We start from the raw sequence: 144,179 nt of genomic DNA, 5'->3' as shown, positions 1-144,179 counted from the left end.
TGTTAGTTCTCCTTCCTTCCACAGGTTTCCCCTTTTCCTCCAGTCTGGCAATAGACCCGGCTGAAATGTTTCAGATGAAACATTTTTTGATGAAAAACCGCTTTTGTACAGAAATGGAAACGTCCCCAAGAAAGGTCAATCTTCAGTTAAACTTAGAGGGAGTTCTGCAAAACTGACTGGTTGGATGAACATCTTCAGTGTATTTTGGGGCTTTTCACTGAAAACCCCCAAAATGTCCTAGTATTTTTTTTGGGGGGGGACAATATTGGGGGAGTTGTTTGTTTGTTTTTGGTGAGAGAAGGGTGGTTCATCCAGATTTCCCTGGAGAAGAAAAACTCACATTTCTTGGCCATCTCTACCCTGCAGCTGTAGCTGGTCTGTTCCCATCTCCTCTTGATACCCACATTTAAAGGTCTGGCGGCAGGAAGAGACCAAGACAAGCTGGAGGCAGGGGAGCAGAGGAGCAAGGGAAGGAATTCTGGTTGATTTATAGAAGGGGTTTTTTCTTTCTCCTTTTTTCTCTCTTTCTCTCCCCCTCAGTCAGTGTGGCTGAGATCGCCTTAGCCTGAGATCTGATGGAAAAAACCCACAGCAAGCTGTGCCTCCCCTGCACCAGCCGTTGCTGATCATGGGATCCAGTGATGTGACTCTTGCACTTAATTTTCTCATCTCAAGCATTGACTTGCATGTAAAAATGGGTTGATTTAAGCTAACATGGAAGCCCCTCAGAGGAAACAACCATCTCGCGGCCCCAAAAATGTGGTATTAAGAGAGATGAATGAAGTATTGGAAGGTCTTCTACATTAAGAATATGCTCCCAACAGATGTCACCAATTACACTCATGGGACAAGAGACTGACTCAGGTCACAAAGGGCACAAAGGAGCTCCATTTCAGTGTGAATCAGGTACCTAAATCCCTTAGACAACATCAGACAAGATATATTGGCTGGTGAGAGCAAGAAGCTGTCAAATTCTAAGACATTTTGGGATAGATTCTGCAAGCCTTCCTCACGCTGAGTAATCACATCCATGCTCTGGAAACAGGGCCTGTTTCCTCAGTAGGCCCATTTTAGAAGTAAGGGACCACCCAATGGGCCCAAAAGGCCCACTTGTCCCCAAAAGAGGAAGCATTCAAAAGGAACGAAGGAGGATTGCAGTTGGGGGGTAGTGTACTCCTGGGAAGCTGCTGGGATTTGAAAAAGCTGCCAGAGTCGAGCCTTCTGGCCACACCACAAGAAGCCAGTCAACCACAGGAACAATTCTCTGTTGCCAGCGGGGCAAACTCTGGAGAAGAAACAGAAGAATCCCACATCCAACCCTGAGACAATGCTGGAGGGACTGGAACAAAGGTAGGAAGTAATTTAGGGAGGCTACATCTACACTGCAGGCTTCTTGCACAAGAACTGTTTTGCGCAAGAGTTCTTGCACAACAGGTCATGCTCAAGAGCATGTCCACATTGTCATGTGCTTTTGCACAAGAGGTGTGCTTTTGTGCAAGAGCATCCATGGCAGTGTGGATGCTCTCTTGCGCAAGAAAGCTCTGATGGCCATTTTAGCCATAGGAGCTTCTTGCCCAAGAAACCCCTGTTGCCCGTCCACACTGCCTTCTTGCACAAGAGCTCTTATTCTTTGTGGGGAGAGGTATAACTCTTGCGCAAGAAGCCCTCTGTTCTGAAGCTTTACTGTAAATTTACTTGCTCAAGAACACATGTGCAGTGTAGACACTACACGGCTGTGTCTAGACTGGCAAGCTTTTCCGCAAAAGCAGCTACTTTTGCGGAAAAACTTGCCAGCTGTCTACACTGGCCACTTGAATTTCTGCAAGAACACTGACTTCCTACTGTCTGAAATCAGTGCTTCTTGTGGAAATACTATGCTGCTCCCGTTCGGGCAAAAGTCCTTTTGCGCAAAGCTTTTGTGCAAAAGGGCCAGTGTAGACAGTTCAGATTTGTTTTGCGCAAAAAAGCCTCGATCGCGAAAATGGCGATTGGGGCTTTTTTGCGGAAAAGCGCGTCTAGATTGGCACGGACGCTTTTCCACAAAAAGTGCTTTTGCGGAAAAGCGTCCATGCCAATCTAGACGCTCTTTTCCGCAAATACTTTTAACAGAAAAGTTTTCCGTTAAAAGCATTTGTGGAAAATCATGCCAGTCTAGACATAGCCCACAAGTTTTTGCACAAGAATAGCCGTTCCTATGCAAAAAGCCTGCAGTGTAGATGTAGCCGGAATGTTTGGGGGTACCGGGAACTGACCCCCCCTGCAGTAGAATCTATGGAATAGGGCAGGCCTGGGCTCCTCTATTTTCCCCTCTCTCACTACTAGGCAATACTGAATTGCAGCCACTAGTTGGTTTGGCTTTGAGCCACGTGCCAGTGGGCAACACTACTCTGGAATATCACCACTAGGCAAAACTGCCTTTGGACTCTCACCCCTAAGTAAAGCCCAGAGCATTGCCACTAGGTGATGCTATCAGTATGGAGCACTCAGCCAACCACCAACAGCAGAATATTTCCAGAAGAACATCCCTGGCCCTCCCCCACAAAAAAAAAAATCCAGTTTGGAAAAAACAACTTGATCCATTTCTGCTTCTGGAAACACAACCCCAGATTCTTCTTGGCACCATTCAGAACTGCAAAATGTAAGACGCCTCCTACGACCGGACAGAAAGTCAATGCTACCAGCTGCTATCATCACTTGTAGAGAATTACTTGGGGATTCTATTGCAAATAATTAATGTGTTTTCCTCTTTCCAGTGAACTGGAGCAGTGTGTTCACAGTATGCAGAAAAACTGATGAGAGAGCTGAAAATATTAAGCTTCATCTGATAAGCCGAGTAAAACAGAGCATAAACCTTGCAGTTTCATGCCATTTTATTGGTATACACCTCAGGATAGTTACTGTGCATTGGTTAGCCAGTGGTAATACACCTTTTCATCAGCAGTGAAGACCTTGTCCCAGACACTGCCTGGAGCAATCAGTGTCTTGGGGCTGCCTTTTTTGTAGAGGAAGACACTAGCTTGTATGCTGAACTGCATGATATCCTGAAGACAGCAGGTAAAGCTGTCAATCAAAATCCACACTGGTTGAATAACAGTATTGGAAACAGTATTGAATGACAGGAAAACCCAACCAAACCAGGGGGACTTCTTATGGGGAAAGGTCCCCCTGCATGAAAGCTGAGGTGCTACAAACTGATTTCAAATCACTTCAACAAATATTTCACACTGGCTCATTAGCGAACTATCCCTGAGCTGTTCATTTTGTTTGTGGCCTGTGATTGGTCACATGGCTTTTGCTGCTCCCTGATTGGACGGCAGAAACTTTAACAGGAGAACCGTGAATGCCTAATGGCAAATAATAAACAAGCTCTCCAAAATTCTAGGATTTGCAAGCTGTAAGCACAAGATAGCATCCCAAGAACAGCAGGACTCCAGCTCCTCAGGGCTGAATTGTAGGTCCCCCCAAAAATTCTTTACAAAAGAAAGACATCAGAACTTAAAGTAAGTTCCTTCCCTGGAACCCAAGTCTTCTGTGGGTACCAACCACTCTTTGATGGAGCTGCTTGCTGGACTTTTAGATGAGGACCAGCTGACCTCATGCATCACATGGGAGAGAACTTCTTTAAAGGGCCATCCCACCCAGTGATGCAAAAACACTTTCACAAATATCACTGGTCACTTGAAAAACTGCAAATAATGCATAGCATGACCACATCACAGCAGCACATTGAAGCAATCCCTTATATCTGCCAATCAATCGGCAAACATGCTCTAGTATTAACCAACCAGCTCTAGTAAAAACTAATGCACTTACATGAGCATAGGTCTTGGGATGGACCTCTGGCCAAGAGTGAATTTCACCCATAATGCTAAACAGTTAAAAATGGGAAATGGGAACCAAATATATCACATTTCTGCTAAGATAGTAGGATAATTAGAAAGTAGCAAAATGTTGCAAACCTCGACTGAATCAGAACATTGCAACTCCGTCTTCCAGTTTAATTATGTTCTTTGAAGATAAGTTCTACTTATATCCAGTGATATATATTTCTTATCTAAATAACCTTAATGCAAGCTTACAGGAGAAAATGACCAACATAGGGGAATATAATTTCTCTTATTGTCTCTGACCACAGGGGAAATTATATGTATATGTATATTGGCTGTCAAGGAAAAAAACTTGTCTTGCAGGAGGAAAAGTAGGCTGAAAATGTCAGGCTGCACATGTTTCCTATCACAGCAGAGCGGTTCAAGGAAAATAATTTGTGGCGTGCTTTACAGATGACAGACGGGCAGGGTCTGATTGGCTTGAGACACCTATATTTCATGTGTTGATCTCCCCACAGAGCAAAGACCCAATTAATTGAGTTAACATGTGATACCAGCCTCAAAGGGCAGCTCCACACTGTCCCATTGTTTGAGTTTTGGAGGGCTGACAGGACTGCATCCCCATCTCTCGCTAATAAGGCTGTGATCTACTCACTCCCATTGACAACCATATGTCTTTGTGAGCTGGAAATCTTAGCAGCGACAGCCATTCAGTCGGAGGCTTGGAACGGGCTTTTGGTTGGAAAAGGCTTATGTGTGCCTCAGCTCAGCGAGGCCCCGCTGCGATGTGATCTTCAAAATAAACAAGCACAGATTTCTCACTGATTGAATGCACCAGTTACGCTTTACAATTGGTACTTTGTTAAGGGCTGAGTTTATTATTTCATTCCCCGGTACTTGCCTGATAACAATAAAATACGCACTAAGCCTGTTTTTGTGGATGTTCATAATGCGGGGTGAGTTCCACTGTGTTTGTATCATCCCAGGACTAAGATTTGTGGCAGAAATGTCATAAAACTGGAAACGATGGATCTAGTCCATCCTCTAGCTGCCAAGGCAGGATTTTCCCTATAGGACTTTTTCTTGTGCCTTGAACAGACTAATGGTTTACTTCCAGCTGAGAAAGGAAGGATGGTACCAGACTTGGACTCAGGAAATAGCTCTATGCATGGGCAGCGGGTGAAGGCCCAGCTGGGGAAGGCAGTTGAAGCCCTGCCCCTTCCACCCAAAGCCACACCCCTTCCCCCAAGACCATGCCCCTTCACAACCTTTCCCTCCCAACTCCAGCCAAACCCTGCCCAACCCCAGCTGTGGGCCGGGGCTGCCGTGCGGTGTGACCCCAGCCTTCCCTGGCAGCTGAGAAGCAGGGCTGCTGTGTGCCATGGCCCCAACCCCTCCCAGGTGGCTAGGAAGTATATACAATTTTGGGAAGGCAATGCCTTCCCTTTCCTAGATTACCTGCCACCCATGGCTCTAGGCTTGGCAGTTGATAGACTCAGCACCTCTGGACTTGCGGTATGGATGTAAAAAAATTGCTTGAGCCATGGCACCCAATTGCTTGAGATCCAACATCTCTTTTATAACAGATGAAGCACTGTCCTTTGGTCCTTTTGTTACTCTATTCAGAACTCCTCTCTACTTTGTCTTGCATTTTTTCAGCAATCGGATGTTGAGGTTTGTCTCACCAGAGACCTATAGAAACAGATGCTACACTTCTTCTTCTTCTTCTTCTTCTTGGACTGAGCCATCGATCAACAGATTTCACCTTCCATTACACTGCTGATGAGCGACTAAACCAATCCTTGATCGCAGAGCCGATTACAGATGTCACATAGAAAACCGCCAACTGCAGGTGTAGTATGTTCTTTTCAGATCCTACACTTTTCCTGTAATGCCTGGATACGCTGACTCTCAAAGCAATTAAGAGCCTGTGCAGTGGTTTGCAGCCAGGACAATCTGTCCTGAACAAGAGTTTCCAGATCATTGGGAGATATGTCGCATAACTTTACTTTGGCCTTTAAGATGTCTTTATAGAACTTATACTGACCATCAATAAAGCGCTTTCCATGAGCAAGCTGGCCATAGAAGATCATCTTTGGTATCCGTGTATCATCCATCGTCATAACATGATCAGTCCAGCAAAACTGTTTATTCATAAGCATTGCTTCCATGTCCATGACACCACACAGCTTAAGAACCTCCGTGTTAGGAATTTTGTCCCACCAGTTCATGTGGGCAATCTTCCTTGGACAACCCATATGGAACTGATCGAGCTTCAAAACATGGCACTGATATATTGTCCATAACTCCAAGCCATACAGCAGGATATTCAGGACAACTGCCTGATAAACCACTACCTTGGTATGGAATTTGATACCATGGTCATTCCATAGGCGTTTGGTCAATTTTCTAAAGGCTACGTTGGCTTTGGCCAATCGAGCAGATACGTCATGATCCATGTCTATGCTAGAAGATAGTACACTTCCCAGGTAGCAGAACCTGTCAACAGTCTTAAGGACTGTACCAGCAGCAGTGATCACTGGAGTGCTGGGATGCTACGCTACCTTGATAGTGAAATGCTGATGTTCTCAGGTGACTTCCTTAATGGGGTTTCTATTATCTGCTTCCCTCCTACCACTGTTGTCTACTCTGCCTCATCATTTTTCTCTTCCCTCCCCCCATCACACACTTTCCCCCCTCCGCACCACAGCATCTCGGTCACGCTCGCTCCCTTTCCACAGATTCTATCCCCCCACTTCCTTCCCTTCCGCCCACAGAGGCTGAGTCCTCCTCTACACTCTGCCAACATGGATTCTTGTGAATTCACAGAAGCATTCGTGACCCTGTCCTGTTTCATGAACGGATTTGTGAACAAAACTTCCCTTCCATGCCTGCTCCCGAAAAGGCAAAGAAAAGTGGGTTACAAACACCAGCAAAAGGAATTCATTGCTCCTAATTCAAATATTTTTGCAGTATTCAACCATCTCTACTTAGTAGACATAGCATCATCCTTAGCCAATTAAATCACTTCATTTTTCAAAAACCATCACATAATTAAGCAATAAGGCCTGATAGGCTGTGAATTATGATGTAGTAATGTGTTCTCGGGCTTTGGCGTCGTTCCTAGAAAAGCACCTAAGTGCTATCTACACAATTTGGAATGAATTGCTATAGAATAATGTACTGGCTAAGGATACTTGCTGCAAATGTTAATTGTTTTGATTTTACTCTTCTGATACTCAGCATGATTTTCTTCTGAGAACCACTCTTTTTAATTAGATACCTATCCAGCATGAATAATAGTTCACTCGGAGAATAGCACAAAATAATACATTAAAGATCTTCACTATGGGGCTTTTTTAAAAACTTTTCAACCTAAAGACCAAAATGATATGAAACTGTATTACCCTTGTTTGTACTGAGTTTTCCTTTATTTCACAATTCAGCTAATTGGTTTCAGTGGAATGGTGCCCTGAGCAAGGTATCTTAACAATATTTATATGAAGAATATGAGGTGTAATGTCACAGAAGAATGTGTGCAGACTCTACCTAAAGTCCATATTCAAGGCCCAACCAGACCTCAGGGTATGTCTACACTACCCTCCTAGTTCGAACTAGGAGGGTAATGTAGGCATACCGCACTTGCAAATGAAGCCCGGGATTTGAATTTCCCGGGCTTCATTTGCATAAGCGGGGAGCCGCCATTTTTAAAACCCCGCTGGTTCGAACCCCGTGCAGCGTGGCTACACGGGGCATGAACTAGGTAGTTCGAACTAGGCTTTCTAGTTCGAACTACCGTTACTCCTCGTGGAATGAGGAGTTCGTGCCCCGTGTAGCCGCGCTGCACGGGGTTCGAACCAGCGGGGTTTTAAAAATGGCAGCTCCCCACTTATGCAAATGAAGCCCGGGAAATTCAAATCCCGGGCTTCATTTGCAAGTGCGGTATGCCTACTTTACCCCGCTAGTTCGAACTAGCGGGGTAGTGTAGACATACCCTCAGTGATCCCTCTGACTGCAGGCCTCCTCCTTCCCATAGATTTGGTGTACCATGGGTGGTGGGTATCAGAGGCAGAGGGAGGCTAAGCCTTCACAGCCAGTCCTGCTTCTGGCTCTCCTGTGGCTGGTACCAGTCTTCCCTGATGGAAAAGATTAGAGGGACTATTGCCTGGTACCCTGGTCTCCTCGTGCTCTGAGGCCAGGAAGGTTGGGCTTGCATTATCCAACAACCTCATACTCAGCTGGAGGGGCTGGGGTAGAGCTGCCCTCCATGCTCTGGGACTGGGAAGGATGGGACTGCACTGCCTGGTTTTTCCGCCTTTATAAGAGCATGCTCCTTTCCCCCAGACCACATACAGCATGCTCCATCAGGATTCAGCAGGTTTAACTTAAATGCAAAGCCTTGTCATTAACAAGCCATGTGCCTGTCCTCATGTGATCAGGCTTGGAATCTAAAAATGTGCTTATGACTTACCCCCCATATTCTTCATAGAAATATTTTTTTGATATGAATATGGCATAACTGATATGCTTTATGAGAGATGGGTCATGTGTGGTATCACTGAAAAGGCTATGATCTACTGAATGTGTTTATGCAATTTGTATACATGGATCATTTCTGTATCTAAAGTTAGGAACATTGCCTATATAGCAAGTATAGCTGTGTATGTATATATGAGGGAATGCCCGCCAGACAATAGGCAAACAGCCTGGATTGGGCCCTTGAGAAGGACAATAGAACTTTGAAGCTACAGGCACTCCCTGAGTTACAGACATCCAACTTACGAGCATCCGCACAAGCAAACAAAACCCACCTACAGCCTCAGCAGAGCAGAGCAGAGCAGGCAAGGGGCACAGGTGGTGGTGAGCAGTGCAAGGACTCCAGAGGAGCAGGGAGAAGTTGCAATGTCAGTGGCTGGAGAGACGGGTGCTTTGAAGGGGAAACCGCCACTTCTCTGAAGCCGCTGGCTGCACGGCCAACCCCTGCTCCTCTGGAGTTCTCCAGCCTGCACTCATGCCAATCGCTACCTCCTGATGAGCAGAGACTAGGTGCAGCCTGGGGAGGAGGCCGGCAGAAGTCCCCTTCAGAATCTCCACCTACCACCTCATCCTTCTCTAATTAAACCTGCCTTTCCTCACGTATCGGCACTGAAGGTTAAATAAAAAACTCTCTCTACTATTTTTCATTGCAAATAGACAGCATATTAGCGATGGGTTAAATAGGCTTCTGTGGGCTAGCCTGGGAACCTAACTACCATTCATAACATTGTTTCTATGGGAAAATGTGTTCTGAGTTCCAAAGAACCTGCTTCCCAATGAATCTCTGGAACACAACCCGTTCGTACGTTGGGGACTTCCTGGACTAATTTCCCACCTTTCTGAGAAGTTTCCTAGGATGCTGCTTTGTCAATGCAAGGTCAGGCTATGATGTCATCCACATTGTTGGACACTGCTGGTACTTTTCCACTGGAAAAAAGGCTTCCCGCCTTGTGTGAATTCTATTTAAGGCTGGGAAGCAAGGCAATGAGGGTTCTGGTCCAGTGTTTCCCTGCCCAAGAAGGACGACTGCAAAGAACACCCGAAGGAACAAAGGAACTAAGGAAGGGAAAGGCAAGGGCTCAGTCCAGGGCTCTAGCCTGTAAAGAGAAACAATTGGAACTCGGAGCTTCAGAAATTCTGCCTTCTCCATGAAACAACATTCAGGGTGAGAAATGACTGTGATCTGTTTCTTTAATCTGAATGTGTGTGTTTTGTTTTGTTTGCTCAGTAATTTGCTTTGTTCTGTTTGCTACCCCTTATAATTACTTCACATTTACATTTTGTCATTAATACATTTATTTCTTGTTTATAACATAACCCAGTCTGTGCAATCTGTATCTCAGAAGGGGACTAGTTCCGCCCATGGGCCACAACTGGCATGTTGGATCCTTCAATCCAGCCCCCCCAGTTCCCACCAGGGACCGTGGTCAGGACAGCTTGCTGAGGGGAGACAGCTCAACTCCAGGGTAGTGCACTGAGGAGGGGAAGCTAGCCCCCAGCCCTCCCCTGCAGCCTCAGCTTCCTCAGCATATGGGTGGTGCAGTTGCCATGCCACCAGCCCTGATGCTCAGCTTTGTCAGAGGGTGGGAGAGAGGGGATCAGATAGGAGGTGGGAATTCTGGGGAGGTGGTCAAGGAGTGGGAAGCAGGGGGAGAGTGGATGGCGGGGCGGGGAGGGTAGTCTGCCATGCCTGTCTTTTTGTCTCTATATAATTTCCATACCATATGTGGCCAAAAGCTGGTCGGTCTCCTGGTTGAATCCTCTTACCCAGATCTGATTTCAGCCTATGTCTGCAGCTGGATGTGGCCTTGCCTGGGGTGTGCTGGAAAGGGGATTGAGGGCCTGGCACAGCAAACCAGTGCAAGGGAAACCCAGGCTGGTAGGACTGGTGATCTCAGTGGGATCCCAACACATCTGGTGGCACCCCAAAAGAGGGGTCCAACCTGACACAGTGCTTACCCTTAATGCACACATGATAGTCTCACTTCCATGGGGCAAGTCACTCATGTGTTTTCAATTAGATATGTGCTAAAGTACGTGGTTGATCCCAGGTCTCTGTATATTACATCCATTTCTCCACCCTTCATCTATCTTTTAGATTGAAGTCGCTGCTGGGTAGGGACAGTCATCCTGATGTTTGAAAAGCACTTAATACATTTTCAGCACTCACCACAATCTAAAGCAACAGAGACACCCCCCAAAAAAGTATATTAAATAAGGTTTTAAAATCAAACACACAAACGTTAGGAAGTGTCAGAATTAAGTTCACTTGTGAAAACTTAATTTTGTTCCCATGAGCATATGGTATTATGAGACCTACTTTTAGTTAGATTATCACACACTGTTTTGGGAGATAAACACTCCTATGCAGGGTATTATATAACCTAGTAGAAGGTGCAGAGCTATTCCACTGATTGCTCTTAATATTGCTAGGCTCTTTATGTCCCCTATTACGAACCCAGAATCCATAACTGCAGATTCACAGACTTCACAGACAAAATAAAAAGACTATGCACAGAGAATCTTCAAAGAGAGCTGGAATGCAACCAAAGTCTCTAAGTCAGGAGTGGCCAATCTAACCCTGAGAAGGAGCCAGAATCGACCAACGCACATTGCCAAAGAGCAACAGTTCTATGTCACCAGCCCTGATCATCTCCCCACCACCACTCTCAGCACATCCCGCTCTCGGGCAGCCCCACCGGTCAGTGCCTCCTTCTTTTCCTCCTGCCCACGGGGATCAGCTCTTTCTCAGTAGGAGACACTGGAGGGGGGAAGCATGGCTGGGACAGGCTCAGTGGAGAGGGTGGGAAGTGGCAGGATCCAAGGGGGAAAGGGTGGAGGGGGACAGCACCTAGGGCAGAGTTGGGGGTTGAACAGTGAGCAACCTCCAGCACCTGTAGCTCCAGCCCTGGATTTGGTAGCTATGCAAGGAGCCGCATATTAACTTCTGAAGAGCCTCATGTGGCTCTGAAGCCACAGGTTGGCCACCCCTGCTCTGAGACATGCCTACAATAGGACACCAACATAGGCATACAGTATACTTAGGGCCCTGCCAAATTCACAGCCATGGAAAAATGCTTTACAGACCATGAAATCTGGTCTCCCCTGTTGAAATCTGGCTGTTGTAGAGGAGTGGCCAGAGAGCAGCAGCTGCTGGCTAGGAGCCCAGCTCTGAGGACAGTAGCACCGCTAGCGGCAGCACAGAAGTGAGAGTTGCATAGTATGGTTTTGCTACACGCTTACTTCACTGATGTTGGAGTCAGTGCTGCCTTCAGAGCTAGCCAGCAGCTGGGTTCTGACCACCCAGCTCTGAAAGCAGCAGTGCAGAAGTAAGGGTGGCAAAACCACAAGCCCCCTAGAATAGCTTTGTGGCCCCCTCCAATAATCCCTCTTAGGTCCATACCCCCGTGACTACCACAACACCGTGACATTTACAATTTAAGAATCTGAACCTGTGACATTTACAGTTTTTAAAATCTTATGATCATGAAATTAACCAAAATGGACTGTGAATTTGGTAGGGCCCTCGATATGCTACAGTAGCAAAGTGTTCTAGTGAGGAGGCAACTATTCTGGCAAAGCTGAGCATTTATTAGCATAACTTTCCAACACCTCCACCCTCCCAAGACAAACAAGCTCTGCAATTTTGCCTGTAAAACTGTGTTTACACTATGGGCTTTTTGCTGGCATAGCTAAGTCAGACAGGGATCATCCTTCGTCACACCAAGCAGAAGTCTGCAGAGTAGCCTTACCTAATATACCGGAGCTACTTTTCATCCACTTTGCCATACAGTTGTTCAAAAGGAACGTGTTACATTCGATGCTTGTGAGAAGCTATGTCTACACGAGAAGCACTGCAGAGTCAGCAATGCAGCACATGAGTGTAGATGGAAATGTTTTTTCCATTGATGTAATTAACCCACCTCTCCCAAGAGACAGTAGCTTGGTCAATGGAAGGATTCTTCTATCAACCTTACTATGCCTCTAGTAGGTGCTAGGTGGCTCTAACTGTCGTATTCAGGGGGTGAAATTTTTCGCAGCCCTGAGCAACATTCCTAGGTCAAGCTAATATTTAAATATAGACCAGGCTGTAGTTTGGCTTCTAGAGGGTGGCACATTGCCTGAGTGTTAGGTCTGGCCTACACTTAAAAACTATACTGACCTAGCTATATCACTCCAGACTGTGAAAAGTTTTACTCCCTGAGCTCTATAGTTGGTAACCTATACTCCACGGTAGAGGGAGCTAGGTTGGTGGAGGAATTTGTCCAATGACTTAGTTGTTGTCTCTCAGGGAGGTGGATTAATGACAATGTCAGAAAAATCTGTTCCAGTGAGGTAGGAAACATCTGTGCTATGGTCCCACAACAGCACAGCTAGGATAGCCCTGGCCTTAAAGTGGAGACTTGTGACTGCTGCTACTTGCACATAAATGACACCGAGCTCTTCTCAGGAGTGGCAGAAGCTCACTAAAAGCAGGCTGGACACAAGTGTCTGAACCTGGTTCCAGCCCTAGTCTCCCCTTCTTGCTGAGAGCACTGCCTCTGCAGCATCCCTTCCCACAAGATGCCACCCCTCACTGTCTCTTCCCCTGAAGCCTGACTTCCTTACCACCTCTTCTCCCTAAGACCCCACTCTTCACTTGCTCTACTCTGCCATAGGTGATGAAGCTAAGGGCACATCTACACAGCAGGGCTAACGCCGAAATAAGCTACGCAACCTGAGCTACGTCAACTGAGTAGCTTAAGTTAAAATAACTTATTTCGGCTTTTGGTGCTGTCTACACATCAGGAAGTCCAAGGAAGAGCACTCTTCCTTCAACTTCCCTTACTCCTTGTGGAAGCAGGACTGTCAGCATCGACCAGAGTGCCTCTCTCGGTTCAAATTAGCATATCTTCACTGGATTCACTAATTTGAACCCTGGAAGATTGACAGTGGCAGCTTTGAGTTTCTCTGTAGTGTAGACATAACCTTAGAGACTCACACATATATTAGATCATGAGCTTTCATGGGTAAAACTCACTTCATCAGATGAGTTGGAGCGGAAATTACAGAATTCAGGATATCTATAACAGCAAAAGAAGTTACCTGTCAATTGTAGGACCAATGTTAATAGAGCTAATTAAGTCAGGGTGAATGTGTCTCATTCACAGTATTTGGTGTGGAGACGTGAATATCAAAAGTGGGGAAATTGCCTTTGTAGTGTATTAACCAGTTAGGATCTTTATTTAAGCCTTTGTTGATAGTACTAAACTTGTAAATGTGTGTGTTGTGTCTCCCTAGAGGCCTAGACATAGACTGCTAATCTGAAGAGGGTAGCAGCATGCTTTCACCTACCAGTTACTCCTACCAGTTACAGTTGCTGAAGTGGAAAGGATCTGTGCTGAAGGTAGTAGATTTACACCCTGCTGATGAACCGGGATGTGAGTGAAAACACAATACATCTGGAGAGGTGTAACAGAAGTTACTGTAACAATCCTAGAGTAATCGTTGGAATGATTCTGTATTGCTAAATATTGTATTGTGATGTTAGGTTGATATTTATTTCACCTTTGCATTTTTATGATTTGTACTGAGTTCCTAAGAAAAAGCATGGCAGACCGAGAATGTCTTTGAACATCACAGCGGCGTGGGGAGATTTTGTCTGGGTGGCAAAAAAAAACTGGAGACCTTGCCTTTGCAGGCTGCAAAAGGGTCAGAACTTGATTTAGTAATCTAATCTTTCCACAAAGCAGCCTCATTCTCAAAGGTAGACCATTAGCACTTATGAGGGACTGCCCAACGTGAATAAACTGCAGAGCCTTTCACCTGCAGACATATGTTGGGAAACTAACACAGCGAGGCACAGGCTATCCAATAAGTTTCTGGACAGCATTGGAGACAACTTTCTGTTTCAGAAGGTTGAAAAAGCTACCAGAGGAGAAGCTGTTCTGGATTTGGTTTTAACAAATAGGGAGGAACTAGTTGAGAACTTGAAAGTGGAAGACAGTATAGGGGACAGTGATCACGAAATAATAGAGTTCATGATCTTAAGGAAAGGTAGAAGGGAGACCAGCACAATTGAGGTAATGGATTTCAGGAAGGCAGATTTTGATAAGCTCAGAGAACTTGTAGGTAAGGTCCCATGGGAAGCAAGACTGAAGGGAAAAACAACTGAGGAGAGTTGGAAGTATTTCAAAGGGATGTTGTTAAGGGCCCAAAAGCAAACAATTCCGCTGTGCAGGAAAGATAGAAAATATGGCAAAAGACCAGCTTGGCTTAACAAGGAGATCTTGCATGATCTCAAAATAAAAAAGGAGTCATATAAAAAATGGAAACTAGGACAACTAACAAAGGATGAATATAGGCAAGCAACACGGGAATGCAGGGGCAAGATTAGAAAGGCAAAGGCACAAAATGAGATCAAACTAGCTACAGGCATAAAGGGAAACAAGAAGACCTTTTATAAATACATTAAAAGCAAGAGGAAGACCAAGGACAGGGTAGGCCCACTGCTTAGTGAGGAGGGAGAAGCAGTAACAGGAAACTTGGAAATGTCAGAGATACTCAATGACTTCTTTGTTTCGGTCTTCACCGAGAAGTCTGGAGGTGTGCCTAACGTAGTGAATACAAGCAGAGAGAGGGTAAGTTTAGAAGATAGGATACACAAAGAACAAGTTAAAAATCACTTAGGAAAGTTAGATGTCAGCAAGTCACCAGGTCCTGATGAAATGCATCCCAGGATACTCAAGGAGCTGATAGAGGAGGTATCTGAGCCTTTAGCTATGATCTTTGAAAAATCATGGCAGACAGGGGAGATTCCAGAAGACTGGAAAAGGGTAAATATTGTGCCCATCTATAAAAAGGGGAATAAGAACAACCCAGGAAACTACAGACCGGTCAGTTTAACGTCTGTCCCAGGGAAGATAATGGAGCAGGTAATTAAGGAAATCGTATGCAAACACTTGGAAGGTAATAAAGTGATAGGGAATAGCCAGCATGGGTTTGTGAAGAACAAGTCATGCCAAACTAATCTGATAGCTTTCTTTGATAGGATAACAAGCCTTGTGGATAAGGGAGAAGCGATGGATGTCATATACCTAGACTTTAGTAAGGCATTTGATACGGTCTCGCATGATATTCTTATTGATAAACTAGGCAAATATAACTTAGATAGGGCCACGATAAGGTGGGTGCATAATTGGCTGGATAACCATAGTCAGAGAGTTGTTGTTAACGGTTCTAAATCCTGCTGGAAAGGGATAACAAGTGGAGTTCCTCAAGGGTCTGTTTTGGGACCCGTAGTGTTCAATATCTTCATCAATGATGTAGATATTGGGATAGAGAGTACGCTTATTAAGTTTGCAGATGATACCAAACTGGGTGGGGTTGCAACTTCTTTGGAGGATAGGGACATAATTCAAAATGACCTTAGCAAGTTAGAGAAATGGTCAGAGGTAAACAGGATGAGGTTTAATAAAGAGAAATGCAAAGTGCTCCACTTAGGAAGGAACAATCAGTTCCATACATACAAGATGGGAAGCGACTGTCTAGGAAGGAGCATGGCAGAAAGGGATCTAGGGGTCATAGTGGACCACAAGTTGAATATGAGTCAACAGTGTGATGCTGTTGCAAAAAAAGCAAATATGATTCTAGGTTGTATCAACAGGTGTGTTGTAAGCAAAACTCGTGAAGTCATTCTGCCGCTCTACTCTGCACTAGTTAGGCCTCAGCTGGAGTACTGTGTCCAGTTCTGGGCACCACATTTCAAGAAAGATGTGGAGAAATTGGAAAGGGTACAGAGAAGAGCGACAAGAATGATTAAAGGTTTAGAGAACATGACCTATGAAGCCAGGCTTCATGAACTGGGCTTGTTTAGTTTGGAAAAAAGAAGATTAAGGGGGGACATGATAGCGGTTTTCAAATATCTAAAAGGGTGTCACAAGGAGGAAGGAGAAAATTTGTTCCTCTTGGTTTCTGAGGACAGGACAAGGAGTAACGGGCTTAAAGTGCAGCAGGGGAGGTTTAGATTGGACATTAGGAAACAATTCCTAACTGTCAGGGTGGTCAAATATTGGAATAAATTGCCAAGGGAGGTGGTGGAATCTCCCTCTCTGGAGATATTTAAGAACAGGTTAGATAGACATCTGTCAGGGATGGTGTAGACGGAGCTTGGTCCTGCCTTGAGGGCGGGGGGCTGGACTCGATGACCTCTTGAGGTCCCTTCCAGTCCTATTATTCTATGATTCTATGATTCTATGACCTGCACTCACCAGTCTGAATTCAGCCTAACTCAGCAAGGATTCAATGGTTCTCCTGGAATATATATGGGCCTCAGTCCTAAATGACAAACTCATTGCCAAGCATTACACCTATTTGTAAGCTCCTCTGAGTAGGGACTGTCTCTTTGTGTTGTGCCTGGCACAACGGGGCCCCAATCTTGGGGGGATCTAGTGTAGGAGTGGCAAATACCGGCCCATGGGTGGAATCCGATCTACCAGGGTTAACTGATGGGGTCTTCCACGGCTTTATTTACCACCTTTGCAGGTATGGGCGATCACAACTCCGGTTGGCCATGGATCACCATTCTCAGCCAATGAGAGCTGTGGGAAGTGGTGTCTGTGTCTATGCCGCTTCCCACCACTCCCATTGGCCAGGAATGGCAATCCGTGGCCAATGGGAGTGAAAGTGCAGGTAAATGAAGCAGTGGGGGCCCACCCAAGCTATCAGCTCAGGCTGACGTCTAGGCTCCCCACGCTCCACAAGGGCTGCTGCCCTCTGGGGTCCCAGCTCTCCACTCCCTGCTGGGAGCATGGTTGCTGACTGGACTGCAGGCATGGATCTCCCCACCAGAGGCTTGAACCTCTGGGTGGCTTCTCCACTACTCCCCACTGGGAGGGATGGGTGAGAAGGCATGGGGCAGCTGGGCTCCCAGTAGGGAGCTGCGCAGAGCTGAGAGACCTTGTTCTCAGTACTCCCTCACTGTCCCTCTTCAGTCGGCAGAAGCACTCCTGGTGAGGATGCACCCCACCGACAGAAACAGCATAGCGTGGACATCAGCCACCGGAGTAATTATTATGATGGCTGTAATTTGACCCATAAATTGGGTTAAGATTGTACTATAGGCATGCCCAAAAGCACGGAATGTTTGGAATTCGCATTCACTCAGTAAAGTGCGAAGTGATTTAATACATCCTTGTTTAACATGTCCTGATTCTTATATGTACATATATTTCAAAGGAAAACTATACCTTGTTTTGCTTTGGTGAACAGGACCCCAATAGATGTGCATTAAGATGTTTTCTCACTATCATCTCTTATAAGGTAGCAGAATGGTGCTTTCAAACAGTTGCATTGACATTACAATTGCATCTCAGCTACATTACATTTACATGATGGAAGCATCATAAAATAAGGACTCTGTAACTTTGTATTGATATTGTTTCACAACTATAATCTGCCATTATAATGGCACTATTTAGGAAACAATGACTGAATTGCAATGAGATAATTAAGGGGTAATCGCTGTTTCTTTCAAGTATACAAAGCAACAAACAGCTGCTGTAACTGATTAATAGTTGAAGTGAAGTTGAGACATTTAATCAGTCTATCAAGGCATTTACTGCAAGAATGCAGTAGTTTACATTAACTTTATAGCATTTATGTAGGGAGATAAATTGCAGTATTTTTCGTTCCTTCCAATACCATCGGATCTTAATTCTTCTCTCAAGGAAGTCAAATGCAAACTTCTCCTAGAAAGAGCAAGATGGAGCCTCATTGAGCTGATAGCAGCAGAAGTAAATGCTTCCTTTTTAACACAGAACACTTTGCTACAAAACAAGTTTTTTCTCATTTGAAAACATCCCGTGGAATTGAAAGGAGGCATGATCTAGTGACAAGACCATATGACTAGGAGTTAGGAAAAAGAGCTGCTTGTGCAAGTGACTTGGTCTCTGATCTTAAGCAAATTACCTAGCATCTCTGTGCCCTGGTCTATGCTAGAGTTTTATTTTGAAATAACCACGCTTAGGTCGAATTTATAAACAGAGCATCCACACTACCAAGCCTGTTATTTTGAAATAAGGGGCTGCTCATTTCGAAATCTGTACTCTTGCTTTTCTCAGGGAATAACACTAATTGTAAAATAGTTTTTTCAAAATAACATTAGTGTGGAAACTCCGGTGCTGTTATTCCGCAATAACTACTCCCCAGTGCTTCCTGGGGCTCTAAGTCAAGGTAGCACGTCTACATTAATGAAGCCTGCCTTGGAGTAATTTCAAGGCTTCCCCATAGTGGGTACATGCTATTTCAATTTTGTTAAATCAAGAGTTATTAAGTCGAATTTAGTTATGTTGGCATAGTTTCCTAGTGTAGACATGGCCTGTGCTTCCGTTTTCCCATCTGTAATATGGAGATGGTACTGCCCCCTGCCATACCACGCTGCCTTCGGGTTTAATAAATGATTGTAAAGCTCAGAGGAGATCCTTAGATTAAAGGTGTTACCTACATTTAAAATTATCTTAAAGTAAAGTTTGGAAACCTGACTATGTTGCCTCCAATTCTGTTGCATGGCTCTGAACTCAGCACAGAAATGGGAGATGGATTGGAGGATGTGGGGTCAGGGGTCAAAGGCAATTTTAAACACTTCTCAAATTGTGGAACTGACTGCCTTGCCTCTGGTGTAAGGAATGGCAGCTCCAGGGCTGCTCAGAGTCACATTCTACTTCCTATGGGCCCCTAACAATAGCCAAAGCACATATACTTTCTCTATCTTTGCCTGCTACTCACGTATCTCCTCTCCATATCTTACCCCAACTAGCCTAGTGCAACCCGACTCAAGCAGATCTGTGCTGATAAGGAAACCCCATTAAAATGAATGTATTTCCCCAGGGACATTTCTGCATTCTTTACCCCCTTCTGGTAAGATAGGCTAGCATTTCATCCAGGATGCTATGAAAATTATTTTCCTGACCCCAGATATAATTGCTTCAAGGACTGGCATCAATCAATCAAACAAACAAACAAACAAACAAACAAACAAACAAACAAATGTTGGTCTAGAGCTATGTGGCACCAATTCCACCCTGTCCCCCACCTTTTATTCTCACAGCAGCCCACAAAGGGATCCAGGTGATTCTCTGATTTACTTGCCCAATTTTAGCTCTTCTTCTTCAATGGAGAAGATCTTTGTTTCCTCTTATGGTTTCCTGTGGGAGAAATATTTCTCCAACCAAAATGGATAGCTGATCTCCTCCTGGCATCCATTGTAATTGGCCTCTGGATGTATATGAATGGATTTGTTTTAGGGCTGGTTTACACACCAACTTGCACTGGAGGTCTATGTGTAGACACTTTTATTTCAAAACAAGTGTCCACACTCAAAGTAGCACCAAAAGAACAGCAGGCTTGAATTAATTAGTCATTTCCAGGAAAGTATGTGCATCAACCAGCCTTACATAATTAAAAATGCCCTCCGTGCTTGGGAGAGTGAGAAATGAAGTTCTCAAAGGATTGCAACATAACCAGCACTGTGACCAAGCTAAATAATGCTTAGAGCAGTGATTACCAACTTTTTTGGCAACTGTGCAATGTATAACACGTAGCGCACACTGCACCGATTCATCTGTTCCTGCCCTAACCTGCAAAGAGCTTTCTGCAGTTGTAGGATGTGTGTTTTGGGATGCCAAAGCTGTATTGCAGGTTGAAACTTGCACAACTGGATGGAAGGCAAGCAGTAGCATAGCACTAACTCTTGGCACAAAGGCTCCTCATTAATTAGTTATTTCTATAGATTCCTGTATTCCTATAGATTCAATGTGTGTTTAAAACATATCATTGCATTCCTGAGAATTACTGGTACATCTCAATGCCTGAAGTCCTTCAAAAGAAAGATCTGTTTTCTCTCATTAAGACAGCATTTGCTAAGCAACATTCCATATAGAGGTACCAGTACTTCATGCTTTTATGCCTTGTGTTTGGGGCTCTCCCCTCTCATGAGGGGAGAGCCCCAAACACAAGTAGTAAAATAGAAGGGGAGAGTCCCAAATACAAGGCATAAAAGCATGAAGGACTGGTACCTCTATATGCAATGTTGCTTAGCAAATGCTGCCTTAATGAGAAAAAACAGATCTCTCTTTTGAAGGACTTTGGGCATTGAGATGTACACAGTAACTCTCAGGCATGCAGTGACATGTTTGAAACATGCATTGAATCTATAGGAATATGCTAGCTGAGTGTTAAATAAAGCCCTGAAGTTTTATGTACATGTCTAGGAACCAGCAATGGCTCTCTTGTAGATTTCAAACTCCTCCAAATAAGGCCTGCCCTCTTAATTTTCTACAAAAGACAGCAATAAAATTGTTACAGACCTCACTGTATCTAGAACTAAACATAATACGAATTTCTTCTAGCTGATTTTGCCAAATGTTTCTCTCTCACACCTCCAAAGGGCTCTCTATATTAGCCTTATTTCCCACCATTGCTGACACTCCACTGGCATCCTCTTTGTGAAGTCTAGTGTGAGGTCTGGTTGCTGACATTTTAACCATTTTAATCATTTAGCTCTGTTCAGAGCAAAACTAGATAACACAGGCTATGTCTTCCTAGAGAAAAGGGTATAATTTTAATCCATATTAAATAACCCACTTTAATTAAAATAGGAACTTCCTCAACAGCTAAAGTAAAATTACACCTGCCTTGTCTTTTGTAGGAGTGTGACATGGGTTAGTAAATGCATTAAAAATACTTTTTTCTTCCTAATGAAGCAACCACGCTTAATATTCTGGGGACTGCCAGATACAGTTCTACAGTAAGATTATGTCTTCACTGCTAAAAAAAGTATGTTTTTCATATTGAAACTAACCAGTCAAGACACTTTAGTTATTACATCCTTATAGCTAATTGAGGAAAACCTTAGTTGAGGGTATAGTGTCATCTTTGACTAGTTATATTGACTTAAAAACTACAGTGCCTTGCTCCCACTACAATTTTACATTGAGATAGCTTCCTGAACCTGAACCAAAACCACACCTTTTTTGCATAAAAAACATAGATTAGAGATGCTTCTATTGACACCACTGAAGGAGATGCCCCCATTTATCAGGAGTAGGGAGATGTAGGGAACTAAATCTAGGAATCTGGGATTTGCTACCCTGAATTACACCTAAGGTCCATCCACCTAGGCCAGGAGTTTTGAATATTAAAGTGTCCTGTACCCAATATTTAAAGGAACATGTAAGAACCCTGCAATAGGTAGATTTGAGATAATCTATCCCCATGTTAGGCCTCATTTTGGCCTCAAATGATTAGAGTTTGGTTTAAACCTTGAAGAGATTGGTTTAAACCTTATCCCCTTCAAAATGTTATTATTAATTATAATGCTGGATATTCAAATGTAAAAAGGGACACACACAAACAAACCTTCATTCAAACCAATGTTTACTCTTCCCAGCAGAGACGGAAGAGAGACAGAAAGAGAGAGAGATGTTATATCTTTTTATTTGTTTATTTTTAATCTATGGTGATGGAGAAGCAGTAAAAAAATCAGGATCAGTAGATACACATGCTCTAAAAATAATAAAATATTTTCTCTGTTAGGGTATGTCTACACTACCCCGCTAGTTCGAACTAGCGGGGTAATGTATGCATACCGCACTTGCTAATGAAGCCCGGGATTTGAATTTCCCGGGCTTCATTAGCATAAGCGGGGAGCCGCCATTTTTAAATCCCCGCTGCTTCGAACCCCGTGTAGCGCGGCTACACGGGGCTCGAACTAGGTAGTTCGGACTAGGGTCCTATTCCGAACTACCGGTACTCCTCGTGAAACGAGGTGTACCGGTAGTTCGGAATAGGCACCCTAGTCCGAACTACCTAGTTCGAGCCCCGTGTAGCCGCGCTACACGGGGTTCGAAGCAGCGGGGATTTAAAAATGGCGGCTCCCCGCTTATGCTAATGAAGCCCGGGAAATTCAAATCCCGGGCTTCATTAGCAAGTGCGGTATGCATACATTACCCCGCTAGTTCGAACTAGCGGGGTAGTGTAGACATACCCTTAGAAGCTTTCAGAACTTCCTTTGAATTTTTTAGATTATACTGTAGGAATCTATGAAAAACATTGTGTAGACCAGGGATGTGAACAGGTTACCGAGTGATTCTTACTAGGTACCAAATAACCGGTACCCAGGAGCAGCCCCCCAGAAGGTTGGGAGCCAGCTCTCCCATGTGGGGGAGCCACCAACAGTAGCCTGCAGCTCTGCCCATGCGGTGGGGGGGGAGGGGGCAGCCGAGCAGAAGCAGCCCTGCACAGGAGATGGAGCGGGTGGGGGGGAGGAGCAGGAGCAGGATCCTGCTTAATCCATTAATCGGTGAAACTGATTTCCCAGGATTTTACATCCCTAATGTAGTCAAAGACAATGGTTTTCATAATTTTTCCTTTCCATCTGAGCCACAGCCCCTCATGCTGTCTGCCCTGCCTGCTTGCCCACTCCTCCAGGATAGCCTCTCTTGCCCATTCTGTTGCTGCCACCTGAACATTTTTTGTCAGACCCATCTTCTTATGTGGACTAGTCCCTCCCTCTCATTTGGGTTAGCCACACCCCGTATGTCTCCCTCTTCTATGAATTCACCTGGTGAGCTGTGTTAGTCCTGCCCATGAAAGCCACCCAACACTGCCTGCCTCACTGTCTCTTGTACTGTACTTGTACAACTTTCCCTGTTAGCCTTAACCCTGTGTTTAGCCCCTCCCACTCCTGGGCACTAGAACTGCCCTTTGGCTGTTAGTCCCTCCAACTTCTATCCCACCAAGTGGAAGTAGATATTAGCATCCCAGCCCTGTGGATTAGCTGTGTCCCCCTGGAATAAGGTAGCCTCTTCCATCAGATTTGTATGGGTCCCAAGCCTAGGATGGCCCCTCCATTCCAGCATTAACTCCTCTCCTCCTTATGCTCTCTCCCCTCCCCCCCCAATTTGATAATTTATTTCTTGGATCTTCCCACCCTTCAAATGTGTTAGTTGTGTTTATTGCCTGTGGCATGCCCCCTCTCATTTGTAGAACATCCCCACTGAATAGCCCCACTATTAATGTAGATTAACACTTTCAGGATATGTCTACACAGCAGGGCAAAAGTTGAATTAAGATACACAATTTCACTACGTCACTACGTCAACTGCCTAGCTGAAGTCAAAATAGTTTAATTCAGCTTTTGGAACTGTCTACACAGCAAAATGTCAAAGGAAGAACACTCTTCCTTCGACTTCCCTTACTCCTCATGAAATGAGGGTTACTGGAGTGGGAGTAAGAAGTCCTCCATCTCAACATTATTTTGAAATAATGGTTTGCTGTGTAGACGTGCATTTTGTTATTTCAAAATAAATTCAGTTATTCTAAAATAATGCTGCTGTGTAGACATACCCTCAGAGGGGTAGCCATGTTAGTCTATAACTGAAAAAACTTAAAAAGCAACAAATTGCTCTGCAGTACTTTAGAGACTAACAAAAAATGTAGATGGTATCATGAGCTCTCATGGGCACAACCGGTTGTGCCCATGAAAGCTCATGATACCATCTACAAAGCTCATGATACCATCTACATTTTTTGTTAGTCTCTAAAGTACTGCAGAGCTATTTGTTTATTACTTTTTTACATTAACACTATTAGGCTGCGTCTACACTGGCATGATTTTGCGCAAATACTTTTAACGGAAAAGTTTTTCCGTTAAAAGTATTTGTGCAAAAGAGCGTCTACACTGGCACAGATGCTTTTGCGCAAAAGACATCTTTTGCACAAAAGCATCCGTGTCAGTGTAGACGCTCTCTTGCGCAAGAAAGCTCCAATGGCCATTTTAGCCATCGGGCTTTCTTGCGCAAGAAATTAACATGCCTGTCTACACTGGCCCTCTTGCACAAGAATACTTGCGCAAGAGGGATTATCCCTGAGCGTGAGCTCCGGAGTATTTGCGCAAGAAGCACTGATTTTGTACAGTGTTCTTGCACAAATACTCATGGCCAGTGTAGATAGGCAGCAAGTTTTTGCGCAAAAGCGGACACAATCCTTCCTACTTCTATGTAATAGCCCCTGTGGGATGGCCCTCCCTTCATCTGTGTCAGTGACGCCACCTAGCCAATAATCCCCTCTGTTTTTGAAGGTTACCCCACTTTTTGTTGTAATAGGGTTGATCCTGCTCCCTATGAAATGACACAGCCCATTTGAGGAGTTGACCCACTCTATTCTGGAATAGCTCCACCCCTCATGTGTTAGCCCCACCCACAATGAATGACCACTCCCACTTTTAATGTTGGCCCCTCCCTTGTGGGTAGTCCCTCACTGCCCCTTCAGAAATAACCTCTCCCACTTTTGAAGTTGACCCTCTGCCTACTGTGGGACAGCCCCCCCCCCCTTAAATTATAGCCACACCCCTAAATTATAACCCCACCTGGCTTTGAAGTTGGCCCCACCCCCTTTAGGTTGGCCCCACCCCTATCTGTTAGCTCGCCCCCCTATGGAATCGCTCCCTCTGTTAAAGCTGACCCCGCCCACTGCGGGTTACCCCTTCTCCCTCGCGTGTTAGCCCCGCCCAATGAATAGCCACGCCCACTTGTGACGTGACGCGCTTCTCACCCCCCCCCCCCTCCCGTGCCAGCCCCGCCCCTCGGCGTTGGCGCCACCCCCGCTGGCAGAGCGGGGCGTTTCCCGCCCGGCGGCGGAGGCCCCGCCCCGTTGTTTACCGCTCGGCAGGCCCGGCTGCTGCCACCGCCCCCATCTCCATGTTGGAGCGCCCTGCTGTTGGCGGCGCGGCAGGGAAGCGGCGGGCGGGGGAGGCGCCTGTGGCCTGGCTGTGAGGGGAGGGAGGCGGGGCGCGCGGCGAGCGCACTGACAGGCTCGGAGCGCGGCGGCGGCGGGCGGGCGGCTGGCTGTGGCGCAGCGCGGAGACCCGGACTGGAGCCCGGCCTGGCCCGGCCCCCCTAGCCCCGGTTCTTCCTCCTCCTCCTCACAGAGCGGCGGTGGCGGCTGCTGCCGCCGGGGCCGGTGTCGCGGCGGAGCCCGCAACGCTGCCGCGGGGGGGCGGGCGGGGGCTTGGGGCGCGCGCGGGGGGCAGGCTGCGGCCGGGGGGGGGGGCATGTAGCGATCGCGCGCGGGGGGGCTCTTGCAGGTTTCTGAGGGAAGACGACGGGGGCTGGGATTAGACCGTTTTTTGGGGGGGCTGAGTTGATTGGGGGGTGACAGATCAGGAAGAGGGGGCACCCGTTTATTATTGGGGTGGTGGGTTTGGGGGTGACACCGATCAGGAAGAGGGGGACCCATTTGTAATTGGGGGCTGGGTGGATTGGGGGGTTCAGGTTAGGGAGGGTGGGTATAGATTGCTGGTTGGCGCAGGGCTTCAGGGGGTGCACAGGATTCCTGGGCAGGGTGTTGGAGGGTGATATATTTAGGGTTGGTAATTTGGGGGAGGAAGTGGTGCGGGGTTTTTGTCCGTGTTGTTTTTGTTTTGGTGGGGGGGTGATATTAATTCTCTCCCCCCTCCCGCCCCCTTACCGGGAATTACTACTGGAGGAGGAAGAGGTGGCACTATAGGAGCCCCCCCACCCACCCGTGCGCGCGTTTTTTTGGGGGCTTTTTTTTTCCTGGCTGGCTTCCCTGAAGGAGTTTGTAGAGAGAAATCTGCCTATTGAACCCTAAAACAAACGCACACAAACCTGCCTCTGGGAGGGAACTAGCCAGGTGAAATCTCACTCTGTTTCCATGGACAACCCGTCCATTATCACCCAGGTGACTAACCCCAAAGAGGAGGAAATACTGTCCTGTACTCAGGATAAAGGTAAGGGTCCTTTCAGCTTGTACTAAAGTGGTGGGTGCTATAAAGATGCATGCAATAAATAATATGCATTACACAGCTGTAGTATAAATGTCCTTCTAGGACTTGGGGAGTGTTTGGTTGGTTGGAGAGTGTAGGTTGAAGGTATTTGTGTGATGGCATCTGACTCTGCTTGTCTGATAGGTTTATAGATTATTCATAATGTTCTGTTTTAATTTAGTATTAACCACGTTTTTATCTAAATATAATGTATTGCGTCTCCAGAGGGTCTTTATTATAACTTCTGTTACCTTGTTTTTGTCACCCTGAAAGCTCTCTAGGAAGAAAGAGCTATCTATGTCTGTCGTCTTAGAACATTTTGAAATCTCATTCTGAGGCAGTGCGATATTTTGGAGGGAAAGAGGGTTGTGACTTTCTCAACCCTAATTTAAAACACAAAATTTATCTTCAGATCTTTTTGAAGGATTCTTCCTTGAACCTACAAAAGAAATCAAGGCTACTTAGCATCTGAAAGTGGACAGGCAGAACTGATCTGTAAATATGCAATCACAGACTGGTTACAACATCAGGTAAAGATTATATTGTAACTGTCCCAAAACAGGGTCTGCAAAGCCTGCCCTGGAGAGCCTCTGTGGCTCAAAAGTTGACAGTTGCATTCACCCTCCCTTCCCTTCTGGGATGTTGTAGGGATCTTGAATTGTGGGTGGCTAAGTATTTTGTGATACAAAGGTAGGCTCTCCAGAAGGAATAAAAGACAATCTTTAAACTGACAAAGTTCATGGCATTTTTTTAAAGAGTATTTCAGTTCTTGGAAGTGATTGTGTCTATAAAGATGTGTGAATTTTTGGGTAGTGTACAAACAAGGCAAAAGGGGGAAAAGTGTGCATATATGAAAGTAACATCTGTTAATAGATTCAGCAGTATTCCTGTGTATTAAAAACTCAGTATCCCCTTTTTCTGTGATCAGCATCCATCATTTTTCAGTGTCCTAAAGTGCTTTTACTTTTGCTAAGTGTGGAGGTTCTTGTAATGGTAAGGAATTCTAAATAGAGTGGTTGGTCCCTGTTTCACCATAACAGCAAACCACTTCACACCCAACCACTGAGTATGGTCCCATCCCAGAAAGACTGTAGGAAAGTACAATAATATGTAAGAAATTAATCTGTGCCACTAGAGGTGGTTATTATTAAGGAGCATTTTCTCCTTTGGAATAGGAATGCTACAATCAGTCTTCTCTCATCCAAACCAATTGTGAAATAACAGATTTACTGTGCGGTTTTGTTTATGCAGACTTTTAATATTACCTGGTGGTGGTTAGCAGTGATGGGTTTGGGGTGAGCTACTGTTTACAAGGTGCTTATCATTGACATTTTATACAGAGTTTCACAGACATTTTTGGATTAGGGATAGGTAATACAGTAGTTAAAGCATCAGTGACACCCAGAGGCTTGTGTATATTGGAGCTCCAATTTTTGATCTTATTACTGGTGAAGGTGTTATCAGCATTGGGAATTCTACAGTAGACAGAATAGTCAAAAAACAGCTGATAGAACACAATTTAACAGCTTATATTAAATAAATGCATTTGCAGTAAACATAAGTGTGTCTTCAGATTCACTACTCTGTGTTGATTACATAGTATCTGTGACTATGTATTTGCATGCTGTTTATTCATATTATTGCCCATTCTCAGCTATCTTAAAAATAATGGAAAATTAGCTAGAATGCACCTGCACAGTAGTGGTTTTTTAAACTTTAGTATTTTTACAGCTTTAGAAAATAAAACACAGCTTTAGAAAAATCAAGTGCAATATAGTTTACTGGTATTTAAAACTTCATTATTAATGATTTTTGTTAGGTAAAAATGTAGAGAAGCACTTCAAAGAAGTGAATTTTAAACTGAATTTGTTTTCAAATTTGTAGCCAAATAAGGTGTTCTCTGAGGTTCTGTCATATATCATTCCTATGAAAATTGTTAAGGTAAATAGTTGTAAATTGCCAGTCTGCTGGGTTTTGTAATGAAAATACTAGCCAGCCTTAAAATTTACTTCTGGTTAGAGGATCTCCTTATCTTTTAGGGTTTGTAGTTTGTCTTAAGGTTATTTGCATACCGCAGTATACTGACTTTGCCTTATGGTAAAGCTTCTTTGTATCTTGTGAATTCTTCAGAGTTCAAGCAAAGCTTTAAGATGTGTAAGCTAAAGCAGAGCCTGAACTTAAGGTGCAGTAGACATATGGCTGTGGGAAGTTTGAAGTTTTAATGGGTGGCCACCCTGCTGTATAAATGGGGGATTCAGGGTTCATCTTTAATAACTTGTGCTAAATTGATGTGTGTACAGTGGTTCATTAATGTGCATGCTTTTTAATATATGATGATTTATCTCTTGAAGCAGTCAGTTCCAGAATTTGTTTTTAGTATTTAATGTCTTCTGAAATTGTTGATTAATTATAAAAGCGCTGTTTCCTTTGTTTTGGTCTAGTCTGTCTACTTAGTGTATGATTTTTAGGATTTAGAGGTGAAAATGTTCTCTAGGATACAACTTGGCAAATAAGATTTTTCAGGAGGCATTTTTTAGCTATTTAGTATACAAAATATATGCTCAAACTCTGAAAATGTTTAATACCTAAATATTTTACTATTACAAGGTGCCATGATGCAAGTTACCAAGATAAAGACATACTGAATAGGCACTGGGGGGTAATTGGCTTCTGTGGAAACTGAACTGCCAAATGAAGGTTTTTAACTATCAGTATTACAGTGGCATAGTTAACAAATTCTTAATTCTAACAACTTTTTTTATAGTTTAGATCAAGTTAACATATTTTTATATGAATTATTCAATGGTTGACTACATTTAGTTCTGCCAGTCAAAATGAAGGTCAGCTACTGAAAGTTGTAACAACTACATTCTTCATGATTCATCCTAAAATACTTTCTTTTCTATTAGTTGTTATACTTTCAGCTACTCTTGATATATGCTGATGTAAATAAATCAGTGCTTGGAAATATAAATCTCTTGTGCAAATTAAAAGATTGGGTGGCAATTTAAAAGTATTTTAAAGCAGAAGGTGAACAAATGCTTTAACTGATGCACTTTCAGTAAATTAAAATGTTCCCCTGTGCTGAAATGTCTGGGGTTTATGGCACTTCTGCCTTCTGTAAACTCAAAACAGCTACAAAAGTTGTAGCTGGCAATGAACATGGAAATACATATAAGAATGAGAAAAGTACAATTTCTTTGTATGTGCGCACCAGAAAGACTGAGGCATTTTAACGTAGTTTTTATTGAGAATTTAGATCTATTGTAATTCATCTTAGTCAGAAATATACACAAATATTTATTTTAATTGAATTATTTAAGTACTGAGTAGTTACTTCTGAATATACTAATTAAATGCTTCATTTCCTGGAAAGAGAAGTTAGACAAGCTAATTGCTATGTAGTGTGTAACTAGGCCAAAGAAGTGATAGCCTTTATTTTGCATCTGTGATTCTCATTTTAATATTAATCAGTGAGGAGATTTTAGGTTGCTTAAATTGTCATACATTAACTTGTATGTAGCAGTGGCATGATATTCTAGTCCAGTTAGAAAATACATTGCTTTCCAGGTTCTCTCTGCTGTTTTGACTGATTTTTCTCAGTTCAGACACATCTTTCCTAACTTGGTCTAAAATGTGACCATGATCAAAGCTCCATTTATAGTTGCATGTTTTAGTCTTCATGAACATCTTCTGTTGAATATGTAAAAGCAAGTATTTTGGGGGGAAATTTCAGACCTGTACTATAAAACTAGTAACTGTATTTTGAAGTATAAGCTTAGAATGTTATGAAATAGTATTAATGAGCTTCATTTCCTTCCTGTTTTTTACAAAGGGTGTTTGTTATGATTTGAGGTAATACATTTGCAGTGCCATTGTAGCTGTATTTGTCCCAGGATATGAAGGAGACCAGGTAGGCAAGGTAGTACGTTTTTTGCCCAAATTCTGTTCTTTGAACGTAACTGTGTAGCTTTTGAGCCACACAGAGTGCTTTTTTAGGTCTTTTTTTATTTGAAGTAATAAGCATTTTAAAAGATATTCTAAAAGCATACATCTGGAGTGGAACTGAAGCACTGGTTTTCTTGAATTTTGGCATGATCTAATCACAATTCACATGTTTGATATTAGGAATTTTTAATTTTTTCTTTATTGTGATTTCAATATGATTTTAGTGCTTCATGAGCATTTTTAAAAATAACATTAAGTGGAAAGTAACATTAAGAAGAAAATATACAAGTCACCTCTAAAGTTTGTATTAGAATGTGATTCATTACAGAGGGTAAAATTCTAAAATGTTAACTAGTGATGTAATTGTTATCTGAAACCAGAGCAATCGTACAGTAAGTTTTACGTTTCGAGACACTAGGTTACCACAGGTTATTACAAGATTTTGTTAAAGTTTCAGTTAAAGCTCAATAAATTGGGATATCTTTTTGGGGTAAAGGAGTGATCTGAATGATAGGCAGAGATTTAAATATTCATACATATCTGAGGGCTGTGAAGCTGTCATTTTATGTAATGGTATTCTCTTGGAATTCAGATTTGAATTAATATGGTGATTTAACTTAAACTTTCAGAAATTAGTATGCCTTATAAAAGCAAGTTTGGATTATATTTTGTCAATCTGGCATTCAGAAATGCAAATTGAAACATTTCTAACATGAGTCAATAAAATTCCCAATGTGATCTGTCATACACTATATTTTAGCCTTCTCAAATTAATATAAGTTGTAATTCACACTAATAAACATAAATATGTTTACAAGTAATTTGTGTTTATGCATGGAAATTGCTCAGCATTTCAGTGCTAACCTTAATCTGAACGATAAAAAATATTATATGAAATACAAAGCCCTAAATTCTCATTGAGTGTTTGATTTGTTTGGTTTTTCTGGGGTAGGGTGAAAGTTAATGGAAAATCACTTCTGAACATGCTTACTAGGCATCCAAAATTTGATGTTCCTATATACTGATAACAGGCTAACCAGGAGGCTCAAACAGAGTAGTCTGTATAAGGGAATTTCTAAATGTATCATTGAACTTCCAATTCTTCCTTAAAAGTGGGGGGGGGGGGTGGCATTTTGCTACTTACGCATAAAGAACCTGGAGATACTTTTAAGAAAGCCATACACTTTTTTTACTTTAGATATATTGGGAATACAGATGTTGTATTTTCCACTTTTTCTGTAGAAATCCTTGGAGGATCAGAGAACTATGGTGGTGGGAGATTTCTCAGTTTTCAGGTGGAGAGCTTGGACTGCAGAAAAATTGACAAAAATGCATCCTGCCACTTACTGGTGAGGAGTTAGAATTAAATAGTTGTAAACAAAATATAGTCTTAACCTCTTCCCCATGTCAATTGCTTGTGTTTCAGTTTCTTATATGCTTTTGATGACTTAAAATTTTTTATCTATGCAGTCTAATGACAATAGTTTGTGCATTTACTAAAATCTGTTTGTCAAAGGACAAACCAAAATATTTGCAGATCAGGATGAATGCTAAATAATCTGTCTTTCAGTACCAGTTAGTATAGAGTAACGTAATACTGTATTAATGTTTACAGTGACATTTCCAGCTTCACTCAGATGGGGAGGAAAAAACATGTTTATGATGTCAGGACTAGTATGTGTTCTTAGGACTTATTCAATATTTTGTCAGAGTGGCTTTTACATAAAAGTTCAATAGAGTATTTTAGCACAGTTCATACTACTGCAGTATGTTTTTTAGGGTTCATAAAGTAATAGATTGGTAGCACTGGAAACTGATAACTTATCTTCAGATGCAATAAAATGCATTTTTAATTATACCACATGATAAAGTGCTTCACATAGAGGATGAATAAAAAATTAGCTAATTCTTTTAGAACAAGATGTTTCCTCAGGTTAAAAAAAAAAATGAGGCCTGAAGAGTTGCTGCCTCTTTCCAAACAGTTATAAAGTCTTAATCAGTAGATTTTAGGACCAGAAGTTGTCATCTAGACATGCCTTCTGCATAACATAGGGATGACCCACCCTAAAGTTAAAAATGTCCAATATGCCAAAATTTAATGATTCTATAATTTTGTTAAAGTGTAACTGGAACTTCTGGAAGAGGTTACATAGGAGATGAAGTTGCAGCTAATGTGGTATATACATTATGGCTATGCCATATTTTTTCATTGTGGAGGTCTTGTCTAGCTACTGATCAGACCATTTTGCTATGCTTGTGGGAACTGACGGGCAGGATTCTTTGGGATGCTTACCTGAAGGGGAAAGGAGTCCAGGAGAGCTGACAGTATTTTAAAGAAGCCTTATTAAAGGCACAGGAAGAAACCATCCCAATGCGCAGTAAGAAAAGCAAATATGGTAGGCGACCAGATTGGCTTACGGGGAAATTCTTGGTGAGCTTAAACACAAAAAGGAAGCTTACAAGAAGTGAAACTTGGACAGATGACTAGGGAGGAGTATAAATATATTGCTCGAGAATGCAGGGGAGTTATCAGAAAGGCGAAAGTGCAGTTGGAATTACATCGAGCAAGGTATATGAAGGGTAACAAGAAAGGTTTCTACAAGCATGTTAGCAATAAGAGGGTGCTCAGAGAAGGTGTGGGGTCCTTACTGGATGGGAGGGTAACCTAGTGACAGATGATGTGGGAAAAGCTGAAGTACTCAATGCTTTCTTTGCCTCTGTCTTCACGGACAAGATCAGCTCCCAGACAAATGCACTAGGCAACGCAGTATGGGAAGGAGGCGGACAGCCCTTGATAGGGAAAGAACAAGCTAGGAACTATTTAGAAAAAGCTAAACATACTCAAATCCATGGGTCCGGATTTAATGCATCCAAGGGTACTGAGGTCGTTGGCAAATATCATTGCAAAGCCTGTGGCCATTATCTTCTAAAACTTGTGGAGATCGGGAGAGATACCGGATAATTGGAAAAAGGCAAATGGTAGTGCCCATCTTTAAAAAATGGAAGGACAATCTAGTGAACTACAGACCAGTCAGCCTTACCTCAGTCCTCAGAAAAATCATGGAGGGGATCCTCAAGGAATCCATTTTGAAGCACTTGGAAGAGGGGAAAGTGATTAGGAATAGTCAACATGGATTCACAAAGGGCAAGTCATGCCTGACCAACCTGATTAACTTCTATGATGAGGTAACTGGCTCTGTGGGTATGAGAAAGTCAGTGGAAAGCTTTAGCAAAGCTTTTGATATGGTCTCCCACAATATCCTTGCCAGCAAGTTAAGGGAGTGTGGATTGGATAAATGGACTGTAAAATGGATAGAAAGCTGGCGAGACTGTTGGGCCCAACAGGTGGTGATCAGCGGTTTGATGTCAGGTAGGCAGTCAGTTTCTAGCAGAGTTCCCCAAGGATCGGTTCTAGGACTGGTTTTGTTCAACATGTTTATTAATGACCTGGATGAGGGGATGGATTGCACCCTCACACTAAGCTAGGGGGAGAAGTAGATTCACTGGAAGGCAGGGATAGGGTCCAGAGTGACCTAGACAGATTAGAGGATTGGGCCAAAAGAAATCTGATGAGGTTCAACAAGGACAAGTGTAGAGTCCTGCACTTGGGATGGAAGAATCCCAAGCATTGATACAGGCTAGGGACTGAATGGCTAAGTAGCAGTTCTGCGGAAAAGGACCTGGGAATTAGTGGATGAGAAGCTGGATGTGAGTCAAGTGTGCCCTTGTAGCCAAGAAGGCTAATGGCATATTAGGTTGCATTAGGAGGAGCATTGCCAGCACATCTAGAGATGTGATTATTCCCCTTTATTCAGCTCTGGTGAGGCCACATCTGGAGTATTGTGTCCAGTTCTGGGCCCCCCACTATAGAAAGGATGTGGATGCATTGGAGAGGGTCTAACGGAGGGCAACCAAAAGTATTAGGGGGCTGGCGCAAATGACCTATGAGAAGAAACTGAAGGATTTGGGTTTGTTTAGTCTGTAGTAGAGAAGCGGGGGAGGAGGATTTGATAGCAGCCTTCAACTTCCTGAAGAAATGTTGCAAAGAAGATGGAGAAAGGTTGTTCTCGGTAGTGACAGATGGCAGAACAAGGAGCAATGGTCTCAAGTTACAGTGGGAGAGGTCTGGGTTGGATATTAGGAAAAACTTTCTCTAGGAGGGTCGTGAAGCACTGGAATGGGTTCCCTAGGGAGGTGGTGGAATCTCCATCCTTAGAGCTTTTTAAGTCTTGGATCGACAAAGCCCTGGCTGGGTTGATTTAGTTGGGATTGGTCCTGCCTTGGTCAGGGGGCTGGACTTGATGACCTCCTGAAGTCTCTTTCAGCTCTATGATTCTACGATCTGGCATGGCTCCAACCCATGGCAGTATTGGTGCTGCTGATTGCTTGAGTTCCCAAGGCTTCAGTAAATAATAGGAGCAGAAATGAAACTTGGTACCTTACACAACACTACAGGGGCCCTACAGATGGCATATCTAGAAAAATAATATAGATACAGATATATTTAAAATGTTCAAAACAGAACTTAGTAATATGCAGCTGTAAGCAAGAAAGTAGAGCCCGTATAGTTGCATGGTAAAAGTGAACATGTTGCAGATCACTTGCATAGTGGTCTGGTCTTGTAGCTTATAAATAGCACCCGTGAAACTGATTAGTCTTGTCAGTTTCATTTTTCTGCTGCTCCTCCAGAGGCTTTTCCATTTAATGGGTAGGGTGACTCAACTATGAAGAATTTTGTCTCCTGTCCTCTTCTCTCCCACACATTGCTTCAGAGTTCCCAGAAGTAGCACAATTAAACTTCATAGCAATATTTCAATTTTATGACTGCTATTCCTAGCTATTAATCAGCAGCAAAACTGTAAATAGTGTTTTTGTTAAGTTGGTGAGCAAAGTTGTGATCTCCTCATCGCTTCCAACAGCCAGGAGAGGGGAGATATACAGTAGGATGAAGGAGAGAGTTTTGTCAAGGGCATAGGAGTAAATCCTTAATCTCACTGAAAGTGCAATGGGATCTTCATTGTGCTGAGATGAACCTCAGTTTAAAGTCTCATGATTGATAGTGGCATGATTGCCATGTCATTTATGGTAGTAAAGACCAGGTTTGACAAATGTGAATTCTGTGAAAGTTAATGATGAAGAATTTTCACAAGCATGTAAACTCTGCATGAATCCATGGAATGTATTAAGTACACATAGGATTTGTGAAGATACAAAGCAGATTTGTATTTGCATATTAGGGTATCTGCACAGTGGGTCTGCAGAAATGTGCATGCATGTGCATTTGGGATTCTGTCTTTCTAACCAGTTAAAATACTGTGGAATAGTAAATGCAGTGAATAAAGGAATAGCGAACTATAGTTTCAGTTTTTGAAAAAATACTTTTGATGAGTAAATGATGAAGGTCATCATGGATTTTAAATCAATCCACAACATAGGAAATGGTTATGGCCATTTTTTTTAATGGAGAGAAGTTAGTACTATGGTGTCCCAAGTATTAGTATTGTGGCCAGGGTTGGCCCTCGAAGGTACTTAGCATTTTAATTCCTGATCCTGCAGAATGCTTTGCTGGATCATGCTAACCCCTTGGAGGTATGGGTGAATGGTGAGGTATCAGAACTTGCATAGAGAACAGATACCTAAATTACAGGGTGTGGAGATTTGAGACACATTTTATGGAAGGAATCAACACAACTGGCCAGGCAAAAATGTCTTCCTTTGGTATAATGGACAGTTAGGTGCATTAATCTTCTCCTGAAAACTCTGCAATGGCCTACAGTTTTATCAGAAAAATTGTTGGCTAGATCTGTTATAATATCTGTATTCCTAGAAGTTCAGTTTCCATGCTAAATCAGTTATTGACCTTGTTTGAAATTGCCATCCAGATATTCTATTCGCACTGATGATTTTTGTGGTGTGTGACATGGTTTTCTGAGAACTGAACCCCAGGGTTATTTGATGGGCGCTATTAATAGTCATTGGCTGAAAATGACATCATTTTTTAGTTTTGACATACGGTAAGGAATGAAAAGTTCCATTTCCAGTTATCAGTCTCCTGTGCCATTCATTTCACTCATGCTAGTTAAATTTGTTAACTTACGTTGTAAAGCCCCAGAAGAAGGTTAACAAAATTTTACACAGAAGCAATTGTTTTACAGTTAAGATGTAAAAAGGTTCCCAACATAGGGCTGAGGGCTATTAGTTCCATTAAAACTCAAAATTGATCTCAGTGCAAGGTTGTGGGCATCTTGCATTTTCTCAGCATTTCCCAATCTCCTCCATTTCAACGCTCTAATTTTGCATTGAATTTTAAGATGACTATGGAGCTTATATAGATGGTTGTCATAAACAGGATGAGGTAGAGAGAAATGTAAGAAGAGAATTAATTGTAAAATGGAGATTATATTTGTGTGTGTGTTTTGTCTCCAGTTAATGGTGTTAACTAATTCGATAGTTAAATGCAACCCATCCCCATAAATTTTAAGGCCTTATCTTTCACAATGAAAGTGAGATATTTTAAACATCTAAGATGGCCTATATTTACGATGTCATCTTTTGAAAAAGAACAGTAGTAATTTTACATTTCCTACTGTTAAAAATAACTCATCAGTCTACTAAAAGTGAAAGATTATAGAAGAATGCTGTGTTCTATTTTTTTTCAGTTTTTGCAGGGTAAGGGTTTTTTGTTGTTTTTTGTGCATTAGTGTCAAAGAGCTCTTTTGCTGGTATAAACTGTGTTCTCATTAGAAGGGTTTACCAAAACCGTATTACCACAACCCTTCATAGTCTAGACTAGGTCTTAGGCTATGTCTACCCTTGCCAAGTTTTTGCTCTATCAAGGTCTGTCTTTTCTACACAGTGGATCGATTGAGCCTTTGGCAGTTGATTTATCGTGTCTACTTAAACATGATAAATCAATCTCCAAGTGCTCTCCTGTCGACTCCTACATTCCACCAAGATAAGAAGAGTAGTTGAAGGGAGAGCAGCCCCTCATCAGCCTAACCTCACAAAAGACACTGCGGTAAGTACATCGACTTCAGCTATATTTGCATAGCTGAAGTTGTATAGTTTAGATTGACTGGGGAAGGGAGGGTGTAGTGTAGACAAGGCCCCCAGCTTCACTTGTGATAGAGACTCAATTAGGGATGTGAAGGACTAGACCAGTGATCTCCAATCGTTTTAACCACAAGATCGCATTTTTAATTTAAGTGCAATGTAAGATCTACCTCAAACCCAAATACGCTTGCCCCACTTCCTTCCCACCACTTCTTTGAAGCCCTGCCTCTGCTTCTCCATGGCCTCACCCTGCTCACTCCACTCCCCTTCCTTCCCCACTTTCACCAGGCTGGGTAGGGGGGGTTAGGGTGCAGGCTCTGGTCTTAGGCCAAGGGGTTCGCAGTGTGGGAGGGGTGCGTGCTCTGGGAACGAGTTTGGGTGCAGGGGGAATCGCGTCTGGGGCAGGAGTTTAGATGCAAGAGGAGGTTCAGGGCTGGAACAGGGATTCAGGATGCAGGATCTAGCTCAGCACTGAGACAGCTTCCGAGCAGTGGAGTGAAGGCAGGTTTACTCCTGCCTTGGCCCTGCACCATTCCTGAAAGCTGCTGGCCTGTACAGAAATGGCTCTATGGCACCATGTGCTGCCCCTCCTCTACAGGCACTGAGCCCACAGCTTCTACTGGCCACAGTTCCCCATTATTGATCAATGGGAGCTGCAGAAGTGATGTCTGCAGGCAAGGGCATCCTGTGGAGACCCCCTGCTCTGACTTTCTCAAGAGCTGCAGGGACAAGCCTGCCACTTCCAGGAGCAGCAGTTGCCACAGGAATAATTGCTTCAGCCATGACAGGTTAGGCACTTTAGAACTCACTCCTCAAAGAATTACATTTAAGCATAAGAGAAATGAAGATTATGAAATGCATAGACCAGTCTACAACCAAACACAACACACTTTGCAAGCAGTAAATGAAGTAACAACAATCCCCCATGTGTGTGTTGGGTCTATCAGAAAGCGGTAGCAAGGGCAGGGTGGGGAGAGAGGAGGTACATCAAAGTGGTAGTTTCGCGTGGAGCCAGACCCCAGGCTTCATGCAGCACTGCCACTTTGAAATGCCACGTGCAGCCCCGGGCCAGCTGGGGTGTCCCCAGGCTGCATGCTGCCTTTCAAAGTGGCAGCACTGCATGGAGCCTGGGATCAGCTGGGGAGTCCCCTGATGACCCTGGTCTCCATCCTGCGCTTTTGCCTTTGAATTGTAGCAACAGTCCTAAGGCCGTTGCTTCACTTCAAAGGGTGGAGGCATCCTCTCACCTAATCCAATAGTCAACTATTCAATTAGTCAATTACTCACAATTTAACATCACTAGAATCAATTTGTGTACTCACTTGGGGTCACAGGCTTCAGAGAGTGTTTACATTTGCCGCACTTCAGCTGCTGATGGGAGCAGTGTCCTGAGGGCAGCAGTTTCATGATGAAGCTCTTATAGAAAGGGAGAGGTGGATAGCAAGACATCGTGGGTACCTGCAGAGCCCTCTCTCTGCAAGCACTGGTCAGTTCCAGTAGCTCAGCATTGCTACAGGCAAGGAATCGTTTGTCCTGTGGAGCAGGCATTGTCACCTGGCCAGATAAGTGAGCACTTACCAAGAAAATAAGAAGAGGAACCCAAGAAAATAAGAGGAACTTTAAAGTTCCTGGGGCTTTGCAAGGCAAGAGGCAGATGTCTGTTTACCTGGTGTCAGAGCAGAAGAGGTGCAGGATAAAGTGGTCCCTTAGTCATTGTGTGATGTTGTCTGGAGGCTAATAGCTCTGTATACAGCAAGTATATGTTTTACTTGCACTTCACTGCAAAAGCATCATTGGTAGGAGCTGTATACTTCTCTTGGAGATAATTTTCTTTTTGAGGTGAACTTTCTGAGTTTCACCACAAAGTCACTGGCAAGTGTAGATGCTTCTATGGTTTTTGTGCAAAAAAAAGGGGGGGGACGGGGGAGACTTTTCTGTTTTAAGTGGCAAGTGTAGACTTAAATCTACAGGGGTGGGCAATCATTTTTGGTGGAAGGCTGCTACAAGATTTTGGAAAGAGGTCAAGGACCATGCTTTTCCATGGAGGAGGTGCAGAATCTAGGATGGAAGTTGGGTGCAGAAGGGTGCATGGAGGAAGGGACTGGGGTGCAGGAGACTGTGGGGGGGGGGGGGTCTAAGAAGGTATTTGGGTGAAGGAGGGAATTGTGACCTGGGGCAGGGACGTGCGGTGCAGAGCCTGGGAGGCCGCTTGGGTACAGGAGGATTCTGGCCTGGAGGAGGGGTGTAGGGTGGGGTACAGGGTCTGGGAGGGAGTGACCTGGGGCTGGGAGTGCAGAGGGTTTGGATGGTAACATGAGGGAGGGAGTTGGGGTGCGGGACAGGCAGGAGTACCAGAGGCAGGCTCTGGCTGGGAGGAGTTTACCTAAGTGTCACCTGGCCAGCAGCTCTGCAGCACCACAAGGCAGGTTAGGCCCCAGGTCATTTGAAAATATAGGTGGCTCTGAACTCCAGGTTGGGGAAGAAACTTGCGCTGCCACCTTCTCCCAGGCCAGTCTCTCAGCTCCGATTGGTGGCTGTTTCCAGCCAATAGGAGCTGAGAAATTGGCTGAGGTCAGTTCTTATTGTCCAGTTGTTTCTGGCCAGTAGGACCTGAGGATTGTCCTGAGGGCAGAGAGATCACACACGGTTTTCCCCCTCTCTACAGAGAAGAGAAACATAGGGACTGCACTTCAAACGGCGGCAGCTGTGTGCCTTAGAGTCCTGGCAGTGAGGTCCATGGGTCAGATTTGGTGGCTTAGTGGGACTGATCAGCCTCTGAGCCGTATTTTGCTCAGCTCTACCTTAGGTTCTAGTAGTTTTCATGGTTCCCCTTGAATCACTATTAAGTTTTCTTCTTTTGTATGTCTTTCATTCTAGCAACAGCATAGAGCAGGGCTACTCAACATGTGGCCCATGGGCAGCATGTAGCCCGCAGCCTGTTTGCAGCCCACAGTGCGGTTTGGATTTATGTGGGCTTGACACACGGCCCTCAGGTGGGAGCCAAAACAAAAAAATAATCATTATAAAGGTCTTCTGTTATGCATTTTAGTAAATTCCTGGACTGTTATTGCTCATTGGAGGGCTTTAAACTAGGTTTGTCGGGGGCAGGTGAGCAAAGCCCACAGGTAAGTGCTGCATGTGCGGGACTGGGAGATGGGTTGGAAATGGGGGGGGACTACAGCCTATAATGGCAAGGAGAAAGGAGGGTCAGGGCACAACAGGGAGGCAAGATCAAATCAGTATCTTAGATGCCTATATACAAATGCGAGAAGTATGGGTAATAAGCAGGAAGAACTGGAATTGCTAACCAATAAATACAACTATGATATCATTGGTATTACAGAAACCTGGTGGGATGGGACGCATGTTTGGAATGTTGGTATGGAAGGGTACGGCTTGCTCAGGAAGGACAGACAGGGAAAAAAGGGAGGAGGGGTTGCCTTGTATATTAAAAATGTACACACTTGGACTGAAGTGGAGATGAACGTAGGAGATAGCTGTGTAGAGAGTCTCTGGGTTAAGCTAAAAGGGGTAAAAAATGAGGGTGATATCATGCTAGGAGTCTACTACAGGCCACCTAGCCAGGTGGAAGAGGTGGATGAGGCCTTTTTTAAACAATTAACAAAACTATCTAAAGCCCAAGATTTGGTGGTGATGGGGGACTTCAACTATCCAGACATATGTTGGGAAACTAACACAGCGAGGCACAGGCTATCCAATAAGTTTCTGGACTGCATTGGAGACAACTTTCTGTTTCAGAAGGTTGAAAAAGCTACCAGAGGAGAAGCTGTTCTGGATTTGGTTTTAAGAAATAGGGAGGAACTAGTTGAGAACTTGAAAGTGGAAGACAGTATAGGGGACAGTGATCACGAAATAATAGAGTTCATGATCTTAAGGAAAGGTAGAAGGGAGACCAGCACAATTGAGGTAATGGATTTCAGGAAGGCAGATTTTGATAAGCTCAGAGAACTTGTAGGTAAGGTCCCATGGGAAGCAAGACTGAAGGGAAAAACAACTGAGGAGAGTTGGAAGTATTTCAAAGGGACGTTGTTAAGGGCCCAAAAGCAAACAATTCCGCTGTGTAGGAAAGAAAGAAAATATGGCAAAAGACCAGCTTGGCTTAACAAGGAGATCTTGCACGATCTCAAAATAAAAAAAGGAGTCATATAAAAAATGGAAACTAGGACAACTAACAAAGGATGAATATAGGCAAGCAACACGGGAATGCAGGGGCAAGATTAGAAAGGCAAAGGCACAAAATGAGATCAAACTAGCTACAGGCATAAAGGGAAACAAGATGACCTTTTATAAATACATTAAAAGCAAGAGGAAGACCAAGGACAGGGTAGGCCCACTGCTTAATGAGGAGGGAGAAGCAGTAACAGGAAACTTGGAAATGGCGGAGATGCTCAATGACTTCTTTGTTTCGGTCTTCACCAAGAAGTCTGGAGGTGTGCCTAACGTAGTGAATACAAGCAGAGAGAGGGTAAGTTTAGAAGATAGGATACACAAAGAACAAGTTAAAAATCACTTAGGAAAGTTAGATGTCAGCAAGTCACCAGGTCCTGATGAAATGCATCCCAGGATACTCAAGGAGCTGATAGAGGAGGTATCTGAGCCTTTAGCTATGATCTTTGAAAAATCATGGCAGACAGGGGAGATTCCAGAAGACTGGAAAAGGGCAAATATTGTGCCCATCTATAAAAAGGGGAATAAGAACAACCCAGGAAACTATAGACCGGTCAGTTTAACGTCTGTCCCAGGGAAGATAATGGAGCAGGTAATTAAGGAAATCATATGCAAACACTTGGAAGGTAATAAAGTGATAGGGAATAGCCAGCATGGGTTTGTGAAGAACAAGTCATGCCAAACTAATCTGATAGCTTTCTTTGATAAGATAACGAGCCTTGTGGATAAGGGAGAAGCGGTGGATGTCATATACCTAGACTTTAGTAAGGCATTTGATACGGTCTCGCATGATATTCTTATTGATAAACTAGGCAAATATAACTTAGATAGGGCCACGATAAGGTGGGTGCATAATTGGCTGGATAACCGTAGTCAGAGAGTGGTTGTTAACGGTTCTAAATCCTGCTGGAAAGGGATAACAAGTGGAGTTCCTCAAGGGTCTGTTTTGGGACCCGTACTGTTCAATATCTTCATCAATGATGTAGATATTGGGATAGAGAGTACGCTTATTAAGTTTGCAGATGATACCAAACTGGGTGGGGTTGCGACTTCTTTGGAAGATAGGGACATAATTCAAAATGACCTTAGCAAGTTAGAGAAATGGTCAGAGGTAAACAGGATGAGGTTTAATAAAGAGAAATGCAAAGTGCTCCACTTAGGAAGGAACAATCAGTTCCATACATACAAGATGGGAAGCGACTGTCTAGGAAGGAGCATGGCAGAAAGGGATCTAGGGGTCATAGTGGACCACAAGTTGAATATGAGTCAACAGTGTGATGCTGTTGCAAAAAAAGCAAATATGATTCTAGGTTGTATCAACAGGTGTGTTGTAAGCAAAACTCGTGAAGTCATTCTGCCGCTCTACTCTGCACTAGTTAGGCCTCAGCTGGAGTACTGTGTCCAGTTCTGGGCGCCACATTTCAAGAAAGATGTGGAGAAATTGGAAAGGGTACAGAGAAGAGCGACAAGAATGATTAAAGGTCTAGAGAACATGACCTATGAAGCCAGGCTTCGTGAACTGGGCTTGTTTAGTTTGGAAAAAAGAAGATTAAGGGGGGACATGATAGCGGTTTTCAAATATCTAAAAGGGTGTCACAAGGAGGAAGGAGAAAATTTGTTCCTCTTGGTTTCTGAGGACAGGACAAGGAGTAATGGGCTTAAAGTGCAGCAGGGGAGGTTTAGATTGGACATTAGGAAAAAATTCCTAACTGTCAGGGTGGTCAAATATTGGAATAAATTGCCAAGGGAGGTGGTGGAATCTCCCTCTCTGGAGATATTTAAGAACAGGTTAGATAGACATCTGTCAGGGATGGTGTAGATGGAGCTTGGTCCTGCCTTGAGGGCGGGGGGCTGGACTCGATGACCTCTTGAGGTCCCTTCCAGTCCTATGATTCTATGATTCATTAAAAGTGCTGTCATATGGGTGGAAATAAGATAAATATTGCATTTTATTAATATCAGCAGAACTGACTTAAATGGGGCCTGGGTTGTGTAGTCTTGCCTTAATCTTTGTATTCATGCTCGTCAGTGTGAAATAAGCCATTTGCATATATATGCATGTATATACAACCACGCTTAAGTTGCGGCCCTCGGCATGTGCTATGAGTAATGTTGTGGCCCCTGGGCCTTCCAAAATTGAGTAGCCCTGTGATAGAGAATAAACAGTAAAACAAAATAGTAAATTGTTATTTATAAAATGGCAAATATCAACAAGGCAGGGGTAACTATACTTGAAAATAATTCTAACTCCCTTTAGAAAAGAGTTTGAATTTGTCACTTTGAATATAATCCTTGGTGGGCATTTGTACTCAGACACTACTTGCCAATTTAGAGCTTCACATCTTAAATAAGAGTTACATTTAGTAGTAAAATACTATTTATAGTTAGTGTATTGAAACTGTATTATCGGAAAAGGAGAAGTCAGTTGTTAAATAAAAATCAACCCACTCCCACCCTTGATAATACAGAGTACTTTTTTCACTGATTCACCAAGGATCTGATGCCGTTGCAACCAGTGGCATAATACTGTGGTAAAGAACTCTAAGATGGCATCCCATACTTACAGGTTAAATACAAGTAAACAGGAGGAGAAGAGAGACTGAAATGAAACTCTCCTTTAGTATTTCCATTCCAAGTGTCCTTCCTGGAAATGTGTGTTAAATTTAGAATAATAAAATAAAACAGTTTCATATTAAGGTTATGATATGTGCTGTACAAGAATAAGCCAGGAAATGCAACACTAAAAATGACCTGACTGTTCATTTCTTTGTTTTAGTTTGGATGCTTTTAGTCACATCTTCGCATTTTTGTCATGTGTTTATTTTTGTCAGTTCTGTTTAACAGTACTTCTGACAAATTTTCAAGTTCATTTAAACTGTATTTTTTACTTTGATTATTTGGGTAGTACTTAAACTGTTTAATTAAACTGATTATATGATTGTGGATAGTGAAAGGAAATGATATAATGAAATAGGATTTTTTTAAGTGCACTTTTTAAAGAGGACATCAACAAGAAGACAGGCTGTGAAAAGGAAATTATTTGGAATTTTTTTCCTCCTAATATTTTGTGGAGATTTGTTCAATAGTAAATAATTACCACTCAGGAAGAGGGTACTAATTAAAAAGTTTAGATAGTTTTGCAATCCAGTCCCATAAAAGAAAATACACGAATTACATAACAGATAAAGGAATATAGGGAATCATTTTCATATAATCTGGCAATATCCCAAATTAAAAGGTATTGGGTCTGATATGTTTCATTTTGTAAACTTCACTTAGTTCAATGGCTTCACAATGACAGAAAATACGGGTCAAAATATAGTTATGTTGGATCATGGACAAATAAATGAAGACAAAGTTTGCAATAGGTAACCTAATAGATATGTTGTTGGTGGTCTCGTATTTAGCACACTAAAATAAGGATTGTTATTTAACTTCTCTCTTTTTTTCAAAATGTTTAAGGATGAGTGTTTTTCATCTAAGTATTTTACAGACATTACATTAAAAACAGTCTAATTATCCATGTACCAGTAGTATTAAACACCTTCTGATTACTGCAACACCTATCTTTTTTTCTTTCTCTTCAGGGTTGTAATAAAATAACATTTTGGCATTGTCTTGCTCCTTAAAGTGAGATGGGAATCAGATCATTCACTATGGACAGTTCCATCTGTTTCTTGAAACTACTTCTAATTAGGTTTTGAGAACTAAAGTTTCTCTCATTTTGTACAGCAGCCTTCACAGAGGTGATCCTGGTGACTATAGGCCAGTAAGCCTAACTTCAGTACCACACAGATTGGTCAAAACTATAGTATATAACCGAATTGCCAAACATGTACATGAATGTTATTTGTTAGGAAAGAGTCAAAACCGCTTTGACAATAAGGACATTGCTGAGAAACTATATTCTTTGCATCCGTCTTCATGCTTGAGGATGTGAGGTAGATTCCCAAATTTGAACCATTCTTTTTAGGTGATAAGCCTGAGGAACTGTCACAGATTGAGAGATCATTAGGAGAGGTTTTGGAATAAATTGATAAACTAAACAGTAACTTGTCACCAGGACTAGATGGCATTCATCCAAGAATTCTGAAGGAACTCAAAGGGAAGTCTATTACCAGGGTTCCCTCTAAGGTACATGCCTGCATGGGCATGCATCAAGAGTTTGAGGTCCACCCACTTTTGCAGCAGAGCCACGCAGTGGCTGCTCAGCTGCTCCAGAGCGAAGCAACGTGGTGGGCGCCTACCCCTCCTCAGGAGCAGTAGGGCAGCTACCATGCGGCCCTGGCCCTTGCTTCAGCCCTTCCCCGGGGCTAGAGCTGCAGGCCATGTGGTGGGCTGCAGCTGCTCCAGCAGCCCCAGCATGGGCCAGAACTGGAACATGCATTGCATGTGGCTAGTGGATGCTCTGGTGGCCCTAGCTAGGGCCAAAGCCAGAGCACATTTCACGGACAGCCTGTGGCTGCTCCTCCAGAGGCTCTGGCTAGGGCCAGAGCTGGGGCCGTGTGCCAGGTGGCAGCTGCCTCCAGGAGCCCCAGTGGGGGCAAGAGCTGGAGCATGCATTGCGGGTGGCCAGCAGCTGCTCTGGCAGTCCTGGCCAGGGCTAGGGCCTTGTGCCAGGTGGTGGCTGCTCCTCTGGTAATCAGGCCTGAGCTAGGACTGTGTGCTGGGTGGCAGCTGCTCAAGTGGGCAGGGCCAGCTAAGGCCGTGTGATGGGGGCTGGCTGATGAGGGATTCTCACAAAGTCTGTACAGTGAAATGTAGCCACCTTGAAGTCATCTCTAAGACTGGAATCGCAATCCTGGTTCCAGGTACAGTGGAACGCCTCACAGCCTATGTGAGAGCTGGGTGTGCAAACAGGTAACTGTTTCTTCTCAAACATTTATGTGCTTGGGGAATTGGGAATGGTATTAGCTTTGTGCAATTGGCTAAGTTTCACATGCAAGTATGAATGTTTATTCTTAATGCTAGTTGAACGGTGCAGGAGTGCAGCAATGCTAAGCATACTCGTGAATGTGGGGGGTGGTGAGTTGAAAAATTCTGCAAGGGGAGAAGGAAGGGGTTGGCGTGGGAAGTATAGAATAAATTGATGCAGAGCAGGGTTGGGAGGAGCACAGGTTTAATTAATTGGCATCTGTGTATTTTGAAACCACCTACCACACCTAGGGAAAGGAGCTGGAAACACCAGTGAAAGCAGATAACACTTTATGCATGTTTAAAATCAATCTGTTCTTTTGTCACAAGAATTTGGCATGTCAGACAGGGAAAGTGAGATTCAGAGTAATACAGGAACTGAAATCTGTGGGAAATGCAGGTTCTGAATATCTCTGTTTATGGGATAATGTATTCAGTCACATGACTTTGAAAATTTTGACCTTAACCCCTCCATCTATATGGCTAGTGCATGGAATTGTGGCTTAGGAGAGCTGAGTTCTATTCCTGGACGTGTCACTGACCTGACCTTAAATGAGTCACTGGTTTATACATCAGTTTGCACATCTATAAAATAGTGATGATTGTGCTTTCCTTTATAAAGTATTGTATGACCTACTGAGGAAAAGCATAGTGGGAGAGCTAGGCATTGCTATATTTACTTCTTGCTTCTGGATATGGTATAAATAATTTTAAAAATATATAAAAGATATTTGTTGGCAACTGGTGAGTATCACGGTGACACACATCCATACAAGCGCCATGTGACCTCTATATTGGTGCTCATGACAAAATTCACTCCACTCACAGATGGAAAATCTTAGGGGGAACACTGTCTATAACCTATCTTTTAAATCAGCGTATGTGCCCAGTGACTGGAAGATAGCAAATACGACACCAATTTTTAAAAAAGGATCCAGAGGTGATCCTGGCAATTACAGCTGGTAAGTCTGACTTCAGTACCAGGCAAACTGGTTGAAACTATGATAAAAAACAGTATTGTCAGATATATAAACATAATTTGTTGGGGAAGCATCAAACATGCCTTACCAGTCTACTAGAATTCTTTGAGGTGATCAATAAGCATGTGAATAAGGGGGATCCAGTGGATATAGCGTACTTAGACTTCCAGAGAGCCTTTGACGAGGTCTCTCACCAAAGGTTCCTTAGAAAAGTAAGCTGCCATGGAATAAGAAGGAATGCCTTCTCATGGACTGATAACTGGTTAAAAGATAAGAAACTTTGGCTTTATATTTCTGTGAAACCTTCTTTAATAAGATTAAGAACTGAAATGCTGTTCATGTGGTAATGTTATAGAATATTGACTCACTTGTTGCTATTACACATGATTTGATAATTGCTAGTAAAGAATTTGGTGCCTGTATATAAGCTTAAAAATTAAACTTAAGATAAAATATTTAATAATGTACAGGAACTTACTACTACAGTGAAATTTGTGTAAGCTGTGAATTCCACTGTCTAACATTTCAAAGTGTACTTTGGAATATTGTAAGTAAAGTAGATGACTGCAGAATGAAAAGCTAATGATAAATACAACCTTGTGGTACCTGTTTGTGTATGATTTAATAAACATACCATATATTCTGTAATACTTGGCTACATCTTTGCTCACGATCAAATTTACACAATAAGGTAGTAAAAAAGAGGAGGTCTGCAGTTAGCTTAGAAATAAACAACATTTAGCAAATTTCTTAAGTTAATGTACCTTGCTCCTTTTTTCTGTGGCAGAGATAAGTGTCCTCATTAACTATTAGTTATTGCTTGGTATGGCACTCTGCTGTTGATGTACCCAGAAGGTGATTGTAGTTGCTGCAGTGCATGAACATTAAGGACCTGGAAAAAGGAGATAATGCCTATATTGTGAGCACAGAATTAAAAAAGATGATCTGAATTACTAAACTGAAAATTTGAAGAAAAAAATTCTTAAATCAATTTTGAAAACAAAAGTTTCAGGTGGTCTTAGCGCTTACAGTTGAGGTGTCTGAATCCATTTCTTTGGCAACCGCACTGTTATAATTTTAAAGTAACTTTTAAAAATGTTCTCTTTTCTAATGTTGTGTAAAAAGACATGAGAGAATGACAGTACAGAGATGGTGTTAAATGAATATTACAATTTTTTTGTTCCACTTTAATAATGGATTAAACTTCAGATGTAGGAATTTTTGTTAAATTGCTTTTCTTTAACCTCCTAAGTGCATCAGGGGCAGCTGTGTTAGTCTGTAACTAAAAAAAACTTTAAACAATAAATGGTACTGCAGCACCTTAGAGGTTAACAAAAAATGTAGATAGTGTCAGCTTTCGTGGCACAAACCACTTAAAATGAATGGAGATGCCTATCTTCTAGAACTGGAAGGGACCTTGAAAGATCATCCAGTCCAGTCCCCTGCCTTCACAGCAGGACCAAGTACCATCCCTTCTTCAGATGAATGGAACAAGGGGTCCAGATATAAATAAATAGCAGAAAAAGAGGGGATGGGGAAGGAAAGAGAAGGAAAAAAACCCTTGTCGATTATTGTCTGTTTTAAATGAGGCTAATAGAGTGGGATGTAAGTGCCTGATATTTAGCTTTTGATGTAATTCAGGTATTGAATATAGTGGCCCATCCAGGTCAGGTCTTTGTTCAGACCTTGATTAAAGGTGTCCGATCTGCAAATGAAGGCAAGTTCCCCAGCTTCTCTCTCTCCAGCTGTTTTTTGGAATTACTTTGGGATCCATTAATGAGTGCCTGGGCAAATTAAAATGTTTCCCAACAGGTTTCTGTGTGTTATTTCAAATATAGGATTTGATATAAGAGTACTTCAACATTTTAAATGAACTGTTTACAAACTTAACTGTGTGTGTGGTCTTAATACAGTACGTTTTCCCATATGCCTAAGTATAGGTATGTAAACATTTGCTGAACATATTTAATAAATGCATTTTCACTAATATTTTGGATATTGTTTGACTATGTCTTTGTGCTTTATAATAAATACTAGAAGATTTACCCAGCTTTGCTTAGGTCCTTAACTCAAATAAATTTTGTCTTTTTTCATTTAAATCAGGGGTCTCCAACCTTTTTAACCACATGATCACTTTTTCTATTTAAGTGCAATGGAAGATCTACCTCAAACCCAAGTACCCTTGCCCCACTTCCTTCCTGCCCCTTCTTTGAGGCCCTGCCCCTCCTCCATCCCTTTTGAGGCCTCACTCTGCTCACTCCATCCCACTTCCTCTCCCATCATCACTCACTTTCACCAGGCTGGGGTAAAAGGTTGGGGATGCAGGCTCTGGTCTTAGGCCAAGGGGTTTGGAGTGTGGGAGGAGCTCCGGGCTTGGTCCAGGAGGGGTTTCAGGGTGCGAGTCTGGGAATGAGTTTGGGTGCAGAGGGACTCAACCTCCTGTGCCAGACATGGGTGTAGGAGGAAGTTCAGGACTGGGACAGGGGTTCAGGAAGCAAGCTCTGGCTGGGCACCATTTAACTGAGACGGCTTCTGGGTGGTAGAGCAGTGGGATTAAGGCAGGTTTACTCCTGCCCTGGCCCTGCACCACTCCTGAAAGCAGCTGGCATGTATAGCAGTGGCTCCATGGCGCTATGTGCTGCCCCTCCTCTACAGGCACAGAGCCCACAGCTTCAACTGGCCACGGTTCCCCATTATTGATCAATAGGAGCTGCAAGAGTGATGTCTGCAGGCAGGCAAGGACAGCATGTGGAGACCCCCTGCTTTGCTTTTCTCAGGGGCTGCAGGGACATGCCAGCCACTTCCAGGAGCAGCAATTACCATGGGGATAATTACTCCAGTCACGACAGGTTAGGCATTTTAGAACTCAGTACTCAAAGAATTAAATTTAAGTGCAAGATAGAAATGAAAATTATGAAATGGACAGGTGAGTCAAAAACCAAAAATAAAATACTTTGCAAGCAGTAAAAAGAGTAACAACAACCCCCCACGTATGTGTTGGGTCGGGAGATGCAAGTGAAGGACAGTGTGTTTGTGAGAGTGACAGACACAAACACAGTGTGTTAGTGTGACAGAGATTTGCATTGCCAAGTTCCCTCTTTCCCCTTCTCTCTGTGTGGAAATAGCGTACAGGAGTGGGGGAAGGAGGGGCACGCTGACATCAGCACCCCCCTCATGGGTGGCAGGGCAGCTGAAGTGCCTGCACTTGACAGTCTCTTGGCCAAACCAGTCAAGATCACCTGTCAGAGGCTCCAAGATCTATTGGTAGATCCCAATCTGCTGGTTGGTGACCACTGATTTAAATCATTGTTCTAGGGTGGGGATGGTGATGAGAGTTTCAGTATGCAGGTTGCCCTAGGGAGAGAGGACAATCCCAGCCTTCTCACTGCAGTACCTTGGGGCTAGGTGAGAAGTACCTGTCTGTCTCTCTCCTGGCTGGGGAACAGACAGACAAATAACCTCTCTGAAATATAGAATAGAATAGCTGTCCCTTTCTCCACTCCTGCTCCTTGCTGGCCCAATAGGGTTATAGCTGTCCTAGTTCCCATCTCTGGCCCCTTGCTGCCCCTCTATGGTCATTCTACAGTATAACTGTCCCTCCTACCAAACCCCTCCCTTTCCATTTTATAGGAAACAATCAAATTTGAGGCACATCATATTGTCCTGGCACAGCCAGACCTTGACTTTGCTTTAAGTTATGATAAGAGGCAGCTGCATATGAAATATGGTGGTCCTGGTGCTTAGAGTTTAGGAGTTCTTGAACACAATGGACTCCTAGACAGACAGATGCACAAACTCTTTCAAATATATAGTAGATATTAAAATTTGATTGTAATACATCTATTTAAAATGACAAAAAAATGGTCCTAGTTGAGATTTCATTTAAACATTTTTCTTTTTGAAATTTTATTTTAAAAAATGTGCACATTAATCTGCACATTTATTTTTGTGATTGTGTACAAGGTCATACTTGTTTCCTTAACTGCCTTCAAAAATCAGTAGACTTAGTGTGAAGGAAAGGGATTTTGTTAGAGCTTTGAACTTCCAACACTTTAGTCATCTGAAGAAGTGGGTTGTGCCCACGAAAGCTCATGATACCATCCACAAGTTTTGTTAGTCTTTAAGGTGCTACTAGACTATTTAAGTCTTTCCTGTTACAGACTAACTCAGTTACTTCTCTGAAGCTTTTAAATGATAGAGTTGTTAGAGAACATTCATTGACTGTCATTCACTTAAGAGGGACACTATTTAGGATTTTGAATATTTGATCACTTATTACACGAAAAGAAATTGCACTACAGCCTAGTTCAGTGATCTCCAACTTTTTGGGGCTGCCGGGGGGTGGGGACACACACGCACCAGGGGGTGGGGCCGCGCATGGGCTCGGGGCGCAAGAATGGCTTGGACTGGCCCTGGTCACTCAGTAGGCACACACAAATGCGCCGGTGGGTGCCATGGTGCCCACGGGCACTGCACTGGGGACCACTGGCCTAGTTAGTATTGCTTAATACATATAGCTGGAGTTCAGGTTGCTTTTAAAAAAAAAAAAGAGAGAGAGAGAGAATATAAATGAAAATAGTTACAGGATGTCCTAAGTCCATTCATTAAAAATGTTATGCCTGGGAGGACATTTGTGTGCTTCATTTGCTGCATTGTTTGTCTATAAACCAGGACACTCTGGTCCAGGATCAGAGTCCCGGCATACTGTGTGGGTGGACAGGGGTGGGAGCCCAGCCTGATGCAAGGGAGAGTCGGGGGTGGGAGCCTGGTGTGATGCTGGGGGGCATGGGGGAGAGTGGAGGGGCCCAGCTGGGCTGTCCAGGGGGCCGGTAGTCAGTAAGCTGCTGTGCTGCAAGAGGAAGGAATGGGGCCCATCTGGGAAGCCTGGCACCTGGCTCATCTGTGTTGTGGCAGGGTGGGAGAAGACAGGAAGCCCAATGAGGCAGCAGGGCAGGGGGTGGGGCCAGAAATGACCTCCCTTCATCCAGCAAAATCTCTCATCTGGGACCAGTCAGGTCCTGAGGGTGCTGAACCAGGAAGGTCCAACCTGTACTCTGTTTTCAGTCCTGGTTGACCAATGTCAGTGTCTATTCTTTCTTCACACATGGGAACACTATCAGTTAAAAACTAATCTGTGTTTATATTATATTCCATCTTAAAAGATTCCAGAATACGCAAGTTAAAATGCAAAAACTACCTAGAAATTGCTGTTTTCATCATGGAAATGTAGTTCTCTCTGGAGAGAAATATATTAGCTAATTTTGACAATGGTTTTACAACATGAAGGGAAAAACATCAAGTTGAAACTGCATAATTTAAATAAGCAGCAATTACAATATTGTAAGTAGATGAGCATTAAAATTTGGTTAGGCCATTAGAATTAATACCTCTGCCCTTGAAAAAGTTCCCTTGGAATTTTTAATGACAAGTAGTCATGATGACCTCTGTTTGAACTTCTCCAGAAGACAGTAAGTAGCACGGTGACACCCTAACACCATGCTGAAGTAATAGTTCCGCTATGATTCAGATTAATGAATTGCTGTCATACCACTTTGTGCTTAACTAGATGTTATTCAGGGTCTTCCATCCATGTACAGATTGCGACTGCATACTCAGTAAGGCTGGATCTGACAGGACCACTGTATGAAATGGTATTTGTGCTGGCTTGAAGTTTCTCCTTTTGTATATTTTTGTACATGTACTTTTTATGATAGGTAATTTTAAAAGGCTCTTACTGTATAATATCTCAGGACTAAAGTCATTTGAGGTATTTTAATATGTCATCTTTAACCTCACATTCTATTGCCATTTTCTTTTTAGTCACCCCATTTTACAAAGTCAGAGTGACATGCTCCCAAAAAGGCATAGAGTTGCATCTTTTAATGCTGATTTCTATTTCATTTCTTGGAGTTGGGGATATTTTTTTCATTAACATAATAATAATGGTTATTGACATTGTGCTTCCCTTCTACCTACTTTCCTCCCCCCCAAAAGTTAATTAGCATATCAATATCCTCTTAATTGAATGTGGTAGTGAAGAATAGAAGCTTAAAGGTAAATGTTTTCTTCTGCCTTAATCCATTAGTTGCAAATTGTCAGAGGTTGCAGAAACAGTTCAAATAAAAATCTTGTTATGGATATGGACTTCAAGTATTATTGTTTGTATAAGAGCGCATTCTTTAAAGGTATTAAAGTTGTGACAGCAAAATCAGTATAAACCTTTTTTACAAGTCTTTCAACTCCTAAATCAATTTCAGCCAGTAGTTTTGCCCTCAATTACTTTAGGTCTGGAGCTCCAGGCCAAGTGAGAAGGACAACCTGTTTTATACAATTTCAGAAGATTTATTCTTGAAGAATAAATACTGATTTTTGCTTGCCAAAATCCCCATAAGAATAAAGATTCCCAACGTTTTTATTTATCTCATTTCAATAGTAATTTTCAAAGTAGAATTTTACAGATGTAATATCTTTGAGTGATTTCCGTGCCCATTTAAGTCAATAGTCAAAAGTATTCAAACGTAAACATATATAGAGACATGTCAGTAAGGCTAGTTATCTACAAAATGCTGATGAAACTTTCATTTTTTTTTACCTAAATTGAACATAATCTATTACAGTGTCCTTCATTTTATTACTGCAATACTAACTTATTCTTAAGACACCTCTACCTTTTGCTCTGGCTAAACTGCATTACTATAGCCAATTGCAAAAGACTCACTTTACGAAGAGTTAAGAAACCGTGCTGTTTTATGTTTCCTGTGTTATGTGGGAGTCAACCCTATCACTAGGAAATCAGTGGCATATTTCTATTTGTATTTTCCTTGCCCTATTAGTTCTTTGCTATGATGCTGCGGTTGGTTTTATATAAACATATTTTTAATCTTTGTAATATGATACTGTACCTATATACCGTAAAAGTTGGTGGCAAATCATTGCTGTAGATAGTTTTTAGATTAGCATGTAGTGTTATAACTATTAGTAGAGTTCAAGGCCAGGAAGATTATCGAGTCTGACTTTCTGTATAACAGAGTTCATAGAACTCCCCCAAAAATAATTCTTAGAGCATGACCTTTAGGAAAAAATATGTTCTTGATCATGATTATCATTATATTTACAACTGGTTTATTCAACTGAAGGAGATTTCTCCAAATGTAAAATAGCCGCTTAACTTGTACCAACCACACCTATTAGTTGGCAGACCCAAGACTCAGTTTATATCTGTGATATAACAAAATTATTACATAGCATTTTGTAAAACGTTAACAGTTGTTGCAAAAAGTTTGTAAGGAAGATTTTCTGATTTACTAAGGAAATTTTAGTACACTTCTGCAATATATTCTGCTTGGTCACCCATGTATAATTAAAATTATTAGGTTTGTCAATTGACATGCCTTAATGCCTGCGATTAACGCAGTCCAGGATTCATGCGTGAAATTTTTTAACACGTTAATTTCAGGCGTTAATGCTGCACTGCCCCTTTGAAGTGCCGCTGCGGGGACTCTAGCTGATCCCAGGCTCCATGCAGTGCTGCTCTGTTGAAACGCCTTGGTGGCGTTTCAAAGGGGAGGTGCGCGTGACTAATCACGGGATTAATTGCAATTAAATGTTTTAATTGCTTGACAGCCCTAAAAATTATTTATCCAAATCAAGTTGTTGTTTGCATCTTTTAAAATATGTTTTAATAGGCAAGAATCTCAGCCAACTAGCATCAAGGAGTGCGTGCGTGTGTGCAGCATCCGGAAGCTAAATCTAATCAGAAAGCACCCTTTCTGATATGGTAATGAAGACTTTTATCCAGTCAACACTGCTACTTAGTTTTCAGTGCTGATTGAGGGGAAGCTCTTTGCTGCAAAACCATTGTCAGTAATAGTTTGTGGCAAAAATGACTATTAAAATTCCTGTTGATGAATTATTGAGAAGTGCTCTATGTAAATCTCCTTTAAAATGGTAAGTAGAGAGAGAGCTTTCGAAAGAACTTCGAAGTATGTGATTTGATTTGGCTGGTGCAGGCATGTCTAGTCTATTTCCTAATATATACATGGCTCTGCTATGGACTCAGTTTAAACCAGGGACCAAATTGGAATCAGGAGAATAGTGGTGTTTTCTCAAGCTCCCTCAATAAATCTACCTCTGCCCACTTGAGACTCCAAAATGAGATGGTATTCTCAGTAGAACATGCAGTTCTTCTTATTTATGATTTTCCCAGTTCCTTGTGTGCTTTGTTTATCAATGAAAGTGGTTAATGTCTTCCCCAGATCAGTGGTTCTGAGGCACAGATGGCATAAGGACATTGGGCCAAATTCTGACAGACTGCATAAACCAGTGGTCCCCAACTTTTCGGGGCTGCCGGGCACCCGGGGGCGGGGCCACACACGTACCCGGGGTGGAGCCGTGCACTTGCCTGGGGTCAGGGCCACCCATACAGCATGCGCCCGGTGCTGGTGCCACCCAGCGCCGCACTCCCGGGGCCAGCGCCGCTCCTGTGCTGTGCGCCCAGGAGTGGGGCTGCCCATATGCCGTGCACCGGGGCTGGAACAGCCCATGTGCCGCATGCCTGGGGGCGGGGCTGCCACCACCCGTGTGCTGCATCCCCAGAGCCGGTGCCACCCCTGTGCTGCGTGCCCAGGGGCCGGCACCACCCATATGCTGCATGCCCGGGGCCGGCACAGCCCTTGTTCCGTGCACCCGGGGGAGGGCTGCCCAAACGCCGCGTGCCCGGGGCCGGCGCTGCTTCTGTGCCACACGCCCACAGCCGAGGCCGCTCCTGTGCCGCGCGCCTGGGGCCAGCACAACCCTTGCACCCCGCACTCGGGGGCAGGGCCATCCAAACACTGCGCACCTGGGGGCAGGGACGCCCATGTGCTGCACGCCCGGGGCCAGCCCCGTTCACTTAGTGGGCACATAGAAATGGTGGGCACGGTGTTGGGGACTACTGGCATAAACCCACCTAGCATTAGGATCATAGCGAAGAAGTGTTCTACTTTAGATTACTTCAAAATCCAATGATTAGCTGTTCTTCAAGAGTTTGCAGAGAGGTATTTTGGCATGCAATGTAGGTGTCGGTATGTAGTCCACATATTTATGCTCCTTGACCCGCCAGTGACTGAGGAATGACTGCTCAATGCAGATTTTTTGCTCCTGAAATGAGTAATTTGCTTGGGGTCTGGGTTGGGCTGATACCAGCAAATACCAATGTATATAAAAGATGCTTTTTTCAGCTTGCTTGTGTATACATTTTGAGAATTTTTGTGGTTCTGGCAATGTTCCCTTTAGATTTTCTTTGAGCGCTACAGTTTTGTCTTTGGGCAAATTTATGCTTTCCCTGGACAAAATGGATGAAGGGAGATGTAGACAGAGAGGATTTAACATATTGTGGGTGTTCAGGCATTGAGGGTGGGTGGGTGGATGTGTATATGTATGACTGAGAGGTGTGTAGGGAGCATCACTGCTGCCACCTCCAGACAGGGCTGAGCATGTCCCCGAAACCAACAGATTTTCTGCACCCCCTTTTGTAAGGAGGCAGGGTTTCCTGTGTCCTGTCATGAAGAGAGATCAGTGAACAGGATACAGCAGGTGTTATAAGTGTCTAATCCATGTCCTTGCTGAGACTAAGTGGCAGTTTCTTACCTGGGTGGTATATCTAAGATTACTGTGGCTGGAAAGGTGTTGTGTTTTTTTGTTTTTTTTTTTTAAAGGTGGGAAGGGTAACATTTTATGTTGTTAAAAGGGACTTGAATTGCAAATGTTTCAATTTCTTACATAAATAAGGGTTTTCTTTAATTCATCTCCTAGAATAATGAGTAATATCATAGAATCATAGGACTGGAAGGGACCTCGAGAGGTCATCGAGTCCAGCCCCCCGCCCTCAAGGCAGGACCAAGCTCCGTCTACACCATCCCTGACAGATGTCTATCTAACCTGTTCTTAAATATCTCCAGGGAGGGAGATTCCACCACCTCCCTTGGCAATTTATTCCAATATTTGACCACCCTGACAGTTAGGAATTTTTTCCTAATGTCCAATCTAAACCTCCCCTGCTGCACTTTAAGCCCATTACTCCTTGTCCTGTCCTCAGAAACCAAGAGGAACAAATTTTCTCCTTCCTCCTTGTGACACCCTTTTAGATATTTGAAAACCGCTATCATGTCCCCCCTTAATCTTCTTTTTTCCAAACTAAACAAGCCCAGTTCACGAAGCCTGGCTTCATAGGTCATGTTCTCTAAACCTTTAATCATTCTTGTCGCTCTTCTCTGTACCCTTTCCAATTTCTCCACATCTTTCTTGAAATGTGGCGCCCAGAACTGGACACAGTACTCCAGCTGAGGCCTAACTAGTGCAGAGTAGAGCGGCAGAATGACTTCACGAGTTTTGCTTACAACACACCTGTTGATACAACCTAGAATCATATTTGCTTTTTTTGCAACAGCATCACACTGTTGACTCATATTCAACTTGTGGTCCACTATGACCCCTAGATCCCTTTCCGCCATGCTCCTTCCTAGACAGTCGCTTCCCATCTTGTATGTATGGAACTGATTGTTCCTTCCTAAGTGGAGCACTTTGCATTTCTCTTTATTAAACCTCATCCTGTTTACCTCTGACCATTTCTCTAACTTGCTAAGGTCATTTTGAATTATGCCCCTATCCTCCAAAGAAGTTGCAACCCCACCCAGTTTGGTGTCATCTGCAAACTTAATAAGCGTACTCTCTATCCCAATATCTACATCATTGATGAAGATATTGAACACTACGGGTCCCAAAACAGACCCTTGCGGAACTCCACTTGTTATCCCTTTCCAGCAGGATTTAGTGCCATTAACAACAACTCTCTGACTACGGTTATCCAGCCAATTATGTACCCACCTTATCGTGGCCCTATCTAAGTTATATTTGCCTAGTTTATCAATAAGAATATCATGCGAGACCGTGTCAAATGCCTTACTAAAGTCTAGGTATATGACATCCACCACTTCTCCCTTATCCACAAGACTCGTTATCCTATCAAAGAAAGCTATCAGATTAGTTTGGCATGACTTGTTCTTCACAAACTCATGCTGGCTATTCCCTATCACTTTATTACCTTCCAAGTGTTTGCATATGATTTCCTTAATTACCTGCTCCATTATCTTCCCTGGGACAGACATTAAACTGACTGGTCTATAGTTTCCTGGGTTGTTCTTATTCCCCTTTTTATAGATGGGCACAATATTTGCCCATATAATAATATGGGTGTTAGCAATTTTTTTCTACAAATAGAGAAGAAATTCAGATCTTTGAGGAAAGTCAATAGGTTTTTTTCTTTTGTAACTGGAGAACGTGTCACTGAAAATCCTTTCAAATCCCTGGAATCTTCCAAGTAATAGTATTTTACGATTCATGCTCAGATTTCTTCCTCTTTCTCCTCTTCCCCAACCCCTTTTCATTCTTTGTTGCCTTATTGAGCTATTTGTGGAATGAGTGTACAAAGCAACAAATGTACTGGGTGACCCTACCAATTTCAAGAGGAACTATAATACCAAATATTGAGATGAGCAGTGGTGGTATGTGTATCAAGAGGCTATCAAATAAACCATAATATCTAGCCTGTTGCACATTCATGATGCTTGAACTCAGAGAAGGCTGGTTCAGTACTACAAATACGTATCAGTCCATTAGTTCATACGGCGCACATACTAGTCCAGCCAGTGTGGTGATACATATCTGGTCACACAGAATACCCCAAATGCAACAGTTTGGCTGAACTATTTCAGTATCTGAGGGATCAAGATCTATTACAGGGATGTTAAAAAAGGATATTAAATTTCCATCAACTACTCGATTAGTCGATAAAGGATCACTAGGCTCTTACTACATTTAAACAGCAGAGGTGCACAGTGTCTGGGACCCAATGTGAGCTGGGACAGCTGAGCCCTGGCTTGTGCCATTTCCCCCACTGCGCTTCTGCCTCCCCTCCCCTCCCCATGGAGCAACAGAACCAGCTCCTGTTTCCTCCCTTTCTGCCTCTGATATGGTGGGCGGGGGGGGGGGGGAGGGGGGAGGGAGAAGGGAGTGACTATTTGAATAGTGAGTTAACTACTCAATAAGTCTAGCCTAATTTATTGATGCCTGAAAAGGCTCTTAGCAGGTACTGAGGGCACTGGAGACACATTGGCTTAGTCCAGGGGTGGCCTCTGGTGCCCCAGCCTCATGGGGTAAGGGGAAACTGAGGTTCAGGGCTTCCTATAGACCAGATTTACTTTTCAGGGGTTCTGGAATTAGTGGATTTTATGGACCTCCTTAGGTTCTGGGATAGGGACAAAAATGAGGGGTAAGTGCGTGAGACACGGCTGCCAGCAAGTAGGATAAGGATGGGGTGCAGGATCTGGGTGGGAGCTGAGGTGTAGAAACAGGCTGGGAGTAGGGTGTCTGGCCAGGTGGAGGGAGCAGGAACAAGGGAGGGTGCAGCATATGGCCAGGAGAGAGGGTGTAAGAACAACGGAGGGTGTCAGAGGAAGCTGGGGCTGCTGGGTCTTGGGTGGGAGGAAATTGATGATATTGGGGTGGGTTGGGAGGGTCTGGACATGAGGGGGAACCTTACCGGCTTTATGCTCTTTTACTGCAAAGGCTGCAGCCACGCTGTGCCAGCTGCCCCGGAGAGAGGCCCCGCTTCCATGGCCACGTGGTCCCGGAGGCCAGAGACACCGCTGCTGCAGCCACACAGTCCAGGGCTGGCCCTGAGGCACCACAGCCACAGGCCACCCCGGAGGCACCCCTGCCACGGCCACAAGGTCTGCCCTGGAGGCGATGTGGCCCGGGGTCAGCCCTGGAGGCACCACTAATGTAGCACTGCGGTCAGAGGCGCTGTGGCCACAGGCCTCCCCTGGAGATGCTGCGGCCTGGGGCCAGCCTCAGAAGTGCCGCTACGGCATCCCGGGGCTGGCATGGAGGTGCCGCTACTGTGGCCTGGAGCCGGCCCCCAAGGCATCTCTATCCCGGCCTGCGGCTAGCTCTAGAAGTGCCACTATCCTGGCCAGGCAGCTTGGGGCTGGCCCTGGAGGTGCCACTACCATGGCCAGGTGGCCTGGGACCGGGCCAGAAATGCTGCTACTGCAGCCAGGGGCCGGCCCCGGACTGCTACAGTGTTGAGAGATGAGGGAGGAGAAGGGTTAGTTTAAGGCCCACCCCCTGCCTCCCTGGTCGTCCTTATATCCTGATCCTTTTCTTTGGAAAAGTCCTGGCTGGATCATGGAATCGTGCAGTTCCATGGTGTTCGTGTTCTGCAAATTCACATGAATTGTAATTATTTTGTCTATACCTTCCCTCTTTCTCTTGACTGTCAGATTTAAACAGATTATGGCTCTCATACTTTACTGTCGAGCTATTGTGACTTTGAAGAAATTGGCTTGTGGGTATTATACAAAATTACAACACATTTCAGTAACAGTCTTATCGCAGAGTTTCATCGCTCCATTTATAGTATTGATTCACATAGCAGGACAATGATGTTCACTAGATTGGCTTTTCCTATACCTCAGAAGGCAAACTCTATACAAAATATATCATCATATAAATAGTGGTGAGTATGGGTTGTTACGTGGGGTGCAGTGTGTCACAACAAGTAGGGCTGGCCTTGCGGAAAATGGCGCCCTAGGCCAACTTCTATTTTGGCGCCCCTTGAGTTTAAGTATGTAGTAGTGTTAGTGAAAATTTCAGAAATAAATTGGCAATCTCAAAAGTTTTCATAAATGTACTCAAATTGACACACAAGTTGATTCAAATTTATTACAATAATAAAATGTCAAAAACGAAACATTAAACTAAACTAGGGGTAGGCAAAAGAGCCTTCACGGATTAGATACGCCTGCCAAGTGGGTTGATTTGGCCCATGGAGGCCCTGCCACTCCCCCCTTCCAGGACAATTAGGGCTTAGGGGGATAGTGGAGCGTGTGGTGCTTAATCAACCCTGGCAGTTGACTCTAAGCACTGAGGGCAGAGAGCAAGAGACTTTGCGCGCCCCCCCCATCCCCAGGTCAATTGGGTTTGGGGCTGGGGGAAGCGCATGAAGTCTCCTCCTTCCCTGCTCCCATCCTGCAGGGAGCAGGTGGCATTTCTACGTGCTGCATGCTCCTTGAAGGAAGGGGGCAGGGCAGGAGGAGATTTCATGTGCCTCCCCTGCCCCCAGGGTCTGATGGGCCTGGGGGGGCAGGGCATGAGTGATGTCTTCTCCTGCCCTGCAAGGGGTGTGGCGCTTCTAAGCACTGCACACTCCTTGCAGGATGGGAGCAGATCAGGAGGAGACTTCCCGTGCTTCCTCACCCCCCCCCCCCCCAAAGCTCTGATTGATAGTGGGGAAGGGAGGAGCACACCAAATCTCCTCCCACCGCCACGAGCATGGACATGGGCACCTAGAGGGAACTGCCAGCTGTTCAGAAGGGGGTGGGAAGCATAAAGTGTCCTGGCCCCGCCCCTTCCAGGGCAGCCCCAGGCCACTTCAGATATTTCTCTAGTGACTCCTGGTCAAAAATTATTGCCCACCCCTGCACTAAACTACTGAATAAGGACAAATACAACATGTTTTTCACCAAGATGCTAAGATTCAGAAGGCAGTGCTGTGCTGTGCTGCTGCAAACTGTGACTTTGCTTGTGACAGGCGAGATTGTGAGCCACAGCATTCTCCATAGAGGGGTTGGAACTTGAGTCTGAGGAGAGGAAGGACAAGGCATGTCCTTGGGGCACCTGAAGGAAGCTGTTCAGTCCTTTGCTCCCCTGGGTGCGCAGGGCTTGCTATTCTCTCTGCCCCTTGGAAAGAGAATTGTCATTATCGGTGCTTCTTGGCCAAGCCCTTCCTTTAAGAGCTACACAGGGAGTGGATTATTGTAGATTAAATATTTACCCTAAAATATGAGGCATGGAAGGCAGGCTGCTCTTTTTGAATGGCATCTGACTATGAAATGAAATGAAGAACCTGAGTGTGTCACTCACCATTCAGTGGGTTCTTCCTCCAGAGTTTGAGCTGCTCTGCAGAAGCCCTGGCAGCTCCTTTGCCACAGCTGCACTTGCCCCTTTTCCCTAGTGCTTAGTCTGCAACTCAAGGCGAGCTGCATGCTGTCAGATGGGGGCTGCGTCTTGCCTGAGCCCATGTCCCTCCTGCAGCCCTTTGGCCTCTCCTGACTCACCAGGGTGTCATTTCAGATTTTTTGGGGACTTGGGAGGCAACTTTAACTGTGATTCCATAGGATACTTAGGCACCTGAAATCTCTAGGATTTTTTTTCCCAAATAACTTAGAAATTAGCTGTTGATTTCACAGTTAAAATATTTCTATCAGTAGTAATTATTTATAGATGGGCAAAGCAAGAAAAATGCTATTTGAGAACTTGTTAGGGTTAACATTCAGTAATATAAACGTCTGAAGTGAATATTAAATCAAGAAATCTTGTCTGGTATTAGGATATTTATTTTGTATTTCTTGACATGAGTTAATGACATTTAGTGGTTTTTGCTGGTTTTTGTTGTAGTACTGTCGGTGCCAGGATGAGAGCCACAAGATGAGTGAAGTAATCTCGTTAATTGGACCAAATATGGTTGGTGAAAGAGACTCTTTAGAACTCCAGAGAGCACTTCTCCAGGTCTGTGGAGCTCAAATGGGATAATCTCTCAATAACCAAAGCTGGTCCCAAATCAAAAAATATATTATCTCCCCCTCCTTGTCTCTCTGTTTGTATTTTAACAGCTGCAAAGCTTGAAATCTTTGACTCTCAACTTCTACTGTCCTAAAAAATTATTTGGCCTCTCTCCATAATCTCCCACAACTGTGAAAATTATAAAAAACCAAAAAGCTTAAAATGTATATTACACGAAGTTATATAAAATAAAAAGGTGCATTCTACCAAGCCTGTTTATAAGCCAGAGCAGCAGGGGTGAAGCATTGCAAAGGGGCTGAGGGAATGGCGCAGAACATAACCTGGAACATAATCTTGAATTCTTCCTGCCCTTCTAGCATTTAAAAATGAAGAGCCAGCTTTCTACATCAAATTCGTTTGCAAACAGGGTTGCCATAGATTATTCCGTTGAAATGGTAGAACACTGTGAAACAGAGCAGACCCATCTATTGGACTGTTTGGGGCAACTGTCCTGAGCCCCATGCTTTGGGGTGCCCAAGGAGCTTGGTGAAGAGGTGGAACTGCTTCTCCTGCACTAGGAATGTGAATGGTTAACTCATGGACTGGAGCAATCCCTAGCCTGCTGAGGGCAGGGGACTATTCTAGTCCTGTGGGACCCTCTGCAGGCAGGGATGCTCCAGCCTGGCCACGTTGGACTGAAGCGGTCCCCCTGCCTGTCCTTGTTTAATCAGTTAACCGGTTAATTGATTAACTAGGATTTTACATCCTTGCCCTACACTCACCAGAATGATGCAGCTGGGAGTCAAGGGAGCAAAGTAAGCTGGGGGCTGGGTCACTTTGCTTCTCTCACCCCATCCCCCACCAGAGCATGCAAGGGCGGGGTTGACCCCTGCAGACAGCTCCAGGCCTCCTGCTAGTCCCCTGGGATGAGTCATGCAGGAGTTGAGGGCCAGGGGCAGGGCCTGTGGTGGATGGGAGGGGGAGGGAAGGGGTTGTTCTGGGCCCCACACTATCCTAGGGATAGCCCTGCTGTGAAAATAAAATCATGCAAAACCAAGGTAATGGAATTAGGATCTTTTATCCTGTTCAGACAGCTTAGCATGAGTGAAGAATGTTAGTACATTCAGATTGGTTTAGTCAAATCTTTGTGGTAGGCTAGGTGCTGAGAAGGCAAATACGTTGGTAAAAATAAGAGCAGATGCAAAAGGATCTTAGCCCTACTTTAATAGACTGGGACCTCTGTTACTGTGGTGTTTTATATATACAGAATTTAAAGCAGTTAATTCTGAGCAATGTTTGTCTCTTTATGCTTGATAAATGATTGTTTAGTGATTCTTCAGCTTTTTTTAATCTTTCTTCCTCTCTACCCTCAGGAAAAAAGTAGGATCCCCCCCAGTGGTGGTTAAGTAGGTGGGAAGAGTTGGGGAAAACTTGCTACTATCCCATTTATTAGCCACATAATTCCATTGGGATTCTGTAATACTGTTTGAACTGTGTAACCAGGGACTTTTTTTTCTTCCTCCTAAAGTCAGCACTGAAATTCATAAGCGATTGCAGTACCAGCAGAAGCAAAAACTAGATTATCTTCTGTGAGAATACTTTTTGTAGTGATAGCTGTAATAGAGCAGAACTGAATGTTCAGGATTAAATTTGAGGCCCTGACTTCCTGTGTAGGGGAAACAGAGCATTTATGAACAGTGTAGACTTGCCAAAAGGAAAAAAGAGTAATTGGACAAACATAGAATATTCAGTTTACTCTGGCATCTGCCAGCAACTGCTGAGTGGACTTCCTGCCTTGGGATAACGCTGACATTTTGGGCAGTCTCTGTCTGTGTGAAGTTGCCCTTTAACTACACTGAAAACAGCTGTTGTTTAGATGACAAAAGCCAGTTAATAAAATTGTTTGGCAGTTTATCATGATTTTAACAGTTCTAAAAGCAATCTGCTTTTACATTTTAAAAGGGTTGAGCAAGAGAGCTACCTATATGATTGTTTATTAAGAAGTTCTGTTAATTCTTTATGTAAAATCATTATTCTAATTAAGGGAAAATTAGAAATGTAGGAATATGGAAGTTATTGAAAAAATGGCATAAGGAATGAGTGGTTTTTACTTTGAAAACTATTAATTTTCTTACCCTTTTCCCCTGAATTGGTGAATCAGTGTTTTACTGGATTAAATTTACTATTATAAATGCACAATTTAAGGACTTATTTCCAAAGACGGCTGTTAAGCATTTGTATCACCTCTCTGCATTACAGATCCATGTCACTGCCTCTGTTAGTGAGTGCAGAGCTCTGTCTCTGCTCTCCATGAGCCTTTATTTTTTCCTGCTTCTGGCTAACCTTTCCTGCCAGGAAGACACTTTCAGAAAGCCAGAGAGGAAAGGAAAGCAACAAGGAACCCTTCAGCCCTTGGATTTAGCATCTTTGGGATCCCTTCCAAAGCACAGAATTACTCCAGATTTCAAAACAGGGACAAGGGTGCTGGTGGATGATTTGGTAGGGGGCAGGAGCAAGATGCTGATTGGGGCAGGGGTCTGGCCAGGGGGGAGGAGACAGGGACAGCTTGGCCAGTACCTGGGGGTCCCGCAACTGTGCGCCAGATCCAGCATCTCAGGAAGCATGTGCACTGCTCCTCCTCTCCCCACAACAGCAGGCAAGCTTCCTGAGAAGTCAGATCTGGCGCACAGCCGTGGGACTTCTCCTTGCCTGCCCCCCACCACAGGAAAGCACGCAGGTAGCCAGCATGGGGAAGGAAGTCCCACGGCTGCGCACTAGAGCCAGTGTCTCAGGAAGCGCACCAGCTATTTTGGGGAGGGGCGAAGCAGCTCACGTGCTTCCTGAGATACCGGATCTGGCATGCAGCCACGAGACTTCCTTCGCCCCTCCACCCTGCAGGAAACTGGCGCTACCTCCATTTTCACAGGAGGTTGTAGCTCCAGCACAGGCTCCTTTTTGGGGGTGGGGGAGAACAAGGAGAGGCTGGGAACACCTGGCGATTGACTGGTTGTACCCCCGCAATCGACCAGTCGATCACCATCAATAGGTTGGTGACTACGGGTCTAGATGGTACTGGGTCCTGCCGTGAGGACAGGGGACTGGACTTATGACCTCTTGAGGTCCCTTCCAGTTCTAGTGTTCTGTGTTCTATGATTCCTTGTCTAGGGCAACCTTGTTCCAGTTCACTTTAATGGAGTTCACTTCTCGGTGAGTCTCTGGAAAGAGCATTTATATTACTCTGATTCCTAATGCAGTATTGCCAGTCATAAGAGTTAAGGAATAATGAGTCTGGCTTAAAGTGATGAGATTAAAAAACCCATATGTTGAGGGTGCATTTTATCAGTAGTTAATTGTATTTACTTTCTTGTTTTTGAGTCTTTAGGGCTCACATCTTTGAGTTTATCTGCACAACCATCAGGGTTAAGACTTTTTCAAATGAAAGCTGTGATTCTGGTGTAGGGTTTTAGAACAACACAACTATTTAGAGATGGAATCACAAGAGTTAGCAATACTGCAGAAGACTCTTTTTTCCTCCTATATGACACTTCATTGGCATACAGATTTCCAACCAATTTCCAGTCATAGCTGTTTTGCCCCATGTAGCTTTGCAAGGGAGTGCTTGCTCAAAGTTGTTCCATTTGTTTTGCTTCATTTCTGAGGTCCCATAATTTTATTTGGTGTCGCTTGTATTTTAATTTTATGAAGGTGCTTGTGACATCATCCAGAGTATATCTAGACTGATGAACAGCTGTGTTCTCTCAATTTCCCAACTTGGAGTGCCTTTTACATTGCTTTGCTGTTGAGAGCAATCACTCCTGGTTTGCTATCACAGCTTTCAGCATGTAAATCATTTCTAGCTATGCTATCGCAAGTCATTCATGAATAACGCTGCAGTGCAACATCAGAAAACTCCCAGTCCTAGACTTCCCCCAGAAATATGTGCCTTGTACTGCCTAGCACTCTTCTGGACAATATAAGCTTATATTAAGTTAGTCATTTATTCATAGAAAATAAGCACAAATCTTGTTATCCCAAATGCATTTTCTCCTAACACTTCAATCCCAATACACTGGTTTAGATAAAACAATAAACAAATTTATAAACTAAAGAAAGGTAAACTTTAAGTAACTGCAAGTAATGAGGCATTCAAGTCAGAATTGGTTGTTAGAAAATAAAAGGTAAAATGCACTAACACCTAACTTAACCAGTTAAGTGGATGCAAAGAAAAGGTCTGTCACACTTGTTTCAGCAGTCTTATTGGCTGAGCATGTTTGATTCCGGATCTCTCTCCCAGTTGAATGCTGCTTCTTTTCTTCAGAGGTTGGTAATGCTGTGGATAGAAAGTAAGGTAGAGATGATTTGGTGCATCTGTCCACTCTTCTTTATAACACTTTTTCTTGCACAACAGTAATTTCTAGGACGGGTAAACTGTGGTCAGGAACTTTAATCCGTATCTTTATCAAAATGTAAATTTTTTTATTTTATTTTTTTGGCATACACTCTCTTCTACCAACCAAAGGCCATTTAATCAGGTCCTACTGATTGGGTCCATTTGATCTCACTGATGGGTTAGCTAGCTGTCTGGAGAATTTGTTTGTGACTGCCCTCTAGAAAGTGTTGAAACACGTCTTTGGTAATATGTTAAGAGTGGACTGTATAATGGATCGTATAATGTTTCAACATACATTTTACTAGAAAAACAACAATCATGAGTTTTTAAATTATACCTTACACTGTGTGCTTTGTACAGAATTTAATGAAGTCTTATAAAAAGGATGAATATATGGGTACCAGTGTTCCCTCTAACATTTCCATCCTTGGGTGAGTTGAATTTTCTTGTGTGAAACACTAATATTGAGGTAATATGAGGCTTTGTACCACCAAAACAAAAAAACTAGGTATAAAAATATATTTTAAGCAGTTTGCACATATGGAAGACAAAAAAAAGAAAACAAGGAATAATTAATGAGGAGCAATGCTTAAGACAGAGGTGGGCAATAATTTTTTAAGGGGGGGGGCACACTTCATAAATTTTTGAAGTGGTTGCAGGCTGCTCCGGAAGGTGGAAGGGGTGGGATCTTTAAATAGCAGGAGTTGAAAGGGCTTGCTCCCAGGCTACGCATTAGCTGGTTTCTGGGCAGCTGCCAGGCAATGCGGTAGCAGCCACCCAGCAGGCACGAGCCCTTTAAATAGAAGCAGTTGAAAGGGCTCGCGCCTCCCCGGCGGCTCCCAGACAACGTGTTAGCGGTGGGGCCAGAAGGCTGCAGGACATTTCAACTGCTTCTGTTAAAAGGGCTTGTGTTTTAGCAGCTGCCTGGAGGGAACAAGCCTCTTAAATAGAAGGAATTGATAGGGCTCACAGCTTCCGGCCCCACCGCTAACGCATTGCCTGGCAGTCGCTGGGAGTGCACAAGTCCTTTAAATAGCAAGATTTGAAAGGGCTTGCAGCTCCCCAGAGGCTCCCAGGCAGCGTTTTAGAAGGTGGGGCCGGGAGCTGCTATGACAGATGAAAGTGCTAGATGAGCCAGACCCTGTCTGCTGATAGCCTCTTGCCCAGCCCTGGCTTAAGATGTTTGTTTAATATCAAATAAAAAGAAAATTAGCACTATTTTTGGACTACATATATTTCATCATCCTTTCTAACAACTCAAGCTAGTAAACACACCATAATGGAGCGTACTGAAAACAGCTATATAAATAAATCAAAGATATGGCCATTAAGTAAAAACAAAAAATATGCACCAGAGCCGCAGTTTAACAACTTATTTCTGTAGACCATGAATCGTTAGAATCTCAACAAAAGTTGCTCACAAAAAATGATGCATCTGCCAAAATATTAGCATACTATAGACAGTTCACAAAACTGTCCCTCTTGCATGCAGTTGACATAGCTCAACTTTAAGATGCTAAAAAATAGAAATAGTGATGCCCTGAGTCAAATAGAAATAGTGATGCCCTCCTTGCAAATATTAATACGATATTTACTGCCGCTGGAAAGAAGAGTAAAAAGCATCGAGGCGTATAGTTTCTCTGGGATGTCAACTCTTAATTTGATAGTGCACAAACATAGAACACTAAAAAAAGTAATAAAACAACACAGACAGCAAACAAAGCCACAAACAACCACTGATAATAGGAAGGGGGGAAGTAAAACATCAGGAGGTTGACTATGGGCATTTTAAATGAATATTTAGGATCCATACTATGCAAGTGAAACAGAGGCTTGTAAAAACAACAGTTCTTCTGTTCTGAAACTTTCACATTGTGTCAGACTCAGAGTAGAAGTCTCAGAATGCATTAACATACGGCTTCAGAGTTTGTAGACAGATCCATTCTTCAAAGAGCTTGCAAATAAGGTCTTCATCCTACAAAACATCTAGCATGACACCTAGTGCTTGCTACTTCTTACTGACTCATAAAAGCCAGATCATCCAGATAGCCTTAATGTTAATGCTCGTTACCAAACAAATTATAACACTTAATGGAAATCATTTGTCTGGAATCCAATTCTTATTGAAAGGCCAAAAAATATAGGATATAAAAAAAATTAAGATCAGAGTTTTCAGATATCTGTAACACTCCAAAACATTGTTAAAAGAATCCTTTTCTTTCTTACCTTATGAACACCTATGTAAACTTTGTTTGAAGTATAATCATGCAAATGTCATAATCTAGGGCTGTCCACAGCCTTACTCCTTATCTGCAAAAGCAGCCTACGTGCTTTACAATAGAAAAACACTAATACAAGTGAAGTCAGATCCTGCATTAACATCTGCTAATGCAGAATCTTGCCCTCTTTATTTCTTTGCTCTGTATCTGTCTCCTTCCAAACAAACTAAATTTTAGCTTAGGCTGTTTAACGTCTCTGGACAGTGGCTACCTGTAAACAAGGTCAACGTGGCCAAAAGCAAGCTCTTTCTTTCCCTCCTAGTGCTAGGTAAAAATATTTTCTTGTAGAAGTATGAGGATTCACCATTTTGTATTTTGCTCTACAAGTCTAACTGTGGAAAATAGCAGGTTGCTACGTTAGTTTCCCCCTCCCAATCATATTTTTTCCTGGCATATTTTAGATCTTATAATTATGTCACCAATCATCTGGTAATTAATACCAACTCCTCCTCACTCCAACTTTGAAAAGGAAAGATGTGCTTTTACTAAACTCCTTCTGATGTACTGAGACAACAATTTCCCCAGCAGCACCCCATCTCCCATGTAGCCAGAGAAATAGGACTCATTAAATAGCTGTGCCATGACCCAATTTACAGGGAACACTGGTGCAGACTGTCGCTGGACCAGGGAAGGTCAATTCCCCACACATGCAGCTGGGCTAGGTTTGGTTCCTGGACCCATATGCTGCCCACCACTATCCCTACCGACAGCCCCCCCAGACTGGCTGCTGTCACTTGCCCCACTCAGGCTGTTGGCCCTGGATGGCCTCCTGGACAGGCTCCCAGTGGGGTGGTCCTGGGCTCCAGCAGGCTCCTGGCTCCACTCCTGGCCCCAGCTGCCGCCCCTGCCGGGACTGGCCTTTGTCATCCACCCCATTTAGGTGGCTGGCCCTGGCCCTGGACCTGGACTCCCGCAGCCAGCAGCTGGCCCCACTGGGGCTGCTGCCCCCCTCAGATACCAGCCCCCCAGAATGGCCGCTGACACTGCCCCACTCAGATTGCTGGCCTCAGGCTCCTAGGTGCCGATCCCAACCAGGCTGCTGGCCTCAGGCTCATGCACGGCCCTTCTTCATGAGTCCCAGCCACTCCATGGTGGGGGAGAGAGAACACAACACCTCTCACACATCTCTTGGGAGTCCTGCTGCCCCATGGTTGGGAATTGATGCCCTATACATATGTATTGTAATATAGCGCATAATAATTGCAAGCAATGATTCCTTTGCCGGGAGCTTCAAGCTAAGAGGGCTTTTCAAATCTATAATAGAAAAAATGTACAGCTGTGCAAGGTGGGTTAAAGCTACTGAACTGTAATGTTTTTCCTCAGTGAAGGATTTGTGATACATGTGGTAGTGTAGTTGGCTATACAATTAACTGATAAGCCTAGGCTCATTGGTTAATCTTGTTGACTACACACATTTCCCCTCCCCCTTGCTGCCTCTGCAAGGAGAGGAGGAAGTGGGAGCTGGCTTAAAATCCAGTTTCTCCCCATACCAGCTTTGCAGTGCCACCTTCCCCCATGCTGCTTCCTCTATCAGAGGCAGCAGCGCAGTGGGAGAGGGCAGAAAGTCTGCTTTATGGCAGCAGCCTCTGTCTGAGGGAGCTTGAACCTCTACGGGCAAGGGCTTCTACTGCCCCATGCTGCTGCCTCTTACACAGAGGTAGCAGAGCAGGGCAGCAGACAGCCAGTCTGCATGGGGATCTGGTTTTTTAAATGGCTCCCCTAACAGATTGGCTCCTGCCTGACACCCCACGCTACTGCCTCTGATACGGAGGCAGCAGTGTGGGGATGGCAGGGGTCTCCCCAAGAGCGGAACAGGAGCGCACTGGCTGCTGGCCCTGCCCCTAGAAACCATAGAATAGTCATGTAACCGATAAGCATTTGTGCCATTAGGTGATTATTCAGTTACCTGATATCTAACATCCCTAATATGTGGCTGGATTCTTGGCTTCATGGTGTGATGGAACTTTTGTTTCTTGAGCATGGGCAGGACCTTTGCTGCCAGAGATGTTGGTAATAAAATATAGAGCCTCCCTCTTGGATGAATGGATGAAGCTGTGCTATACTTTGTGCTAGAGCTGGGTCTTTTAGATGCCTTGAATGGAAGATTAGTACAAAGAAGTCTGCAATTCTCTGCCAGCTTAGTGGTGAACAGGAATATTTTTGTGGCAGAACTCATTCCCATATCACCAGGACTTCCCAATGCAGTAGATATGGTGTGATGGCTCTTTATTAGTTCATGTGGTGGATTTATAGAAAGCACGAGACCCACTACTGGGAATTCTCTGAGGGTGGTAACTTTAAGGCATAAAGTTGCATAATCTCTTTTCAGTATTTTATGCATTTCATTAGACTTATTTTCAGGAAATATCACTGGTATTTTATGCATTCATGAATTACAGATCTTGCCTCATGAAGTTTCAGATAAATGATGGATTTTTTTAAAATTGCTTTTGTAATGGTACAGTAACACTGGTTGCAGTGACGTCCAGACGTCATTGATAAGTGTTACATTAATGTACCTTAAAATCTAATATAAGGGCACATTTAAAAAAGTCATATGGGTGATGAATTGAATTTCACCCTTTAGATCAGATGGTATTTTCGCCTTTATTTACTCTGCTTTTGATGGCATTGATGAATATATATCTGTTAGAGATGGAATAGGATAACCATTTACCTTGGTTACCGTGAATAGTTATGCACAGGTTCCCGACTTGTTCCTAGGGAGCCAGCTGCTACCCCATGCTGCTGGCTCTGTATCAGAGCCTGCAGCGTGGGGTGGCAGCCAACTCCCTGGGAGCGGGCCTGCAAGCAGGAGCTGGTGCGCACCAAGAGCCAGCTTTTAAGGTGGCTCTCAGGGAGCCAGCTATCGCCCCACCCTACTGCCTCTGACATAGAAGCAGAAGTGCAGGATGGCAGCCAGCACACACCAGCTCCCGAGGAACTGGCTGCCGCTCCATGCTGCAAGTGCGTGTAACTGCTGAAATTTTCACTGGTTACACAGTTACCCAATTATCTGCTTTTTAACATCCCTAATATCTGTAGCCAAGTATTCTGCAAGATAAACTTTCTAAAGATACATAGACATTTTGTATTTAAATGTGGTCGCTTTCAAGTTAAAATGCTGTATATTATATATACAACTGATTTGTTTTCCTGGATGTTTCCATTCATAGCTAGAGTTGATGGCAACAATTATTATTTAATATTTTAAGTAACAGGAAAATCAAGTAATGACATTGTACATCGTTGTGAATAAAACAATGTTTTCTTACTGAGTGACTAACCTCCTGCATTACCTGTTACCCAGAAGAAGCTTTAGTGCTGGTATGAAATCTTCTGCAGTCCTCTGAGCCCAAAGCTGAGGATATTAGTAACAGGTCAAAATAGCTTGATGGCCTAGCTGTCTTTGCAAACACGACTAGGCCTGTGTTGCAGTTGTTTTTGCCTGCAACTGAATTGTCAGTGTAACAGAAAAAAGCTGTGTACTAAAGGAAGCATTTTGGTGTCTTGAACAGCTTCACTGGAGACAGATTCCCTTCTCCCTCACCTCCCCCCTTTCCGCCCTTTAATTGCCTTATTTTGTATAATGAAAACAAATAGTTTTCTCTCTTATGTGGTGGTCTGAATTTATCAAGAATTTATAAAAACACAGATGCTTCTTAAAGTTCGGAAAAGGATTCCTAAAAGTTATGTAAATCTTGTTCTTTATCATGCCAAATGCAACCTCCTGTCCTGCATGTTGCTTCTGTTTTAACTGTATGTTCTTGGTATTCACTGTGTAACCCATTCTATTTTGAGAATTCTACAAGTCCAAGGATGTTGAAAAGTGTTGGGTATTCTTTAATCCCAAGCATCCAGAGTCAGAAGATCCGAGAATTAACATTTTGGAAGTTTCTTCTTGGGAACCAGCAGAAAATGACAGTTGCAGAAAGTATTAAATACTAAGCTGTTTTTACCTACAGTCATATTTAAGATGGAAGGGCTGCTGTCACTGACTGTAAATAAGTTAATTTAGGTAAATTAGGCTAGGTCTACACTATAGCCTCTTTTCAGAAAAATCTACACAAATTGTGCTCCGCAATTTGCGTAGCTTTTTCTGATGCTTTTCTGGAAGAGGCAGGGCCAAATGGCGCAAAAGCCTCCTCTTTTGGAGGAGCCCTTATTCCTCGTAGAACGAGTTATACAAGGCTCCCTGAAAGTGTGTGTTTGCTCATCCGCAAAAAAAAAGGAAGAACAAATGTGTTCCCTGGATGTGTCGGAAAAATCCCACAGTCTTAGACATACCCTTAAAGATGGGAGGTTATGTATTTTGATATAAAGCAATACCATTTTACTGTAGAGAATTCTCGGGATTCATAGAATGCAGCAAGTCAACAGAGCACTTTATCTGTGCTTTTTATGGTATTTTTGCCTTTATTGTGCTTTGGTGCTGCCAACACAAATGATCAAGGATGAAACCAAAATATTAATCACAATTTTAAAATGGCAGAGAGAGATTATCTCTGGCTCTCTTTTCTTCCTCCATGGGTAGTTAGTTGAGCAGTGATCACAATAGACAAAAATAAACATCATTGAGGTGTGTTAAACTTAAAATGGGCATATTACATCCCTCATTAAAAGAGGGGGGAAAAAGGCCACTGCACCTTTAAATTACCATGCTCCTCACTCCCTCCACCCTCGCAAATGCCACTGGCCTTCCGTCCAAAGAAAGCAGAAAATACCAGACATTTTACGTGTCCGGTATTCTTTGTTTGTTTGTGTTTTAACCCAACGGAAGGCCAAAATACCAAACTGTCCGGATGAAAACTGGACACCTGGCAATCCTATTTGGGAAACTGATTGAGAGTTGAAAAAGAAGAAAAGCTTATTTTCCTCTTCCGCTCTGTAAATAGAAACTGTGTGTGAGAGCATGAGGCATACTATTCTAAAATCTTCAGGGACATGATGACCAGAAACAGTTGAGCCACATCTTCACTTGCTGGAGGATCGATGCTCTAGTGATGATCCTCTGAGGTTCGATTTAGTGGATTTAGTAAAGACCCACTATATTGAATAATGAAGATGCCCTCGTTAGTGCCAGTATTCCTCGCTATCATAAGGAGTAAGGGAAGCTGATGGGATCATTTCTCCAGTCAACTTCCTGCTATGGGGCTGCCCCAGAAAATCAATGCAATGTATATAGCTGGAGTTGAGTATCTTGCATTGATTTTTCTCTGCCAGTGTAGACCTGGCCTTAGTTCAGTTCAGTAGTTTAATGTATCCATCACTTTTAAATGCAAAACATGTAAATACTTTATGTTGTCTAGCACATTTCAGATAGATTTATATAATAAAAGATCTTAAATGCTGTTTCTGTGCATTTTAAATGAATGCCAGTTAGAGATATAATAGTGTAGTCAATTAACCAATTAACCGATAAACAAAAGCTTAACAGTTAATGCAATAGACTACATGCATTCTCCCGTCCCCCAGGTAAATTTTTAAGTAGGCTGGTCAGTAGCCCAGCCCAGCCCCAGCTTGCGCCAGGTCCAAGATCTACTCCTGCTGTGGTTCTGCATTTAAAGTGTATCAGGAGCCAGGCAAGTAGGTAGCCTGACTCAATTCCAGCTTGCACCGAGTCTGGGAGATAGACACCCTCCCCTCCCCCACTGTTGCGCGCCCCCCGTGGACAGGGGCTGCTGCTGCCACCCCACGCTACTGCCTCTGATGTAGAGGCAGCAGCACAGAGCGACAGGCAGCTGGTCCATGAGGGGAGCTGGTATTTAAACCGGCTTCCTTCACAGACCAGCTCCTGCCTGGCACCCCATGGTGCTGCCTCTGATACAGAGGTGGCAGGGCGCTCCTTGGCAATGGGGCCGGAGCACACTGGCTGCTGGTCCCACCCCCAGGGACTGTAGAATAGTTGAGTAAACAATAAGAATTAATGAGGTTAATCAACTGTTCAGTTAACCGATATTTAACATCCCTAATGCCAATTTACATCCAAACACAACATGTAAAAAATTAAACTAGTAAAAATGCCATTAATTTTCTAATTTAATAAAAATGCAAATGTTAAACATCTGAATTAATGTTAAGCTATACAGTTGCTTTAAAGTGTGTGTGTGTGTGTGTGTGTGTGTGTGTGTGTGTGTGTGTATAAATAAATTAAATAAAATCCTTCTGCAGAATATAGAAATTATTACCACATTTATTGAAAAGGCTTTATTTAGTGACAAAGCAAAGTTTTTCTGGTTACTAATCAATGAAAATAACTAGAATAAAATACAAAATAAAATTAAAATCGGTGGTTTCAATCATTGCACCCTGATTTCAATACTTACTCTGTAGACAGAATTGCGAAGTCTTGTGACATTTCTGAATGCCATGATTTTATGGCATTAGGCTTGACTCTTGGTTTTTTTAGTCTGTCTGTACAATGCATGATTTCTGCCTGAACTTTAAGGGATGCTACATTTCTGACTGTAGGTACCAAAAGCTGCTATTGGAAGACCAGGTCTCGGGCTTTGATTCCACTTCTGTCACCTATAGCAACTGCTGCTTAATTAAGTGTCTTGCTGCTTCCTTTGCCTATGCTGTCTATACTTTCCATGGGAACTTTTAGCCTGGGCTTCAAGTAGAGAAGCATGGAGCTGGCTCAACGTCCGTTCTTACCTGTCCTCTCCCTCGCTGCAGTACTAAGTGGAGATGAGAGAAACAGAAGTGAGCAGGAAGATGTGAGTTGAGGCTCCAGAACAAGGTGGCAGGTAGCCACAGCCCCATCACTTTTTACTGGCTGTAAGAGTGAGCAATGGGAGGAGAAGCAAAGAGGAGCTAGCAGAGGTAGGGGCAGTGTGGTGGAACGGCCTTGGGAAGGGATGCTGCAGCAGTATGTGTTCACAATTCTGGCATAAATGGGTCCCTCCCTTTTAGGGAGCTTACACCACACCTAGTTGGGAAAGAAAAGGAACCAACCAAAGGCAGTGTGAGTTAGGCTTAAAACAAGTATTTTTTTTCCTCACACGATTTATTTTGAAGTCATGAATGTGGCAATGCCATATAAGGAGGATGCCAAGTGATTACAGTGTCAGACTGCTCTGTCTTGTGCTGTAGCAGAAGAATCCCACCTGCTATGTAGATGCTAAAAAGAAACAGCCTGCCAGAATGGCCTGGAGGAAACATTATTTTAAGAATCCCAGGTCTCTATGATACCAACAATGAAGCCGGAAAAAAGCGTCTAGACTGGCGCGATCCTCCGGAATAAAGCCCTTTTCCGGAGGATCTCTTATTCCTACTTTCAAGCACCAGTCTAGACGCTTTTTTCCGGCTTTTCCCCAAGCCGGAAAAAAAGCGGCGGCCATGTTTATTTAAATCCCGCGGGGGATATTTAAATCCCCCCCGCGGATTTCCCTATTCTGACTTACCTGCTTTGCATGACTTTTCCGGAATTAGGGGGCCAGTCTAGACGTAGCCAGGGAGAATAGCCTTCTTATAACTTTTAATCACACTGGATTTAGCCTTTTCTTTACTGTAATATTGTATTCCAGGACCTGAATAAGATGACATCAGCAGCTGATTGAGTTTTGTCTTTTTGGGATAGCTCCTTATTTAGCATAGGGGAATAATAAACCATTGTACTCTTCAATGGTTGTTTAAAAACATTTTTAAAGGTAGGTCATAATAGTGTCTTAAAATATTTCCTTTTTGCTTTATAAAATGCACTCAATTACATGACAGAGAGAGAGAAAAAATAAGATCAGAGTGTCTTCTGTTCTTTGGTGCCTGTGTTTTCTCTGTAACAAATGTAGATCTGCTCAAAACTTAGACTTTCTGTGAAATTGGATCAGAAGTTACTTGGAGAAAGGGACTCTAGCTGCTATTTGTACAGCTCGGTGCATACTTTTGCCTTTGTAAAACTGAAGCTTTTTCCAAGACCGTATCATAGCAAGGATACATTGATAGGCAAAAGGTGGGTATTGCAAACAGAAAACATGCAACTTGAAACATTTTTTGAACCTATGCCTCCCTATAAAGCAAACCAGACTAGTTATTTCATAAAAAGAAGCTGTGGGAATATAAAGGAAGGTTAATGCAGCTGAGAGATGCTAAGGCATAAGAATTAAACCCAACAACCCTGAATTCTAATTGGAGATTAGTTACTGGCTTTTAGGATGCATACTTCTATGTCCTGGGTTGACCTGTGTGCTATAAATGGAAGATTTAGTAGAGCAGTATCATTGCCTTCAGCACAGAACTGTAGAGGATTTACCAACTTTGTATCAGGTAATTATAGCAGCATGTTAGGGATCTGGATTCATACATTTTCCCCTGAAGATTCTTTCCAAAATGAGGGCTTTTGATCTTTGGCTTGTCCCAGCAATATCCTCTGGGAACAAACTGAGGGAACAGTAAGTCTGGGTGGAAAAATGTAACCTTTCTTGATAAAGGGAACTTTGTAGCAATGAAGTACTGTACTTTTGCTCTAGTAAATACCAGATTAGAAAAGGAGATATTCTTTCTGTCTAGGGATACCCCCAAACAGAGGAGAAGAATGGGAAAGTTAATAATTCTTCAGTGTTTTTTCAACTTTGATGTTCTACATGTTGTATTACAACGTTGGGGGACTGAATTAACGTAGTGATTTCTCTGTTTATTTGCCCTGATTTTAGCAATAAGATATACTCCCATGTATCTTATTGCTAAAATCAGGGCAAATAAATTAAAGTTTGTGCGGAATAAGTATTTGGGGGAAAGGTAGTTGGAGGAAGAAAAGAAGGATATATCCTTTCAGATTACATAGTCTTGACTACTGGTGTGGAATTTTTCAAGCTGAGAAATGGATGCTAAATGCTGATCAGATGAGTAAACTTGTATATTTGATATGTGCGATGAAAAGAATTCAGCTTGATTTTGAAAGCCTTGTCTGAGAACCCCATTAGACTCAGTGATGATAGAGTTGATGTCAAGATGCAGCTCTCTTCAGCTCTGCTGCTGCTTGGTTCAGTCCCACAAAATCAGCACTACTGATGCCCAGTCCTGCCAGCTCACCTTTTCTATACTTACACAATTAAAGTGCAGCCATGGGAGTGATTTTAAAGTGGAAGTATGGCCACAGCAGCAACACTGGGAGAGCGCTCTTCCAGTGCTATACCTAAACCACCTCCACAAGGGGAGTAGATAACAATGTTGGGAGCCTGTTTACACTGGCACTTTACAGCTCTGTAGCTTGCTGCTCTTAGAGTGATGGTTTTTTACATCCCTGAGTGTAAAAGTTGCAGTGCGATAAAGTGGCAATGTAGATTTTGCTTCAGTATGTGGGTTTGGCAGTTAAGAAAACATATGATATTTTCTGATTAAACTTAATAAATGTAATACAAAAATATATAAGATCTGTTGAATGAAGAATCCAGTGCTACCCTTTTTATAGTCTTTTTTTAAAGATAGAATTGCACTTCCAGCATGCAGATTCATCAGCCGAGTAAAAATATTTAAGACACTTGGCTAGTTTATGGTATTACAGTGTATGAAATGGAAGGAAACAATGTTTTATAGTATTTTGACATCTTTCTACCAGTTTCACTTATATCTAATTAAAGCAAATGTGGTGGACGTGTATCGTAGAGGAAATATGTATACAGGTATTACCATATGTTGGCATATGTAAAATATAACTAAATATTTTGAGTGCTGAGTGTTCTAGTTTGTGTTTCACCCTTGTGTCGAGTCAAAATTGTATTAAAGGCTCCTCAGTCTAAAAACAAAGTATAAATTAAATTTCAGAAAAGGTGTGTGGAAGAAGAGTTCTGACTGGTCTGGTTGTGTAACCACTTCAAAGTCACCTTTCTATTGCACAGTACAGTTTGGACTTTTTTGGTCTCACACCATCAGGACCTGACCGGTCCCAAATGAGGGAATTTACTGGACCAGAGGAGGTCCCCTGCTACAGGTTACCCAGACCACCTTTCCTTCCCTCCTCACTGCCGGCATCAGCCGTCCCACCCCCTGCTGGGCTGCTGGATTGCCCTGGCCCCATCCCCGCTATCAGGGCTGCTGCGTCTCCATCCCCATCCCCACTATCGCGGCTGCCGCATCTCTGGCCCCAGCCCTACTACCAAAGCTGCTGCGGCCTTGGCCCTACTAGTGGGGTTGCCACACCACCTGCTGCGCTACCGGGGCTCTGGTCCCAGACCTGCCGCGGCCCCTGCTGCACTACCAGTGCTCCGGTCCCAGCCCCACCAGGCTCCAAGCCACCAGCCTTTTTACCCCTGGGGCTCCCAACCAGGACTCCCTTGTCTAGGAACACCTGTGGTCCTGCTGGATCATAGATGTTGCTGGTTGAGGGAGGCCTGGTTTTGGGAGGTCCGTCCTGTACATTTTTACCACTTTATAGTTGTTAAGAGTTAGCTCTCGTTTCCTTTTCTTTCCCATAGTCTTTCATTTCAATCAGATATAAAGCAGTGCAAATCAGATACATATTTTTGTTCTATAAATACATGTTTGTGTAAACATTTGTTTCACAGCCCTTCTCTCTCTGCTCTTTTTCTAATCACATTCCAGCGGTGCAGGGTATCCACACTGACTAAAAGTACTTCATGAGGTATTTGTATTTTGACCTTGTGTACAACTCATTTCCATTTGTTTATTTTTGCTTCATCTTTCCTCTCAAGTAATTGAGAAATTATTTTTTAATATGTTCTAGAAGTTAAGAAACAAATTTAGAGGCAAATTGAAAGAGGAAGTAACTTGAAAATTGATCCATATATTTCTTTCTCTTCCTTACTGTGCATTTAAACAAAATCCAGAACTTGTTTATTGCTCCTTTTTTGAGAGTACTGAGCAAAAACTGAGTAAAAACTCAATGTTCATAGAAAAAATAATTTTTCTTACTATTTTTGAACTGCCAAATTCTCCTTACCAACTGTATTTGATTGTGGGGATCTCTACTAGTATTTGATAAATCATTATACAATGCTCTGTAAAGTTAGTGTATCGGAGAGGGCCCTAAGGAGACTTACAAATGTGGTTTTTGAATCATGAAAAATTAATCTTTAGTGAGTTGGCATCTCAAAATGGTGATGCTTCTTTAATATTGCAAATACATTGAATTATTTTTCTCAACAGAAAAGGATGTTTGGATTCATAGACCACATCTGCTGTTAAACTTTGTAAAGTCTGTCTTTTTTTATTTTATTTTTTTCCCCCTAGAAGAAAGGTTTGCTTGTTGGCCACTCTCTCAGGGCTGGAAAGGAATGTAATGCATGCATAGACTGTGGAGTATTTCCTGTTAAACTCCCATTCCAAACCACTGTGCTGGGAAGAATTCCAAACAGGGCAACTAAATCCTTGTTCCAAAATGAAGGAATGGTGCATCTATATAAATATGTATAATTTATAGTAAACGCAAAAGAGAAAACGTTCTTCATTCTTCATGGAGCCTATTGTTGTAAATAATGTGTCATTCATATATATATATATACACACACACACACACACACGCAGTCCCCGGGTTACATTGATCCGACTTACATCAGATCCCTACTTACAAACGGGGTGAGGCAACCCCGCACTAGCTGCTTCCCCCCAGCAGACCAGGGAGACGCGAAGCTAGCGCCTCCCCCAGCAGACCAGGGAGACGCGGAGCGGCTTTTCTCAGCAGACACCTCAGCTTGAGAATAAAGGACTGAGGGAAGTGAGGTGTGGGAGAATAAAACTGAGCTCTGGAGAAATGTTTGGCTAGAGTTTCCCCTACAATATGTACCAGTTCCGACTTACATACAAATTCAACTTAAGAACAAACCTACAGTCCCTATCTTGTACGTAACCCGGGGACTGCCTGTATATATATGTGTGTGTGTATGTATGTGTGTGTGTGTGTGTGTGTGTGTGTGTGTGTGTGTATATATATATATATAATATATATATATAAAATCTAAACCTTTACAGATTCCACAGTAAATGATTCAGAAACATTACTAACTTGTTACTGCTTAGCTTAGTACTCAGTACTCAAATTTTAACATCTAACAGTATAATGATGGGGCAATATTACGTTAGTTGCATGACAAAAAATACATCTAAATAATATTTCCTATTCACATAATAAGTTATTGCATAGCTCATTTTTCCATTATTTAGCAGCTTGGCGATTTGAATGCAACAGAGAACCAATAAACAAGCCATTATTTCCTCCTAAATGGCACTGACACAAACAAGGAGCTAATTTTGTTTTGCTAGAATTATCTTACATTATCCACTTTTTATTTCTCATTTTATTAAGCTCTCAGCTGTTTTATAGTGTCAATTTTGTTGCATATTGGGTTGCAGTAGATCTAGATCTTGTTATAGTAACTGAGTAGGTCACTAGGGGACAGTCCAGCCGGTTTGGGCTGATTCTGGTTAATTCTGTGTTATGGAATAAATGGACACTTGCAACTGCTCAAGCTCTCTGTGTTTCCAGTGATTTCTTTCTAAACTGTGGAACTCCAAATTATATAATAAAGTGGTGACAAGGATGGGATACCTATGCTGCCTCCAGCAACAGAAGAAGTAGAAGTCAGTATAAGGAAACAAACCTTTTTGCTGTTCTGGAAGGTGGGAGTGAAAACTGATTGCTACACTGAAACTAAGATCAGTGAAGCCCTGAGGCTAGAAAAAAAAATTAAAAAGTAAGAACGAAGGGAGTTGCAGCTATGGCTACACTTACAAGGCCACTGGGACCTTTTGAGGAGACTAGAGGAATGGCACGTACATACTGAGCGTTTTGAACTTTTTGTTATTGCAAATGACATTAAGGAAGAGAAGACGGAGCCAATATTCTTAAGTGTTGTAGGGGCTAAGACTTACTCTCGGCTCTGCAGTTTGATGCTCCCTGTTAAGCCAGAGATCACATCTTACAGTGACACTGTGGAAATCCTGGGATCACATTATGCTCCAAAACCACTGATAATTGCAGAAAGGTATAGGTTCCACAACAGACCAAAAAGAAAGTGAAACAGTTGTACAATTTGTAGCAAATTTGAAAAATCTTGCAGAATACTCTGAATTTAAGATGTTTAAATGATGTCATACATGACAGGTTAGTGTGTGGCCTACACAGTGAAGCTATATGAAAGCACCTATTAACAGAGGCTCAGCTCACCCTACAGAAGGCTGTTGATATTGCGGTCTCCATGGAACTGGCCACACATTAAGCACAATACTTTAGGGTACCCCTTAGAGTGCATAAAGTGTCTCAAGAACCTACCCACAAAACAGAGGGGAGCCAGGAATGTTACTGCTGTGGTAAGCTGGGCCACCATGCATCAAAATGCTGGTGTAAGGACCTAGTGCATGAGAAAAGGACATATTGAACGTGCCTGCAAACAAAAGGGGGGGGAAAGGCTTGTGGTCTGGCAGACCAAAAAGGAAAATCCGCATACCATCAAGCAGACTCGTGATGATCAAGGTGGCACCCCGTCTGAAGAAGTGTCCTGCTGTGTGTTGTCTTTCGCAGGGAACTCCCATAAATACTAGGTAACCCCATTGTTGGATTGCAAACCCACATGCATGGAAGTGGACACTGGTGCAGCAGTTTCATTGGTCTCAGACACAGTGTATAAAAAGCTAAAGCATCTTCCACTTAAGGCAACAAAGATCGTTCTGAAGACATGCGAGAGAAGTGGTACCCCTATTGGGCACTACTGATAAGGTGGAGGTCAGTGGACAGACTGCTGAATTGCCACTCTTTGTGGTGAAAGGCCATTACCCAGCTTTAATGGGTAAAGCATTGCTTAGGAAGATCCAGCTAAACTGGGCAAAAGTGCACCAGATGACTAAAGAAGAAACAGATCTAACCAATATATTAAAGAAACATGCTACTGTTTTTGGAGAAGATCCGGGAAGTATGCGGGGAATCACCGTGAAACTGAATATTAAACCTGGCAGCCAACCAATATATCTGAAGGCCAGAATTGTGCCATATGCAGTCAGGCCAAAAATTGAATCAGACCTGGAGCACCTAGTCAAAAATGGAGTCCTAATACCAGTTACCCATAGCCCATGGGCAACTCCCATTGTTCCAATATTGAAGAAAGATGGTTCCATTCAGATTTGCAGAGATTTTAAAGTCACTGCTAACGTACTGTCGTGTGCAGAGCAGTACCCTCTTCCCTGCATTGATGACTTCTTTGCGGGCCTGGCTGGGGGACAAATCTTCAGCAGGATTGATCTGAATCAAGCATATTTACAGATGCACATCCATGAGAAGCCCCAAGAGCTGTTGACTATTGTGATGCATAAAGGGCTTTATCATTACGGTCACTTATCCTTCAGAATAACTTCTGTCCCAGCTTTGGGCCAGAGGACTATGGACCAGATCTTGTGTGGCTTGCCAAAAGTCTAGTGCTATCTTGATGACATCCTGGTCATGGGTAGGAATGAGGAGGATCACCTTAAGAACCTGGAGGCTACCCTACAAAGACTGGAAGATTATAGCACAAAGACAAGTGTGATTCTTTCAGCTTTCTGTTGAATATTTGGGACACTTCATTGATACTACTGGCCTGCGTAAGTCCCCTTCAGAAGTTGAGGCTATTGTAGAGGCTCCATCCCCTCGTAATGTTAGTCAACTTCTCTCGTTTCTATGACTATTGAACTATTATGGAAAGTTTTTCACAGTTAGCCACACTGTTAAAACCACTTGGCCAGAACAAGGTCTGGAAGTGAACTGAAGCCTGTGATGTTGCATTTAAAAAGGCTAAATATGCATTGCTAAACTTGGAGGTTCTCACACATTTTGATCTATCCTTACCTGTATAGTTGGTGTATGGCGTGGGAGTGGTCTTGTCACACATTATGCCTTCGAGAGACGAGAAGCCAATTGCTTTTGCTTCATGCACCTTAAGCAAGGCAGAAACTAAATATGTACAAATCGAAGCATTGGGATTCGTTTCCAGGTTTCAGAAATTTCACTAGTACCTGTTTGGACAGAAGTTTACACTTCTCACTGACCATGAACCTCTGACGGCAATTTTTGGTCCACCCTCAGGCATCCCACCATTGGCTGCTAGTCATATGCAACAATGGGCATTGTAGCTTTCGGGACACAAGTGAGATCAGATATCAGAAATCCACTCTGCGTGGCAGTGCAGATGGTCCCTCTAGGCTGCCTTTGCCAGTCAAACATCAAGATAGTGGTCAGAAGGAAAACTTCTACTTTGAACAGATAGAGAACACGCTCATCACTGCTGCTCAAGTTAAGAGAGCTACTTGTGTTGACCCAGTTCTGTCCCAAGTTATGGACCTAGTGATCCATGGAACATCTCTATGGGACTCTCAGGTCTCACCCAATCTCTTTCCTTACATGTTTAGGAGGGTGGAGTTATCAATCTATTCTGGGTGCTTGTAGTGGGGAATTAATGTCATTATTCCAAAGATACTGTGACAATAGATGTCAGAACAGCTGCATTCAGGTCACTGTGGAATGGTGCGCATGAAAGAAATTGCACAAAGCTATTTTTGGTGGCCTGACTTGGACAGTGCCATTGAAGAAAAGACAAGAGCTTGTACTTCACGTCAGGGTGTGAGGAATGCACCTCAATTGGCACCTCTACACACATAGAACTGGTCTGAAAAACCGTGGCAATGTATTCACGTTGATTTTGCTGGCTCATTTGAAGATAGCATGTTCTTGGTGGTGGTAGATGCCCGTTCCAAATGGCCAGAAGTCTCTATAATGCTGTCCAGGACTGCTGAGAATACTATCTAAAAATGACGGGGAATCTTCTGTCGTTTTAGTCTTCCAGAACAACATAATAAGAACGTCCCTTTAATAAAAGAAACACTACCTATGGAATGAGGGTAGACTGCCTCAAGTTCCCAACTAACTCCGGGGGTTATATTGCTTCATCTGTGGGTTAACCTTAATTAAAGGTCTAGCCATTGAGGATGTAGATTATGGCGCATGTCTAGTGTTTTTTGCACCCAAAGATAGTAGGGGTGCGGGCCTGCACTGGAAACTTAAAGTGCAAACAGGTGAGGCTTTCGGATCAGCCTGCTCAGGGAGAGTAATTTGTTTGCTGCAGGCAGTGATGGAGACAGAGTCAAGAAGAGGTGATTCTTGATGCGGTAGCTCACCGGCAGTGGTGAGTCAGGCAGGTCAACTGGAGATGTGTCTTGGGAGCAGGCATAACCTGGCAATAACTGATCTACATGCCACTGCCAGATGAGATCATCTGCAGTCTGGACAGTATGGGAAATAGGTCCTGTTTGAATGATGACAGTGGAGGACCTATTTACCTCCAGAAGCATGGCTCCGAGCCAAAACTGGCACTCCAGGAGTAAAGGTTCGGTCTTTTGCTTTGGATGCGCCTGATGTATTGATCTTGCTGTTGTTACAAAATTTGTCATGGTTCAGAAGGTTTCAGTAGATCAAAGCAAGTGCTCAGCTGACATCCCATCATTAGAAAAGCTGGGGACATTTTGGTTGTAGCATGAGGTGTGTTTCTGTAGGATAGTAGGAAAGTGCCCAGACACTTTTGCATGAGTGACTGTCCTCTAGCTCAGTGTTTCTCAACCTTGGTTAAAAAAATAAAGTACCCCCAGTACCTACAGTTTTCAGACACATTTATTTAAACAACTTAAATCGTAGCTGGGCGGGTGGTGAAATTTTTGGATGTAAAAAATAAAAAAATAATAAAGCGCTGTAAAACTTAAAACAAAAATTCAGTTTTCTCCACATTTCAGTTGTTGACGTACTCTCCTCCCCTCCCCCCCAACTTCTCTCAAATATCCCAAGGTACTCATACCACTGTTTGAGAAACACTGCTCTAGCCCATTTCAAAGTTTGTTTCATTGTCTGCACAAATCTTTCAGTCAAACCATTTGTGGATGGGTGATACGGTACTGAAGTAATGTGGTGAATCCCATTTGATTCCATAAAATTTCCATATTCCTGAGACACAAACCGGACCGTTGTCGCTCCAAGATAGTTGAGACCAAAGCAGACTGTAAAGAGCTTAAAGATCTCCCCAACCTAAGTGATTGGGCAACAAAATGGCAAATGAAATGTAATGATGATACATGTAAAGTAATACACATTGGAAAAAATCATCCCAACCAGACATATAATATAATGGGAACTAATTAAGCTACATCTACTTGAGAGAGATCTTGGAGTCATTGTGGATAATTTTCTGAAAACATCCACTCAATGTGAAGTGGCAGTCAAAAAAACAGAGTTAGGAATAATTTAAAAATGGGATAGAGAATAAAACAGAGAATATCTTATTGCCTTTATATAAAACCATGCTATGTCCACATCTTGAATACTGCGTATAGATGTAGTCACCTCATCTCAAAAAAGATATATTGGCATTGGAAGAGGTTCAGAAAAGAGCAACAAAAATTATTAGGGATTTGAAACCGGTCTTCTGCGAAGAGAGATTAAAAAGACTTGGACAGAAGAGGGGAGGGATAGCTCAGTGGTTTGAGCATTGGCCTGCTAAACGCAGCATTGTGAGTTCAATCCTTGCGGAGGCCATTTAGGGATTTGGGGCAAAAATTTGTCAGGGATGGTACTTTGTCCTGCTGTGAAGGCAGGGGACTGGACTCAATGACCATTCAAGGTCCCTTCCAGTTCTAGGAGATAGGCAATCTCCATTAATTTAGATATATTATTCTCTTGGAAGAATCAGTTATTGACATGGTTATAGTCGTTGTTACTGGGTTTTTCAAAATTCTCATTTAGTACTTCATTCTTCTTTGCTTCTGATGCCATCTTTTCTTTTTTCCTATTTTGTTTTAATTCCAGTTGAAAAGAATAATGAACATAAGGAGTGGCTTCTAACAAGCTTATATGTCATTGAGAGTTATAATTAACTTACCGAGTGTAAATGTAGAACATAGGTTGTGTGTGCTTTTTAAAATTATGCTTCTAGTTACTTCCATCAAAGTGTGAATTTGCAATCTTTCCTTTCCCTAGTACCTTTTCATATATCCTAGCAAATCTAATCCCAGGATAATGCTGAATGTTTTAGCCAGGAAGATCTACCATACCCTCCACTGAGCTATATTTAATTATTAGGGTTATCAGTTAATCATAGTTAAAACACATGATCACAATTGCAGTTTTAATCACACTGCTAAAAATAGAATACCAATTGAAACTTATTAAATATTTTGGATGGGGTTTCTTTACACTTTAATCACAACACAAAATACAAAGTATACAGTGCTTACTTTATATTATTTTATTACAAATATTTGAACTGTAAAAATTATAAAGGAAATAGTATTTTTAATTTACCTTATAAAAATAATGTAGTGGGATCTCTTTATTGGGAACGTGCAACTTGCGAATGCAGATTGTTACTTTTTTTTTTTTTTTGAGTGCAGTTATGTATCAAACTTCAGTTTACAAGTCCACTCAGTTCTACTTCTTGTTCAGCCTATCTCTAAGACAAACAAGTTTGTTTACATTTTGCAGGAGATAATGCTTGCCTGCCTCTTATTTACAATGTCACATGAAAGTGAGAACAAGCATTGCTGTGGCACTTTTGAGCAGGCACTGCTAGGTATTTACACACCAGATATGCTAAACATTCCTGAGCCTTTTGTACTTTGGCTACCATCCTATATAGGACATGCTTCCATGCTGATGATCTTTTTTAAAAAGTGTTAATTAAATTGGTGGCTGCAGTCCTTGGGAGAGAATTGTATGTCTTCTGTTCTGTGTTTTACCCATATTCCACCATATATTTCATCTTACAGCTGTCTCAGATGATGACCCAAATAGAGATGTTAAAAAGTGATTAATTGGGTAATGGTGTAACCACTCAGTTACATACTTGGGGCTCTGCAGTATAAAGCTTATACTGAAAAACGTACAGCATAGCCGGTTTCCCGGGAGTAGAGCCTGCTGGCCCCACCTGGACAGCCGATTGCACTGTGAATTCTGCAGTGTAAGCTTTATACTGCAAAGTCCACACCACAGGGCTGCAGCTGGCTACCACCAGCTGCCCCGCTCCTTGAGAGCCGGATCCCACCCTGCACTGCTGCCTCTGCAATTACCACACTGTGAAATTTTAGATTTAAATAGCAGAAATAATGAAATTTAAAATTTTTAAAATCTTATGACTGTGAGATTCACGAAAATAGACTGAATTTGGTAAAATCCTAATTACTACACATAGGCATAATTGTAATTATCTTCTAATGTGCATCTGAGGGAAATTGTCCTTCAAAAGACAAACCATTCATCTTATGATGACAACTTATGGGATTTTTGCAGTAGGGATGTCGACATATAGACAACTACATGATTAATCAATAAGCCTAGAATTATTGGTTAATCCTGTTGACTACTCACATCCCCCCAAACAGCTACGCTGCTGCCTCGGATAGAAAGGCAGCAGCACGGAGGGTGAGGAGACATGTGGAAGTCAGTATGTGTCGGGAGCCAGCTTTTAAGCCAACTCTCCACGCATGGCGGCTCCACGCACCCACCTGCCAATCCTTCTACCCACCCCCCGCTGACTCCTACAACTCCAGCATCACACGGAGCAGCCCCTGTCCATGGGGAGGCCAGACACCCTCCCAGACAGGGGCTGCTGCCACTCCATGTTGCTGCCTCTGCATCAGAGTCAGCAGCATGGGGCAGCAGGCACGAGCTGATCTGCACAGGAAGCCAGTTTTTAAATCAGCACCTTTGGCGCACCGGTTCCGGCCTGCCACCCTGTGCCGCTGTCTCTGATAGAGAGATAACTACACAGAGGCTCCCCACGAGTGGGGCTGGGAGCGCACTGGCTGCCAGCCTTGCCTCCAGGCACTATCAAATAGTTGTGTAACTGCTAAAATTTGATGTAGATACACGACTATTCAATTACGTGTTATCTGACATCCCTATTTTGCAGTGTGGTGTGATTTTTTTTTTTTCATAATACTTGGTACCATAGAACCAAAGATTTACAAGCATCTTGGAAATGGAGGTTGTTTTTAATTCTGAAATGTTCCTAACTCTAAACAAAACATTTTTTTGAAAAAAGTTTACAACTGAACAGTGACTTAATATAGCTTTGAAACTTTACTATACAAAAGAAAAGTGCTGCTTTCCTTTATTTTAGTAGTTTATGTTTAACATAATACAGTAAACTCCAATTGTCCAGCATCCGGTGGTCTGGCACTCCCAATAGTTCTGCACCAACTGGCATCCGGAAGTGCTGCAGCCAGCCAGACGATTGGACCTGCTCCACGCCGCTTCCCTAAGACCACTGCTGAAACTGACCAGCTGCAGACCTGGGGAAGCAGTGCGGAGCAGAGCAGCTGGGGTGCTGCCGGGTTGGTCCCGCAGCGCCGCTCCTCACCCCCCTGCTTGACGCCCAGCAGCACCCCAGCTGCTTTGCCCCAGGGCTTCCCCAAATCCGCTGCTGGTCAGTTTCAGCAGCAGTGGACTTGGGGAAGCCCTGAGGCAGAGCAGCTATGGTGCTGCCAGGTTGGTCCCGCAACACCGCCCCTCACCAGCACCCGGTTCGCCCCCCGCCTGACTCCCTCCTCTCGCCCCTCCCAGACTCGTCACAGCCCCTTGATAATCCGGCACCCCCTGGGTTCCAAAGGTGCCAGATTATCAGAAGTCTGCTGTACTTGGAGGGTGGGGTTTGTTTTGTTTTGTTTTTTCGCGTCTGATGCAAATGAGTGTACCCAAAAGCCTAGAAACCAGGAAATAAAAAAAATATTTGGGTTAATTTTATTATTTTATTTTATTTTAAAACCTCAGGTTTTTTAGGCTAACGTCATAATTTTTGGGATCTATTAATACTTAGTAACCTGTAATTTATTTAGAATGAGCAAATTATGGTTTTCTTTGCAGAGAGCACTATGCTAGAGGTTATGTTTAGGCCTTCAATACTATCTCCTATTTACTGTTGCTCGAAAATATTTTGGCTGAAAATACTGTTTTTTCTCCTCTGTCATATACATGCTATTGTCTTGCTTCCTTGCACTTCCACATCAGTCTATCCATGCACTTTTTCTTCTCTTCTGTCTAGATTGTAAGCCCTTTGTGGCAAGGGCTGTTATGCCATTCTGTTTTTGTACAGCTCTTAACATGATGGAGTCCTGGTCCATGTGTAACCTTGGGCAAGACTTCACTTCGTTGCCCTTCTTCAGTACCTTAAAAAAAACCCATCTTCCATAGGAAAGTAGAGATGGAGACCCAGAGTTCAGTCTCTAAGGATTACAGAGAGTCAGCCTCCCCACATTCAAGTCCCAAAAGGAACCAAAAAAATGAAATGAATTGAATAACTTTATAAAATCTAATGATAAAGAAACATAATATAACTTTTACAACATATCATAGCTATTTTATAACCCAGAGCCCTTATCTTCAGTTACAATAAATATAATTAAAGAGAAAACCAAAAGTAAAATTTGAACAGTTCAGTCCACACAAAACACAATGGGATAGCTAAGTTGAAAAGAGGGAAATGAAGAACTAAGTAGGTGTATCAGATTTATATAGGTGTAGTAGCAAAGATCAGCATTTGACATTTCCTCTCGCCCATTCTCCCCCCGTCAAGATTTATAAATTCAAAGATGAGAAAGTTAAATGAGCAAAATGCAAGGTGAACAGTGCTCATGCCACTAAGTGTCAGAGAGTTTACAGTTCCTTACATTCTGCTATATGTAGTCCCCGTACAGATTTGATACTTGTTTGATATTTAAATTTATGGAATGTAAGGTTTGTATGGAGGAAAAATAAGAGGTCTCATGATTAGATAGAAATTCAAGATTAAGTGTTTTACATTTGCTGAGACTGTATATTATAGGCTTCTGCTTTGGAAATAAAACATTTTAGAAATATCCATTATAATAAACATTAGCCCAAAAGTTCAGAAGTGCACATGTGGAAATCTAAATGTTAGTGTGTCAGCATTAAGGATGTGAAAGTTTAACCATGTAAATAGTTAACCAATAAGTCCGGGTTTATTGGTTAATGTTCATGGTTACACGCAGGACCCTGGAACATCTGTGGAGTGAGTTTACAAACTGGCTTGATGCTTGCACTGGCCCCCCCCAGGGAGTTGCCTGCCACTCTGCTGATAGAATGGCAGCAGCGCAAGGCAGTAGGTGAGAGCTGGTACACGCAAGTAGCTGGCTTAAAAGTCGGCTCCCCACATGCACTGGCTCTGAGGAGCTAACTGCCACCCCACATGTAACTGAGTAACTGCTGAAATTTTCAGTGGTTACATTGTTACTTAATTACACACATTTTAACATCCCTAGTCTGCATGCAAATTCATGACATTCATGCAGCTGTGCACAAAGCATTGTGCATGTGTGAACTGGGTACTTCCAGAAGTGTTCACATGATTTTGAAGACGTGGTCCTTGATTTGCAGTTGTGGTTTTTAATATGTCAGAAGCATTTTAGAACTTTGTTAATGTATAAATCAAAGTAAATAAATACAATGAATTTTATGCAGAGAAATATTTCATTGTGTGAACATTTGAAGTAGTGCCTTAAGCGCAACATAGGTTCAGTTTATCTTGATCTAAAATTTGCCATATTAGGAAAACATAATTTGGATTTAAGAGGATATACATGTTCAAATCATTTACAGTAAAACCTGTGTTATCCGGCACACTTGGGGATTAGGGCGTTCTGGTTATCTAAAAATGCTGATTATCTGAGGGTCCTATCAACCTAGGAAAAACCAATGGACAATAATAGTAAAACTCAGGTTTTTAATATTGGTAGTTTTGTAGTGTGAGACAGTTGGTTTCACATTTCTGTTTTGAGTTAAAGATGATTAGTACTTCTTAAATAAAAAATTGTTAAGCCAGCTATGGTAAACCAAGCCAGGCCTGTGTGTCTGAAGATGTAACAGTATTGTGACTGAGGGCAGTGCCGGTTAACAAAATTTTCTGGTTAACAGTGCTAGATAACAAAGGTTTCACTGTACTTTCAAATAATTTGAGTGTTTCCACTTCATGGCAATAAACCAAAAAGAATGATGTGGAGTTCTGCTGGTAAAAGGGAGAAAATGTTGCCAGATATAGAAGCATGAAATATTGGGGAAAGAAATATTACTCTTAAACCTGTACCAGAATTTTTCAAATTATAGGGAGGAGAAAATACTATGAAAGCATAATTTATACAATGACTCTTCAACATTAAAATATGTTTTATTTTTACATAGCAATGAATTTCTTTGAAAGGCCATTCAGTTCTACAATAGGTGTTCATGTGATGCTTTATCTCTACCCATTATTGTTTTGCCCAGTGTATTAGATAAAGTTATGTTGCTCCTTTTTATTGTGAATTAATTTTATTGTAACTTTCTGAAGGATTTTCATCTTCTCAGTAGAGGTATTGCTTTCATCAGTTTTAAAACTTTGACATATGAGGAGAAAAACTGTATGACACACATTAGGCAATATTTTTGAGGAGGAAAAACTAATGAACTAAAAGTACTGTTTTACTGAAGTGGTTTTATATTGCAGCCTTGTAAAATTGTCAGGAAAATAGACCACAAATCAAGCCACAAAAATCTTTCCTACACTTGATCATGGTGATGATTAAATAAATTAGATTTGTTTTTATTTTTAAAAATCATGCTTTGTAAAAGTCTGTTAGAATTTTGTGAAGCTAAGTTAATGTGTTTAAAAAGACACTGTAAAAACTGAAATCTAAGATGTTGATTGCTATTCTAGATCTGGGTGGTGGTTGTATATACATTGCCTTCAGTAGTCCTGCACAAGTGAAAGGGCAGAGGAAATGGATGAAAAAAATTATTAAGTTATATCACTCCATCTGTTACAGCAAAATGTTTAGGAGTAAATTAAATGCTTAAGTTGGCAGGTTCTGATTGAAGTGGTTTTCTGTGCTTTTAATTTAAATCAGTATTGTAAAGGAAAAGAGGGTAGGTATAAAATGGTTGGGTGCTCAGATTTTGTTTAAAAGATTATTAAATGTATAATAGGCTCAAAGTGAAGGTAACATATCCTTTCTTATTGATATCTCTTCTGCTGCATGTAATGGGAAAAACAAGGTAGTCATTCCCCCCCAAGGTTGTGATCCGATATAATGTAAGGTTTACTTTTCTCTAGTGATTTTAAAGTCATATAATCTGGGTCTTATGTCTCAGAATAGCACACACAACATGAGTATCTAGTAGTAATCTTGACACATTTTTGATTATACATGCTATGTAAATCTCCTGATTGCATTAACAGTAGTAGTTGTATTAGAGCATTGTTTTTACCTAAAATACACTGTGTTTAGATATACATTGTATTACCATGTTGTAATATATTCAGTGTCGCTAACCATTATGCTGTGAAATAGATAAACATCAAAGAATTAAGATTGTGAGAGGATGGTATGGTGTCAGGTAGTACATCATTATTTGTTATTCTTCCAGGCGAGGGTAAAGTAGATTATATTAATTGGTATCTATAGTATCAGTAAGATATTTTATTTTTGAATACTGGTTGTGATCAGGATTAGTCCTGAAAAAAAATTAAAAAATTGTTGCTTTTCTAACGTGTATCTGGTACTGAAGATTGTAGTGGATATTAGGATATTATGCCTCCTGGGATGAGGTTTACCTGGGTGGTCGACAAATGCCTTTGATGTCAACACCCGCGCGTCCAGACTACCGCGCTGAGCCGACAAACAGCTGATCGGCTCAGCGCGGCAGCCATGTAAATTTAAATGAAGCTGCGATTATTTAAATCGCCGCTTCACTTTCCTATGCCTGGTAGCCTAATCCACATGCCTCTGGCGACAGAGGCATGTAGTCTAGACTTACCCTTACTTCTGGCCTTGAAAAGGAATAATAGGGAAAGGTAATTGCAAAAACTATGGACTGATAGCATTTGGCCCTACTTGAGGTCCTTTATATACCTAATGGATGATGGTTCATTCTCTGTTTTATTTTTCCTTCTCTCTATATATATAAAAAGTTTTTCCTGGCTCCCCTCACGGACCAGCTCCTGCCTGGCACCCCACGCTGCTGCCTCTGATAGAGAGGTAGCAGCGCGGAGTTAGCAGTGGGCTCCTCAGGCGTGAGGCCCGAGCACGCTGGCTGCCGGCCCTACCCCTGGGGACTTTAGTATAGTTGACTAACTGATAAGCATTCATGAGATTACTAGCCTATTCAGTTAACCGATATTTAACTCCCCTATTCTATAGTAAGACTGGCAGCTAAGCTTTCCTTTTAACATTTAATTTAATTCTCTGTGCTGCAAGAATTGTTTATAATGCTTTTTCACGTGCTGGAAGATAGCTGTTAAAGCATAAGCAGCAGGAGAATTAAAAAAAAAATCTGTGGAATGAGTTTGTCTCTCAAACAGTGAAGTGTTTTGCCCAAAATATGCCCAGGGTTCAGTTGACTTCTGACGACATTCTGTTTTAGAGCAAAGTCCTATTTCGGAGTCATATTTTGGCAGCAAATTACTGGCTATAGGTCTTAGTATCTACTTTAGATATTACTTGATAGATGCTCTAAAAAATCTCAGTATGGTATCACAAGAGTTTGGATTATGTAGAGAGCCAAACCTGAAATTAATATACAGTTCCCTGTGTATAAATTTGACAGTGAAGGGTATGGTGTAAAAGTAAAGTTGATGAACATCAGGAGATAATTATTCTGAGTTTTAGATACATTAAAGTATTTTTGGAAATATATTCTATTTGAAAAAGAATAACAACCATTTTATATCTGAAAAACTTAAAGCGTGATTTATTTTTTTCCCCATTTTATAGTGTCCCAATGTAATATCAGCTTGAAAAAGCAAAGGAGTCGAAGTATCTTGAGCACCTTATTCTGCTGTTTTCGTGACTACAATGTCGAGCCACCATCTACCAATAGCACTAGTACTCTTCCTCCATTGGTGGAGGAGAATGGGGGACTTCAGAAGGTCAGTAACTTGTACCTTTGTTTGGTTGGTTTTGTTTTGTTTTGTTTTTCCTTTAGGCCCTTTTAAACAAATTGTCAGTCACCAATTACATGATATATTTCCCATGTGAAAGGCTTAACTTTAACTCAGTTAGTGTGAACATCCTAAAAAAGTAGCAAATATTCATTTTTCTTTTAAAGAGTAGCTAAAATTTAATACATGGACACTAGTACTGCAGCTCTGAAGAAAATAACTGCCATACAGTTGCTATGGCACTGCAGTTGCATTTCTGTAGCAATGTAATATAGATGATTTCTGCATCCATGGGGGAGGTTTCTCGAATGATGTAGTTAATCCACCTGTGAGAGAGGCAGCAGCTAGATCAACAGAAGAATTCTTTTGTCAATTTAATTGTCTACACTTGGGATTAGGTCAACATACCTGTGGCATTCAAAATGCAAAATTTTTAAGTGTGGCCCAGGCCTATGTAAAACCTCAGGGAACCCAAAAATTATACTGGTGGTGTCATAGGAAAAAGACTAATTTTTACTAATCCTACTCCACTTCCTTCACCCCCATTGTTAATTTCCAACTAAAGAGGGTTAGCTCTCCTTGCTTTTGGAGTCAATTATCGCTACTTTTAGCTTCATTTGAAGTAGCTTTGTGAGTGATACCAGGAATTCCCAACTCCTACATGGCAAGAGAGAGATTCACATTCTGATTCTTTCGGTCGCACTTACTGATCTGTATTGTGCGGCCATGAGACCACCCTAGAAATGTCAATTTAGAGTGATTATTTCCGGCTGTGTTTTGCTTGCTTATTTTTAGGTTTAAAGTAATTGAACTGTAGGTAACTTAAACAGAGTAAACCCTTACAATTTCTAATCTTCAAATTAAAAGCAGTGGCTTTGAAATCCAAGAACTGGAACTTGTACAACATATCCATATAATTATAGCATACAATCATAATTTTGGGCATATTTAACTGATAACAGTGAGGCCACTTGCCATGCATGACCAAAAGCTTAGTTTGGCATGGGGATCACAGGAATCCTATCTTTTTCCCAAAGCCATGCTGTATTTTTTTGAACTCTTCATGGCAGAGTTGTTCTATACTGTTATCTAGAGCAACTTCCCATCTGTTCCTTTAGGCATGGGAGTCTCAGAAGAATAGTGAGCCTTTGCTGCTACTGTGAGCAAGAGCAGTAGAAATAAAGGAATAATTTCTCCCTTCCACTTCTTGTGCCAGTTCATAATCTTAATGCATTTCATGCTAATTTCATGTCACATTTCTACTTTTGAAAATGTCTCATGGACTCTGAAATCGTAGAGCAGTGTCACAGAGCTATCCAGGAGAAGAAAGAAAGGATAACCAGATCAGGATGGCAGGGAGACCAACTGGAGAGGGGAATTGGAATACTGCACTCTAGTCTGAGTCTAAATTTGGACCACAGCCCATGGGCCAGAAGATTAGATGTGCTACACAATGTGTATCCTGTACCAAGAGAGGAAGCAGAATTACATCTATCCTAGTAGACCTTTTTGCCTACCTGCAGCTATATTATTGATTCACTGTAGAATGAGCAAAATCTAGTCTTCCGTGGATGAAGGGGGAGTCTGTCCTCTAGTCCACTGCAGAGATTGCTCATAAAAATGTGGAAGGGATGGGTAATCGGCAAAGCTCTGTTCCTTACAAAATAATAGAATTTGAGAAGGATGCAGGGTTAGGAGATTATTGGCAAAATAGAATGGAAAAAAATGCATAAATTCCAAAAGAAGGAAAAGATCCAGAGAGAGAAGATAAATGTTTAAGTTTTAGCAGTGTTATTTTATTGGAACCCAAACTAGTAAAATGATGCAAGTTCTTTGGATTGATGGCTAAACTGTACGTGGTAATCTCAAATCTCTAGAAAATATCTAGTAATTCAATTTTTATAGGATAGAATAATTATTCAAAATTTAATTATGCTGAATATAAATGTTCATAATGCATAATGTTATACACATAACTTGACAGATATACATTATGCCTTGAGGAAGCCACCATATATGCTATGTAAATATTAAGTATCATCCTCATGTTAAGCTATAGTTATATAATATTAATGTTAAACAGTTGACTCCAGTCTGTAAAATCAGGAATTAATGTTCATCCTAATTCAGATGGAAACAAATGTTGCAAAGTTCACTTTTAAAATTTAGACCACAATATTCTCTGAATGTAGTAGAATTATTCAGTGAATAATTAACAATCAAGAATACTTGGAAGGATTAAATTTTTCGTAACTGAATGCACTAAAGTGTGAGTCAAAACATTTACTTTTGTAAATAGGATAGTTTCAACAAAGCTTTGAATACTTGCTAGGAAAAAAAATGTCAAATTCTTCAACCACTTATCTAAGCCTGTAAAGTTATTGAAAGAAGATGGAGATTTTGAATCTTGATTAAAAATAAGTGAAAGCTGTATGTATATATGTCGTAGGTGTGAGCTTAGTTTCAGTGGTAAATATATGTGCTGCCTTTATTTTAAATCTGAAACAAGGCTGTTAGAGAATTTAAAGTTGATAACTGCATAAATGATTTGGAATTACACTGAATGTTCCATTATAAATAACGTTGTATGGGGATGATGTCATTTTTAAGAAGATGCTTTGAATTTGCAGCTCTCGAGTCATGTTTCATCAGGTTTTTGTGGCATGACTGTTTCCCTGAAATGAAGTATGTTAAACAATTATAAAGTTAGTCCCTATCAGAACCTGTAGTATAAAATAATGTATGCTTTTTACCTTCTATCTTTTAGTGGTGTTGCTTTATGGATGCTAATCATTTAGTTCTGCAGCACCTCAGAGACTAACAAAACATGTAGATGGTATCATGAGCTTTCGTGGGCACAACCCACTTCTTCAGATGAATCCGAGAAGGAAGTAAACATGGCGAAAGCACATTGTGATACTACAGCAATTTAGTGTAAACAATTTAAGTACATTCTTGAAATACACCTGATAGGGTTAGTTTAAATTGGTTTAGGAATTAGTTTTTAATCTGCTTCAGCTTTAACAGCTGCTTGTTAAACAAGATGAAGAGTAACAATTTTTTGTAAAATACAGACAGTCCTCACTATAAGTTCAAGATAAGTTCCAAAAAACTTGGACTTATAATGAAACAGCTTAAAGCGGGAATTTTTTCCCCCGCAGCAAACTTCATTTGCGCTCCTTACCCCATCTTCTCTCTCCCCCCCCCCCCCGCCCCGATTTAAGAGTGGGGAATGGGAGGACTTATATAATGCATCAGTTCCTATGAGCGTCAACGACTTTAGTGTGGAACGGATGTATACCAGGGCATCTTATAGCAGGTATTCCCTGTACATGTCTCCAAAATCAAGCATAATAAGACCAGTCTTCTAGCATTCTACTCATTTTATAGCTATTTGATATTTTTAGTTTAGTCTGACACATTGTTCAGAACATACAGCAAGAATGTTGTTGGCATTTTACCAAGGATTACAGTCCAATATTGTTCAACTCTGGCTACCTAAGTGCCCCTTTACCGGTTCATAGGATTGGAAGATATGCAGAGCTGAGGATGATATTGAATAACCACAATTTTATAGCAAGAAAAACTTAAACAACAACCAATAGTCTAGTAGCACTTTATAGACTAACAAAACATGTAGATGGTATCATGAGCTTTTGTGGGCACAACCCACTTCTTCAGATTACAGGAGTATTAGAAGTCTAAATCAGTGGGTTGTGCCCACAAATGCTCATGATACCATCTACATGTTTTGTTAGTCTTCAAGGTGCTACTAGACTATTTGTTGTTTAAGTTTTTCCTGTTACAGACTAAGTCAGCTACCCCTCTGAAAATTTTATAGCAGTTATTTCTATTCCATTTTTTAAACACTTTAGAGAGTACCTGATTTTACAAAGTATGAGGTCATTGTTAAAACATTCTACTCAGAATGGTCTCTTTGCAACATGCACCTTATACATCGAGTACTGATCAGTCCATTCTCTAAAATAGTTAGTTTTCAGTACAGCGGAAACTACTGAACTATAATGCAAACTTTTTTTCTGTTTTTCTCCAGACAACTATAGTGCCCCTTATTCAGAACAAACTTTTGTACTATGGCCCACAGGTCTATTACAATGGGTACATCATCTTGCTTGCAGTTTAGGGTGTGGATGTCTGTAGGACAGCAAGAGAATGCCCTTCCGCTTGAAGTTCCTTCCAGTATTTTCTTCCTCGCCAATAGCAAACAGACTCAACCAGTCCTTCCAGCTTTAGAGTCCGAAGGATGTATGCTCCACCCTTATCGATTGTGTCATTGAGGAGTGTCTGACTCTGGCTAGTGTGTCGTTTTAATCAGAGCAATATCCTATTCGCCTTGATCTTTCAGGCAGAGTAGGGGAGGACAGTTATGGTGGGCGAAATAAAGTTGGTGGGAACATTGTCTAGGTCCTGTCTCCTAGGAGATGTTCCGAATTGGAAAATAACAGGATTTAGGAAAAGCAACCCCTCACCAAATCTTCATGAATGGAGGTGGACTGAGATGAGCACCATACCAGATGAATGATTTACTCCTGGGGGAAATTGTGCACCAAAAAATAATTCACGCTATTTTAAAATTTGGAAAATTTTATTTGTCAAAATAATATCACACCAGTTTCTGTTACTTTGGTAATTTATTTCAAATTATCTCTGAGTAGGTATGTCTGTAATCGTACAAACACAACAAAAAATTCCTTGGAAGCAGTGTAGAAGATTGTCTGCCCCCTCTCCCTTAGAGTCCAGTCAGGGCCAGACACTCACAACAGTTCTTCCTCAGAGGCCAGTCAGTCATACCTCCTATCTCCCAGAGATAGGGTCAGGGACGTAGTGAAGGGGAGGTAAGGGGGGATCCATTGCCCCCGGGCACCATGCTAGGGCAAGTGCAGGGAGAAAGGCATGGGCAGGTCTGGGACTGCCTGGCCCTGCCCCAGCAGCTGCGGCCACATTAGACCTGCCTGCACTGTTCTCCCTGCGCTCGCCTTAGCATGGCTCCCAGGGGTATCTGACACCCCCCCCCCCCCCCGCCCTTCGCTACGCTCCTGGAGAGAATGATTGTCTCATTGTGCAAACCAAAAATTCTTGCCCCACTACCTGTCCCATCCCTTCTCCAACTCCCCACCCCTACTCACTCCATCCTTGAGCTCCAAGGCAATACCTCTCTTGAGAAACCCAGAAGAAGAACAAACCCAATATTTTCTAGGACAGGGAAATCACTAGCCATGTTAATTATTTTCAATGCAATCCCTGACTAAGGTTTCACTCCCCCTTCTGAAGTAGCTTTCAGGGGGCAAATTCACAAAGGGGCAAAAGGGAATAACCTATGCTGTTTCCTGTACTCTCCTTCACAAGGCAGCCTATCCTGTTTGATTCTCCTGTAAACCTTTATGAAGTGCATCATAGGCATTTAATCATCAGTGTTGAGTTCCTGTGCTCACAGTTACAGAGTGCAGCATGCCAGATCAATGCAGAAAAGACCAGGCCATTGCTTCATAGATATCAAGGCCAGAAGGGACTGTTGTCATTATCTAGTCTTACTTCCTGTGAAATGTAAACCATAGAACTTAACCAAAATAATTCCTAGAGCATTTAAAATTCAGTGATGGTAAAACCATCACAACCCTTTTGTGAAGTGTTCCAATGACTGATTGATTATTCACTGTTACAAATTTACACCTTATTTCCATTCTGATTTTGTCTGGCTTTAACTTCCAGCCATTATCATGGTAAACTTTTCTCTGCTAGATTGAAGATCCCATTATTAAATATTTGCTGACAATGGAGGAACTTTATAATAGTCACCCCTTAATATTCTTTTTGTTAAGCTATATAGATTGAGCTCCTTGACTGCCAGTATAAGGCATGTCTTCTAATCCTTTAATTATTCCCATTGCTCTCATCTAAACTCTCTCCAGTTTATCAACATCCTTCTGGAAGTGTAGATACCACAACTCAATGCTGTATTCCTGCAGCAGTGGTATCAGTACCAAATGTAGAGCTAAAATAACTTCTCTGCTCCTTCTCGATTTCCTGTTCATGCATCGAAGGATCATATTAGTCCTCCTAACAACTACGTAGTACGAGCAATTCCTATTCAGTTGACTTACCCACCATGACCCCCAAATCGTTTTTTTATTTTATTTTTTTAAGGAATCACCATTTTCCATGTTAGTCCCTCATTCTGTAGCGGTGGCCTTTATTCTTTCTTCCTAGATATGTACATTTACATTTAATTATATTAAAATCCATATGGTTTGCTTGCACCCAGTTTACCAAGCCATCTAGATTCCTTTGAATCAGTTACTTCTCCATTATATTCCTCCAATTTTTGTGTCAGCTATAAACTTTATCAGTGATGATTTGATGTTTTTTCAGGTCACAGATAAAAGAGTTAGCTAAGTTCTTATTCCTTGAAGTATGCATACATATACACCTATGAAGGGAATTCTTCCTTAGAGGAAGAAGGCCAGCAGTTTGAATCAGAGTTTAAAAATCAAGTAGCAAAACACATATTTTAAAAAAACATCAGTCAAGAAAGTACTCTTAAGAGGTGCTCTTAACAGTATAGTGAAATTAGACTTAAGAGGTCTGCACTTGCCTATTCAAGCTGGAGCTATATATTTGTTCTCCTGCATCCTAATAAGGTGTAATAGAAAGATAGGATTTTCCTGCCATGCCTGAAAGATTGGGAAAGTAATTGCTCTTTTGATCTCAGCTGTCATAGCAAGTTGCCCATGCCAGTCCTCAGCTCTACCTCCTCCTTACAGAAGTGACTATAGTATAGAGTGTTGAGGAATAACCTGAAGCACACATACAGAGGCTTCCTGGTATACCGTGATTTCAGGACAAATGCAGATACACAATGCCAGGAGAGTCAGTCATAGCCCTGAGCTAAGATGAATGATATAAAAAATACAAGGTGGCATGTCAGAGGAACATTAACAGATGAAGATGGTGGTCCTAATGGAAAAAAAGTGGTGTGTCAAACAAAAATTCAATTCTTATTGAAGCCTATTAGGAATTGTGATCTAATACACAGGTATGCTTAAGTGATGCACAATTCATATACTACTCAGAATTACTATATTGGAATCCCCTCAGCATTTTACCAGTCTCATTAATTTTCAGAGTTCTAGCTCCATTTGTACTTTCTCACCTTTCACAAACGGTGAATACAGCAAATCAATTTTTGAAAGGGTTTTTCCTGATTCAGGTCAGGGAATGGAAATGAGGTGAAATACGATGATTCATTGAGGTTTCAGAGTAGGGCGTATTCAATGGACGACAGACCTGTTCTTGTTATGACAGTCAACATGTCTGTTAGTTTTCATAATAACTATGAATAGCATGATCAGCCCCATGTCTAAGAGGAATTCTCCTGTGCTGGGCAGAGCAGTGTTTCTTTTATCTGTGTGCACTGCTCACTGAGGAGATGAAACCCCAAGATGCAGGGCAGAAGTCAACTTAGCAGAGTTGTGGCTGCACCCAGAAATATCTTAATCATCATGAGCCAGTTTGTTGGGCTGATGATTGACCTATTTGCATCTGGAAACAGTAAATAAAGTGCCCTGCAGTCTTGACCCAGGATATGAAGTCCTCGTGCAAAACTAATCAAGGTCCATGCTATAGGTCTTTCTGCACGCATCACTACTTCCCAGGACTGTATCAAAAATAAGGTGTTGCTGCTGTTCTGTTTTTGTACTTCTGGCTGAAGAGGCTATGGCTCTCAGAAGTGATTAATCTAGCATTGGCTTTTGGGATGTCTCTATCCGAGGGGATCTGCTATTGCAAGACCAATCTTCCATCTTGGCCCAGATTTAAAATGAGTATTTGAATAAAGTAACTATAGCTTTCAAGGGTCCCAAAACAGATGCAACTTATTCTATTGGCTGGTTCAAAGCCTATAGTTTTAACTACCAGGTTCAACCAGTGAACATAGCTTTGAGTTCTGCTAGTCTGTTTTTATTATGACATAAAAAAGTGTCCATGCAGAAAGGTCAAGTGTATGTATTGTCTAATGTTCTACGCATGTTAAAAACAAGTTTTTTATACAACTTCCAACATTAAATGATTCTTCGAGGCATCAACCTTATTCTATGTCTACATGGTCATAGAGGACAACCTTAGTCCAACCCAGCACAGTCATAAAGGACAACCTCATTCTGCCCCTTATACCAGCTTCAGTCCATGAGTGCTGTACTTCCTACAGACCAGGGTAGGCCTCCCAAAGGCTTATATATTCAATTAGATGAGTTTATTTAAAGTTCAGAGCTTTCTCTGAGATCTTGTATTGTACTTTTAATTAAGACAGATAGTCCTCAGAACTATCATAATATTCAGGAAATAGTCTTCCTTCAGTTAAGCCTTAGGATCAACTGACAGTCTCAGAGCAAAATAAGCATGTCTCCTGTAACTGAGATCGGTTAGAAGGCCTACTTCACCAAATTCTGTGTATTGGCCATTTCCTTTCAGCAAAAGTCTTCATCCTCGAGACAAATGGCTCATATAAAATAGATCATCCTAGAGACAAACGGCTCATATAGAAATTGAAATTGACATCCAAGGTTGTAGGTTAGGTACATGGACTTCCCCATTCTCTTCAGCAGGAGAAATTATTTTTCCTCACAGTATTTTTAACAATCTGTAATTTAGAAAAGTAGTTTTGAGTGAGCCTGGCTCTGAAAGTCATCTCAGGTGGAGGGAAGTTCAGAAGGCAGGGCATTCCATTGCTGCCAGTGACTTACAAGTCCAGTTCTGCCCAGAAGCTTCAGTCAGGCTGATGTACTCATCATAACTGATCTGTGGACTTTATTACTCAAAGAAAGAAAAGTTTGAAATAAACATGGGCACATTTTCCCATTTCCTCTTACTAATTAAAGCATGAGATTTATCAGTTTATAGTCTAAAAAAAATCATTAATATGATGTGGTACTAACCAGTCATTTTAGCAACTAAATTACAAGAACCTGTTTATTTTTGTTGTATTCCTGAATACTGTACTTTAAGCATTTTGTTAAAATATTTTTAGTGTCAGATTTAATGCCTCAGATCTTTCTGTTCCACCCTTTCAAAGGCCCTTACAGTGATACTTTTTTCTTTTTCCTCAGGGTGACCAGATGCAGGTCATTCCCATACCAAGTGTATGTATTTTTATCCCATTTATTTTAATAATTTTCATAGTTTTTGCTTTTGTTCATTTTATATTATGTTGGAGTTGACTAGATCTGTTCTGTATTGCATGTTACAAGACTTTTGTTTTCTAATCTGTAAGGTTGAGGTAAATCACCTTATCTGTGTGTATAAGGTATACAGATAAAACTAATTAATAGGAACAAAAGGACAGTCCAGCTTTGTAAAACTGCCATCCACACCTGTCCATCATGTAACAACTTTGAATTTTGTCACTTTGAAAATGTATACAGAAGTACTCAAAATCCAATAAACTGACATTATTTAACAACCATTGGGGGGGGGGAAATCACTGGTACTAAATGGGCAGAGCTATGGCTCAACAAATCCCACATCTTGGCAGGGGGTTAAAGTAGATGACCTCGTGGTCACTTCTAACCCTACGGTTGTAGAAACTATGGTCCTTGTATTTCCTCAAGCCCCAGTTATTTAAGATGAGGAGTTGGAGATTAGAATCTGCAAAATGAGGCGTTAATTTTCTTGGCGCGAGCTACTAAAGAGTATTACAGCAACCCCACTCACGCTACTGTAGTTGTTTAAGATGGTGGTTTTATTATGTATCATAGTTTTCTGGGCCTAGCAGATCTGTTTATATCACCTGGTTCAAACTTGAAATACAGGTTGTCAGATTGGAGTTATTCAAAAGCAAATAAAAACATTTGATACTCTGAGCTAGAGATATTAAAAGTTGTTTGGACTCAAGCTTTTTTGGCAAAGCATTGATCATTCTTAAGCTGCTACTAATCTGGAATTTGGGGGCGGGTTAATGTTTTTTTTAATTGTAGATAAGCTTTTCAGGACTTCATGTGCAATTACTCTTTTACCATTTACAGTAGAGATTTAGTGCCACAGCAAAGCAATGTCAATGCAAGTCTTTGGGGACACTGATATATTTCACCTCTTGCAGGTATCCTAAATCTCAGAAGATCTGAATATTTCTCTGATTCTCCTATTTTTCTTGTATTCCCCAACACTTTAAGTCCCAACATTGAAACCACTATATTTTGGACCCTATTAATACCATCGCTTACTAGTGTTGAGATTAGTATTTTAGCCAGCCAGATCTCTTCTCTCAATCACCATCTTTTCCTGGATCTAAAAAATTGTTGGAAATTATACTTGATCCAGGACCATTGCTTCCTATTTGGTAGTCCTGAACCAGTGCCAAAAAAAGCATTACACTGAAAAACCAGTGGCAGTTTAAACTTGCTATCTCTTAGATCAGAGGTGGGGAACCTTAGGCTCAGGAGCAAGATGTGGCCCCCAGCTTGCCTGGATCATGCCCCCGAGGCTCAGCATTGGGGAGCCAGTGCTGGCGCTCCAGTTCCCCTGCCACCCACTCTCAGAGCTGGAGCACACAATATCTACTAGTCTGAGCCCCCTAAGCTCTGGTGTGCAAGGACAATGTGGGGAGTGCCTTTTTCCTTCTCAGTCAGGGGTTTCTCACTTTGCTTCTCCTTTGTATGTGGCCCCCGACTGATTTTTTTCTGTGAGTCAATGGCCCCCAACCCAAAAAAAGGTTCCCACCTCTGTCTTAGGTGATCAGAGCTAGAAGGAAAAGTCATATATCACTAGAAACCTGGAAATACCTACTCTTAGTGATGTATCGTTTTCACTCCTAGATTACTATCTTGCTTTCCAACTTCAGTTCTCATCATTTTAGCAGCACTGACAATGACTAGAACTAGACTCAAGTGCTGATAGCTCTCTCACCATATCAAAGCATAGCACCCAGCTTTAAATGGAATAAAGCATTAACTGTCTGACATGAGATTTTGCTATTCGTAAAATATAATCACAACACTGCAAATAACAGGAATGCACTAAAGCTTGGCTGTTGACTATTGCTATGAAATCATTCAAGTTCGCTCATTACAAATATAGACATCTTAACAGAAACAGCAAACTCCTTTTATACGAAATTAAGCATTCTTTCAAAGACGTACTATATTTGAGACTTCTTAAACTGTGCACTATCAGAGAGCATTCTGCCACTTTTGATATTTCCCTGGTAAGAATGTCCTTTTGAGTAAGAAATTCCAAAGCTATATCCTCCTGATTTTAAGGAAATAGCTGAATTAAATGGTGAAGTTGGGATTTGATGTGCAGCGTGGATGATGCTCTGTAAATAAGACAACTGTTCGCTATTCTTATTGTTCAGGTGTGGCATGTCTCTTACACTGCACATCACCTAACCACTGCTCTAAAGAAGAACTTTTCTTTATTAATACACTTTTTTTTATTAGAGTCCCTGCTATGGTATCGTAGTTCTCAAATATTACTGAACTAATCTTCACAGTATCCTGGTGAGGCGAGAAAGTTCTGAGATATTATCATTTAAATAAAGACTGAATCATCATGACTACATATAAATGGTCAGGGTCAAAGGGTTTTTTTATGTGCCCCTTTGTACTGTTAATGCAACATGCATCCTGAGCACTGAGATCCTAATGCTTTTCAATCTATAAGGCATGTAAGCCTCTGTTGAAAACCCATTGATGTCAGTGAGTCTAAAGCACATGCTGAAATGCTTTCTGAAGTGGGGTTGGAATGAGGAAGATACCTTTTGGTTGAAATACCATGTGATTATGTAGCTAAAGGTTGCACCCTAATGTTTACTATGAAGATACAAAATTGAAATTACTTAAACAACCTTAATTTTGTTTTTAACTTATATGCTTCACTTATTTAATCATTTAATATATTAACTGTTTAATAATTTTTAAATTTACTAGATTTCTAAAAAGAATTAGAGCTCTACTAGATTGTACAAGTCCCTATATGTTAAAACTGAATATCCATTCAGTTTTATGAAGCATATACGCACAAATGTAATGACCTGCTGAGATATCATCTGTGAAAATTTCTAATTACTTTTTGCATGTCTGCATAACACCGGTGTAACATCGAAATGTGATTGGCTTTATTGTATTGAAAACAATTCACCTGCATGAAGTATGGTTTTTTCAACACACAGAACATGGCAAATTTGCAAATTTTTCTCCTGACCCCAGAAAGGCACCTATGTGAGAAATCACATCCCTATCCAAATTTAATTTTCATCGGCACTCGCGGAAGAGCCTGCTCCTGCTTTTAAAAATTATTACTGCAGAACTGTTCTGCTTTTCTGTATGATGTAGAATATTGCATTTAAATTTGTAGGGGAGGAATACAGTTTAAGAAACACTGGTGTAGTAACTAGACCAGTGGTGACAGGTGTTTGTTGGACCTGTTCTTTAATGTGGTTTCCACAATCTCCCTAGGCAGTTTCAGTGTTTAACTACTTTGACAAGATTTTTCTAATATGTAACCTAAACCTCCTTTGCTGCATTTGAAGCCCATTGTTTCTTCTCCTATCCTCAGATATGAACAAGAATAATTTTTCATCCTCCTTCTTCTAACAGTCTTCCGTGTAGTTATCTATTATAAGGACTGCCATACTAGGGCATACTGAGCTATCTGCCCAGACCCCTGCCCTCTCCCAGAGCCAGCACTCATGCCCTTCTCCTCTGTACCCTGAGCCCGCCTCTCAGATCCAGCATGCTGCACTGCCTCCTGCATCCCAACCCCCTGCCCCAGCCTGATTGAAGTTAGTGAGGGAAAGAGGGGAGATGAAGTGAGCAGGTCTGAGCTTTGGGGAAGAAGGGACATTGGCCACAGGGAAGGATCAGGGTTTGCCCTTAAATTCAGAAAGAGATCTTGGGCATGAAAAGGTTTGAGACCACTGTTGTAGTGTCTTAGTAACGTTAGCATTAACAAATCTCAAGATGTGAATGCTATCAAATTTCATTTTTAACCTTTCTGGAGCCTAAAGCATTGCATTCTTGAGAAATGGTTGTTTGCCATTAGTTGACTCGTCAAACGGAAAACCAGAATGCCTGCATATTCTGTCAGAGAATGTAGTATTTCTTCAATTCACTTGAGACACTTTTGATCGATCATTGTTTTTGATGTCTGTTATGCTAATTAAGAGCATGGAAAGCTGAGATGAATACATAAGTCCTTAATTGTGACCAGTTTAATAACTTTCAAAGAGACAATATCTACTGTAATATGCATAAAGTTTTCATTTTGATGGAACAAAAGGCTCAGCAAGTACTTAAATGTTGCTTGTAATTTAAAAAGTCAACATTTGATCCCACAGTGTTTGTCCAAAAGAGTTATTTTCTACTCTGTTCTGATGAAATACTGCAGTTTTTCAGATACTGCTGTGTAGTAAGTGAGAGTCTTTGCTGTCTTATGAATGGTGACCACTGTTTGTTGCACTTGAATTACTAAAAAGCTTGTTTTTTTTTTTTTAAAGCAAACTGGTCAAGAGCTTGAGATCTCATTTTCATCATCATAGTTTACCTTCATTGACTAACTATCATGAAATATCTGCTAGTCATAATTTTTCTAGGGCATTTCTCCAGCTGTCTTCATGTAGGTCAATTGAAATGGTTTTAAAAAATACTACTACGGAAATTCCTGATTCCTTTTCCTTTCCTTGGATATAAGCTCTGCTACAATTGGGTAGAAAGTGCTTCAGTTTGAAGGCTTGGATGTCACCTAAATTGAGTTACTGTCAGATATACACATCCCCTATGTTCTTTAAGCTAGCCAGGTGTTACCTTATGCTGAATTCCTACTCAGGATATTTAGTTGACACATGAATTGTAAAACCTTTTCCTTCATAATTCATATTTTCCACACTCCTTTATCTCTGCAGGAGAAAAGAGCCTTCACATGCTAGATAGCACCAAGGGCACTGCATGTGAAGAATCAAATGAACTAGGAACCAGAAACCCATTGCTTATTTCCTCTGATCTTCAGACATGCAAACTGTTGAGAAAGTTTAATGTTTAGCATAGGGTCCCTTTAGTCATTCTGTTTTTCAAGCAGGATTAAATTAAATCCAGCTTTGTGACAGGGATCTGAATGGCAAGTCGTAGGACCCTGCCTGAGAACATAACACTTTTGTTGCATCCCCATGCACTCAGATGCTGTAACTCTGTATGAAGATGTAATAGATCTACTATTGCATCAGTCAGTCACAAGGCTGAGCAAAATATGGCTCGGGGACCGGATCCGGCCTGCAGACCACCCTGCCGGGACCCTCAGACACGCAGCTGCCACGGTTTAAAGCACAGTCTATGCAGCTATCTGGTCTGCAAGGAGGGGAGAAGCTTTGTGTGATCTCCTGAACCCAGGACCAGTCCTCAGCTTCTATTGACTGGAAACAATCAGCCAATAGGAGCTGAGAGAGTGGCCTGGAAGATGAGAGCAACACCAAAGGTGCCATTTCGAGCGCATAGAGGAGGCAGCAGCTGTGTGCTCCAGGATGCAGCTTGCTTTTTATCTCGTTCCCCAGACACTAAAGGAGTGAGGGGAAAGTGCTAACATTCTGTGCGTGCCTCTCACACCTGGCTGGTGAGCTCCCTTCATGGCTGCTGCCCCCCCCCCCCCCATCCTCCTTTGGGAAACACGCTTCTTCCCCCTCCCAGAGCTGAGCGCCATGTGGAGGGAACAGCCTGTAGTTTAAAATATCTGGGGCTGCAGCAGGCAGGGAGCCTAGCCTGCCTTCAGGATGCTGCAGGGCTTTTGGCTTACTTAGGTAAGCATCTCCCAGCCAGAGCCAGCCTCTGGCACCCTAGCCCCTCCTGCATTCCAACTCCCTCCCCCGGTGACTATCCAAACACTCTGCACCCTCTTACCCCAGGTCACAACTCCCTCCCAGACTCTGTACCCCCTTCTACATCCCTCCCCCAGGCCAGAATCCTCTCCTGCACCCAAACACCCTCCCAGGCCCTGCACCCCATTTTCCTGCCCCAGGTCACACCCAAGCCCTCTGCAGACTGCACCCCTATTTCCTTTCTCCAAGGTCACAATTCCCTTCCAGACTTTGCATCCCCTCCTAGATTCTCCAGGCCAGAATGCTCTCCTGCACCCCCATACTCCCTCCCTGACCCTACATCCCAATCTCCTGACCCAGGTCACAACCCCCTCCTTTACACAAACTCCCCATCAGACCTCACACCATCTCCTGCACCCCAGTTCCTTACTCTGTGCACCCTTCTGCACCCAACCTCCATCTTAGACCCCACATCACCACCACCAAAAAGTGTAGCCCTTGATCACTTTCCAATATCTTGGAATGGCCCCACCACCACCAAAAATCTATCAGGTTGATTCCAGTTAACACCAACCCAGGAACAAGAGAGGCAAGTGTCTCTTTGGAGAAGAAACTAGGGGTTAAGACAGGGGATCCTGCAAGGAAAACCCTAGATGAAGACAGACTTTGGGAAAGCTTTGTCTATGTTTTGTGTGTAGCGTTCCTTGAGTTAAGGCAAATCTCCAGGTAGCAGGAGAGTTCTGTTAACCGGGTATGTGAATGTGCTGAATGGAGACAGAAGGATGGAGATACATTTGTTCCACTCATTACTTTGCTGGTTTTAGTGCAGTGGTCCCCAACCTTTTTTTATACTGCTGACTGGCAAACCCATTAACAAACTTTTGGCGGACTGGTAATATTTTGTGCATATTCGCATATTCGTTATGCAAATAAAATATTACTGGTCTGCCAAAATATGTACCCCAACTCTAACCCCCAGAGCTACTGTTAACAGCCAGCTTCATGAAAAGCTGAAGTTCCTGGAGCTAAAGCTGGTTGCTGTGCAGTGGCTCGGGATGAGCTGGGGTACACCTCACTCCTGAGCTATCGCACAGCAGCCAGCTTCCTAGAGCCATGCCGCCAGCCACACACCCAGGGTCTACCCCAGCCCCATGGGCGTGGCCTGGTAGTGGACCGTGGCCTGGCAGCCAGCAATTCACGGCCTTTCACTGGGCTGCGGACCAATGGTTGGGAGCCACTGGTTTAGTCAAAGCAGCTTCAAGTGGAAAGAGAAGGGAATGCAGTGCTACTTGGCCCAAAGTCAAAGGCTGTTAGCTTCTTTTAGTTGAAAGCCTTTGAGACTTGTAATATTCTCAGCAATATTCATTCAACAATATTCATTCTCTTCCTGGTTTTGGTTTGATCAGTTGCCAGGGAGCAGTCATTGGTTCTGCATGATAATGCATATTAGGCAACCAATCTTGCCGTGAATTTTTTATCATGCTATTAATGCACCATACACAGCAATATCAGTCTTTGTCACAATCCCTGGTTTGGTTTTAGTCTGCAATAGTTATCTCGGCTGTTCTAATTCCACCTGAATAATATATTCATTCAGTACAGCTTATTACTAAGGGTCCAGAGAATTCTATTGACATATATTTTTCCTAAGAGACTTAATTGGGGGGGAGGAAGGAGAACATGACACACAGGGCATTCTTTTCATGACTTTTTCCTGGAGTTTATCTATTTAAAAAATAGATCCTGTTTCATGTATAATGGAACATTGGATGGTATCATGCATTTATATCTTAATTGTACTTTTGAATCCTTTAAACTGTTAGTAAAAGCAATCTCCATGTAGCAAAAAAGTTGCTATGCACTTAATGTTACCATTATGCACTTTGAACTGCTAATACAAATTGTTCTACTGTTAAATGCAAAAAAAAACCACCCCAAAAACTAACATGCCTTAAAATAAAAAAAAGTATTACCTCAAGAGGCATAATGGTCTTGTAGCTAAGATACTGAATCTCAGTTTCTCATATGTAAAATGGGGATAATTTCTCTCCCTCAGTGTCTTGTCTATTTACATTGTAAGTAAGGATGTTAAGAAGCGGGTAATGACTAATCGTGTACGATAAGCTGTGGCTCTGCAATTTAAATGCAATAGGAGCTGGGCACACAAGTAGTTCGGCTCCGAATATATTTAAACTGCAGAGCCACAGTAGGGGTAGGTCTGGGGTAGATCCTCTGCTGCAGCTTTGCCTTTTAGATGTAGAAAGAGCCAGGCAGCTCTTACTACATTTAAAAAGCAGAGACGCAGTGGTCTGGTACCCGCCTGGCTTTTACTACATTTAAAAGGCAGGCGGGTACAGGGGGATCCAGTGAGCCAGGACTGTGAGCAGTCCCAGCTTGCATCGGCTTTGGGACCACTGCGGCTCTGCCTCCTCTGGCCCCTCCCTCTGTGCACCATAGAGACAGTGCTGGGGAGAACTGGCTTTTAACTGATTCCTGGCCCCGTGCAGCAGGGGGACTCGGCAGGGCAATATAATGACTTCACAAGTGTCTGAAGCTATTTTCATAAAAGACTATTTTATTAAGATGGACCTAAAGTTCCATTATTTATCTAATTTGAATTGCCATAAAGCCTTGGGGCCCTATTATTACACCAGAATCCTATTGTGCTATGTGCAGCACCAGTATGAATAAAAAGGCTGTCCTTACCCTATAAACTTACAATTTATATAGACCACATATATGCAAAAGTAGAAGATAAAACCCTGGGGATGGTGGAGTCTTCCCCTTCTATTGTAATTTCAGTATTGTTTTTAAACCCCTTCCTATGGGTTTTAACTAATTAACAAATTTAATTTCGTAGCCATGTTGAACATCTTACTTTATAGCCAGCCTCAATTTTCCATCCTTTTCAGAACTAACCATTCATTAAACATTAAAGACACCCTTAAGAGTGTGGCAACTCAGCACTATCTCAGCTTCTTTAAATACCTAAAAGATGTATCCTCCCCCCTTCTAGTTCCTTCATGTGCTGCTGTGGTAAATGATGAAATCTGGTACCAAAGTGAAAGAATGGTACAATGAATGTTTCAACTCAGGATGCTAGGTCAGGCAGTGGATCATGCCCATGCAACCTTCTCCTGCCCCAGCTGGAGTCTGTGTTCCCCAAGATATTGCACCATTTATAGACAACTGGAGGTGGAAGTGTGTGGATCTCCCCATTATATTTTGAGTTTCACCTTTGTAGTGGGTACTGGCTATAACAGAGCCAAGTTTGATGGAACTTTCATTCACTGCATTTTTATTCTTGTGATTCTGTAGTCACAGAACACTTTAACAAGTGGTTGGAAGTAGTCCAGAACCCCATTCTGGAAATGACCATCACCAGTCTCATTTGACTTCAGAATTGAGGCTTGCCATTCAGTTACTTCATCATAGTATGCATCATGGCAAATGGAAGCATTGAGTTTCACAGTCAACCTTGTATGCTGTGGCCAGAAGCTTGCTTCCAATTACTGTTTTAGACTCTGAAATGGAGAGGAAGATAAAATGCAGCTAGCTAGCCTATATTCTGAGGCATGAGAAAGTAGGCCAGTAGAGAAGGTGAGTGCCTCTGATTGTATCCCATTTCCACCATTGACTTTAGCTACCCAGACTGTTTTGCTATGTTCATCTGTATTGCTTAAATTCATCTCCAAAGCATCTGATATTCATTCACAAAATAAACAGTACAGAAAGCAATTTGTATATACCATGGGAGCTTTCATTTCCAACTGTGTATTGTAAGCTGGCACAAAAAACTATTAAATCTTATAACTCATATCTGTGTCTTTCTGTTGCTTACTGCTATTGTGTAGTGCTGGGAGTGTACATCTTTGGTAAATGTACAGAAATTTAAATTTTTCATTGTACTAATTTTTCTTTAGCCACCTGCTAAATACCTCCTGCCAGAACTGACAGTATCGGACTATGGGAAGAAATGTGTGGTCATTGATTTAGATGAAACGTTGGTGCACAGTTCATTTAAGGTAAATATACTCTCAAGTGACCTTTACTACTTGATCATATGAATGACAGTGAACATGATAGGGTAGTCTTCTTTATATATTAACTAGTCTTACAAGCCATCCAATTACCAGATCATTCACGGATCATTTTCTTGATTCAAAAAAGATAGCTCTTTTTAGAAAACAGGTTAGATGATTTCCTTGTTAGATATTTTTTTTCCAATCTGATAGACCTTGAAAGGAACCTTTTTTGTCATCTCTATCACTATGCATTGTTTCAAGAAAGTTTTCAAAATTACTGTACTTTGTCATTCCAGATAAAGCTGTTGTGTAATTTCTCTCTCTCTCCAGAGACAATAAATACACTGCCTTCTTTGGGAGCTGTTTCATTGTCCAGTTCCTACAATTATTTTTGGCTGTGACAGGGGACAAGGTGGATAGAATGACGTCTGATAAAGTAATGAATGCTTCTCATCTCGAAAGAAAGACCCATCCTAGAAAAAACAAGACATTAATGGAATGATCCCTCAGTCCTGTCACTTTAGCTGCTAGTTATTCCAGCAGGGCTCTGTATTTAACAGATGTAAAACTTGCTGTCCTCAAAAATTGGCTTCCATTTTCTGAAATGTAAAATACTGCTCCACTTAAGTCTAGGAATCATAGGTGTGGAATTGAAATATCAAGACCTCGCTGTGCTAAGTGGGGGTATAATTTTGCTAGAAAAGATTATGACTATTACATTAATAAACCGTTGGTGTGAGTAGGAACTGTGTTCTGTGTCCATAAGAGATTGCTCCCAATGTCATGGGGTTAAATAAATAAGGCTTTGCCGATACTTAAAAGTTTAAAGCGCAGCTGCAGCAGTGGCAGCACTTGGCAATGGCATGAGTGCTGGGAGACAGATTTTCTACTGCTCTAGATAAACCACCTCCACAAGGGGAGTAGCTAACAATTCTGGAAGCACAGCTCCCAGCGCTGTAGGTTGGTTCACACTGGCACTTTACAGCACTGTAACTTGTAGGGTTGCCAGATGGTTTCAACAAAAATACCGGACACACTTGACATTACATCACAATCTACATTACATCTTATTTAGAAAATACTGGATGTTTATATTTTCTCATTTATATTTTCTCAATTTGTTTCCCGAACAGAAAGCTCAAATACGGGATTGTCCAGTTCAAAACCAGACACCGGGCAACCCTAGTAACTTGCCGTGCTTGGTGTGTGTGTGTGTGGGGGGGGGGGGGGTTCTCACACCCCAAAGCCGGAAAGCTATATTGCTGTAAAGTGCCATTTTAGACCACCTCTGGTCTTGTCAGCACAGTGACTATTCAGACTCCATTACAGGAAGGTAGATGGTGTATGGCTGTTGTTGGTGAGTCAGTCATTTAGAAGCAGAATTTTGAAGAGCTTTAAAAACTATTCTGTCAGTGTTTGTTTATTGTTCAGGTAGGATGTAGCATTAGTACAAGAGAAGTGACCGCTTCAGATTGGCTAAGAAATGAGATTCTTCTTCATGTTCAGAAAATCTGACTCGTTATAAAGCATCTTTCTTTATAGGAAGATCTTTAAGCACCACTCATATGTTTTCTTACCAAGAGCAGTTGCCAGTAATTTTGTAATACTTCTAATTTTGGTTATACTGTATTTTTTCATTTCAAACATAAATCACTTATTTTAATCCTAGTAAATATTCAGTTGCCAGGCATTTGATGTTGCAAACCATAGTTCAGTAGCGGTCTGAATCTGGAAATAGGTTGGGTTTTTTTTGTTTTTTTTTGGTTGACTTTAAAAAGACCTTATATGGATATATGGTTATGCATACTCTCATAATACAAAGTCAGGCTGAAATTGTAGGACCCTATAGACCTGCAAGCTGTTATAGACTTACTTCAGTACCAAATCTTTGACTTTTGTAGTCACTCCTGAAGTTATACTTGGAATTTTCTTAGTATTCTATGAAAATAGAAGCTCATTTGGACTCTTGAGGGGGGAAAAACACTCACTTTTTATAAAGCTATTGCATTATTTAGAGAGCTTCAGAGGGGTAGCCGAGTTAGTCTGTATAGGATAAACTTAAAAACCAACAAATAGTATAGCAGCACTTTAAAGACTAACAAAACATGTACATTACTATGTACATGTTTTGTTAGTCTTTAAAGTGCTGCCATACTATTTGTTAGTTTTTAAGATTATTATTTAGAGAGAGAGAAACCAATATAGCAGTGGGAGAAATGAAGAATATTCAAGAAAGGATGTACATCATCCACAAAAGCAGCAAGGAATAGTTATCAATCCACAATAGAAATATCAGTGTTAACTGAATGCTCCTTATATTGTAAGTGTTGTGGTTCCTTAATTTAAATTTTATTTTCCCCTCTTGAGATTATTCCAGCCAATTATTTAAAATCATCCCCTCAACAATGTACATCACCAAAATCCCTTGTCCAAAGCAGAGTTTTGCACATACTGCAAAGGACTCGTGCTTCCTTGCATTCATTTTCAGAAGTTGATAATGGTCTGTGTATTTTATGTCCTCAGGCAAAGCTTTATAACAGCTTTTTATAAACTGCTTAAACTGTTTATTAAAAAATCCAAATATTTACAAAAAATGTTGAGCATTCCGAGAAACATGCTTGTTCTAGGAAGTTAGTTGCACAGATTCTTATTTCTGCATATTAAAAAGGCTCTGACAAAATTTGTAGAATTTGGGGTAAATCTTAATATAATGAAACCTTGTTACTCACCTCTGATGGCATCCAAATCTCAGCTAAGGTTGCTAAGTATTAGAATGGGAGTCTGTAAGTACAGTGGCTTTAGTTATTCTGTAGATAGCATTATTTCCAATGCATCGCAGTGGTGCCGGTGAACTTTGTCGTGTTGAACGTGCTGCCTTTCAGTAGAGATGAGGCCCTTGCCTGCTTCAGGTCAATAAGCTTGTGATAGTTTTCACAAGGATACAGTTAACAGCTGCTCTATATACAAGGCAACTGCCTCTTTGAATAATTAAATTCCAACTACCTAAATTCCTGCTGCAGTTTCTTGTTAGTTGTGGTGTATTCTTCACTAAAATGCACTAGGGCAGAGTGCTCTGTTTGACCATTATTGCATTCTGCCCCAGGGTTTGGCTGCTTTTAAGTGGGGATGGTGCATGTGACATCATAAAAAAATGTTGAGACCCTTCAATACAAAAGACATTATGTAAAGGGCAATACTGTACTTGAAAAATGCATAACAGTAAATTTGCAGTGAAATAGCTTAGCTTCAAATATCTGCAGATGCTTGTGTTCAGCAGCAAGTAGAAACTTTTTTTATGCTCCTCTCTGAAGACAACTTCCTGAGGGAACATTTCTCATTTTCCATGTTTACTTCCTCCGCACACTTGAGCAGCCTTTGGGGTAGCTATTCTTTTGTGTTTAAACACACACCTGAAGGATAGGAGAGGGGAAGGCTGCTTTAAAATGGGGAGTTCATCAGAAATGGTAATTCAGTAAGTAGTGTATGACAGATTGCCATCATGAGACAATAGAAACAAATATTAGAATCAAACTGTTAAATCAGGGATATACTTTGCATGTTGTGCAAAACAATCACAGGTCCTGTGCAAAATCTGAGTTTAGTCATATTGAAATTGCTATGAAGTGTATTAGAAAAAACTTCTTAACTGTCAAGATTGTGGAATCACTCTAATTGGAATATTTAAGAGTAGGCTAGACAAACATCTGTCAAGGATGAATCTAGATGGTGCTTGTTCCTGTCATGAATGCAAGAGACTGGAGTTGACCTCTCGAGGTCCCTTCCAGTTCTAGTATTCTATTATTCTATTCAACCTATGCTCTATGAAGTTTTTACTTTTCAATATAAAAATTGCCAATTTTTCCAGCTGCTTATATTCTCTGTGGGGGAGAGATTTCCAAAGGCCCATATTGAGGATTTCTGTGGAATTTAGGACCCTGACTGCTATTCATACCTTTGGAAAGGTCCCCCTCTACTGGTATTTACACTTATTTTTTGAAAATATTATCTTACTTTGTTGTCTGTCTTTCTAGCCAATTAGTAATGCTGACTTCATTGTTCCTGTTGAAATTGATGGAACCATACATCAGGTAAGCATTGCTTTTAAACTGTGCTCAAGTTTGTTCATAGCCTATAGAATGTAAGGCCAGAAGGGACTTGTTTATCACATCAATATCTTGTGCACTATGACCTCTTGATTTTTTTGAGTCACTCTTTTCTAGAACGTATTTCCATTCTGTAACAATAGCCTTATTCTGTCTTCCTAGATGTATAACTTTGCATTTGACTGAATGTACAATTCAGATTGCTCTGTGTGACTGTGTCCTCATCGTTATTTAATTCTCTACCAGTCTCTGTCATCTGCACATTTTATCAACAACGATTTTATATTTAATTTGTACTGCATACAGATGTTCAGGGTTTTGAGTCATTTTCATTTTCTGAATAGCCATTTTAGTGACTTTATTTACTGCCTTTCAAAAAGACAAACAGGGGATCTTGCACATAAAAATACTTAAATATAGCTCATCTGTTTGTTACAAACTAAAAATAATCTGAAATTAAGTACATAGTAATATCCTTCAACTGAAATTTAGCAGGTATTCTGGATAGACTAAGTCCAGAGGGAATTGCTCCTGTCAAATGTAAGCAAAAATAAAAGCTGAATTGTGTGCAAAGAATATGTTCTCACTTCTACATAAAGTAAAGCCATGGCCTAGTTTGTCGGTTGCTCACAACACACATGAAGCTTGTAAAAAGCAGGATTACTACTCACATTCTTGTTTTATGTGGCATTTCTTGGAGGAAATGTAAATCTATAATTCCACTAATACAGTTCAGTTATAATGTCAGAAAAAAGTCACTTGAAACCTTTTAGGTTGCCTACTGTTTTGTATTGCATTTGTACTGTAGCCCTGATGCTTTGGACCTTGGTTTCTGCAGGTTGAAATATTTCCTCAGTCTTAGTCTTTATTCAGCATTTATTACTGTCAGTTCTTAATTTTAAATTATTTCCATAATTATGATACTCCTTTATGCAAAAATGATAATTTTCAATTATTTGTCATAGATTTACAGTTGCCAAAATGGAGGTTTTCTTCTCAGATTGGTTAATGGCCTTCCTGATGAGTGGTGTCTAACTGCTAGTGTCCCTCTAACTACTTCAAAACTTTCTAGAATCGTCTCTCCAGGATTTTTATATCAATTTCTGACTCCTCTTGTGGATTCTAAGATTCTCCTAGCAGGAAGTGATTTAACACCATATTTGCAAACATTGTGTATCCAGGTAACATCTATTTCTAAGACATTTGTCATGCCCTAAAAGCACAGACTAATAGAGGCAGATTATAAATTGAAATTCCATATAAACAAACATTTTGTAAAAATGATCAACTATGCAAAATAGAGTTAAGTGTGCGCCAAGCATTCATGCATATATATTCCATCCTTTCACCTTTTACCTTTTATCTGTATTTAGATTTTAAGCTCTTCAAGTCAGGGCTCCTTGTAATCTTTTGTGTCTTTCAGATTTATAGTCTGCTTAGGGTAATATGGATCTCAATTTTTGGGACTTCTACCTTAAGTGAACTTGATTTTCAAAATACTCTGAACACTTATTCTCTGAAAAGCAGCCCTTTAGATTGGGCACCCAAAAGTGGAGGATCTCAGAATTACTAATGACTTTTTAAAATCTTGGCCCACATAAATAATACCCATAAGTTTCTCTCTTCTCCCCCCCCCCCATCCTCCCGCCCCCCCAACAAGCTCAAACATTGCAGTTTATATGAAAACCAGCCTGTATTAGGTACTATAAATTTAGATCCTAATTTGCTGATTAATTGAACCTGCAAATTGGTATAAATATCTTCTGTTAGTTAGAATAGCTTATAAGCTAGATAGTAAAAATAAGTGATTCCATTTTAGTTGTGAATATATACATATAATTCAACCTGAAGAAGATCTCTGTGTAAATCAAAAGCTCATCTCCTTCACCAGCAGAATATTTCTTATTGGACCAAATTATCTCACCTACTTTGGTCCCAGGATATTAGAGACAACATGGCTGTAACACCACAGCAAACAATCTTAAGTACTCTGTTTACTTATTGCCTGAACAAATATTGTCACTACCAGGGATGTAAAATCCTGTGTAATTGGTTTAATGGGTAAACACAGTGCTGACACTGCATTTACCCATTTAATTGATTAAATGGGGTGTGGACAAGGGGGGCCCTCACCCCCATTGGGACTGCTTGGTTCTGCCCTTCTCTCAGGGGCCAGCAACCCTGCTGGAGGGGAGGGTCAGAGCTGGAGCAGCCCTTTACCTGCTGCTAAGCCATTCCTGGGTACCGTTTAACTGTAACTCGGTAAGCATCACCCGTTTAACCAACTACCCATTAACATCCCTGGTCACGAATTATCTGAAGACTGTTTGGTAGCCTGTAAAATAAGTTAGTAGGCTTAACCTGATTCCTAAAATGGAAGTGTGTATATCGCAAAAACTGTCACCACATGGCACACTTGTTAAACATCTTAGAGGCCAAAGATTAGATAGGTAATGGACTGAATTATCTTTTAGAATTGTGGTCCCTCTGCCAGCAGGGATTATATGCCTGTTCTACAGTAGAGAACTTCAGTTTTTAGGATTGTTAATCTTTCGTCATCTTTCATTTACTTACAAGGGACAGAAGTGTGTATATTTATTATTTTAGTTGTGGTAGTGTTCAAAGGCCCAGATAAGGATTGGGATTTCATATAGTCAACCTTTCACATAGGGATTTCCATCAATTAGTTGATGAGGGCACCTCCGTCTTTGAACTATAGCAAGAGCCCTGCTGAGGGTTCAAAAGCAGAAGCTCCTGCAGCACCTCAGCCTTTGAAATGTATAAGAACCAGAGCAAGAAAGTCCATTGCAGCTCTTGTACATTTCAAAAGCAGAATCACATCAGAACCGGCGCAAGCAGAGACTGCTTTAGTCTCCGCTCGTGCTGTTTTCTCCTGTCCCTCTATCTGCCCTGTCCCCCACAGAGATGATGCTGGGGGGAACTGGCTTTTAAGCCGGCTCCCCTCAGCATCAGCTCCTTTTGCTTCCCACTTGCTGCCTCTCTCTAATAGAAACAGCAAGGGGAAGGAGGGGGAGAAGTGACTAGCCAAATCACTAGTCAACTAGTCGCTTACATCCCTAGTATGACCTCCTGCATAGCACAAGTGGGTCCTGCATCAGACCTGTGACATCTGGTTGAGCTAGAACATAAAATAAACTGAATTTAATTTACTTAATTATTTGTCCAAATTCTGCCATCTTTTTATTGTGTATAAATTCCTGAAGACAGAAAATAGAAAGAGTGAGCAATTGGGAAGTATTTTATACCCATTTAAGATATGATAGAAGCTCTGAAATGTTATGAAGCTGTACTATCAATAGTTAATATCTGCTGTGTCAGAAAGCAGTAGAGTCTTGTCAAGTAGCAGATTGTCAGGAAAAATATTACTTTCCCTGAGCTTACATAAAAAAGCTCTGTTTTCAGTTCTGTATGCACTGTGAAGGAAAATCCACAGTACCAAATCTCAAAGCTTGGGCTCAGGCTGTGGAACTAAAAATAGTAGTGTAGACAGTCTAGTTTGGACCAGAAAACGACATGGGGTGGGTCTGGAGCTTGAGCTCCTCCCCAAGTAGGAACTTCTACACTATCTTTTTTAGTCCTGCAGCTCAGGCCCATAAGTCCAAATCAGTTGACCCAGGTTCTAAGACTCTGCCGTTGTTTTTTCTTTGCAATGTAAACAAGCAAAGGGTATGTGTACACTGCAGCTAAACACCCACAGCTGGACTTTGTCAGCTGACTCAGGTTCATGGAGCTCTGGCTTCCAAGCTATAAAATTACAGTGTAGAGGTTTGGGCTCAGTCTGAAATCTGAGCTAAAGGGCCCTATGATGGAACAGGTGATGTCTATGTTGCAGTTAAAAACCTGTAGCTGGCCCATGCCTGCTGGCTTGGGCTAAGTTTCTGTTTCATTGCAAGGTAGATTTCTGGGCTCAGGCTGCAGCCCCCAGGACACTGCAATCTGGGAGGGCCTCCTAGTTGTAACTAAAACATATGCGGAGTCCCAGAGCTTGGGCACCAGCCCAAGTCTTAACCATCTGCACAGCAATTTCATAACTCAAGTTAGCTGACACAGGCCAGCCATAGGTGTGTAATTGCAGTGTAGACGTACCCAAAGTGTGCATTTTTGTGCTACTCTATAATTTACTGAAGCGCCTTCTCTGACATGCATTGTGTGTCTTTGAAATCAACTTACTTTTTTCTGATTTTCTTTAAATATCTGTATTAAATGTATTAATATGCATTTGGCTACGAAAGACCTTGAATTCTCTTGGAAAATATAGCAATATAGCACATCTAGCAAGCTGTTTCTCTCTTTACGTTATAATCTGCAAGTGACACTCTGAAAGCATAATTATTCTGTCAGTGGCACAGACCTTAGCATGTTTATGGGACCAAACACCTATGAGGAACTCTCCAGTCCAAGCACATGGTGTACTTACTACAGGATGGACCGTGCTGGTCCGGTGCCCATGGGACCTGACTAGTCCCAAATGAGGGAATTTGCCGGACCAGGGAGGACCCTCCCCTTCTGGCCTGTGCTGCCCCTGAGCTAGGGTTCCAGCCTGCCCCCACTGCTGCCCCAGCCCTTCAGGGCTCTCTAGATGCCGCTGGCCTGGCTGATAACAGGGCCAGAGCTCTGCAGCTGGGGCACAGCTCCACAGCCACCTGGCTCCAGGGCCGGGGTGGAGGGCCAGAGCTTCCTGGCTGCCGCAGGGGCTGAAGCGCCCAGGCCTCTGGAGCCAGAATAGGGCTGGGGCCAGAGCTCCCTGGCCACCGCTGGGTCCAGAACTCCCCACTGTGCTGCTCGTTCCACAATGCCCTCCCCCACGGACACTGGGCTCCCAGCTGAGTTGCCAGTGCCCCCTACAGTGCTCTTGCCCTGTCCACCAGATCTCCTTGTTCCTGGGTTCTGTGGTCCAGGATGTGGTCTTGCTGGACCACGGATGTTGCCAGACCAGGGAGTCCTGGTTAAGGAAGGTACAACCTGTAATAGCATTTCTATTCCCCAAAATTTCTGACCCTCCAATTTGAGAGAGCAAATCAAAGCAATCCTGTGCTCAAATTATTAACCAGAAGTCAGGTCAATTAAACAGATTTGTTTAGTTTATTAAGTTTGTTTTGAAGAGGTTTATCAAGGGTTGAGATGGTCCCGGGCAATACAATACATCATTGTTTCTCAACCTTTTACAGACTGCAATTTTTACATTTTCCATACCAGGGCCATCTCTCCCTGGAATTCACTTCCCAGAGAATACCCTGGGAAGGGCCAGGTGGTTGTGACCTCAAGGTTTAGAAGCCATGCATTTGGAGGCTTTAATTCTAGCATCCCAGAGCACCAGTAGGGTATACTCATTTGGCTAGGAAAAGATGGATAACGTTTTAAATGAAAAAGTTGAAAAACAACAAATAGTCTAGCGGCACCTTAAAGACTAACAAAACATGTAGGCGGTGGTATGAGCTTTTATGGGTACAACCCACTTAAGCTCACGATACCATCCACATGTTTTGTTAGTCTTTAAGGTGCTGCTAGACTATTCATTGTTTTTAAGTGTTTCCATTGACAGACTAACTCAGCTACCCGTCTCAAGATTTTAAATGAAGTGACTCAGAAGTTTGGAGTTGGTCTTTGGAATGTTTTGTGCACTATATGGTAGCTTTTGGTAACTTGCTTAACACAATATTTATAGAAGGAAGTATTGACGCTGACACAGCCCTCATTCGCTCCATATGATGATTATAAGGATCCTAAGTATAGGTAGTTTTGTCCATAATCCAGGTTGCCTTACCTAACATAATTCATGTCATACACTTGAATGATGAAGAGCAGAAATGACAGCCACCTACTGTTTGATTTGGCCTAGTTTTAGACTGAGTTCTTGTTCCAGACTTTGATCTAAAGTTGCCATACTTTGTAATGAATAAGACTATTAGTCGTTCAAAATTTTAACAATATATGAAAAAGGAAAAAAATATTTTTAGTCAATGAAAATAAGAGAAATGTTTAGGAAGTTTATTTAGAATATTGTGTGATTTTTTTTTTTCCAGTGGGGAACAACTTTAAATACAGACTTCCTCTTCCTAAAGGAACCAGTTTCTCAGTTATTCTCCTGGAAAAGGCTGTGACCTGGTTCAAGTAATCCAGGATAGGCTGTGTGCAATCTAATTGGCCTATTCTTGGTTACTTGCACTGGGAGGCAACCACAACAAAGTGAACCAGATATGTGAAGACTCAAGAATCCACAGTTATTCTCCCTCTTCCCCCTCCCAGCCCCAACCCTACACCTCTCTGTTAATAGGAAGTGTATGCCTGGTGAAATGAAGATTTACAGGTGCTTGAGTTGTCTTGGTCAGACTTTTTTGCTATTGCATGAAGATTCCAAAATCCTAAAACTAATTTTTTAAAATCCAATTATATGGTCCTATTTCTAACATTACAATAAAGCATACTGTTCTGTTTATAAATGCTTCATTCTTCACCTGTGAGCCTTTCAGGTGACACAGAAAACATATCTGTAAATAGATTCTATAATAGTTACATTTAATTATGCCACCTATAACAGTTCTAACTGACAAATATATGCAGTATTGTGAGACTCTGCCTAAAGCCTGAAAATATCTTTTAAATGTTAACGTCCAAGAGAATAAAAAAGCAATGATATCCTTTAAACTGTTTTCAGAATAGAGAGATATTTAACCAAGCATGGCATCCCAAAAAGTAGATATGAAAGAAATGAGTTTTTCCTGCCTTGAAGACCATATGTAAATCTGAGAGAAAAGCCAGGAGTCAGTCAGTCTAGGGATTTAAACTGAAGACATTATATAACAGGAAAAAAGCCAGCCCACAAATAACCATGCAACATTGAGATTCAAGTCCAGTAACTAATGAAGCAAAGAAAATAATACACTAAACGAGAACGTAAGGCAGCAGAGGAGAAAAGAACTGTGCTATCAAATGGAGAAAAGGTTTGTGTGAAGACCAAGGGATTTTGTAGTTCAACTACCTGATCATGTGTTGGTATTTAACAGATAATTTTAGTAGCTGTATTGATTGCAATAAGCTACTTGTTCTTGCTGCAAAATGGCAAAGTGGCTCCTTTGCTGGAGCAACTCCTGTCTGAAAGGAGGAAAACATCTTGCAGTTGATACCAGTACCTAATAATAACTTTTCAGAAAGCAGCTTCTATAGAGAAATGCTCCCACTCTGAAGCACTAAGAAACCTTGTTTAGGAAAACGCTGTTTGATCGAAGATTTTTGTGAGTGTGTGTGCATATGGAAGCAGGAAATAGTTATACATTATCCAGAAATTGGAAGTGGTTACATAATATGTACTAAGAACTCATACGCATAAGATATCTGAATTAATAATGAGGAGAAAATCTAGTGATAGGTGCCCAAGTGTCATAAAAAGGGAAAACAGAATAAAAAAGAGGAGAAACTAAAGTCGGAGGCAGGAAAAGACTTGGAATATTGTATCATAATCTAAAGCTGCTTCATGTAGAGAGCCATTGACTAGTATGTCTAGTTCTGTGGCAGCCCTTAAGTAGTTGACTAGAAGCTCTTGTAAAAGACACGGAAAAGAATTTCAAATTGTATTTCTATTTCAACCAACATTTATCAGTCAGTTAATAATCCAGAAATTCAGTTTTTTACTATATGCCTTGGCACATAGGAAAGCAACAATTTATATTCCAAACACCCACAGTCTAAATGCTTGGCTTGGACTTTCTAATCGGTCCACAAGAAAAAACATTATTTGTAACCTAGTGAATGCAGGTGGGGGAATTCTTTGTTTTAGTGTGACTGCACTGTTAAAAAGGAAAAGCACTAATAAGGCACAGAACTTCTTATCTTTGCATAGATTGTTTCAGTATGCTAGAAAGAGGTTTCTCACATTTTTGGGACTGTTATATACATAGGGACGTTGGGAGGAGAATATAAAGCTAAAATGTACAAAGAATTAATGAGTAAGGTACCTTGCTATTTTCTATTTCTTTTGTTGTACCTTAACTTATTTTCTGTCCTGAGTCCCAGAAGCTAAAAAATAAACTTAAATTGATGGAATGCTCCCACTATTGCCGCCCTTGGTTTCTTGGGTCTACAGAAGGGAAGTAAATTGTTAGAAGGAGCATTATAAATGATTGAGTTTGTGAAACTGCACTTCTTACGTATGTGTTGTAAAAGTTGCATTTGGAAGGTAAACCCTAGTCAACAAAATATCTCTGAGGCTAGCTTTTTAATGAAAAACTAGTGGTTATCTTAAAAGAGGAAAGAGAATTCTTGCCACACTCCTATTGAAATCCAAGAATTTACAGTTCAGTTATCTGGAAAAAGAGTAGCAATCTTTTTCTAATATCTATTCTAAACTTAATTCCTGCCATTAAACAACTATTTTATTAAGTAGGGTCAGGTGCTTGCCAAGGCAATATTTAAAAAGAAATAGGGAATCAAAATGAAAACCAGCTTACAAATTGTCCTCTGCTTCCAAGTGCAAATGTGGCTCAGATGGCATAGTTCCAATTCAGTAAGAGTAATCTAATCCAGCAAACTGGTCTGAGCTTCATGCAGTTTGGCACACTACCACCCAAAGTGGAAGCTACATAGCATTTTGATCTAGCCACTTAGGCCTTTAGACTGTAGTGCTCTGCATGTAAATTCTTTTAATATAAATTGGACAGTATTTAAGACCTTATAATGAAATATCTCTTCCTTTACTTACTGATTTAATGTTTACATTATGAAGTTCAGACTAGTATTGCCATAACTTTCTTTTTCACTGTTTATATGTATAGGCTCATTGCACTTTTGCATTTTAATGTTAACCTAATATAAATGTTAGCCAGTATAACTCCCTTAAATAACACACAAGGCATTAAGCAAGTTCAGTTTTGCGTGTTCTTGTCTTATGATTGATGACTTATTCCCTTTTAAAGGGAGAAACCCACTTAATTTACCAGGCTTGCATTTAAAAGAATTTCAGTATTGTAGTTTACTTGGTAAGGCAGGAATTGCTTACTCAGTTCTATCAACATAAGCTTTTAAAATAAACATTTAACTCCCACCCTCATCCTCCCAGTTTATTGTTTTTATCCAATTGTAAGCATCCTGGATAGGGACTGTCTTTATCTCTGTACTGTATCTTATATGAACACTAAGTGTACTGTTGGTGCTTAACAGATAATCTTAGTAGCTGTATCAGTTGCAATAAGCAACTGATTCTTGCTCCAGATTAGTAAAGTGACTCCTTTGCTGGAGGGATTGCTGTGTGAAAGAAGGAAAACACAGAAGATCTACTATATTTATGACAAGGCCTCAGTTGAAATATTTTGAGCTGTATTGGTCACAAATAATACCTGGAAACTCATTTCTCCATTGAAGATACGAAAGCCTGTATTTTATCAGTGGGTTTGGAATATCATTTAAAAGCAGCTATAGGATATGTTATCTGGCATCCAGAAACAAAAACAGAAGATAAGTATTTTATTAACAGAAAAAAAGGAAGAACTCAATACCTGAATCATGTTCCCAGTTCATAATTCCTTATAGCGCCAGATAAAACTTTCCTTCAGATGTTTTCCTCTCAAACTCTTCAAGAATTGAAGAAATATAAGCATCAAAGAGTTATGCTACTTTCAGTGCTCTCAGATTTTTTAAGGTAATCAAGAGCTGCTATGATCAGTTAGCAGTGCCTAGCTAATGTAGGAGCCTGGATCTCATTTTCAAAGGGGATTTGGGTATCTAGACACCTATATCTCATCAACTGTCAGTGGGATTTTGGCTCTGACGTGCCTATATCTCTTTTGAAAATAGGAGTTTAAATCTCAAATTAGTGAGGCATTGCACTGCCGAACATATTACTGATTGACCCTTTCCAGTCTAGCACACTGTGGTCCGGCAGCATCTGTGATCCAGCATGATTTTAGTTAGCCAGATGTCCACTTGTCATGGGCATGGCCAAGTTTCCCACAATCCAATAAAGTTTGTTTATAGCTACCAGTCTTAGCTCTTAGTGTCCTGTGCTGTGATTTAGCTCTAATTTACTCTAAATGTCTTCTAAGAGCCCAGTAAGATGTGGAAGTGTTGGTAATGCTGCTAGACAACACTGACCTCTCATGTTTCAGCAAATTCTCTGGTTCCGCACTGGTCAGGTCCCCAGGTTGCCGGACTAGAGAGGTTCTACCTGTAATATCTAAATACTTTTTAAAATGTGGGTCATAATTCTTGTGTTGGTGCCCCATTACTTTTTTGTCTCTATTTTAAGAATGTATCTTTCCAGCAGGACCTAGTATTACCAGTGTGCAGTCAGTATGGGACAATCAAGTATATATGTTCAAATATTTTGTTATTGAATATTATGCTTCCTTTGTCTTACATCAGCCTTTTCCTTCTTCTTAGCCTTCCGTGTCGCACATTAGTTCTGCCTACTAATTTTAGTCTAACTCCAGTCTTTTTGTCTTAAACCTCATTTGACCTAAACAGATATTGTCATTCCAGGTTTATGTATTGAAGCGACCACATGTGGATGAGTTTCTCCAGAGGATGGGAGAGCTCTTTGAGTGTGTACTCTTCACAGCCAGTCTAGCCAAGGTTTGCCATAGTCTCTTCTTTCTCCTTAGTTTTTATAATGCTGGTTATTGGACATTTTGGTTGGCTTTTCTGTGGATGATTGTTTCCTCACTTGGAATGATCTTAATTTTTCCCCTTTCTGCTTCTTTGCCTAACAGTGTGTACTTTGTCTGCTAGTGTGTGGGTAAGTGTTTCCATGGTAACAATATCACATATGGGCTTGTCTCATAATGTAGCCTCCATGCATTGCTCATGATGCCAATATGAAAGGCTTACAAGTTACCATGGTTATAGTGGGAAATTAGAACAAATAGTGTACTACATGAAGCAGTATATTAAAGTTGGGCATGAAATTCGCTATGCTATGCTCTGTAGCTAGCCAATAGTTCAGAAAGTACTTTGGTACAAAAACATAGGATACAGATATCTAACATGTGGATGTGCAGTTATAATTTTGGTTGAGAATAATAAATACTGTTTGTGAAGCTCAATATCGTTAGCACCTGAAAAGCAATATTTTGTGCCCTCTAACTTTGGTAGAAATAGTATCTCGAGTAGGTAGTTTTGTAGTGGAGAGAGCGCAATTTTAGTCATGCAGTATTATCAGTGTATTTGTATTTGTGGTTTTGATTTTGAAATTAAATCAGTTGATTGTTAATTTTTTTTAATTTATCCTATTTAAATATTTTATAAAGTAAATTAAATTCTGATCTTTTTCTGGTTTTCCATAGGCTCAATGTTCCCTCTGATTTTTCTCAAACATGTGCAAAATGAATTTTATGGGCACTAATACGGAGGTGATGCGTGACACATCACCTCTGTATTGGTGCACAGACACAAATTCATGTGGCAGGGTGAGGTCAAGAGGTTTGAAGTGTGGAAGGGGACTCAAGGCTGGGGCAGAGGGTTGGGCTATGGAGGTTGAGGGCTCTGGAGGGGGGGAGGGGGAGAGGGAGAAAGCTCTGGCAGGGCTGGGGATGAAGGGCTTAGAGCTGGGATAGAAGGTTGGGGAGTGAGGGTTTTGGCTTGGGGTGCAAGTCAGAGCTGAGGGATTTGGGGTGCAGGCTGCCCTGTGGTTGTGGTGAGCAGAGAATTCTTCACAGCTTTCTCTCTCTCCCTGCAGCAACATCACTGCTGAATGGGAGCAGTGCCTCTGCACCACAGTAGCTCTGGCACTGAGCCTGCAGGATAGGCACCTATCCCCCAGACATGGTGGGGCCAGAGCTGGGTTAGGACCAGGGAAGGGGTACCGCCTCTCTTTCGGCTGCAATATCTCTGGAGTTAGGGGAGAGGCATCTCTCCCCGCTGCACCCCTGAGCACCTGCACAGTTCTTATTAGGCTGCTGCATGGACACACAGCTTAGCAGGAACTTAGGACTCTAGAGATGGGAAAGACCCTGTTCAATTATCTAGTTCAGTTTTTCTCAACCATTGGTACAAGTACCCTTAGGGTCAACTCGAGAGAAGTCTGGGGGATACGTTAACGCCACTGAAATTTGGAAAAAAATGAATTTTTGTTTTAAATTTTACAGTGCTTTATTATTTTTGTATTTTTTACATCCAGAAATGTCATCGCCTGCCTGGTTACAATTAAGTTGTTTAAACAAATGTGTTGCAATAGTAGAAAAAAATTGTCTGAAAACTGTAGATACTGGGGGTATTTATAATTTTTTTTAAAAAAAAGGGGGTACTTTATAAAAAAAAAAGTTGAGAAACACTGATCTAGTTCATCTTGTTAGCGTAGAATTATTTGTTTACCAATTTTGTGTTCAGTCTAGTTTAGTAGTTCCAAAGCAGTGGACTTGCAGTAGTTTCCTTGAAACAGTCTTAATAGAAAGAAAGAGTTATTGACAGCAAGATATCTCTTGCTTTTTGTTGATTTCAGGAAAGTTCCAATGATCGGACATATCCTTCAAAGAATTTGTGCCAACTATAATTGATGATCATATCTGCTTTTACAAACTGGTTTCTTATATAAGAGTCTCTGCCCTTCCTACTCTCTTTGACCATTACTATAAATTCTTGAGTCACAATTCATACCTGTGGTACTTGTATTTCCTTTGAATAAAGCCAACAAAATGTTACAAATGGGTATATTTATTAATATTTTTGCTTGTCCTTTCATGGCTGGAGTGTGCATATTTTTGGGATCTTCAGATCCCTGCTGACATTACAAGTCAACATGTATTGTTAACGGCACATCATGAATTGGGCCAAGTCAGATGTTTCCTCCATTACTCTTGACTTCACAGGTACAAGGAACTGGATTTGGTACGGATAGCTGCGGAAGTAGTATCATGCTCTAGGTTTCCCTTTTTCATGCATTTTTACAGTAGTGTTATATGAGATCTCTGGATTCTTTCCCTTTTAGGAGTTGCAGGACAAATATAAAAAGGCCATATTGAAATATGTTAAGATAATTAGTAAATCATAGCAAGATTTATAGTACAGTTATTTCTTTCTGAAAGATAACTGCAGTGCTGTCCTGTTACCAATTTATTAATGATCTTAGCTTTACTAGCATGTAAATTAATATTAAGGAGAAAAGCTGAAGCAAAGCAGATTGTAGTTCTATCTATAATTGTCCTTTTAATTTATCCTTAATGTTTAGTTCTAGAAAACATTGTGATGCCTACAGACATGAGATTTCAGTTTTTTTAACTTCTCAATTATATTAACTTCTGTCTTTAAGTATGCGGATCCAGTAGCAGACTTGTTGGATCGGTGGGGTGTGTTCAGGGCAAGACTCTTCAGAGAATCCTGTGTTTTCCACAGAGGAAATTATGTGAAGGATCTGAGTCGGCTGGGACGAGAACTAAGTAAAGTTATTATAGTGGATAACTCTCCTGCATCCTACATCTTCCACCCTGAAAATGCAGTAAGTGGTCCCAAGTACTAGTGTTCCTTCTTTGGGCTTCCATGGTCAGGGTTTCACATTCAGGCAATATTATGTACTTAAATTTATTTTCAGAGTGTTAACTATGTCAACAACATGAGCATTCTCTAAAACTTTTAAGTAAAAGATCGGGTTCTAGTGCTAGCTGTTATGTAGTTAGATACAAGCCAGATGTCTCCATGCTATTTTGCCAGTTCATCTTTCTTATGCCTAGCTCTCCTTCAGTTTTTAGCTTTGGGCATCTTTTTTAAGACAGTGCTAATTGTGCAGAAAAACACTAAACAGTCTGAAATTTTTGTAAACACTCCCAGTACAGGCTGTTAAGAGAGAGGATATTTACTCAAAGACCTTAAAATGATTTTTATTTATTTATTCAGTGGCTTATCTGAACTGCTTTGGATATTCCAACTTTTTCACATTAGTGAAGTTAATAGACAAGCTAGTAACTAATTAACCAGCACAATCCATGGGAAGGTTGCAACCCATTGGCAAGCTTTTGCAGTTGCGGGTTGCATAGAGACCTCTCCATCAACCACTCTTAAAAGACGCACATACACTTTTCTTGCTAGCCACCAGGACAACAAGCTGGGACTCTCTTAAGTTGCTCATAAGGCATTGTCCTTTTTTGGAGGATTATTTGATTGTTAGTTTTTAGATTTAGTGTAGTTTTTAGCTGATACGGTATAAAGTGAAGAGTTTAAAGTAAATTTTGTCTTAAAACATCACATTTCTGAACTCAGACCCTCAATCCTAATGCCGGCATTGATGCTTGTGAGAACCCTTACCCTATTTAGTACCACATAAGGCTTCAGTTTATTTTACTAGCTTTCTGTACAAGGATCAGAAACCTCAACTAGAGATATAAAATCCTGTTTAATTAGCTAACTGATTAAATGTGAAGTTTAACTGGTTAACCAGTAAAGGAGGGGCTCTCCAGCTGCTCTCCCCCTGCCATGGCCAGGCTAGAGAATCCCCCCACTGGGGATGGGCATCTCTGGATGTCCAGAGCAGCCCAGGCCTGTAATATGCTCCGCAGACACCACAGAGACAGTGGGTGGGGAGCTACTCCAGCCCCCCTGGTTAACTGAAACGAGTAAGCATCACCCATTGAGGGTGTATTGCTTACCAGTTAACTTTTCACATCTTTTGCCTCAATTCTAATCAGTACTGATGGTTGAGATTCAAAGCCAGCTCCAGGCCGCTCTTTGATGTTTTAAAAAAAAAATCCAATACTAAGAATCTGAGTAAATTGTAAGTGGAAAAACACTATAATCTAGTGGCTGTTCCAGTCCCTGGAGGCACCAGAGGTTGTGACTAGATCCAAGACAGACTCTAAAATGTATTATTTCTGTAAGATCCCATAGCGGTAATAGACAAAATTCTTCCCTAGAGTCCACTCTACACTTTTATGAAGCATTATTCTCTGAACCTGGCCTCAAAATCTGGTGTTCAGTACAAAGCAGTTGCATATTCATTGTTCAGATATTTCCTCCTCTGTCATATTTCTTTAAGGGTTTCTTCTTTCATCCATAGCCATCTATATTGACAGTACTCCGAGAAAGAAAGGAGACTCTCCTGTAACTGGGTTTTTTCCAAGTAGACTCTCAGTGTAAATTTGTAGTTTGCACCCTTCTTAGGCTATTCTGGATTGGGCAGAAAACATTGAAAGGGATGTGCCATGTCTCATGTAACCTTGCTTTTTGGAACATTCCATATCTGGAAAGAAAATCTGCAGTTAGCTTTCTAGAGGTTCCAGTCCTGAAGTGGGAATGCAAGAATGTTTCAAAGAACGTAGCTCTCAACGGGCATTGTACTTGAACCTCGGTTACAGATGAATATCTTTTCTTTATCATGGCCATTAGCTGCAGTAGGTGCTGTAAGCTAAGATTCTGACTTAAGATGGAATGTGTACAAATGTTTTTGATGTAGCAAAACCTCTTCTATTCTTTCTCTGTTTCAGGTGCCTGTGCAGTCCTGGTTTGATGACATGATGGACACAGAGCTGCTAGATCTTATTCCTTTCTTTGAAGGACTAAGCAGAGAGGAAGAAGTTTACAGTATGCTTCACAAACTTTGCAACAGGTAGCCCTTAAATCTGACTGGCGCAGGTTGATTGCAGTTGCTACAGACGCTCTCCATCTCTCACAGCTCTTTCAAACATAAGCTTTGAGAAGGCCACTCCTGTCAGAAGTGCTACTTTTGATCTTCCTGTTACATTGTACACGAAGGACAGTCATGAGTGATGCTATTAAGCCTTCAGAAGTCTGACAACCTAAGGTCACATGTTCAGACTCCTTTTTTAAAGAAAAAAAGAAGCTATTTTCGATGGGACTCTTTTAATGACTTTCATAAGTGGCCACATTTTACTGGATCAGCTTTTCTTAAAACATGCCAAAAAAAAAAAGCTTGTTATATTTCAGCAGTCAAATCTTTCCCCCTCCCACTATGCAGACAGTTTCACCCTCTGCTTAGAGCAGTTGACCTGACTCTGAATTTTTTTCTTACAGAATGAAGTGCCTTTTTGAATGTTATTTTAAGACATTTTTGTATAAGGTGTATTTCCAGACATCTTTTAGTCTTGTATTGTCTAAACGCTTTAAAAAGGAAAAAGGAAAATTTTTATAGAGCACTGTAATATATGGTAACAAAGGAAACAGTTGAAACAAATATGCTGGGAGTCCTGCCTCCATGGTGATGTTATGTTATATTAATTACACTTTGTCATGCTCAAAAGGTTTAGGAATTTGGGGAAGGGTGATTTCATTTTTGTATCACTATGGTCTTACTCATTTTGGACCAGTTTGAACATATCTGCAGTTGTTTGGTTCTTAGGGAATGATAGAATTGGGAAAATGCAGTGACAAACAGATCTCAAGCACCTTTTATGCTAGATGGATCAAGTTCTATTATCTCTGCTTGCACACAACTGCCATGCCTCTCCAATTTTTAAAAACACCATTGTGAGAAACCCATTATATTTGTTTGGGGGGGAGAGAATACAGAGAATCTATTTATTGATTTAAATTCTTTTCTTACTAAAACCCACCTGGGTAAGCTGGATGTGTCCTGAGCTGTTAAGAGTATTTTTTCCTCTTAATTGCTGCTACTATATACTCACCAAATGGAGTTGACCATCGGCTGTTATACTGTTTTTGCCACTGTGCCTGTGCTACAAAAACATTTGCTTTAAGATGCAAATTTGGGCAATAAATGAAATGCAGGTAATAGATCCCACCTGCATGTGGTAAACGTGTGGATCTGATATACCAGATAACTCAGTTAAAGGTGACCTGCAAAGGACTTTGGAAAATGCCTTTTGCTCCTTTATGCACCATAAAGAAGCAAAATGGAGGCATGAGACCAATTTATTTTAAAGTGGGGGCTTTTTTTCTCCTGCTTTGGTTTTTTTCCTTCAAAATGTCAACTGATCTTTCCTGGTTTTTGCTGCAAATTTGTTGAGAGTCTCAGCTGCAGGTTGGGAGCCATATCACCCATGCTGGAGGTATGTTTAAATCAGAATTCCTTTCTCTAGAGTGTACTTTAGACTTTGGAGTTAAATCGATTTTATATTTTTTTAACATTCTAACTAAAAACTGTCTTTTCAGTTTACTTGGCTTTCATTTGTTTACACTAGTTTTTCATTCATCCAGGATAGACACAACTTGAATTTCTGATGTTCAAAACATTTCTAACTTTTTAGTTTTAAGCCTTTTGAAGCAAAAATGCACAACCTTTTTTTTCTTCTCCTGGTTAACCATTGGTGAATGAGTAAAAATCTAGTCATACAAATTAGCCATACTTGGCAGGCATCAAAGAAAGCTAAACTAAGTATTTGGTGCTTTAATTAGCTTACTTTTAAATGCCACAAGGTAGTTACAGGTTGCCTTTTTACAAGTATGACCAATAGGAATTACAAGAAGCTGACCTGGATTATTGTCATTGACTAAAACATTTACTAAGCAGTTTAATAAATTAATTCCTGAAAGGGTGGGCCAGCCTACACAGGTATGGAATAGATTATCACAGGTGCAGTATAAGACCGAGAAAGGACTTGTCTCCTTGCAGTGCAGCTTCGCACTGTGCTCGCAGTGTTTTCTCAGTGAAGGTGTTCTAAGCAGTACCATAACATTTGACTCTGTACAACATAACTGTTTCTTTCTGTTACCAGTTGTGATTACCTTAGTACTGTATGTTTTTATGCCAGAACTAAGTTCTGACAATTGAAAAAAAATCTAGATGGTTTAAAAGGACGTATGGATTCTGGTTAGTCCATTAAGTTTGTGTTCAGTCTAAGATGTTTAGTTTTCTTTTGGAATACAGAGTAACAAAACCATAAACTGCCAAAAAGTTGTTCTCTGAGCAGTATTTTTAACTGTATTTGTGACCTTTGTGCCTCAGATGCAGTCTGCAGGGAAGTATTCAGGTTGTACTTTATTGTGCAGGTATGATGAGAATGGCTGAAAAAAATTCAAAGATTTTTCACACAAGTATTAGACCAATTAGACAGTGAATAACTCCTTCATGACCCATTGCCATTTAAACAGTTGTGATCTGTTGTACATAAGACGAACCATGTCATTAGCTGTTCGCATTTATAAAAGCAGTGATTTCATGAACCAGTTGCCTTAAATGTCTCTGAATGAATGTTGATATAAAAGTGACTTGTATTGTTTTGAAATCAACATGTAATGGACAACTGAACTTCTTTTCAATCACTATATTTGTGGTGTTTCCATATAGCTTTAATACTGTTTGGGCTCATGTAATTCAAAAAGTTCCAGAAAAAAATTGGCTTTATAATTTCAGCTGATACAGCATACAAAATAACACGCAGTGGTCAAAAATGACAAAATCAGGGGTTTTACATATTACCATTTCTGATCCATGCGAATATTGTAAGTGCATTTTATATATGATTTTTGTTTGAGTTCTAATCATGGTAAGTCACTCTAGAACATGAAAATATTTTTGGATAATACCCGATTCCTTCTAATATCAAATGAGGTGGTTGTATAAGATCAAGCTTTAGGTTTCCTAAGTGTTTGGATTTTTTACAGTATATGAGCAATTATCATATATACCTTTTTTTGCACTTTATTTTCCCACACTTAAAAAATCCAGATTTTTATAAGCTCTTTTGATTTACATATAACTAACTATATATTTGAAGCACCTAGATTTTAACAAAGCACTATAGTTCTAAATATAATCCCAGAAAAACAAATAGAATGTTTGTAAAAATTGCAATATAATTTTGGTTTTACTTTTAATTGAATGAGAATTTGAAAATAAAAACAAAAAATCTAATTGTTTCCCAAAGCTCTTCCATATTTCCCAGTGCAGTAGTGCATGCTGCATGTATGTCACCAAGACTGTTATAAGCCTTGTCTTTCAATTATAATTCCCAGATATTACCGCAATACTATTAAAAGTCTTTCCCAGTGGATCATTCAGTTCAGCTAAAGAAATGCTGCCTGACCTGAAGTTCCGTTGTCCTTTTGTGTTGGGTTAAAAAAAGGTTATTTGCCTGCAAAGGGGGAAGATTATATATAAATATATATATTTTTATTTAAAATGTAAGGCAGAGTTTCATAGATTCTTGAAATTCAACTAAAATGTTATGATTAAATTGCCATCTGTAAATTAGGGCTGTGCGCAGAATATTTGTTAAACACCAGGAGGTTTTGAATGAAAGATTTTAGCAAATGTACAATACTACTGTATTCATTTAGGTAACTTTGGAGAAAAAAACCTGTCTCTTGTTTTTCCCTTTAATTGCTTTTTACAAAAAACAGTGAAGTTATACATGGAAGAAACCCATCACCTGCAGAGCTTCGATTTTCAGTGTGTTCAATCACTTTATCATGGCATGATTTTGATTAGAGTGGTTGAGGGGGGTCAATAAAATATCTAAATTGCACTGGCTTGTACTGGGGTTGCAGCTTTGAAATTTCAATGTAAAAAGTCTGTAGCGATATAATTTACAAACACACACAAACCTATGTCTTACAGAATTTTTTACTAATAAAACACAGAATCGCACAGCCCTATTGTTAAAAAAAAAAAAGTTTGTGCCTCTGATTTCAAAGGTGCTGTGATGTATGCCTTTTGTGTGGTGAGGAGGAAGGCAGGTAAGACTTGGGTTGGGGAATTGCTTGAAATTCTATAGGTTAACTATGCAAAAAGAGCTGTTAGTTTTCTGTTCATATTTTATTGTAAAATCCAGCTGTCTAACTTTTTGTTAAAACTCTTCTGGGAAATTAAGAGGAGTAAGCAATGGACATATTGCTTGTTTGTCTAATAATGGAGCTGTTTACACTTTAATGCAATGAACAATCCAGCAATACTTGAGAAACACTACATATACAGTATGAGTGTTTTGAGGAGAGAGAAGTGTTGTCAATCAGGTATTGAATGGTTTCTTTACTGTCACAAATAAAAGTTTTTAACAATTTAGACACTTGTGCATGTAATACTTCTCTGAGAGAAATTCTGTCCTTTTCTGATTGCTACTTTCCCCTTGAGTACTGATCATTTTCCTCTTCTCCCAGAGTCTCTCTTCCCTCTGTGTTGGTGGTTCTGTAGATTGGTAGAATCATTCACCGCCATCCCTTTTTTAAAGCATGTATTTTAGCTCTGATTGAATACCCTGGCACCTGCTTATGCAGACAAGAGCTAATGAACTGATGATGAACTCTGCTAAATAAGTTGCTGGTGTCTGACCGATATTCCTGCTATTTAAATCTCTTGGATGAGATCATACTATAACTTGTTCAGGTCATAAAGCTGTAACTTATTTTTGGAGAACTCTGTTTGGCTGCCTAAGTAGTAGTTTTTACAATCATTGCCATAGCTTAAGAAAAATCTGATTAAATTATGTGCTGTGTCTGGTTGAACAAGCTGCTCTGTGATTCATTCGAAACAGTAACTTTCTATAGAACCTTTCCTCTAGGGAAAGTGTTGTGGACAGCTTGGGTGCTATGAACATTTTAAAATCCTCGGAATATACGGGTTAAGTAACTTGCCTGAGGTGACACCACAAGAAATGTTTTCTTGACACCTGATTCCTTTCTGTAGCCATCTGACATCCCAGTCTCTATGGTATTTTATAGATTGATTTAATTTTTCCTCAGACTTTTTCACTTTGTGTACAAAATGACCAATGTTTCAGATTAAGAGCTTTGGCTCGTGCAGAATAACACTCCTGATGTTAACATTGTTACTCCCACAGTTTAAAATGTTTCCTTACATATTTCTTAGGATTGCTTCTTTAGGGCAGAGATCATTTCCTTTCCCAGTCATTGACCCCGAAGCTTAGCAAGATTCAGAAAAGGATTAGATGTTGATTCACGTCACAAGAATATCTGACGTTTGTACTGTAAGTATGAAAAGAGCAACCAAGCATTTTGGAAGGAATATAAATTAGAGTTGTACAAGGAGAAGGAATTCCAATTCACAGAGGAGTTCAATGTTTCCTTTTGATTCAGAACAAAAATCTAACTTTTTAGAAATGCTCCCTGGAAGAGCCTGGTGCTCCACCAGGCAGGCAGAGTTCAATCAGAACCATGCCCGAATTCCACTGGAACGTCTTTATAATTGAGTGATTGCTGCAACATATTGTGATTTTTGACATATCTGAAAATTCTGGTCCCCTCAAAGTTTTGTCAGAATTTCTCCATCCTGTACCAATATAATAAACCCTCCTGTTTTCAGGGCTCAAGACAACTTCTAATGGGAATTGGAAGGAAAATTCTGGTGGGCAGGTCTTCCTAGAACTATCTACTTCAGGGTTTCTCTCACCTACCTCTGAAGCATCTGTACTATCTCCTTTTAGTGACAGCATGCAGAACTAGATATTGGTCTGAGATTTGTGGCAGTTCCTATGTTCCAGAGCACACATTTCTCTTGCACATCTACAGCATTTAGTTATACTGAACAGGTGAGACGTGAGCAATATTGAAATAATATGCTGCATTTGCCTTACAGTTGATGGCTATGTTTGGTTGGTCAAATCTTTCACAGACACTCTTTGAACCTGTGCTGCTCATGCCATCCATTGCTCTAATCTGTGTCATCTGTGTCATCCACGGTCTTCACAATCCCTTTGATTTTGGTGGTGTACATAAATGTTTAATCCAGATTTAATTTTTGCAAACACTGGACAAAGAGACATGGAGTATTTATGTAGAGTGCACAAAACTGCTTGCTTGTTCCATGTTACCTGGGTGTGTGTGTGTTGGTTTTTTTAAGCCTTCTCACAGTCCTGGATGAGGCTCCAAATAACACAAAGCTGTCTGTACTTGAAAGCAGATGGGTGATTCACCCTTGTGCCATAAGCATTTCTGCCATAAATGTGTTGAGAATCTTTGTTCTGGATAATTAGGCTTGATTATTTCATCGTTCCAGAGATTGTACAAAATGCAGGAATTCCCAGCACTGAGGAAAATGCTTTACACCGGGAAATCCCTGACTGCTCGTTCAAGAGGTAATTATTCCCCAAAGTTTGGTTTTAGTGATATTTCATGATTTACACTAAGAGTGTTTAAAAGAGCAATTTACTGTAATTTGCCTATCAATTGGTCTCATTCAGGCCTGTCGATACGGCCGGGAGAGTTGCCCCAGGGCCCGGCGATTTTAATAGACCCGGAGCTGCTGCTGCTACTGTGGCAGCAGCAATACCTGGAGCCCTGGGCTTTTAAATCACCTCCAGAGTATCACAGGGCATGCTCCTGGCAGCCCTGTGGGCTGGAGTGTGATGGCATGGTGCATTCTGGGTGGCGCTGCAGGCTGGCTGCCTTGGCCCCACCCCTTCTTCCCAAGGCCCCTCCCCTTCCTGGTGCATGCAACCAGCCCACCCCATCCTTGCCCAAGAGCCCAGCATGGCTATCGGCTCACCTGGTCTCCTCTGAGGACATTTATAAGCTGATGTGTGTGTATTGCACACAGATAAGATACTGTCTTTATCCTGTTCACGGTTGACGATTCACACTGAGTTTTCCCTCGGTTTGTGACAAGCGGAAGCCAGTAATAGACCCTCTTTGTTAATGAGCCTGAACACAACTCCCTGGCATACCCACCACCCCAAGAATTCTCTACCTGCAAAGGCTTTCAAGAGCAAAGGTGTGGAGCTCCATTTTTACCAGAATTTCTCGTTCTTATTGTTTAGTGTTTGATTTGGTGAACCTTATAATCTTGATTGCTAGCTCAGGGAAATTAAGCAACATTAAGGCAGCGAAATTCAGCACCCACCTATTTGCTATGAGAGTATTACAGAGGGGATTAAAACAATTCCTTCTGCTTCCAAAGCAGCCTGTGGCCTATGGGTGTGCATGAATGATGACCATGGAGAAAGGGATTGGATATTTGCTTAAGATTAAATATTAGCTTGAGATACCGTGTTTGCTTTCCCATACAATTTGGGGTATTTTGTTTCCCATTTTGCACTAATCTTCCCATAGCAGTTCAGTGAGTTGACTGTAGATTGTTTCAATTACATATTGGTTCATAGTGCCTCTGCTTTCAAGAGAGTCCAGCACAGATTGGCTCCTATCCTTGATTTGGAGTTACTCGTTATTACCACAAAAGACAGGACTATGCCGCACTTTAAAGACTCACAGGAGTGGGTCTGCCCCACGAAAGCTCATCATGTAATAAACCATCCTGTTAGTCTTTAAAGTGCTGCATAGTCCTCTTTTGTTTCAGAAAGACCAGACTAACACTGCTACATCTCTATTACTAGTTATTACCACGGTATGTGTTCTTGTAATGTAGGCATGTCTCAGCAATGAGACCCAGCCCTGTGTTCTCCTCCAGAGAATCACCTAGCTCTCAACTCTCCAACCTTGATCTTGGGAAAAGTAGACAGGTGAGACTAAAGACAATTTAGTATAGGTATGTATGTGAGAGGAAGAGTGTGAGTGAGTGAGAGACATTGAAAAGAGTTTTATTGGTGTATGGTTGGAATGCTCTTGTTCATGAGTACATTCGGCAGCTCAGCCCAAATGAGTGCTAATGAAACCTTTGTGTCGCTACACCATCATGTACTCTGTGTGTGCTTCATTTGTCACAGGGAAAATGTTTAGGAATGTTTGAGTTTTTAGAGAGAGGATTCAGACTCTGTCTCTTGTATCACTCCACCTGTAAACTGGATGCCCTAATTAACTAATCGGATTGTGGAGGGCTCAGAGCCACAAGAACATCTAAAAATATCAAAATACCTGTTTTCTAGATGCAAAAATGTCTCAGTCTATCATCTGCTTCAGGTAATTTCTTGTCTAGTAGAGAAAATGCTTAATGTCTTAACCGGGCAGGAGAGAGGAGGGAGAAAAATCCTCTTTGTCAAGAGTTGAAAGTTTGTTTCTAACCCAGAAGAGCAAATGGATGAGGCACCAGATTAAGGATGTTAAGGACTAGTCTACTGTCCAATAAGAAAATGCTTATTGGATAGTCAGTTGACTAATCAATTCCCGCCCCCGCCACCTCTTTCAGATAGAGGCAGCAAAAGGGGAGGATGAATGAGTACTTCAAAGTGGCAGCGCCACACAGCTGAGCCAGGGATCAGCTGTGTGGCACTACTGCTTTGAAACCCAAGGTGGAATTTTAAAGGGGCTGCAGCCGCATAGTTGAGCCAGGGATCAGCTGTGCAGTGCTGCCACTTTGAAACACCAAGACGACGCTTTAAAGGGGCAGTGCTGCACAGCTGAGCACTTGGCATTTCAAAAGGGCAGCGCCTTGGAGCGTGGGGTCAGTTGGCGACTCCCGAGCTAATCCTGGGATCTGCGCATTTCAGTGAAACCCGGGATCAGCTGGGCATTTCAAAGGGGCAGCAGCGGCTGCCCCTTTGAAACCCTGCCTCAGCGTTTCAAAGAGGCAGTGGAGTGTAGCCTGGGGTCATCTGGGGAGTCCCCAGCTGATCCCGGTTTCCGCTGGAGAGTCCCCAGCTGACCCCAGGCTCCACACAGCATGCAGCGCAGCATGGAGCCTAGTGTCAGTGGGGGATTCTGAGTCCCCCTGCTGACCCCAGGCTCCATGGCTTTGAAATGCACAAGACCCCCGCTGGGGACCCTCATACATTTCAAAGCAGGCACACCCGCTGCAGCCCAGAGTCAGCAGGACTTCCGGCTGGCCCCAGGCTGCACACGGAATTCCACCTTTTTCCTTTGAAATGTGCAAGAGCTCAGCAGGGGCTCTTTATACATTTCAAAGAAGGAATGTGGAAGTGCCTGTCGATGGAAATTCCATCGACTACTCAACTAGTCAATTAACCGCAATTTAACATCCTTACACCAGATTAGGGTTCAGGACACCTGGATTTGACTCCTAGCTCCGCTGGGAGACCCAATTGGGCAGTTGCTTTGTCTCCGTGCTTCTGTTTCCCTTCCAGCCTTTAGTGTCTCCTAAACTGTAAGTTCTTTCGGAAAATGATTGTTTTTGACTGTGTGTGCACAGCACCTACCATAATGGTTCTGACATTCATTTGGGGCCATTAGATGCTACTTTAGATTATAAACTCTTTGGGTCAGGGACCATTTTTTGTGGTTCTATGTTGGACAGTGCCTTGCACCATGGGGTTTTGTCCATGGCTGGGACTCCTAGGCAGCAGGGTAATGCATAATAAAAATTAAATACTAAAAGGAGGATAGCTTTTCTTTATCTAGAAATGAGTTCTATCATAGTCCATCCTGGGCCTTAGGTAGGTATGATTTTTTTTTAAAGGAGAATTCAATTTTAGGGAGCAGGAAGAAACATTTGACAGATTATTATTTTTTTAATATTCATTTGAAGCTCCCTCTGTGGTTAGAATGTTTAGAGAAGGTCCTGGGGAGATGGATGGGGGAACAGAGTAGGTAACAGTGGTCGAGAGTGCAGGATAGTAATCTAGCACATGATTGCAGTTGATCCCAAGGATGTTACTGCCATATGAGGATGCATCTACACATGCTCATGTACGCACAGTTCAGGACAACCGCTATTTTAAAGTGATTGGAGACTTAAGCTATTTTTTCATGCAGGACTTTTGTTAGCCCACTAGATGGTGCAGTTGCATTGTGGCTTTAAAGGTGAATTGAAGAGCTGGTGGTTTTTTTTAAAATACATCCCACACCCCTCTCCATGAGTCACTATATCTTAAACTCAGGGAACCAGATCCTTAGCTGGTGTAAATCAGTGTACCAGTCGACATTCTGGCTCCATACACGAAGATCTTCTTTCATTTGCCAGGTTAAGTCATTAGCTCATCAATTCTGCATTTCCTCAGCAACATTTTTACCTTATCTAAAGGGACAGAGAAGTATCAGGGAAGAGGGGGGACTATCAGATCTTTCAGGAAACAGGAGGTAAATGCACT

General features: G+C 41.6%; 1 protein-coding gene across 7 annotated transcripts; it reads left to right on the top strand.

The window, feature by feature from the left end:
• The first annotated feature begins 25,501 nt into the window (after positions 1-25,501).
• CTDSPL (CTD small phosphatase like) lies at positions 25,502-138,289 on the top strand. 7 transcript variants are annotated; one of them, XM_075922870.2, is made up of 10 exons: positions 25,502-26,151; positions 62,766-62,876; positions 95,265-95,419; positions 104,554-104,586; positions 114,170-114,271; positions 118,303-118,359; positions 119,340-119,555; positions 128,866-128,958; positions 131,630-131,815; positions 133,794-138,289. In XM_075922870.2, exons 4-10 carry the CDS (start codon positions 104,563-104,565, stop codon positions 133,917-133,919), a joined length of 804 nt encoding a protein of 267 aa, XP_075778985.1. In that variant the 5' UTR covers positions 25,502-26,151; positions 62,766-62,876; positions 95,265-95,419; positions 104,554-104,562; the 3' UTR covers positions 133,920-138,289. The 7 variants fall into 7 exon arrangements, with proteins under 7 accessions (XP_075778985.1, XP_025039148.1, XP_025039146.1 ...); XM_025183363.3 differs by lacking the exon at positions 62,766-62,876 and adding an exon at positions 31,378-31,484; XM_025183361.3 differs by lacking the exon at positions 62,766-62,876 and adding an exon at positions 26,600-26,717.
• Positions 138,290-144,179: the final 5,890 nt, after the last annotated feature.

Source organism: Pelodiscus sinensis, chromosome 2 (assembly GCF_052426305.1).
Source record: "Pelodiscus sinensis isolate ZL-2025 chromosome 2, ASM5242630v1, whole genome shotgun sequence".
NCBI lineage: Eukaryota > Metazoa > Chordata > Testudines > Trionychidae > Pelodiscus > Pelodiscus sinensis.
This window is presented reverse-complemented; position numbering and strand designations above follow the sequence as displayed.

Excerpts from the sequence above, each read along its gene's own strand:
- CTDSPL (XM_025183359.3), top strand. The coding sequence starts at position 26,076 with ATGGACAACCCGTCCATTATCACCCAGGTGACTAACCCCAAAGAGGAG. Across the intron at positions 26,152-95,264 it reads GTCCTGTACTCAGGATAAAG|TGTCCCAATGTAATATCAGC; the intron begins GTAAGGGTCCTT and ends CCCATTTTATAG. Across the intron at positions 95,420-104,553 it reads AGAATGGGGGACTTCAGAAG|GGTGACCAGATGCAGGTCAT; the intron begins GTCAGTAACTTG and ends CTTTTTCCTCAG.